This window comes from Muscardinus avellanarius, assembly GCF_963383645.1.
Source record: "Muscardinus avellanarius genome assembly, chromosome: 5".
Classification (NCBI taxonomy): Eukaryota; Metazoa; Chordata; class Mammalia; order Rodentia; family Gliridae; genus Muscardinus; species Muscardinus avellanarius.
This window is the reverse complement of record NC_137790.1, coordinates 102,752,393-102,896,571: the sequence shown is the minus strand read 5'-3', so window position 1 is coordinate 102,896,571 and position 144,179 is coordinate 102,752,393. Positions and strand designations below refer to the sequence as shown.

General features: G+C 38.1%; 1 protein-coding gene across 1 annotated transcript; it reads left to right on the top strand.

Moving 5' to 3' along the window:
- Positions 1-58,864: 58,864 nt before the first annotated feature.
- ECT2 (epithelial cell transforming 2) lies at positions 58,865-119,942 on the top strand (the record flags this gene model as incomplete). Its single annotated transcript, XM_080696883.1, is given in 25 exon segments — positions 58,865-58,994; positions 59,852-59,931; positions 60,044-60,136; positions 62,464-62,646; positions 64,046-64,135; positions 65,277-65,384; positions 66,387-66,460; positions 67,673-67,803; positions 67,947-68,062; positions 68,157-68,219; positions 69,953-70,175; positions 75,595-75,728; positions 81,417-81,536; positions 86,301-86,369; positions 87,427-87,537; positions 88,185-88,281; positions 91,541-91,622; positions 95,924-96,002; positions 96,152-96,271; positions 100,979-101,117; positions 103,137-103,291; positions 116,354-116,461; positions 118,048-118,194; positions 119,720-119,896; positions 119,898-119,942. Coding segments are annotated over 25 exon segments (2,874 nt in total).
- Between the last annotated feature and the right edge of the window lie 24,237 nt (positions 119,943-144,179).

Below are 144,179 nucleotides of genomic sequence, written 5' to 3'. Positions count from 1 at the left end.
TTCTTAAAATACTCTTGAGATTTTGAAGTATCTTCTTGCTGTATTGACCCTTTTATCATTATTCAATGACCTTTATTGTCTCTTGTGACAGGTTTTGATTTTAAATCTATTTTGGTTACCATTTCATGAAATACCTCTTTCTACAAAAAAAAAAAAAAAGAAATAAAGAAAGAAAGAAGGAAAAAAGAAAATGACTAGCAAACAAAACAAACCAAAACAAAAAGTTTTTAAGAGCAGAAGCCCTATCTCATTTTCAGTAATTTGAATGTTCTTAAGAATCTATCTATAACCTCATACATGTACAACATGCAAGCAAATAATCTAAAAAGTAGCACAAACAATTTTTATATAACTTGTGACAGTCTCTTTTGTAACTTTAAGGACATTTTCTAGATAAAATAAAATTTTTAATAAGAGATTACGACAAAGTACATTTTTTTGTGGGTCTGGGGATGGAATCCAGGGGCATTTGACCTCCGAGCTACACCCCCTGCCCTATTCTTTATTCTTTATTTTGAAACTGGGTCTCACTGAGTTGCAGAGGGCCTCACTAAGTAGCTGAGGCTTCCTTGAACCGCGATCCTCCAGTCTCAGCCTCCCAAATGCTGGGATTGCAAGTGTGCGCCACCATGCCCGGCTCAACAAAGTACATTTTAAGCCAACAGTTTTGTCTCAAGTAGGTGGTGCTGTCCTAAAGTGCCCCCACCTCAGTGACCAGGTGGTCAACGGGCAATAGCTAGAAAATGAGACCAAAAGAAAAATAATTTAGAGAGCATATATATATATATATATATTTTTTGTATATATATATATATATATATATATATATATATATATATACAAAAATCTAAATTTTGTTATGTATATATATAAAACAAAAATCTAAATTTTGTATATATATATATATACAAAAGAACAAAAAGCTAAGGAGTCAACAGTTTAGCTGCTAAAATGCGCCAGGTCCAAAAATATGTTAATTAGCTACGGTGATTTCAAGCACTCACTTTAAGGGAGAACAGAGTTGGCCAGGAAGGGTGGGAGCACTGGAGAGAGACAGGCAGGGAGATAGAGAAATCTCTTAAGGCGCCAACTGTCTCCAGCAGTAGGCAGGCAGGCACTTGGCTGGTGTCCAGTCCTGTAGGCTGGTGGCTCTTAATCCAATAGAGAAAAAGACCATCAACATAATATAGAGACTTAACATACGTACAAGGTTTGGAACAAGAAGGGCCCATGTAAAACCCAAGACATAATGAGAGCAATTGGTATTGTTCTCTCATCCAGGTAGACCAGAGGGCCTTAGGTCTAGGACCTGTAAGGAGTTGCCCGACAACTACTTGCTTGTGCAAGCTGAGTCAGCACCCAGCCTCCAAAGCCCAGACAAGCCTCATCCCGACTGGGGGAGTAGGCTGATTCAAAGCACTGGGGTGATCAGCCCCTATGTGTGCTTGTATGGCAGAATCTTCCCATGTATTTCCCCATTTTACCTTGGGGTGGGGGTATATGAGAATTCAAACCTATGCACACAAACAGAAAACAAGACAGCAATGCTCTGACAACAGCCATACACAAAAGTAGGAACAAAGGCTGTCAGACCTAATGAACCAAAATCTGACATTACAGGACAAACAAACAAACAAACAAATAAACATGACAAACAGCTAACAATGACCAGGTCCTGGGAGCCAGAATAGAAACCAGGAGGCTAGAGATGTCTCCTGAGCCTTTGGAGACCAAGGTCAGCAATTGCTTCCAATCAACCTTGGTCTCCCAGACAAGTCGACTTACTGAATAAATCCCTCCGGAAGGTACCACATCATCTGCCAACACTGGACGGTGGAGCAGAGGCAGGGCGCTGATGGCTCACCACAGGGGCTGGAAGAAACCTCCCAGTGGCCACCCCTGGAAGGGGAGTTTGTCCAGCTCTCCTGCTCCAAATCATCAACCATGGTCTGAGTGGGGTCCAATCTCTCTGGGGCCTCCAAATGTTATACCACGAGTACAAAGCAAAGAAATCAAGCCCCATGGCAGCTGCTGTCCTCTGAGCTAGGCAGAAAATGACAACAAATTGCATCAGCTCACAGACCCACTTTTAGGGTATAAGCTATGTATGGGAGCGAGACTTCTTGGGGTATTTTTTAAACTAACCTATCACAGAAAACAATTTTTTTTCTTTTTTTTTTTGGAAGCAGAGGAAAGAGTGGGCAGGCCTTTCAGTTTCTCAGGCTTTCATTTACAGGAATAACTCAGTCTTTACACAGTTTTAACACACACACACACACACACACACACACCCCTCCAGAATATTTTGTTAAATGGGGCACAGTATCACAGCCTCTTCTCTCCACTCACAGACACTTGGAACTCCTTTTATCCTCTGTTCCTGTGCTTCTTCTGAAACAACAATGTTTCAACTGTCTTTCTTCTTTTGAGTTCTGACTGCTTTTCTTCTCTTGCCAAGAAGTATTCTTCCTGCTGGTTAAGTTCCAAATCTTGGAGCAACCAAAATACGCTGCCTTCCTCTGTTCTACCATCTTTGATTTCTCCCATTTAAACAATATATTTTTTATTTTATTTTTTGTAGTGCTGGGGATTGAACCCAGGAGCATTCTACCTCCAAGCTACACCCCCAGCCTTATTTTATATTTTGAAACAGGGTCTCACTAAGTTCCTGAGAACCTCACTAAATTGCTGAGGCTGGCTTTAAACCTGTGATTTTCCTATCTCAACATTCCAAGTACTGGGATTACAGGCATGTATCACCATGTCTTACCTCCTCCCATTTTTAAAAATTTTTGTTTTAAAGCAGGGTCTTGTAAATTTCCCAGGCTGACCTCAAATTTGTGATCCTCCTGCCTCAGCCTTCCAAGTAGCTGGATTACTATTTTGTTCTCTTAAGACAGGGTCTCACTATATCACACGGGGTGGTCTTGAATTTTGGGGTTCAAGTGATTCTCCTGCCTCAGCTTCCCAGACAATTGGGGCTACCGGCAATAGTTACGGTAGCTGGCTTATATTTTTGTTAAATCACTCAGGATGTCGCAACCATATTAACTTGCTATTAAAGTCAAGCATGGTGGCAGATGCCTGCAATCCCAGTACTTGGGAGGGTGAGACAGAGTATCTCAGGTCTGAGGCTAGCCTTAGCAATTTAAATTGTTATAAAATTTCAAAATGCTAATTGTCTATTTCTATACTTTTCTTGTTGTGAACTAATAGTAGTTTGTACACTGGTTTTGATCTACAGATCACACTTTTACTAGCACTGTGCGTGTGTGTCTATGTGTGTGTGTGTGTGTGTGTGTGTGTGTGTGGTACTGGGGGTGGAACCCAGGGTCTTTTCTACCTCCAGGCTATACTCCCAGACCTATTTTATATTTTATTTGGAAACAGGGTCTCACTAAGTTGCTGAGAGCCTCACTAAGTAGCTGAAGCTGGCTTCGAACCTGTGTGATCCTCCTGTCTCAGCCTCCCAAGCGCTGGGATTACAAGCATGCGCCACCACGCCTGGCACTAGCACTGTTTTTTAAATACCTAAAATTATTGAATAACATAAAGAAAAACTAATTGGATAGCAATCATGTTGGGGCTCTAAGCACTATCAAAGGCAGTCTGCTGTGCACTCAGTGGCTCTACTAATCTTACATCCTTGAGAAACGAGGCAATCTCTGCTGTAAATATATCTTGCTTTATAAAACTAATTTTCCATGGCATGTTACCCATTATAGAAACTTGCACAGGCTGCAGCCCAGAAGAGTGTAGCTAAATGGACATTTCCCTCAGTCAGGTGACCTGCCAGGCCAGGGTGGACCAATAGACTGTTCTGTGAATAGAAAAAATGTTCTGTGGTATTCATGCTTTTGTGTGTAGTACTGGGGATTGAGCCTGGAAGCATTTTACTTCCAAGCTATACCACCAGCCTTATTTTATTTTTCTTTTGAAACAAGGTCTCACTAGGTTGCTTAGAGTCTCACTACTTGCTGAGGCTGTCCTTGAATCTACAGTCCTCCTATCTAAGCCTCCTAAGTACTGGAATTACAAGCATGTGCCATCATGTCTGGTTTGTGTTAATGCTTTTTTTTAACTTTTTCAAGTATAAAAATAGTACTATGCGTTGTAATGATTTTCTGGTTTTAGTTTATTAGGTATGCATATAATATTTAAGATAGTAGGGTAAGCTTGTGACTTTAATAATTATGAAGTGTGTGTGTGGGGGTACCAGGGATTAAACCCAGGGGTGTTCTGTCCTGGAGGTATACCCACAGCCCTATTTTATTTATATATTTATTTTTGAAACAAGGTATCCCTAAGTTGCCCAGGCTGACATTGAACCTGAGATCCTCCTGTCTCAGTCTCCCAAGTATCAGCATTACAGGTGTGTGTGTCTTCTCCAAGCTAATTTAGAAATTTTGATTATATGCTTCAACACTCTCATTAAGTAAATAATGTTCAACTTGTTTTAATTTAGTATTTAATAATAACTTATATTTATTTAGTGTAATAAATGAGTATTAAACAAATTATATATCAAGTTGAGAGTTCTTTTCCAAAAAAAGCTCCAGGTCATTGAAGACCCTGTCAGCCTGGAAGTAGGTCACTTTATGCTCTAGAAGTACCGCGGGAAGGGGAGTACTTCTAGATGGAGATGTGACAAATTCTATAATGGGTTCTGGTCTGACTGCCAGTGCATTTTTTCTAATTTGGTGAAAGGCAATCCTGAGGTGGTTGACAACCCCAGACTCCACCCACATTGCACATAAGAAGAAGGGAGAAACTCTCAGGAGCAGCTCAGAGATCCTTGGTGACAGAACACCAAGTTATGATTTGGGGAAATAAGCTTGAGCTTGACATGGAGGAAGTAGAGGTGACTACTTGCCACCAATCTATGCAGGAGCTGACAACTAACCTCTTAGGGGCTCCCCACACACTCAAGACCTGAGTCCTTTTCTCTCAGTTTTCTGGATGGTATATGATTTCCCCAGTCTTTTTGTGATCCTAGAAAGAGGATAGAGCTTGCCTGCCCTGTTCCTCCTTTATATAGTCTGCTAAACATGATGTGCTAAATTTCACAATCATCCTGATAAGTAGTAGGCATAGGGAAATATTAGAGAACAGAAAAATGTTTTTTGGTTGTTTTATTTTAATACAGAATTGTGGAGCAGATTCTCATCCATTCTCTGTGAGTGCATCTGACTAAGCCTGAACTCCTTGGGACCATGGGGAAGTGACAGACCTGTGGAATCCCGTGTTCCTGGCAGCACATGTCCATAAGGTATAGAAAGGACCACCAGAGCTGGCCATGGTGGAGCATGCCTGTAATCCCAGTTCTTGGGAGGCTGAGACAGGAGTGAGGTAGGAGCCTAAGATGGTACCAAAATGCTCTCATCTAGAACTCATTTCCTTTAACCAGGCTCCCCATGAAATGCATGTTCCACATGGGAGCAGTGAGAAAATAGGGCTGGAGGTGTAGCACAGAGATAGAATGCCCCTGGGTTCAATCCCTAGTACCACAAAATAAATAAACAAACAAATAGATACATAAATATAAAAATTACTACTAACCTTTGGAGACATGACAAAATATTTTTTACTTTTAATTTTGCATTGAAGTTCTCTGGAGCAATGATGTAGCAATGTTGTATCATTCCTTGGTCAGTCAACTTTACAAAAAAAATTAAAGACAACCAAAAATAATAATTTTAATTAGTAAGGATGAAAAAATGTAGTTTGAAAATATTGAAGGCTGTGTGTGGTGGCAAACACTCGTAATCCCAGCATATGGGAGGCCGAGACAGGAGGATTGTGGTTCACAGACAGGCTCAGTACTTAGTGAGGCCCTTTGCAACTCAGCGAAACCCTGTTTCAAAATACAGTATAAAAAATAAGTTTGGGGGTAGAATGCCCATAGGTTCCATCCCCAATACCACAAAGAAATATTGATAAACATCTATTATTGTATATAAAACAGCTCCATTTAATCTTTAGAAAAAGAGGCATGCAAAATGGTAAGGAAAATTATGTTTAATGAAGGGGAAAATAGCTTAATATTTTAATAGCCTCTATAAAATAAGTTCAACTGCTTGTGAAAGAGAAGATAAAAACAAATGAGAGATAAAGCATTAGTTTTTTTCCCTCTACATCTGTGACTATATCAAGTCTCACAACTTTCATGTTAGTATGCATTTAGGAAAGCATTTTCGTTTTTATACATATTAACACAAAATTACTTCTCTCTTATGGATAATTAGAATGCTATACCGTCTTGTGCACTACATTGTTCAGAAAGGAAATCAGAATTGGAGCTGTCTACATAAAGCTATATCAGTTTGTTTCATGGTTTATCCCCAATGTCTAGTATCCTGTCTGGCAAATACATACCTAAAAAAATTTGTCCAATAAGTAATAACAGTAAGAGCTACCGTTTATTGAGTGCATTCTGTTTGTCAGCCACTGATCTAAACCTCAATACTCCTTTGCTACAGTTCTTACAAAAACCCACATAATACTTCATAAGATAGCCATTTCTTCATTCCCTGTAGGGCAAAGGTTAACAACTTTTGGAATCTGACAATTACCTGAGTTTAGGCCTCTACTAGACTTTTTTGTATATAATATAGAGAATTTAGTTGCTTTTCTGGCTATCTCTGGCACTTAGCATGTCACATACTGTTTACCTAGTGCCCCGTAGTTGGTGTTGTTTTAGGAGTTCAGTTATGGTGGATTTACAACTTCTCTCTACAATTTTGAACTTAGATCCTGTAAGTTATAAGTTCCTGGTCTGAAGGTCAGCTCTCTGCTTCATTTCTTCCCTGAGGTTTAATACTGGTATCATATACAGGGTCATATCTCACAAATTTGGGGAAACAGAAGAGAACTGGGAAGCACATAGGCCAATTAGAGGTAATAAAAATACAAACATTTTTGGGAACTAATTTAAAAAACAAAGCAACAGTCTCAGAATTCTGACTTCATATTTCAGAATGTATCTCTAAAAGATACATTAAAAAAATTTTTTTTTAGTACTGGGGATTGAACCCAGGAGCTTTCTACCTCTGAGCTACATATCAACTGCATTTTATTTTTTGTTTTGAGTTTTGCTAGATTACTGAAAGATCTGCTAAGTTTCTGAGGCTGTCCTTAAACCTGTGATCCTCTGTCTCAGCCTTCTAAGTACTGAGATTACAGGTGTCTACCATCACACCTGGCTAAAAGACAAATGATTAATTCTTCATTTAAGCTTATTTTAAAATAAGTTTATTTAAAATATTTTATGTTTTGTATTACTGGATATTGACCTTAGCTTCACTGAATTAGCTACATGCCCAGCCCTTTGTATTTTATATTTTGAGACTAGGTCTCAATAATTTGCCGAGGCTGTGCTTGAGCTTTCAATCCTCCTACCTCAGCCTCATAAGCAGGTGGGATTATAGGCATACAGTGCCCAGCTTTATGAAAATTTTTGTACAACTAAACTGAAATAATTTTACAGTGAAGAACTACTTAGAGATCACCTAGATTATACCATTAGCATTTTACTATTTGCTTTTATATAACACCTACTTTTTATATATTCATAGTAAATTACAGCTATGTGCACTGTACCTCTCTCTCTCACCCTTTTTTTGGGGGGGTACTGGAGGCTGAACCCAGGAATTCAGCCTCTAAGCTACATTCCAGTCACATTTTATTATTATTTTTTTGAAACAGAGTCTCACTAACTTGCTGAAGGTCTTGCTAAATTGCTGAGGCTAGCCTCAAATATTCTATCCTCTTGTTGCAATCTTCCAAATACTGGGATTATAGGTGTGTGCGACCATGCCTGTGTTTTTTTTTTAAAAAATCATTACTGAGAATACTTGTTTACATTGTCTATTGAGGTGGACTTTTAATACAATAAAATGCACAATAAAATTTTAAGTATATCATTAGCAATATAAGCGTATATCTGTGTAACACAATAGCAAAAATTTTGCAATTGTGATTATAGCCCTTTCCATTTATTCCCTATCTCTGTCTCTCAAGAGACAGTCACTATTCTTAACTTTTTTCACTGCAGATTAGATTGACCATTGTAGAACCTTATGTAAATACCCTTATTCTTTTGTGGAAGGTTTTTTTTTTCTAACTCAGCATAATGTTTGTGTGATGTGTGTGTGTGTGTGTGTGTGTGTGTGTGTGTGTGTGTGTTGCTGGGGATTGAACTCAGGGGCATTCTACCTCTGAGCTCCACCCCCAGTCTGATTTTTTATTTTTTATTTTGAAACAAGGTCTCACTAAGTTGCAAAGGGCCTAAGTAGCTGAGGCTGACCTTGAACCTGAGATCCTCCTATCTCAGCCTCCCAAGTACTGGGATTATAAGCATGCACCACTACACCTAGCATCAGCATAATGTGTTTTTTTAAATTATTTTTTTCTTTTTGGTACAGGAATTAAACTCAAGGGTCATTCTACCTCTGTGATATACCTCCCAACCATTATTATTATTATTTTATTTTAAAACAGTCTTGTTAAATTGCTGAGGCTGGCCTTGAACCCGGAATCCTTCTGTCTCAGCTTCACAAGTACTGGTGGATTATAGGCGTGCACTACCATGCCTGGAAGGATAGTTGCTTTGGGGTTATTCATGTTGTGCAAATTATTCTTTCCTTTTTCTGTCCCAATAATATTTCTATGTATAAATAAATATACCATGGAATTTTTTTTAGATAAATAGAAAAAATAGTTCCTTATTGAAAGAGGATAAAACAGAAAGTATCAAAAGTAAAATATCTCACAACTGATTCTACAATTTACAGTTTTGGGGGAAAAAGTTTGCTTATATAAGATCCAAATAATAAATAGTCATATGGTTCAAATTTTTTCTCTAGACCCAGAAGGGATAGTAAAATAGAGCAAAACAGTCTTCATGCTTTCACAACCCATAAATTTTAATGCCACAATTTTTGTACTTCGGTAATTCAACTATAAATAAAATCCAAAAACAAAAATAGAAACAAATATCTAAAAATTAAGGTTAGTGACATCGAGAAAAACATGTTTTGAGGCAGATAATGGTCAATAAACTTTATGAACTGTGATGTCTATTACTGATTTTAAGCCGCTTTCTGTTTGGTAGTGTCTGTGCTATCCCCAAATCAGTAGTAAAGCTTGCTGTACTGAGACCTCTGTGAAGAACTGCAATGCAGATGCTTCCCCCCATACGACGAAGGGGTAAGCAGAGGACAGAATTCGATAGGAGGAGGCCACCATTTAAAAATACATGTGTTCTCTGATTGATAGATATCTGAGCATATGTAAGACTAGTATGAATATCCTTGTTGTGGACATATGTACTGATCTCTCACTCTCTGGAGATTGAAACCAGAGAATTCTACCTCTGAGCTACACCCGCACCCTATTTTAATATTTTATCTTGAAACAGCCTTGCTAAGTTGCAGATGGCCTCCATAAGATGCTGAGGCTCCCTGTGAACCTGTGATCCTGTCTCAGCCTCCAAAGACTGAGATGACAAGCATGCACCTCCACCCTGGCTCTGATTTCTCTCGATAAATATCAAGGTCATAGGGTAGATGGATGCCATATCTATTTTCAAAAAAGTTGTAGCATTTTTTATTAGCTAACAATGTATGAAAGTTTTGGTTTTTCATATTTTCATCATTTAAAAATTTTTAAATTTTTTATTAAAATTTTAAAATTTTTACTTTGAAACAAAACTTTATAGCCATTCTAAGGGATGCCCAGTAGTATCTCATTTCAGTGTTAGTTTGCATATACTTTATGAATAATTGATATTGAATACTTTTTGAGATCCTTATTGGCCATTAGTGTATACTGGAGTGTTTGTAAGATGTATGTTCAAATCTTTTGTCCATTTTTTTAATAGAGGACCCATTTCACATTTTGGAGCAGTTTTAGCTTTGCAGAAACACTGAGAAGAAAGAACAGAGCTCCCTCATATACCTCACCTTCTGCCCCATATTCCAGGAGGTAATTTGGTGCATGACCCAGATAACAAGTTTGAGGCCAACCTGGGCCATTTAGCGAGAACCTGCCCATAATAAAAAAGGATTGGGCTGCAGCTAAGTGGAAAAGTGTCCTTGGGTTCAGTCAGCAGTACGCCCCCGACATCTCCAGCAGAGTGGTACATTTGCTACAGTGTAGCCTACATTGACATACCATTATTATTTAAAGTCCATAGTTTAGGGTATACACCCTAAACATTTCGAGTCACCCCCTATGCCATTTTGGCATGGGGCTGTATTTCTATTTTCTGTATTTCTATCTTTCTAATAAACTTCTTTAAATCTTCAAAAAAAAAAAGTCCATAGTTTATATTAGGTTCTTTTGTTTGTTTGTTTGTTTGACAATTCTAGGTATTTTGCCCAGGGCCTCACACATGTTAAGCAAATACTCTACCACTGAGCCACATCCCCAGCTCTTCAGGTTGGCTTTGTGTGTGTGTGTGTGTGTGTGTGTGTGTGTGTGTGTGTGTGTGTGTGGTGGTGGTGGTACTGGGGATGGAACCCAGGGGCCTTCTACCTCAGGGCTACACTCCCAGACCTATTTTATATTTTATTTGGAAACAGGGTCTCTTAAACCAGCCTAGGCTGGCTTCGAACCTGTGCGATTCTCCTGTCTCAGCCTCCCAAGCATAGGGATTACAAGTGTGCGCCACGATGCCCGGCTTCAGTTAGCTTTTGATATTGTGCATTCTAAGGGCCTGAAAAAACTTACAAGAACATGTATCCAACATTACAGTATCATACAGAGTAATTTCATTACTCTAAAAGTCTTGTGTGCAGCTGGGTACTGTGGTGCACACCTGTAATCCCAGTATTTGGAAGGCTGAGACAGGAGAATGAATTGCAGGTTAAGGCCAAGCCTCAGAAACTTTGTGAGAACCTTGGCAACTTGGCAAGAACCTTTTTCAAAATTTTAAAAATAAAGTAGGACTTGGAGTGTTCCTCAGATGTGGAAAGCTCCTGGGTTTGATCCCCAGCAACACACACACACACACACACACACACACACACACACACACCCCTCATGTGCTCTACCTATTAATTTCACCCTAACTTCTGCGACCTGATTTTTTTTACTATCTCCATGTGGTATTTTGTTGGTTTTTTTTACTGCAAAATAAATTTTATTTCTTTACTGACAGTATTGGTTATAACATCCAGTGGGTTGTACCACTGAGTTATACAGGATGTGGAAATATTTGTTACAACTGCAAGGTTTTAATTACTGTGCATCTGGACATGGGGAGACTGAAGTCTTCTGCCCTTTTCTTTTATTCAAGGATTTTCTCCATACTGAGTTCTTTCATAAGTGTGAATTGGTCCAAGACTTCTATGAGCATTCCCCCAGCTTTGATAGTCATACTCTCAACTATGCATTCTTCTATGATAGTGAAGCTTCCCCAAAGTGTGTATATGGGGTTACTCTCCTGTGTGAGTTCTTTGATGTCTAATCAAATGACTGGATACTCTGAAGGCTTTCCCACATTGCTTACACACATAGGCCTTCTCACCAGAGTGAATTAGCTCATGTGTATGAATGTAACTGGAAGAACTAAAGGATTTCCCACATTGCTTACATAAAAAGAGCTTCTCCCCAGTGTGAATTTGCTCATTTATGTGAAAGTAACTGGAAGAACTAAAGCCTTTTCCACATTGCTTACACACATAGGGCTTCCCCCCAGTGTGACTTTGCTCATGTTTGTGAAGCTTACTGGAAGAACTAAAGCCTTTCCCACACTACTTAAACACATAGGGTTTCTCTCAAGTGTGACACCTTTCATGTTTTCTTAGAGAAGAAGAATCAGAGTAGGCTTTCTCACATTGCACACATACATAGGGTTTAGATCCAGTGTGAGAAATTTCATGTCTGTAAAGATGACTGTAATGCCTAAAGGCTTTCCCACATTGCTTACACACATAGGGCTTCTCTCCGGTGTGAATTCTCTCATGTATCTGAATGTAACTGGAAGACCTAAAGGCTTTCCCACAATGCTTACATATGTCGGGTTTCTCCCCAGAGTGAATTTGCTCATGCCTCTTACGTTTACTAGAAGAATGAAAAGCTTTCCCACATTGCTTACACACATAGGGCTTCTCTCGTGTGAATTTTCTCATGTTTCTGAAGGCTACTACAAAAACTAAAGCCTTTCCCACACTGCTTACATACGTAGGGCTTCTCCCCAGTGTGAATCCTTTCATGGATTTCGAGGTAACTGGAAAGACTGAAGGCTTTCCCACAGTGCTCACACACAGAGGGCTTCTCCCCAGTGTGAACTCTTTCATGGATTTGGAGGTCACTATAACAACTGAAGGCTTTCCCACACTGCTTACACTCATGCTGTTTATCTCCATTGTGATTTTCTTTAGGCTTCAAAAAGCACTTGGGAGAACTGAAGGTTTCCCCCTGTTCCTTATGTTTATCAGATTTCTTTCCATATTTTAAATTCACACATAGTTTCTGTCCAGACTGAGCTCTGTGGGGCTGATTTAAGGATAAATGACCAGGGAGAACTTCTCCACACTTCTGCCTTCCACCTGCTTTAACTCCAGGATGAGTTTTCTTCCTAGGGATAGGATCTGGAGACCAGCTAAAGAGTATCCCACATTCACTACCAAGTTAGGGTTCAAGGAATCCTTCTACCACTTGACTTCTCAGATTCCTCCTGGAACTCTTGTAGCCATCTTTAATGTTCTGCTCTTCTTGGTCATGACGCAGGCCAGGTGCCTCAAGGTTTCCTGCATCACATTGCGGTAGAGGTTCTTATGGGATGGATCCAGCAAAGCCCACTCCTCCTGGGTGAAGATCACAGCCACATCTTCAAAAGTCACCAACACCATCTGCAGCTTCCCACCGGAGTCCTGCCCGGGCTTCAGGCGTCAGCAGCTGCCCCAGTGAAGGAGAATGAAGCCCGCAGGGATTTTCACAGCAGCCCAGACTCAGGCTGAAGAATGGTGGAGGAGAAAGGAAACTCTGCGAGAGGCATGTAGTATTTTGATACATTATACTATATACACACACACACACACACACACATACATTATGATATATTATACATTATATTCATATGTGAATATACAGTATACATTATACATTAACAATATACATTATATTCATACATACATTGAGATGATAACAAGCCCTTTTTTGCTATTGGGGATCAAACCCAGGGGCATTCTACCTCTAAACCCTTTTTTTTTTGAAACAGAGTCTCCCTAAGTTGCTGAGGCTGGCCTTGAAACTTCAATCTTGCTGTCTCAGCTCCCAGGACCTAAAATTGCAGGCCCCCATGGCTAGCTGATCACGTCTTTTTTTTCTTATTCTGTGAATACAATCTAGTATAATATTATTATTATTATTATTATTATTATTATTATTATTATTATTATTATTATGTGGTACTGGGGATTGAATCCAGGGATGTACTAACTCTGAGCCACACCTCCTGCCCTATTTTTTTTTTGTGTGTGTGTGGTACTGGGGGTAGAACCCAGAGGCTACCCCCGGGGTATACTCCCAGACCTATTTTATTTTATTTGGAAACAGGGTCTCACTAAGTTGCTGAGAGCCTCACTAAGTAGCTGAGGCTGGCTTCAAACCTGCACAATCCTCCTGTCTCAGCTTCCCAAGTGCGGGAATTACAACCATGCGCCACCATGCCCGGCAAGCTCTATTTTTTTTTTTTTTTATAAATTGGGTCTTACTAAATTGTTGAAGTTGGCCTCAAACAGAGACTGAGATAATTCTGTCTCAGCCTAACATTGGGATTACAGGTGTGCACTACCACACTCAACATTCCACTGAATTTTGAATGCAATAGTTCCTATTTTATAATGAATGAACATTTTAAACATTTTTCTAAATCAAATCTGCAAATGTTCTGTTGACTTTTATGTTACACACACTTATGTTTAAAAGGGATATTGTGTCCTCTGTAGTTTCCCCCGACCTCAAAATATGTATTGCTGAGTTCATAAAACAAATGGTCCTTTCTCTTCTATTTTCTCAGTGAGTTTGTATAAAAATGATGTTAAACTTCCTCAAATATTTGATATTTTGAAGTTTGTACAATCATCCTCAAATATCAGATATTTGATAGCAGGGCACAATGGTGCATGCCTTTAATCTCAGCTAGTCAGGAGATTGAGGCAGGATGATGGCAAGTGTGAGGCCAGCCTGGGCAACTTAGTGAGACTCTGTCTCAAAATAAAATAAAAGGGCTATGGACATAGCTCAGTGATAGAACTGTTGCTTATCATGAGTGAGGCCATGGCTTCTATCTTCAATAGGAAGAAAAAATTGATATAATTACCAATCCAACCAAACTCACATTTGACCTGCTTATGTCAAATGGACATACAACTGAGTTCAAATATCTGCTATACTTTCATGACTGGAGTTCCATTTGTATTTTAACTGCATTAACTATTCCATTTTTTCCATTCATTTTAACTGCAACAATAATATTGCTAAGTACAATCAAAGTTTTCAAATTCTTGTCAGAGCAAATAATTCTCTACAAAGATGAAGTTACTGTCGAAATTAAACTGGTAGGCATTATCACTTTGGGCTACCTCAGATGTTGTAAGTCAGTGATGGTGTTGAAATGATGATTTGTTGGTGTAAAACTGAAGTGTGTGAGTGTGTGCATGTGTGCGTGTGTGCGTGCGTGCGTGTGTGTGTGTGTGTGTGTGTGTGTGTGTTATTGAGGCTTGAACCCAGCAGTGTTTACCATTGAGCTACACCACCATGCCTATTATGTTTTTTAAAAAATTGAAACAGAGTCTAAGTTGCCAAGGCTGGCCTTAAATCTGTGATCCTCCTTTCTCAGCTCCTAAATACTGTGGTTACAGGCATGCACCTGCAAAAAAAAAATGACTTTTTTTTTATGTGATCCTGGGGATTGACAGGTTGACAGGGGCATTCTACCTCCAAGTTACACCCCCAGCACAGGGCCTCACTAAGTTGCTGAGAGCTTTGCTAAATTGCTGAGGCTGACTTCAAACCTGAGATCCTCTTGTCTCAGCCTTCCAAGTACTGGGATTACAGATGTGTGCCACTATGCCTCGCTAACATAGATTTTTTAATACATGTAATTGTCTAGGTATATAAACTCTAGCAGGTTTTGACTGAATGAGTTTGGTAACATTTAGCTTGAACTCTGTTCTACTTGTTGCTGGGCTGACTAGTAATAATTTAAGTCATAAATAATAACATACAGTATTTCATTATTGATGTCAATTTATGAATTTTGAAAATATGTCAATTATATCTGGTAAGAAACAATTGAAAGATTTGTCATAAATAATGGATTAGATAAAATATAAATAATAAAATATTTCTTTCATATATTTGGAGAAAGTGTCACTGATATTATAATAAAAATAAGTTCCAGCTGGGCATGGTGCCACGAACTTGTAATCCCAGTACTTGAGAGGCTGAGAAAGGAGGATTGCAGGTTCATGGCCAGCCTCAGCTACTTAGTGAGGCCCTCTGCAACTTAGTGAAACCCTGCTTCAAAATAATATTTTACTCAAGACAAAGAATAAAATATAGAGCTAGGGGTATATCTTGAAGGTAAAATGCCCCTGGGTTCCATTCTCAGTACCAATCACACATAAAAAATTCCTTCACTCACTAAATCATTCCTTTACTATTTCAACAAATATTTAAGTGCCTTCTGTGTTTTAGGCATTGCAGATAAAATTGGTGAACAACAAAAACAAACAAACAAACAAACAAACAAAAAAAAACATGTCCCTGCTCTCAAGTAGAATAGATAGAAGAGACAATCCAATAATTTTACCAAGTAGTATAAAAGTAGCAATACTTATGATGCTAGAGGCTGTGGAATTAGCTCTAGGGGTTAGGGATTCTGAGAGTATGGTGATTAGAAAGGACCTTTCAAGGAATTTCAAGTGAGCAAGCACTAAGGTGGATGGAAACTGCCCATTCTAGGCGACTGGAACGGGAGTTAGTGGACTAGGTAGAGAGGAGGGGGAGTGCACAATTCTCTGAGAAGGAACACAAGGATAGTTAGACCTCGAAAGAAAGAAAGTGAAAGTGGTGCATGATGGAGCTGGAGAGGCAGTCAGAAGCCAGACACTGCAGGCCCAATGGGGACTGACATGTTCTGAGGAGGACCTGAAATAATTAATTTGTATTTGTATCATGCCATTCTAAGTGCAGGCTGAAGAATGGAGTAGATGGAAGCATTCTGGACCTTGGAGATCAATTACAATGCTATTTCTGTGACAAATTTTGAGAATGTACTATGGGCCAGCATTTGTTGCTAGTGCCATAAGAAAACAAAGCCAGCATGGTGGTACATACTTTTAATACCTGTACTTGGGAGGGTGAGACAGGAGGATCTCAGGTTCAAAGCCAGCCCTGGCAACTTAACAAGGCTTTCAGCAACCTAGTGAGACCCTGTTTCCAAATAAGAAATAAAATCAGGCTGACGGTGTAGCTGGGAGATATAATGTCCCTGGGTTCAATACCCAGTACCTCCTCAAAAAAAAAAAAAAAAAAAAAAAAAAAAAAAAAAAAAAAAAAAAGACCAAGAAGGACCCCATAGAAGTTAAGAAGATGTTTTCTTAATTCTTTCTTTTATTTTGGTACTTGGAATTGAACCCAGGCGCATTCTACCTCCAAATTACACCCTAAGCTCTTTTAATCTTTTGTTTTAAAACAGGGTCTTACTAGAGAGTCTGCACAGAGGTTAAGTTGCTGAGGCTGTCCTCAAACCTGTGATTCTCCTGTCCTGACCTTCCAAGTACTGGGATTACAGGTGTGTGCTACTATGCCTGGATATTTTTATTCTTTTAAAGGGAAAACAGAAGCTAAGCATGGTGGCACACACTTGTAATCCCAGCATTTGGAAGGCTGAGACAGGAGGATCGTGGTTTGTGGACAGTCTCAGCTACTTAGTGAGGCCCTTAGCTACTTAGTGAGGACCTTTGCAACTCAGTGAGACCCTGTTTCAAATTAAGAATACAAAATAGGGCTGGAGGTATAGCTTGGAGGTAGAATGCTCCTGGGTTCTATCCTTATTACCGCAAAAAATTATATAATTTAAGATAATGTCTTCCTCATATTTGGAAGCCTCTTGCTCTATCAAGGAAAGCTAATTATATTTTTCCAGGTGAAACTTTCAGTGCTAACTTTGTGTAGTTTTGCAAATCTGTGCCAAGGGATTTATAGCTTAATGACTCATGTGCAGAAAGCAAAGATTCATATACTAATTACTGATTATTGAGGTGTGTAAAATAGCTTCTTCTGGCTCACAGTGATATAATTTCTAAAGCTTGTTTTACAGGAACGGATGGCAGGTTAGAAGCTGCTGTGTTATAACCAACTTAGAAATATGACTTTTAAATTGAAAAATGTTAAGTTCCAAAAAAGAGATTCCTTGGCAATTTATTAAAACTTCTGAAATAAAAATAGTAAATTCTTAGAGGTCCTGGATCTTTGTGATTGTACCTAATGTAAGCCTTATATACAGCTATGGACTTTACAAATGCTTTGGGGTCTAAATAAGAGAAAAACAACGACATGAAATCTATGTGACAATGTTAATATCTAGCTGCTGTAAAATACTTAATCTTATTATGAAAGATTAATTTACTATAAAAATGTTACTTTTTGATGACTTAATGTTTCATATTTGAAATTAAATCCAGAAATTATAATATATTTTGTCATAACACTAGATAATAAAAGCAGAGCTTGCTACAACAAATGTTGCCTAGATCATCTTGGCAAAGAACTGGTCATTGTAACTAAACTCTCATTTGTGTGTGTGTGCGTGTGGGTCTATGCATGTGTGTGCATGTGTGTGTGTATGTATGTATATATGTGTATGTTCTAGACAACACAGTTTTTTTCCCTCTTGAAGTGAATTCAATAACTCTATTTCCAGCGAAGGGACCTGGAAGAAGAGGCTAACATAATAAATGATTATCATTCCTTAGCATAATGATTTTGAAATATATCAGTTCTCGTTAAGAGATTAGGATAAATTATGAAGGTCTGAAAAGTCTTGTTCACTTTGATCTGAGGAGGGATTTCATAGACTGTGCACATTTGTGAATGTGAATGAAGAATACTTTGAAAGGTATTTGAATGCTTTGAATGTGAATATTTTGAAAAGTATTTCGTATTCAAGACCAGCATTCCTAAACTCTTTGTTGCCTGCTGCCCTGAAGGAGTATAGATGGAAATGAAGCAAAACAGCAAACATATGGAATGGGGGAAGAACAAAGAAAGGGAAAAAACTGGTGGAGAAACAAGCATGACGGAGGAATCAAGAGGTTCACAACACCATGCAATTTGGAGGTGGAGATGCAGGAACTCACCCTCCCAAAGAAGAATCTCAGGTGTTACATCTCCTATATCAAATAAAATATGTTTATTTGGGGAAAATATGTCACATGCTTTAATATTCAAAGTACTTCCATTTGTTTTAGTATTTTGTGTCTGAAACATGTTCATTTAGATTCTTAAGAGGTTTTGTGGACTTTTATAATGGTTCATTTTTTCAAGGAACTTGTCCATAAAACCTCATAAAATGCTGAAGCTTTCCTGTATGTCAACCACAAATTCACTGGAAAAAAAATCCAGAAAACACTTCCACTCAGGATATCCCTCCCCAAAATAAAATACTTGGGAATAAACCTAACCAAGGAGGTAAAAGACCTCTAAAAAGAAAACTAAAAAACACTGAAAAAAGAAATCGATAAAGACCTTAGAAGATGAAAAGATCTTCCATGTTCTTGGATAGGCAGAATAAATATCATCAGAATGGACATTTTAAAAAAGTGATCTATAGATTCAGTGCAATAGCGATTAAATTACCAAGGTCATTTCTTAAAGACATAGAAAAAAAATTAGTCCTTAAATTATTTGAAACAACAAAAAAACCAGAATAGACAAAGTAGTTCTTAGCTACAAGAACCATGCAGAAGGCATTACAATACCTGCCTTCAAACTATTCTACAAAGCCATAGTAATAAACACAGCCTGGTATTGGCATGAAAACTGACCAATGGAGCAGAAGAGAAGTCTCAAAAACAACTCTGCACACTTACAGCCAATTGATTTTTGACAAAGGGTACAAAAAACATATACTGGAAAAAAGATAGCCTGTCAACAAATGGTGTTGGCAAAACTGTTTAACCATATGCAGAAAAATGGAAATAAACCCCACTTTCTCATCCTGCACAAGAGTCAATTCAAGATGTATCAAAGACTTGGAAATCAAACTTTGCAGCTCCTTGAAGAGGGCAAAGGTCCAACACTGCAACACATAGACACAGGTAAAAACTTTCTCAACAAGACCCCAAAGGCACAAGAAACTAAAAGGCAGATCAATACGTGGGATTGTATTAAACTGAAGAGCTTCTGTACAGCAGAGGAAACTATCCAGAACCTCAACAGAGAGCCAATAGAATGGGAAAGAAATTTTGCCAAATACTCCTCTGATAGAGGACTAATAATCTAGAATATACAAATAACTCAAGAAACTCAGCATTAAAAAACAAATAACCCAGTCAAAAATGGGCAAGTGAACTAAATGGACACTTCATGAAAGAAGATATTCAAATGGCCAATAAATGTATAAAACATGTTTATTATCATTAACATAATCAGAAAAATGCAAATCAAAACTACCCTAAGATTTCATCTAACTACAATTAGAATGGCAATAATTAAAAACAAACAACAAGCCAGGTGTGGTGGCACACGCTTGTAATCCCCACACTTGGGAGGCTGAGACAGGAAGATCACACAGGTTCGAAGCCAGCCTCACCTACTTAGGCTCTCAGCAACTTAGTGAGACCTTGTTTCCAAATAAAGTATAAAATAAATCTGGGAGTATAGCCCAGAGGTAGAAATGCCCCTGGGTTCCACCCCCAGTACCACACAAAAAAACGAAACAAAACAAAACAAAATAAAACAAACAAACAACAACAACAACAAATGCTGGTGAGGGTGTGGAGAAGTGGAAACTCTAGTTCATTTTTGGTGGGATTTCAAATTAGTGCTATCACTTTAGAAGCTAGTATAAAAGATACTCAGAAGAATGGGAACAAACCCACCATATGATCCAGCAATACCACTTCTGGTATCTACCCAAAAGAATAGAAACCAAACTACTAAATTAGTGCATGAGTACCTATGTTTATAGCCACACAATGCACAATTGCCAAAATGTGGAACCAGCCAAAATGTCTATCAACAGACGAATGTATTACAAACCTATGAGATATATAGACAATGGAATTTTACTCAGCCATAAAGATGAATATGTTCTGTCATTTGCAGAAAAATAGATGGAGCTGGAGAACATTATGCTAAGTGAGATTTGTCAGTCACAAAAAGTAAAAACTCAGATGTTAAAAAATGGCGACTGAGGGACGCAGCACTTCTCAGTAGCTGAAGCAAATAAAGTTCAAATACTTAGAAAGCAGTGTCTTAATCAACAAAATAAATACATACCAGGAACCAAAACAGATCCAGGTACCTCAACAGAACCCTGAACTTGAAGAAGAAGAAGAACAAAGATCGGACACCGGACCTGCTGCAGATACTATCGGAACGCCCGGCGGTGGGCTGCTTGCGTGACTGCCTGCGCGGCTGCCTGCCTGATAGTACCGCGGCAAGATAATTCGGGACTGAAAATGCACCTAGGACCTCATCTTAAGCAGCGAGCAGCACCCATGTCAGAATTCTGTGTGCTCACCAGCGACTGGATCACAACAACACAGAGTCTCCCACGGAAACCTGAACCAAGGAAACCAGTGCTTTTGTTTTGGTATGAATATTGCTGTTTTATTTTTTTTTCTTAACCCACACTTCTTTTACTTTAACTTGTATATATATATGATAGTTTACCTTATTTTCTGATTTCACACAGTGGCTAGTTCCTTTTATTTTATTCTTATTCTTTTTTCCTCTTTCTTCCTCTTTCCCTCCTTTTTTCGTTCTCCTCCTTTGATTGGTTTTTCCTTTCTTTTTCTTGGATTACACAATAGTCTTGGTATCTTGTGTGGATTTTTTTTTTTATGTTTGTCTGCTCCTTCCATTACCCCTATTTACAAACCTTCCCACACTAACCTACATACTTTTTTCCCCCAAAACTTTTCCCCATAATATACCTCCTGGTTTAATACTCAAAGTATTTCTTATATCCATAATTACTCTACTAACGACAAGAGTCCTACTAGTTAACTCTCTCTCATTCCTAGCAAGATATTACCTTATCATACTTAAAGTCTTTCTCAACCTAAACATACCCTCTACCTAATCCAACTCCTTTACCAATCACCCCAGCTCTTCCCACATCACCCACCCTCAACACTGGAAAGGCTCTGCTGACTTGCCAATACCCCCAATCTCCTAATATTAAGATTAGACTAAGCATAATACTCACGAACGATGGGTAGAAATCAGAAAAACAGGACAGAGAACGCTATAAATATGAGAACCAGGAATTATGAAGAGACAGCAGAAATCACGAATACTGACCTACTAGAAATGCAAGAAGGGGAGTTCAGAATCTTGATGTTCAATATGATGAAAGGATTTAAAACGAGTATAGAGGAGGTTAAAGGTGAATTAGAAACACTAAAAAAGAATCAGAAAGAGGTCTGGAATGAAATGAAAGAGGCAATAAGTAAAATGAAGACAGCATTAGAAAGAAATTCTGGAAGATTAGATGAAATGGAAAACAGAATATCAATATTAGAAGACAGTACATCCCAAACCGAAAACACAGTCAGCGATATACAGAAATCTTTACAGCAACAAAACCTAAACATCCAGCAATTATGGGATAATATGAAGCGTCCTAATTTACAGATAATAGGCGTTGAGGAAGGGATAGAGGTACAGAACAAGGGCATCTGTAATATCTATAAGGAAATAATCTCAGAGAATTTTCCAAATATGGAAAGAGACTTGGACCTTCAAGTCCAGGAGGCATACAGAACTCCACTGAGACAGGACCAAAGAAAAACCACTCCATGCCACATAATAACCAAAATGACCAACATAGAGGCCAAGGAAGGAATCTTAAAAGCAGTGAGAACAAAAGGACGGGTGACATATAGAGGCAAAACAATAAGAATCACCCCAGACTATACAACCCAGGTCAGGAATGCTAGGAGAGACTGGTACGATGTGATTCAGACCCTAGAAGAAAATAACTTCCAGCCCAAACTAATCTATCCAGCAAAACTACTATTCAAGATCAATGGTGAAACCAAAGTCTTTCAGGATAAACAGAATCTCAAAAAATTCATGAATTCAAAGCCAACACTAGAGAAAATTCTTAAAGAAATAAACCATAAGGAAGAAAAAAGAAGCAGACTTCAGAATCAGAGAAGAGAGGAAGTTAATAAGTGGGCCATTTAAGTAAAGAAGAAAGATCACACCACCCAAGAGTAGACAGAACACAAAATGGCAGGAAAAAAAATCATATTTCAATAATATCTCTTAATGTCAGAGGACTTAACTCACCAATCAAAAGACATAGACTGGCAATGTGGATTAGGAAACATAATCCAAATATATGCTGTCTGCAAGAAACTCACCTCACAGCCAAAGACATTCACAGGCTGAAAGTGAAGGGATGGAAAAAGATATACCATGCCACCACTGACCAAAAAAGAGCAGGGGTAGCAACCCTGATATGCAACAAAGCAGACTTTAAACTAAAACACATCAAAAGAGACAAATCAGGGCACTTCCTTTTATTAAAAGGAACAATACACCAAGAAGATATAATGATAGTAAATATTTATGCCCCAAATGTGGGTGCAACCACATTTATAAAACAAAACCTTCTGGGGATAAGACCCCAAGCAGACCCAAATACAATTATTCTGGGAGACTTTAATACGCCTCTCACACCACTGGATCGATCTTCAAGGCAAAAGATGAGTAAAGATGCTCTAGAACTAAGGGAAACCATAAACCAAATGGACCTAATAGACATTTTCAGATTATTTCAACCAGGAACTACAGAATACACTTTCTTCTCAGCAGCCCATGGAACCTTCTCCAAAATAGATCACATCCTGGGACACAAAGAAAATACCAGCAAATTCAAAAAATGTAATATAATTCCTTGCATCTTTTCAGACCACAACGGAATAAAAGTAGAAATCAACAACAGGAAACTCGAAAGAAAGTATTCAAATTCATGGAGAATGAATGATACACTATTGAACGACGAATGGGTAAGAGCAGAAATTAGGGAAGAAATAAAGAAATTTATGGAAACAAATGAAAACAGAGACACAACCTACCAAAATCTATGGGACACCATGAAGGCAGTACTAAGAGGCAAGTTTATTGCATTGAGTGCCCAAATAAAAAGGATGGAGAACCACCAAGTAAAGAACCTAATGACACAACTTAAGGATCTAGAAATTCTGCAACAGTCTATTCCCAAACCCAGCAGAAGGCAAGAAATCATCAAAATTAGAGCAGAAATAAATGAAATAGAGAACAAAAAAACAATTCAAAGAATCAATAAAACAAAAAGTTGGTTCTTTGAAAAGATTAATAGAACTGATAAACCCCTGGCCAACCTAACCAAAAGAAAAAGAGAATCAACTCAAATTATCAAAATTAGAAATGAAAAAGGAGATATCACCACAGATAGTGAAGAAATTCAAAAGATTATCAGAAACTACTTTAAAAATTTATACTCCAATAGACTTGAAAACCTGGAAGAAATTGATAGATTTCTAAGCACAGTTAACCTTCCTACACTCAGCCAAGAGGACATAGCAAGCCTAAACCAACCAATAACAACTAAAGAAATAGAAACGGCAATAAAAATTCTTCCACCAAAAAAAGGCCAGGCCCAGATGGGTTCCCAGCTGAATTCTACAAAACCTTCAGTGAACAACTAATACCAATACTTCACAACATGTTCCAGGAAATTGAAAGAGATGGAACTCTCCCAAATTCCTTCTATGAGGCCAGTATCACATTAATCCCCAAACCAAATAAAGACACCTCAAGAAAGGAAAACTACAGAAAAGGAAAACTACAAGAAAGAAAGAAAGGAAAACTTAATGAACATAGATGCAAAAATTCTAAACAAAATATTAGCTATACACATTCAAAACTATATCAAGAGAATAATACATCATGACCAAGTCGGTTTCATCCCAGAAAAACAAGGCTGGTTCAACATACGCAAATCAATACATGTTATTCACCACATAAATAGAACCAAGAACAAAAACCACATCATCATAGCAATAGATGCTGAAAAAGCATTCGACAAAATCCAACACCCATTTATGTTAAAAACACTGCAAAAAATTGGGATAGAAGGAAAGTACTTCAACATCATTAAGGCAATATACTGCAAACCCAAAGCCAACATTATATTGAATGGGGAAAAACTGCAAGAATTTCCACTACGGTCAGGAACAAGACAAGGATTCCCACTATCACCACTCCTTTTCAATATAGTCCTTGAGACTCTTGCTGCAGCAATCAGACAAGAGAAGAAAATCAAAGGAATTCACATAGGAAGAGAGGAATTAAAATTATCCTTATTTGTTTATGTACCTCCTGCATTTTAAAGAGGCTCCGTCCTCCAGTATTACATACCCTCTGATTGGTCACATTAGTTGCTTCACTATAGGGCCCTTTCTATAGCTCAACCTCTTCCTGTTGCCCTTTTCCTCCTAGTTATTGCTGATTAAGAGAAGCGTCTGATTTATATTTTCTGCGATATTTCTCTGTGTAAATCACCAAAGAAGTGTGGGATGGAGGGAGGGGGAGGGAATGGGACGGGGGCTGGAGGAGGGCTAATTGGATGATGTGTGCTTGTATATCCTCTCAAGTCTTGTACTCCAATGTGATTGATATATGACTACAATGCACCAATTTAAAAAATAAGCTAATTAAAAAAAAATAAAAAATAAAATAAAATAAAATAAAATTATCCTTATTTGCAGATGACATGATACTTTATCTGGAAGACCCAAAAAACTCAGCCAAAAGACTTCTGGAGCTGATTGACAAATTCAGCAAAGTCGCAGGTTACAAAATCAACCTAAAGAAATCAGTGGCTTTTCTTTATGCCAACAACGAATCCACAATGAAAGAAACAAAGAAAACAATTCCATTCACTATAACCTCAAAACCAATAAAATACCTAGGAATAAACCTAACCCAAGATGTAAAAGACCTCTACAACAAAAACTATAAAACATTAAAGAAAGAAATTGAAGAAGACCTTGGAAGATGGAAAGATCTCCCGTGCTCATGGATAGGCAGAATAAATATCATCAAAATGGCCATTCTGCCAAAACTGATCTATAGGTTTAATGCAATTCCCATTAAAATACCAGTGACATTCTTCAGAGACCTAGAAAAATCAATCATGAACTTCATATGGAGAAAGAAAAGACCTAGAATAGCCAAAGCAATTCTCAATAATAAGAAACATGCAGGAGGCATTACAATCCCAGACTTCAAACTATACTATAGAGTAATAGTAGTAAAAACAGCATGGTACTGGCACAAAATCAGATATACTGACCAGTGGATTAGAATAGAAGATACAGAAACAAACCCACACATCTTTAGTCAAATAATCTTTGACAAAGGGCCCAAACACATACGCTGGAGAAAAGACAGCATTTTCAACAAGTGGTGCTGGGAGAACTGGCTAACCATTTGTAAAAAGATGAATCTAAACCCCTATATCTCGCCAAACACAGGAATCAACTCAAGATGGATCAAAGACTTAGAAATTAGACCTGAGACTGTGAAGTTAGTAGAGGAGAGCATAGGTTCAACACTACAACATATTGGCACAGGCAGTAACTTTCTCAACAAAACCTCCAAAGCTCAGGAAATTAAAGCAAGAATAAACAAGTGGGATAACATCAAACTAAAAAGTTTCTTCTCATCAAAAAAAACTATCAATAACCTAAAGAGGAAGCCTACAGAATGGGAAAGGATCTTTACCAGCCGACATTCTGATAGGGGGCTAATATCCAGAATATACAAAGAGCTCAAAAGACTCTACACTAGCAAAACAAACAACCCAATCAAGAAATGGGCAAATGAACTAAATAGACACTTCACAAAAGAAGGGCCAATAGATACCTGAAAAGATGTTCTTCATCACTGGCCATCAGGGAGATGCAAATCAAAACTACACTGAGATTCCATCTAACCCCAGTCAGAGTGGCAAGCATAAAGAAATCAAACAACAACAAATGCTGGTGAGGATGTGGGGAAAGAGGAACACTTTTACACTGTTGGTGGGAATGCACACTAGTTCAACCACTATGGAGATCTGTGTGGAGATTCCTAAGAAAGGTGGGAATAGATCCACCATATGATCCAGCTATACCACTCCTAGGTATCTTTCCAAAGGGGTTGAATTCAGAGAAATATAGCAACATATGCATACCTATGTTCATAGCAGCACTATTTGTAATAGCCAAAATATGGAACCAACCCAGATCACTATCAACAGATGAATGGATAGCAAAACTGTGGGAAATACACACAATGGAATTCTATTCAGCCATAAAGAAGAACAAAATTATATCATTTGCAAGAAGATGGAAAGCCCTGGAGAACATTATGTTAAGTGAGATCAGCCAAGCACAGAAGGAGAAGATACATATGTTTCCTCTAATATGCCCAAACTAGGAAACACAAAGGATACCAGTGGGACTCCAGATATTAGAGGGGAAATACTAGCTAAGTTTGAATGAAAAGATAGGAGAGGAGGAAGGCTGATCTTGATTAATGAGGGTCTACACCTGAACATGTGTAAAATTATGAATAAGACATGGTTAAGCTGGACAACCATTGGTGGGAGGGGGGAAGGGAAAACGGGGGTGGGGGGGAAAGGGCACCAAATATAGTTTAAATGTATACTATTTATGTTCAATTAAAAAATTGTTAAAAGAAAAAAAACTCAGATGTTCCCCCTAATATTCAGAAGCTAAGAAGAAAAAGGGTGATAGAAGAACTATGGATGAAAAAGGAGAAACCAAAACTGAGCAAATAAGAAGGTCTAACTGAAGGGGATGGGAAGGGAAAGAGGGAAATTCCCTAATGTATATTTACAAACATATCAAATTCAATCACTAAGCCAACATGAGAAGGAGGGAAGGAAGATAGAGGGGGAAGAAATGGGGTGGGAACTGGGGGAAGGCTGAATGATTTGTGCATGTATGCCCCTAACATCTTGTACCCAATTAAGATGTATGACTGCAATGCACTAATAAAAATTTTTTAAATGATTTGTTGAACAGTTATTATGTGCCCAAATATGTTTTACATGTGTTTTTATGTTATTTTTTATTGGTGCATTGTAGTCATATATCTTCCAAATATATTTTCATTACGTATAAGACCTCCCTTGTTTTGTTTGATTCTGGGGATTGAACCTAGAAGCAATCTATGTCCAAGATATACCCTTTTATTATAATTAATTAATTTAATTAATTAATTTGGGGTAGTAAAGATTAAATGTAGGGGTATTCTACCACTGGACTAAACCCAGATATATTTTATTTTTAATTTTGTGAGTCACTAGTCACTGAGGGCTTCCCTAAATTTCTAAGGCTGGCCTCAAACCTGTCCTCTTCCCATCTCAGCCTCCCATGTACTGGGATTACAGGCATGCACCACCACACCTGGCTATAGTAACTTTTAATTCCTCAAATCAGTGCTATGAAGTAAGCCTTATAATACCCCTTACAGAAAGACAAACTGAGGCACACAGCAATTAAATAGCTGACTTGAGGTGACTTAGCCAGGAAATGGAAAAGCCAGGTCTGGATCCCAAGGAATCTATTTCCACTTTCCAAAATTATAGAGGCTCTCAAGCAGACAAATGGAAGCTTTGTCTAGGGCAGAGCCTGGGGACACTAAAGCATGGGTCCTCTGCAAAGCAATAGTAGCCCAAGGAGGACGAGGACCCTTGGGGATAACTGCCTATGAGCCAGTATGTCTCAGTCTGGTAGGTGCATTACGAAAGGGTTTGGATACATTTTGGCAAGGGAAAGAGACAGGGAGAGGGATAAGTAGTGGGGAGAAGTTCAGGATGAGACTAAAAGTGAGAAACTTCTCAATTCATTGTGCACAAGCAGAGATAAGCAGTGTTGGTAGTCAGGCAATTTTCATAAGTCATTTTCAGGAAATGACTTGGAAGGACTCGGGGTTCTGCAATTATGCTATAGGGTTTAAGACAGAAATGTTGACTTGTACATCTAGTGAGCTCTTGTTTATCTTGTGCTAAGGTATGAATGTGTGTGTTCCTCCAAAATTCTGATTGAAACTTCAACCTCAAGAAAACAGTACTGAGAATCAAGACACAGTTGCCAGGACTGATGTTCTCACTTGATAAATGAGATGTGTCCCTTTAGAAAAGGCCACTTGTGTAGCATGAACAAGGCCCTAGTTTTTATCTCAGAACCAAATACACACGCTGAGGCAGGAGGATCACAAGTTTGAGGCTAGCCTGAGCAACCTAGTGATTCCCTATCTCACAGTAAAATGGGAAGGTTTGGGGATATATCTGAGCAGTAGAGTGACTACCTAGCATAGGCAAGGTCCTGTGTTCAATCTCTAATCCCTCCCATACACCCACTAAAATAAAAATAAGGAAAATGTAAAGGTACCCTTCCTCTAGGTTAGCAGGAAGTAGCCTTTCCACACAGTCTTCTGGGATCTTGACCTGGACCATCCAGCCTAAGGTCTGTGGTAACAGGAGCATGCTTAGACCAAGGCACTTGGGAACACCCCACCCTCTTCTCTTATGGAAATGGCACTCATGATAGCCATACATATGTGGATAATGGGTTTTGTCCTTCATTGCTTTGAATATATCAAGCCATTCTTGATTCAAGCCATTCTTCATTCCAGGGATTCTGATGAGAAATCTGATGGGGATGAGGATTATATGGGGACATGATGAGAAATGTTTCTTTCCTCTCTGTCCCACAAATGTCTGTCACATGACCTAGTGTCTTAGGAAACAAAGCATGTTGTTATAGGATCACAATTTGAGTGATGTACTACCACCCTTTTGACACCACTCATTCCAAGTTGACAGAAAAAGAAATTGAAGCTTCAGAGTAGATATGTTGATGTGTTTAAAATTAAAATCCATTGCAGATATTTAGGTTCAAAATATCTTTAGATTTAAAAGGCCACTGAAGCATCCTACAAGTTTTGGTGTGTGTGTGTGTGTGTGTGTGTGTGTGTGTGTGTGTGTGTGTTTGAGTTACTGACCCAGTCATGGGTAGATGATTCCTGTCCTGCTGAGTGCCTCTATAGGCAGGCTATGTTGCTGAGTGCTGATGCAGGGCAGACAGGCTGTTGGCATAGCAATAAAGATAAGATGCTAAGAACTAGAAAGTCACAGACTCTGAGACTAAAAAGGGGAAGAAGCCGCCCCACCCGGAAGGCCCCGGAGGTCCTGGTCGCTTGGCCCCGACCCCAGGAGGGTCAGCGGGCACGGGAGGGGCACCCTTGGGTGATTCCCCCCACCTGGAAGGCACCAGAGGTCGGGCCGCTTGGCCCCGACACCCGGGACAGTGGGCGGGCACGCGCGGGTCACCCTTAAGGCGACGCCCCCACTCAGAAGCCCTGGAGGTCCAGCTGCATGGCCCAACTCTGGGAGGGTGGGCATGCCAGTACCATGCTGTTTTTATTACAATGGCTTTGTAGTACAGTTTAAAGTCAGGTATTTTGATTCCTCCTGCATGGTTTTTGTTGCTAAGAACTACCTTGACTATTCTGGGCTTTTTGTTATTCCAGATAAATTTAAAGACTGATTTTTCTATGTCTGTGGGGAATGATCTTGGTAGTTTAATGGGAATTGTGTTAAATCTATAGATCACTTTTGGAAGTTTGGCCATTTTAATGATATTTATTCTGCCAATCCATGAACATGGAAGATTATTCCATCTTCTAAGATCTTCTTTGATTTCTTTTTTCAGTGTTTTATAATTTTCTTGGTAGAGATCTTTTATCTCTTTGGTCAAGTTTATTCCTAAGTATTTTATTTTCTTGTGGGAGATCCTGAGTGGAAGTGTTTTCTGAATTTCTTTTTCAGTGGATTTATGGTTGGTGTACAGGAAAGCTTCTGATTTTTAAAGATTGATTTGGTATCCGGATACTTTGCTGAATTTGTTGATCAGTTCTATAAACCTTTTGGTTGAGTTTGTGGGTTTTCTAAATATAATATCATGTCATCTGCAAATAGTGAAAGTTTGAGTTCTTCTTTTCCTATTTGTACTCCTTTGATTTCCTTTTCTTGCCTTATTGCTCTGGCTAGAGTCTAAGTACTATATTGAAGAGAAGTGGTGATAATGGACATCCTTGCCTCGTTCCAGTTTTTAGGGGGAATTCTTGAAGTTTTTCCCCATTTAATATGATGTTGGCGGTGGGCTTATTGTAGATTGCCTTAATAATGTTGAGATATGTTTCTTCTATTCCAATTCTCTGCAGTGTTTTTTTTTTATCATAAATGGATGTTGAATTTTATCAAATGCTTTTTCAGCATCTATTGAAATGATCATGTGATTTTTGTCTTTGATTCTGTTTATATGGTGAATTACATGGATTGATTTTCATATGTTGAACCAGCCTTGCATCCCTGGGATGAACCCTACCTGGTCATGGTGAATGATTTTCTTGATGTGGTTTTGACTGCGTGTTGCTAGTATTTTGTTTAATAGTTTTGCATCCAAGTTTATCAGAGATATACGCCTTCAGTTTTCCTTCCTTGAACTGTCTTTATTTGGTTTGGGTATTAGTGTGATGTTGGCCTCATAGAATGTATTTGGGAGAGTCCTGGTTTTTTCTATTTCATGAAATAGTTTGAGGAGTATTGGGGTTAGCTCTTCTATAAAGGTTTTATAGAATTCACTTGGGAAACCATCTGGTTCTGGGTTTTCCTTTGATGGTAAGCTCTTTACTGCTATTTCAATCTCTTTGATTGTTATTGGTTGGTTTAAGTGTTCTATATCTTCATGACTCAGTTTAGGAAGATTGTTTTTATCTAGGAAGTTGTCGATTTCCTCCAGATTTTTCATTTTATTGGAGTATAGTTTTTCAAAGCAGTTTCTGATAATCCTCTGGATTTCTACACTATCAGTAGTAATTTCTCATTTTTTCATCTGTTATCTTCATAATTTGGGTTATTTCTCTCTTTTTTTAGTTAGGTTGGCTAGTGGTTTATCAATCTTGTTAATTTTTTCAAGAAGCCAGCTTTTGGTTTTGTTGATTTTCTGTATTGTTTTTTTCTCTATTTCATTAACTTCTGCTCAATTTTAATAATTTCCTGTCTTCTACTGGCTTTGGGGTTCAATTGTTCCTGCTTTTCAAGGACCTTGAAGTGTGTTGTTAGGCTATTTATTTTAAGATTTTCTGTTTTTCTTATATGAGCACTCAGTCCTATAAATTTTCCTCTTAATACTCCCTTCAAAGTGTCCCAGAGGTTTTGATATGTTGTATCTTTATTTTCATTTGTTTCTAGAAATGTCTTGATTTCACCTCTTACATCTTCTATGACCCATTCTTCATTCAGAAGGATGATGTTCAGTCTCCACATGTTTATGTTGTTTCTCTGGGTCTTCTTATAGTTGATTTCTAGTTTCATTCCATTATGGTCTGAAATGACACAGGGAAGTATGTAACATTTTTTAAATTTGCTAGTGCTCATTTTGTGTCCCAGGATGTGATCTATTTTGGAGAAGGTTCCATGAGCAGCTGAGAAAAATGTAAACTCTGCTGTAGTTGGGTGAAATATTCTATATGTGTCCAACAGGTCCATTTGGTTAATGGTGTTCTTTAGTTCTGAGGCATCTTTACTGATCCTTTGTCTGGAAGATTGGTCTAGTGTTGTGAGAGGTGTGTTGAAGTCTCCCAGTATTATTGTATTGGGATTTATGTGTGACTTCATGTCACAAAGAGTTTGATTTATGAAAGTAGCTGCCCCTATGTTTGGGGCATAGATGTTGATTATTGTTATTTCCTCTTGCTGGATTATTCCTTTTACCAGTAAAATATGAACCTCTTTGCTTTCTTCTAATAAGTTTGGGTTTGAAGTCTAACATGTCTGATATCATAGTTGCTACTCCTGCTTGTCTTTGAGTTCCATTAGCATGGAACTCCAGCCCTTTACCTTGAGTTTGTTCCTATCTTTACTTGTAAGGTGTGTTTCTTGTAAGCAGCAGATGGATGGATTCTGGCTTTTAATCCATTTTGCCACTTTATGTCTTTTTATTGGGGAGTTGAGGCCGTTTACATTCAGTGATTATAGAGAGATAATTTTTAATTCCTAACATGTTAAGATTTTATTTCTCTTTGAGATACTGTTTATTCTTCTTTGCTTTGTCTAACCCCTTGACAGGCTCTTATCCCGGCCTCGGATGTCCCAGTACTGGCCTTGCCTCACGGCAGGCTCCAATGCCGGCCTCACTGGCCCCAGCACCGGCCTAACCCCTCGGCAGGCTCTTATCCTGACCTCGGAGGCCCCAGTACCGGCCTTGCCTCAAGGCAGGCTCCAATCCCGGCCTCGGAGGCCTCAGCACCAGCCTTGCCTCACGGCAGGCTCCAATGCCGGCCTTGCTGGCCCCAGCATCGGCCTCACCCCTTGGCAGGCACCAATCCCGGGCTCGGAGGCCCCAGTACCGGCCTTGCCTCATGGCAGGCTCCGGTGCCGGCCTCGCTGGCCCCAGCACCGGCCTAACCCCTCGGCCGGCTCCGATACTGGCCTCGAAGGTCCCAGCACCGGCCATGCCTCACAACAGGCTGCGATGCTGGCCTCACCGGCTCCAGCACCGGTCTAACCCCTCAGCAGGTTCTTATCCTGGCCTAGGAGGCCCCAGTATCGGCCTTACTTCACGGCAGGCTCCGATGCCGGCCTCGCTGGCCCCAGCGCCGGCCTAACCCCTCGGCAGGCTCCGATCCTGGCCTCGGAGGCCCCAGCACTGGTCATGCCTCACAGCAGGCTCCAATGCCGGCCTCGCTGGCCCCAGCACCGGCCTAACCCCTCGGCAGGCTCTTATCCTGGCCTCGAGGCCCCAGTACCGGCCTTGCCTCAAGGCAGGCTCCGATGCCGGCCTCACTGGCCCCAGCACTGGCCTAACCCCTCGGCAGGCTCCGATCCCGGCCTTGGAGGCCCCAGCACTGGTCATGCCTCAAGGCAGGCTCCGATGCCGGCCTCGCTGGCCCCAGCACCGGCCTAACCCCTCGACAGGCTCTTATCCTGGCCTCGGAGGCCCCAGTACCGGCCTTGCCTCAGGGCAGGCTCCGATGCCAGCCTCGGAGGCCCCAGCACCGGCCTTGCCTCACAGCAGGCTCCGATACCGGCCTCGCTGGCCCCAGCACCGGCCTAACCCCTCGGCAGGCTCTCATCCTGGCCTCGGAGGCCCCAGTACCGGCCTTGCCTCGAGGCAGTCTCCGATGCCGGCCTCGCTGGCCCCAACACTGGCCTAACCCCTCGGCAGGCTCCGATCCCAGCCTTGGAGGCCCCAGCACTGGTCATGCCTCATGGCAGGCTCCGATGCTGGCCTCGCTGGCCCCAGCACCGGCCTAACCCCTCGGCAGGCTCTTATCCTGGCCTCGGAGGCCCCAGTACCGGCCTTGCCTCGAGGCAGTCTCCGATGCCGGCCTCGCTGGCCCCAACACTGGCCTAACCCCTCGGCAGGCTCCGATCCCAGCCTTGGAGGCCCCAGCACTGGTCATGCCTCATGGCAGGCTCCGATGCTGGCCTCGCTGGCCCCAGCACCGGCCTAACCCCTCGGCAGGCTCTTATCCTGGCCTCGGAGGCCCCAGCACCGGCCTTGCCTCATGGCAGGCTCTGATGCCGGCCTCGCTGGCCCCAGCACCGGCCTAACCCCTCGGCAGGCTCTCATCCCGGCCTCGGAGGACCCAGTACCGGCCTTGCCTCATGGCAGGCTCTGATGCCAGCCTCGCTGGCCCCAGCACCGGCCTAACCCCTCAGCAGGCTCCGGTCCCGTCCTTGGGGGCCCCAGCACTGGCCTTGCCTCACAGCAGGCTCCGATGCCGGCCTCGCTGACCCCAGCACCGGCCTAACCCCTCAGCAAGTTCCGGACCCGACCTCGGAGGCCCTAGCACAAGCCTTGCCTCATGGCAGGCTCCAATGCCGGCCTCGCTGGCCCCAGCATCGGTCTAACCCCTCTGCAAGTTCCAATCCCGGCCATGGAGGCCTCAGTAGTGGCCTTGCCTCACAGCAAGCTCCGATGTCGGCCACTGGCCCCGGCGCCCGCCTAACCCCTCAGCAGGTTCTGATCACTGTCTCTGTGGTTATTATTTCAAAGGTTGCAGGTGTAATGTAGCAGATCTCTGCCTCCCCTGAATATTGGCCACTGGCATTGCCACTGCCTCCACCATTTCAAATCCTTCCCAGGCTCTTTTTCCACTCTGAATGTTGTCCAGTGTTCCTAAGCATGCGTGATGGTAGCATTCGACATTTGGTGTAATTTCTCCAAAAAAATAAAGTTGGTAAGATCCGGTTTCTGCTTCTCCTGAATACAAGTCTCCACCACCATCGCGGAGAACTCTTTCAACACCGCATTTCTCCTTGGTTTCCGCTAAACTCTCTCCTTATATGTGATGTCTGAGATTCTTAACAATATAGAGAAATAGCAGTCCTCTTTCACGGCGAATTTTTCCATAAGTTCCAGTGCATTTAGATAAGTTTTGTCTGCATCTCCAGTGTCCTGGCATCCATAACGGCTTTCTTACCTCCTCTCCGATATTTTTCTTTATCTTTTTCTGTTCTGGGCTCGGTTTCTCCAGGGGTCTGGCGTGCTACGCGCAGTTCGGCCGGCGCCCAGAGTCCCGCGACCCTGGCCCCAGCTGGCGTGCCCTGCGCGTGACCCCTGCCCAGAACCCAGCTTCTTACTGGGCCTGGTTTCTCCAGGGGTCTGGCGTGCTACTCGCAGTTCGGCCTGGGGCCCAGAGTCCCGCGACCCGAGTCCCATCTGGCGCGCCCCGTGCACGACCCCTGCCCAGAACCCAGCGTCTTACTGGGCCCAGTTTCTCCAGGGATCTCTCTGCTATTATTTCTTTGAAGAGATTATTGATCCCTTTGGTTTCATCTTCTCCCCCCCCCATTCCAGTTATTCTTAGGTTAGCTCTCTTAAAATGTGCCCATATATCTTCAATATCAAATTCCTGCTGTCAATTTTTTTTTCTAAATTAGAAACTATGCATTCATTTTTGGAGTGGTCATCTTCTAGGAGCGAGATTCTATTCTCCATGTGGTCTAATTGGTTGTTTATACTTTGAATTAAGGCCTTTACTTCAATTATTGTATCCTTTATCTCTTTTAGACTCTCTCTGAATTCTTTTCAAAACACCTCTATTATTTCTACAGTTATTTTTCTGATTTGATCTCTAGAGATCTCTGAATTTCTGTGCTATCAGGTTCTGGTGTTGTGGGGTTGTGGGCATTCATTGATCCATTGTTATTCCTCTTTCCCATGATTTTGGAAGTTTGTGCCTTCTCTGGGTTCTTCCCTGGGTCACTACGACTTCACTTAAGGTACTCTCAATCTCAAGTCTGTGGTATCTCAGTCACCACTACTCCTTTACTGGATTGTATCGCAAAGTCTCAGACCCAGGGAGTCAATCAAGGCTGCTTTAGACTATGGGGGTGCCAGGCTGGGCATTCTCCCATGGGGGACTGCGACTATGGTGTGGTATCTCTGCCACTGCCACTCCCCCACTGGCTTGTACTGCAAAAATCTCCGACCCAGGAAGACTATCTGTGCAAGTCCCTGGGAGTGCAGTACTGGGATTTCTCCTCTAGGGGCCACAATTTGAGTCACATTTGTTGAGTGCACTGATGGAGCTATTGTGGACTTGGTGAACTCGCTGCTGCCGCTGCTGGAAATATGATGCTGCTGTCATGCCCTCAGCCGTGAGGCTGGCGTGTTTCTTCTCTGGTTTTGAGCTCTACTCTGAGTCCCTGCAGAGTGTGCTGACCCCGGCCTCTGGGAGCTTTAGACGGTCTTTGTGCCGAAAAAACTGCTGAGTTACACCTGGCTGTTCCGCAGCTGCTCATCTCCGCCCGCTGTCCACCCCTCCTCTCTGGAGCCTGGTGGGTTGTTGAATGCGCTACTCTGGAGCTGTCTGGTGAATTCACCGCTGTCACCGGCAGTATGGTGCTGCTGCCACATCCTCAACCATGAGGCCAGCGTATCTCCTCTCTGGTTTTGAGCTCAGTTCTGAGTCACCCTCCTCTCTGGAGCCTGGTGCTATGAGGGAAGATGGAGCCGGCACAGCTCCGCGCTGCAGCTCTGCTCGCAGCACTGCAGGCTGGTTTATTTTCTGGTGTCTGGTTGTTCTCCCAGCCCTCTTTTTCTCAGTCCCTTGTATTTACCATTTTTATTTCTCTGCTGATGGTGTTTTCTGGCTATGAGAGGTGCTGATTTTGTGGTAGTAGAGACCAATTGTTAGCTGGACTCGTAAACGCCGCTTTTCTCCGTTGCCATCTTCCCAGAAGTTTGGGTATCCTAGTTCTTGAGGCCCCAAAACTACATTATAAAGACCTCATACAGTACACCTCACCCCACACCCCTGCCGCCATGATCTTAGGAGCCTATTAGAGTCAAAGGAACGTTTGTGGCTCTCAGAAAGCTGCATCCTTAAATACCAGGTCATCTTGCCTGGCATGGTGGCACACGCTTGTAATCCCCGCGCTTGGGAGGCTGAGAAACAGGAGGATCACACAGGTTCAAAGCCAGCCTCAGCTACTTAGTGAGGCTCTCAGCAACTTAGTGAGACTCTGTTTCCAATAAAGTATATAATAGGTCTGGGAGTGTAGCCCAGAGGTAGAAAGCTGCTGGGTTCCACTCCTAGTACCACCAGAAAAAAAAAAAATCAGGTCATCTTTATGATGGGTCTGAGATACCTTTAAAGAAATGTATAGCTCTCAATTCATTTACCTTCCTGCCTGGAAACATAGAAGGCCCTGTCCATTCATATAAGAAGATGTTAATACTTAAACCTCTGGACTTCCCAAAAAGACTTGACAGACCAGCCTCTTCTTAATCCAGATGATAAACTATACATTGTCAGCAGCTCATTTATAAAAGAGGAAGTATGATATGACACTTATGCAATTACTATGCCCTTTGAAATGAGAGAGGCAGGACCACTGCAATCCTCCACTAGTGCCCAATTAGCCGAGCTAGTAGCATTGACTTTGGCCCTTAATTTGGCTGTTGGAAAGAGGTTAATAGCTATATAGATTCCAAATATGCCTATCTGTTTATTCATGCCCATGTAGTTATATGGAAGGAAAGGAGGCTTCTCACTTCCTCTGGATCCCCAATTAGACACAAGCCCCTGATTATGGATTTATTAACAGTCATCCTATGACCAAAAGAAGTGACCATAATGTGCTGCAAGGAGCACAAAAAAAGAGACATACATTGTCACTCAGGGCAATAACTTGGCTTGATAGGGCAACCTGTGAAGCTTCCTCTGCACAGCTAAAAACTTTCTGTTCAATCTTGTGGGAAAGTTCTTTGTTATCTGATGTGAGGCCTATGTATTCTCCAGAAGAGAGTGCCAAAGCTAAACAATGGGTGAACTATGGCCCATTGAGGATGATGGATTACTTCTGATAAAAGGATATGTTTACCCCAAAACTTGCAATGGAAAATACTCAAAACCCTCCCTCAGATGTACCACCTAGGGGGAGATAATACCTCAAAACTAGCCTGAAGGCTATTCATTGAAGAGCAGTTACAAGAAACCATGAGTCACATCATGCAGGGATGTGAAATCTGCCTGAAGACTAATCCTAAAAATAACCTATTAAGCCCACCAGGCAAACAGTATGGAAATACAAACCCAGAGGAAGATTGGAAAATTGATTTTACTCTCATGTCAGGAGGAAAAAGACACAGAGTGATGTTGGTGTTGGTAGATATCTTCATGGAGTGTGTAGCGGCCTTTACTTGCAAATCAGTAAAAGTACAGGAGATAATAAATTTTACTTCAAGAAATTATTCTCCACATAGGAGGTCTCAACTAATTACAAAGTGTCAATGGGCAACCTTCAAATTTGAGGTTACCCAAGATTTGTTACTCAGGCCCTGGGTGTTGAATTCAATATGTACTGTGCTTGACATCCCCAGTGTTCTCTGGGAAAGTGGAAAGGGCCAACAGGATATTAATGGACATATCCTCAAATTGGCTCAACAAGTACAGCCCTCAGGTGGCAATTACTCCCTATGGTACTAATTCAGATCCACAACATGCCTGGAAAATTAAATTTTTTACCCGACAAACAGTTATATGGAGGGCCCTTCCTGTTTTAGGACAAATCTGAATCCCAGATATTAGCAGATTCTGAATCCCAGATATTAGCAGACTATCTCTCCCAGCGGTTTGCTTATCAACAAGCTTTGGTCAAACTCCAAAAATTACCAGTGGAAAATGGAGAGGCTTTGTTCTGTCTAGTATACCTAGTGCTAATTAAATCTGTAGACAAAAAGGAAAATCCCTGGATAGGCCCATATTCCATTCTTTCTACCCCTACTGTTGTTAAGGTGCCTGACATCGATTCCTGGATATACCATACCACAGTCAAGTGGTAGATGGCTGAAGATTATCACCAATTCCTGCTGCACTTGAAACTACCCCCAGAATATTCCTGTGAGCCAGAAGAGGTACTCATGCTCCGGTTTAAGAAGACACATGGCAACAGGTATTGGTGCTTGTGATGGTGCTGCCCTTTGATCTACCTTTTTTTTAATAGTAGGGGAAATAGTAGTTTACTATTATACATTAATAATTCTGTGGTTATTGTCTGAGGGTTTTAACTATGTTTCATACTAAAAATTTATTTTACAATAGTTATAATATTGAGTATGGGAGCAGTCTTCTCTGATAGGTCTGACTCATTTTGGATTAACAATCTTCTTTATAATTTTACCTGAGCAATAGCAGAGGGTGAATCATTATATAATTTTTGGATATGCCATTCTCAACCCATTTCTAAGAACACCTCATAATTACTAAAAATTTTTTAGCAACTCCCAGAGCCTGCCTACTTGAAAAACCCTTCCTTGGACTTAAGCTATTCTTAGCTGGTCTTCTTGGCTCCTGCCAAAACTCTCAAGGTAACTTGCTTTGATTTAACACAATGGAGACATTGCATTTGGAAAATAATACTGTCCTAAAGGCTCCTATTTCTGTTCCTATCAAACATTGGACCTGCACCTGTGCACCTACCCTCATAGGTTCCTCTCTCCCCACATCCATACTCCTTGTCCTTGAAGTAAAGTACCCAACAGAGTACTTCCTGCCTCCCAGAAGAACCCATCCAGTTACATGCTCAGCTAATAGAACTCATTGGTGTCCAAAGAAACATGGTTTATACAATTCCTTCCAAAGAAACATAGTTTATACAATACCTTCCATTGCAGTATATAGTCAAGGCCTCTTGGGGATGGGAAATGAACACAAGAATTTCTCCATGATTTAGACCATCTCACTAACTATTCCTCTACCATTGTGATTGAATTCCACCTTGATGAAAGATTACTGTTTCCTGACTGTGGTAGCCAACCCTCATGGCTTATTCACTTTTACCAAAAGTTCAATAGCCTCACCTACCAACAAGCCTGTGGGTTCCTGATAGCTCTTCGTGGGTGGTCACCCTCAAAATGTGCTCTCTGGCTCTGACTCTCTTAGAGGTTCTTTTCAGCTCCCTTAAACTGCCTTAGCATATTCTTGCGTTGACAATAAATACTTCCAAGGCCAATATGTCTTGGGTCAGGTAACCAGTAATTTCTAAGAGGTATAAGTGTTCAACAAAACAAGGGTGCTACTGTGTGTCAAAACAGGATTACTGCTCCTGCTGGCAAAGGCTGCATTAGGCATTGGATGGTTAGCCCATTGGGGAGGATTTGCATATTACAAGACCACCGTTAGAAAGCTAACCCATACTCTTGGAAACTTTCATGGTACCACTGTTAATGCTCTATAGAGACTCAAAACAGCACAAGAGTCCCTGGTGATGGCCACTGATTACTTACTAGCAGATAAGGGTGGTATATGTGCAATCCTGAATAAAACTTATTGTAACTACATTAATACCTCAGGAGAAGTTGAGACCAATACCAATAAGATATATAACCAGTGTCCCAGCTCCACAACTTTAATAAGGCCAACAGCTCCCCAGCATGGGAAGCTATCAAGTCAGTACTGCCCTCTCTGACATGTTTTTTTACTTCTTTGGAGATCTCTGGTGGTCATTCTGCATATACTCATGTTTGGGCCATGCCTATTAAATCTTTTGATCAAGTTTATTTACAACAGGCTTGAAACCGTCCAACTCTGGATGGTGCTTCAGATGGAACCACAAAAGAAGATCTACTGAAGCCTCCTGGATGGTTGTGGCAGTTCCAAACATCCACTTGTTTAAACCCCTCTCCCAGGCCGGGCGTGGTGGCGCATGCTTGTAATCCCCGCGCTTGGGAGGTGGAGATAGGAGGATCGCGCACTTTCAAAGCCAGCCACGCTGGTGTAAGAGACCCTCTTTCAAAAATATAAAAATAAGCCGGTCGTGGTGGCTCACGCTTATAATCCCCGCACTTGGGAGGCTGAGACAGGAGGATCGCACAGGTTTGAAGCCAGCCTCAGCTACTTAGTGAGGCTCTCAGCAACTTAATGAGACCCTGTTTCCAAATAAATATAAAAAAGATCTGGGAGTATAGCCCAGAGGTAGAAAGCCTCTGGGTTCCACCCCTAGTACCACCAGTGCTGGGGCCACTGGCCAGCATCGGAGCCTTCCGTGAGGCAAGGCCGCTACTGAGGCCTCCGAGGCCTGGATCGGAGCCTGCCGAGGGGTTAGGCCAATGCTGGGGCCATTGGCTAACATCGGAGCCTGCCGTGAGGCAAGGCTGGTGCTGAGGCCTCTGAGGCCAGGATCGGAGCCAGCTGAGGGGTTAGGCCAGTGTCGGGGCCAGCAAGGCCAGGACCGGGGCCTCCCATGAGGCAAGGCTGCTGCTTGAGCCAGCGAAGTCTGATCAGTCCACTGGGTAGCCAGGCCACAACTGGGGCCGTCAAGAGTGGGATCGGTATTTGCAACGCGGCATGCACAGAGAAATATCACAGAAAATTAAAACCAGATGCTTCCCCTAATCAGCAATAACTAGGAGGAAATGGGCAACAGGAAGTGGTCGAGCTATAGAAAGGGCCCTATAGTGAAGCAATTAAGGTGACCAATCAGAGGGTATGGAATAGGGGAGAATGGAGTCTCTTTAAAACGCAGGAAGTACATAAACATATGTATAAAAGTTAATCACCAAACAAGCATGGGATTGAGGGAGGGGGAGGGAATGGGATGGGGGCTGGATGAGGGCTAATTGGATGATGTGTGCTTGTATATCCTCTCAAGTCTTATATTCCAATGTGATGTATGATTACAATGCACCAATAAAAATAAATTAAAAATAAATAAATTAATTAATTAATTAATTAATTAATTAAAATAGATCTGGGAGTGTAGCTGGAGGTAGAAGGGTTTCCAGGAACCCTAGTACCACCAAAAATAAAAAATAAAATAAAATAAAATAAAAATAAACCCCTCTCCCAGGACACCCCAAGGATGGGGCCCCACTTTGTCCCCATACAGCAGGATTTAGCTAGATCTATCTTGACATCCCCATTCCCTTGACTAGGAGTATATGCAAATTAAATAAAAGAGGAGGGAAATGACCTAGTCGTGGGCAGATGATTCCTGTTTGGCTGAATGCCTCTACAGGCTGCCTGTGCTGCTGAGTGTTGGTTTAGGGAAGACAGGCTGTTGCTGTAGCAACAAAGATAAGATGCTGAGATCTAGAAGGTCATAGATGTTGAGCGTAGTGGATGGTGTTGATGTTGACTGATGGAACATATGAATGACAATGGTATCATAATGATTTTTACAGAAAATTATTATTATTAGAGAAAGAGGGCAGCTGAAGGAGCTGGAAAGGAGAGAGATATCTCTACTACCTGTCCTTCCATCAGTGTCTTGCTCTTATTGAGAGATTTAGCCAAACATTGTAAAATTGATTAATCAGAGGAGATAGCAAAGCAGTCATTGGGTGAGTCAGGAAAAAAACATCAAGGTAATTACAGATAAGTCAGGGAAGGAAACAAGGAATTTGTCAGGGTCTTTCCTTATTGGTCTCATTTTGTCCTTGGAGATTTGTCTGCATGCAGAAATCTCCAGTTGGGTGGGCAGTTTGTACCCCTTCCAAGTCAGAATGTGGTGACCTCAAAGCTAATGACTAACAAGGCTTTCAATGGCCAAGACTTAAAGGGGGGAGGTTGAAAAACCCCATGTGCCCTTCACATAGCTATACTCTGATTTATAATATAATGTTCTAGGATCTCAGACCAGACTGACTTATCTTTGTAAAGATGAGAAAACATGAATTAAATATAAGACCTGGAGTCTAGGGCGCAGGAGTGTTTCATTTAGAACACTCTTCTATGTTCCTCTAGAATGTGGTGCTTTTGCAAATAAACTTCTTAGCTTTGCAACTGAGATTTTCCTGCTTTTTATTTCTATACTGGGCAAAGATAAAGGATCCATGATAAATCCCACATCATAATAGTACTGAGAATTGAACCCAGGGGTATTCTACCTCCGAGCTACACCCCCAGCCCCATTTTTTATTCTTTATTTTGAAACAGATTCCCCATAAGTTGGGGGAAGCCTAAGTAGCTGAGGCTGGCTGCAAACCTCCCAAGTACTGGGATTACAAGTGTGTGCTACGCCCGGCCCTATTTTAGTTTTTTATTATGAAAAGGGGTTTTGCTAGGTTAATGAGAGTCTTACTACTTGCTAAAACTGTCCTTGAACCTATAATCCTCCTGTCCCAATCTCCCAAGTAGTGGGATTACAGGTGTGCACCACCACACTCAGCTAGGTTTTGTTTTGTTTTGTTTTGTTTTTTGCGGGTCTGGGGAATGGAACCTAGGGGCATTCAACCTCTGAGCTATACCCCCCTACCCTATTTTTTATTCTTTTATTTTGAAACAGGGTCTCACTAAGTTGCGGAAGGCCTCACTAAGTAGCTGAGACTGTCTGTGAACCATGATCCTCTGGTCTCAGCCTCCCAATTGCTGGGATTACAAGTGGGCACCACCATGCCCGGTACTAGGTTTCTAGAGTCCTTTCTCCTTCCCCTCCACCTCCTTATTATTATATGGTGGGAATTGAATCCAGGGACAATTTACCACCGATCTACATCCCTGGCCTTTTTGTTTTGAAACAAAGTCTTGGTAAATTACTAAGGGGTTCACTAAGTTGCTGAGGCTACCTTTGAATTTGCAATCCTCCTATCTCATCCTCCCCAGTACTAAGATTACGGTGTGTATCACCATGCCTAGTTTGTTATTATTAAAGTGGAAAAAGTTTGAGGAAAAAACTGGAGATACAAATTGTGGGTTATGTTCAGCCATGATCCAGCCATTTCTTGCTCTGATTTCATAAGGAGCCTCTCTGATGTAATTTCCAACTCAGGCTAATTAAGGCCCTGGCCACTGTTGAGTTTTTGTCTGTAAGTATACAGAGCTCTTGGTTGTGACCTGTTGGACTCATAGATACTTAACAAATTTGATGGTTTGGGATTTTACATTTGGTTCTTTGGTTTGGATTTTTTCCCCCCTTTATCTTTGTTTTTTGTTTGTTTGCTTTTTTTCTTGTTTGTTTATTGTTTAGTTTCTTTTTTAAAATTTTTAGGTAGAATTATTAGCTCTTGCAATGTCTAGTAAGAACAGTCAGAACAGTGAGATTAGGCCAGGGTCACAGGGCCTCAGGGCCAGCTCTTACTATAAGGACACCTTTAGGGACCAGAATGAGGTCCCAGGAGACATAGGCAGGGCACCTTTGCCCAGGTGAAATTGGCCCTCCATCTCCTCACTATCACAGAGGCAGCCATGAAGGTCCTTCCCAAGTTCGCATGGACCTTCCCCTTGATTATGTCTGAGCTAGATATAGTGAAGATGAAGACCCTGCAGCACCCCAATTGTGCTATTTCAGGTGATGGAGACCATCAAACATTTCTATGTGGTGATGGAGCACGTGAGGAGACGGCGCCTACAGACATCCCAAGGGATGGCAGCATGCAGGAGGAGGAGGCCTGCAGTGTTCCAGCAAATTGTGAGCACTGTGAGCTACTGCCATAACCAGTCCTCACGCACAGGGACCTGAAGCCAGAGGACATCCTGCTGGATGCAGCAGGCACCATCACAGTATGTGACTTTGGGATGGAGGGCAGGTTCAAGGCTGAGCAGAAGCTGTAGCTGCGCAAGGGTTGTGGCACCTTCGCCTACTGTGCCCCAGAGCTGTACCAGCATGAGGCGTATGACAGTCCTGCGGTGGACATCTGGAGCCTTGGTGTCATTCTTTATTTCGTGCTTTCAGGGGGCCTCCCATTTGATGAGAAAACCTATGCACAGCTGGAGAAGCAGATCTCAACCTGAGGTATGCCATGCATCCCACACACAGCCAAAGCCCTCAGCCGTTGTCCCTGGGCCCCGCTCAGAGGCTCAGGGTAGAGCAGATATTGGAACATCAATGGCTGAGCCAGGGTTGCGAGGATTCCCCCAGGCAGTCCAGTCAGCCCCTGCCCACCCTCCTGAGCCTGACAACACTGAGGGTAGTGTTTGAAATGAGTTTTAAACTCCACAAAACCTGTGTGTGCCTAGGACAAAGAAAGTTTGATGATGAGGACATGGTGACTTACCTCATTCTGCAGTATCTGCTCACCTGGGGATCAGGCTGCACGATTCCACTTCAGTCTGCTCATCCCAGGTCAGGCCTCACCAGTGCCCTGCAAGTCTCCCTGTAAAGAAAAGAGTCAGGGAGTCTGCCCCGGCCCCGCCCCTTCCTGCCCTCTCAGCCCGGGGTGCTTGAGGAAGACAGGGTGGCAGAGGAGCCTGCCATACCCTGTGCAGCCTGGAAACCAGGCCCCCACTCCCTGTGCCGCCCCCAGCAAGTCCCTTCCCCCACGTCCTGCCCCTGCATGAGAAGCCATGCAGCAAAACCAGGGCCAGGGAGCAGCAGCCCAGCCAGGACACCTCCTCAGGAGCTAGCTGGCCCTTCAGCGGGCCACACAGCAGGACCGCAGCCTGTGCACCTGCCAACAGCCGGGGCTGGAGAAGGGTCAGCAGGACCACAGCCAACTGGCTCCTAAGGACATGCACTGGAGTGACAGCCCCAGAGACAGGCCCTGCATTCCATAATAATGTGTCCCCAGAGAAAGGAGGCCAGAGATGCCCTGAGTTCTTCAGAAGGAAAGCCCGCGATCACACCAGACAGCTGAGAGTCAAAACCAAGTGGGTGGGCAGGTGAACATTTTGTTTTACATATGCTTTTACTATGTCATTTCTGAATGATACGTCACAACTGCACACATTTATGCTGTGCAATGCAATGTTAGATTAATCTATATACCCTGTGATTATTACTAGTGCTAATCTTTCAGCTCCTTGGGTTCTGAAGTCCTGGTGTGAACATTGGCCAGACCTGGACTGAAACCGCAGCCAGAGGGAGAAGCTCAAATGTCTGTGGCTTTTCCATAGGGATTTCAGTCCCCAGGGCACCTGGAACTAGGTAGAGGCCAGGGGACCCTCCTCTCTCACTGAGGACAAACCTCAGAGACTGGTTTTTCTATGATCCTACCCCTTGACCTAAAATGGTGCTGAATAAAGTCCTGTTTCTTGGGAATCTTACAATAAAATTGATGTTCCTGAAGGAAAAAATTGTTAACTTGTATTATTTGTTTTTTGTTTTTTTTTTATTTTTGTCTTTAAATCAGATTTCACTTTTATTTAATCAATGGCAATACAAATTCTTTAAAGAGTTATAAAATGTCACAAGCTGACAAACACCTGGAAACTATTATCAACTCATTTAAACCCTAAATCCATCAAGAAAAACCACGTAACACACTTAAGAGACAACACTGTGTGTCTCACAAATAAATAGGTACATGTGTGCCTCACAAATAAATCAACAGCTCCTGATTAAATTCCCAGTACTCCAGAGATTGAAAGATAAAATCTCCAGTTACTCTCAGTGTTGCCTATACACAGACTTCAGTTGGTGTTCACGATGAGAACGTCAAAAGGGACAGAACTGCGATTCCTTGCAGGGCGAAGTGGGGCAGGCTGCTGGGTAGGAGGCTTAAAACATGCAGGGGACTACAAGGGAGCCAGGAGACCACATAATAGTAACACTCAAAGTATGTAATCTTACCACCTTGGAAAACGGGCGTTTATGGCCATTTTCTTCTTCAGAGAACAGTAAATGTAGTACATCAGACTTTTAGCAATATTCCAGGACCTAAGGCAACCACAGGCCTGCAACTACTAAACTCTGCAAAGCCCGAATATTAAAAAGGTCTTTATGTGGTAATTATTTTACTATCTTATATTCAAAAGCTGATGCAACCTCGCAATAGAGAGCAAATACAAAATCTTAGTAATCTCTAGCTTTTACATGCTCTGTTCATAATTCGAGCTACATAACCGTGCCCTTTTTAAAGGTGCAAATCTTGTGCCCATTATGCAAATGAAGCTCACCTGTCTCAACAGGTAAGCCCTGGCTGCTCTCAGGAGAACTGAGGGTGGTCAGAATGCAGCCAACCCTGGGTTTTGTGGCCACAGTAATTCAGTCTGAACTGGAAAGAACTGGTTTCTATCATTTAAGACTGATTAGTGGGCCAGTAAACAAAGCTTCAGCCAGCAGAAGAAAAGGAGCCTTTAGATCTCAGGAAAGGTTGGCAAAGACCCATTCTTTGCTTATCTCTGCTGTTGAGGAAATTTCTGCATGGTGAGTCAAGTGCCATGGCTCATTTTATGGAGAGCAGCTATTTTCAGACATCTAACTAGATTCCCACAGTCCAGCTCTGGTCCCAGCAGTGCTCGGAGTTCCTACTTGGGAAGTTCCCGGAGAAGCAGATGAAATTCGTTAAAGCATCGCGCATGAAAGGCAACATGAGGATTTGACCATCTGTGTACACGGACCTCCCTCGACTGTGGCAAAGGCCACACAGGAAGTGTTTCGGCCACCGAGGGTCCATGCACTGTCCGTTTCTTCTGCTCTCTGCCCTGACCACCTCAGCCTGCCTTCACCAGTGCTGTTCTCCCTGAGGCTCTTATGCTGCTTACCAGTTCATTTTTGTGACTTTTCCCAACTGACCCTGAAATCAGGCTTGTTGGGATACAGAGTAAAATAAAACAAGCAGTCCTCTGAATGTCCAGGAAATGGCCACAGGGAGCTGTGTGAACCGCCGGGGCCAGCGTGTTCTACGCTGGGTCCTCTTCGTCCATCACCACGTCACTGCTGGCACTCTTCTTCTGCTCGGCCTCCGGCCCCACGGGCAGGATGCTCGTGACAGTGTGGAGAAGAGCTTCATTCTGCTCCTCCGTGAGCCGCTCTTCACTCTCCTCCACCATCTGACTTCCTGTGACAGGTTGTAGTCAAGATGCAGGCACACCAAGAACATAAAACTGTCTTCAGTCAGCTGGATCTCCACAGCGGTCATGGGCCTGTGGTTCAGCAGCTGCAGCTTTTCAGCTTTGGTCAACTTGTGGCTTTTCATTGCTGTAAGAAACTCTCTGACAATTTCAGGACTCTGTAAGTTGTATTATTTGAAGACCCATACCTTGAATATTACCCTGTTCATAAATAGTTATATCAAGAATGAAAAAGCACTCATACATTGGTATATAATTTAATTTACACATAAAATTGTAGCTTTTAGAACCTTTTTGGTAAGTAGAAATGAAGTATTAATTTGAGACATCCAAGAAGAACCAAGTAAAAAGCTTTTTTTTTTTTTTTTTGCAGTGTCGGAGTTCAAACCCCGAGCTTTATATATGCTAAGTATTCTACCACTGAGCTACACTCCTTTCTGATATCATAAAACTCTTGGAATGTATCTCTGACTGCCATTCCACTCCTCACTGAAGAGTGGGTTTTGGTGTCATAAACATAATTGTAAGCAGGCACTCTGTAATTTTTTGGATTTAAATCTGAACAATTTATAAAACAACAATAACAAATAAAGGTGTATTTATGCTTGCGAATTCGCCAATTAAAAAACTATTCAGCAACGCCAAGCGTGTTGGCGTACGCTTGTAATCCCCATGCTTGGGAGGCAGAGACAGGAGGATCGCGCAGGTTCGAAGCCAGCCGCGCTGGTTTAGGAGACCCTGTTTCCAAATAAAAATATAAAATAGGTCTGGGAGTGTAGCCTGGAGGTAGAAGGGCTTCCAGGAACCCCAGTACCACAAAAAAAAAAAACAAAAAAAAAAAAAAAAAACTACTCAGGAACTTAGCCTCTGTCACAGGAAATAAGATATAAAAGTATAGTGAAATATCTGCTTATCTTAGTATAGTGAAATATCTGCTTATTTTCTCTCTTTTCACTCTTTCTTGCAAATATTTATTGAGTGTACACATGTCAAGTGCTAGAGTATAAATAGGAAAGGAATATGGTCCTGTTTTCTGTCTTTGAGTATGTCATATTTTAATGGAGAAGATAGTCATTTAACCAATATTTAAAAAATAAAGCGACAAGTTTCACACTGAGGTATGAACAGTAGTGTGTTCATACACAACATAAGGAGCAGTTTATTGAAGTGATGTGCAACTGTAGTCTTGAATGATTAATAGGAATTTCCATGCAGAAAAAGGGAGGCTGGGCAAGTGAACAGGTAGGGATTTATGTAAGAGACTGGCATGTTTGGGAACTGATGGGAATTCTAGAATGGTGGAGCAGAGTGCATATGCGGTAGCAAAGAGGGTGACAGGAAATAAGGTTAGTGCGTTAATTGAAAGGATTGCTTATGTTATATTAAGGAATTTGGATTTTATTCAATGAACAGTGAAAAAACTAAAACTATCTTTTGGGTTTGTTTTAACTAAAAAGAGACATAGTCACATTTATTTTTCTAAGAGAATATAATTTTGTGAATATCTTCTATAGTAGAGAGATTAGTACACAGGGCCAACTAGAAGGCTATTATGGTAGTTGGGATGAAAGACAGTGAAGGCCTAAACTGAGGCATTGGCCTGGCAAGGAAAGATTCATATTCCAGAAATATTTTTAGGTAAAATTTGGAGAATGATGGAGTGGGAGGGAGTGCAAGGAGACAGAAGGAAGGGAACAGAATGAGTCAAAGATGACTTTGCAGCTGGGTGTGGTGGCACACACTTGTAATCACAGTACTTGGGAGACTGAGACAGGAGGATTTCAGGTTCAAGTACAGCCTCAGCAAGTAGTGAGATGATCAACCTAGTGAGACCCCGTTTTAACATAAGAATAAAATAGGACTAGGGGTGTAGCTTGGTGGTAGAATGCCTTTAAGTTTAATCTCCAGAAACACACACACACACACACACACACACACACACACACACACTGACCTTGAAAGATCCAACTGAGGACCTGAGATAATAGGGATTCTACCAATTAAAAGAGAAAGGAGATAAGGGGATGAAGAGTTGGAAGAATTAACTTTAGAACATGTAGAGTTTGATATGATTGTGGGTCACAGGAGTAGAGATATTCCTTAAACCCCTGACTTTAGCTGGGCAAAATGGTCCATGCCTGTAATTCCAGTATTTGGGAGGCTGACACAAGAGGAGTGTTGGGTTTAAGCTAGCCTCAGCAATTTAACGAGACCCTGGTCCAGGTAAAAATAAAATACGGTTGGTGGTGTATTTTGGAGGTAAAAATCCCCCTAAACCACAAAACAAAAGCAAACCAAACAAAAAAGCCTGGCTTTACACAGTGTGTTTCAATAGCATCTGACAAGAGCTATTTGGAATTATTAGCATATATTCTAAATTCCTGGGAATGAATGAGTTCACCCAGGAAAAGAATGTTGTCTGAGAATAATATTGCAGAGAACAATAATATGTAAGCAAAAGAAACTGAGATGAAACGGTCAGGGAGACAGGAAGAAAAGTAAACCATTGAAAGTGCTAGTCCTTGAGTAGTTAAAGTAAATGATCATGGGTTAGGAAGAAAGTAAGGAATACTATTATTTGGAGAAATTGGTTGTGGGTGACATGAATTAAGAGGTGAGAAAATGACTTTTTGATTTGAAAGGAATATGTTTGAAGCTAAGTTTTTTATTTTTATTTTTCTACCTCTGAGCTATAATCTCAGTCCTATTTTATTTTGAAACAGGGTCTTGCTAACTTGCTGAGGGCCTTGCTACGTTTCTGAGGCTGTCTTCAAAATTGTAATCCTCTTGTTTCAGCCTCTCAAATTGGGATTACAGGAATGCACCACTACACTGAGCTGAAGCTAGGGTTTTAGAGCTAAAAGAATGTAAAAAATTTAGAATATTGCCATAAAAAGGATCTGGAATTCAGTGAATTAAAGAAACTGTGAATCTAGATAGCTGGTTTGTCAATAAGAACATTGAAGTAACCTAGGATGAAAAGAGTCACTGGAGAAGGTGGGAAGACAAGGACAAAATAAAGCCTTTTGAATTTAGGGAATTGATCTATTTTCTTAAATGATAGCATTTTTACAACCATTTGGAAGAATGAAATAATTTTATATTACTATATTTTTACATATTTTTACTCCTCCTCATCCTCTATATTTTCTATGTTTTAAAATCTCTTCAGCCGGGCATGGTGGCACACACTTGTAATCTCAGTATTTGGGAGGGTGAGACTGGAGGATCGTGGTTCCCGGACAGCCTTGGCTACTTAGTGAGGCCCTCTGCAACTCAGTGAGACCGGTTTTAAAATAAAGAATAAAAAATTGGGTAGGGGGTGTAGCTCGGAGGTCAGATGCCTCTGGGTTGCATACCCCGCAAAAAAAAAAAAAAAAAAAAAATCTCTTCAATCCATCTTTTCTTAGTTCAAACTATGATTTCATGTCTGTTCCAATTCAACACCTTTCTCACCAGTCTTTTTTCTCTTTCATTGTTCTATTTCAAGTGAAAACCTGTTATTAGGGTAATATCATTAAATAATAACAGAGTATATAACTTCCTTGCTTCAATGTTTTGAATTAATTTTCAGGGCTTTCAGTATAAAGTTTAACCCCTTTATCACAACCCTGGAACTTCCTCCTAAGTTCCTTTTTTTTTTAAATTTTATTTTATTTTTGGTGGTACTGGGGTTCCTGGAAGCCCTTCTACCTCTGGGCTACACTCCCAGACCTATTTTTACATTTTTATTTGGAAACAGGGTCTCCTAAGCCAGCACGTGCGTGGCTGGCTTCAAACCTGCACGATCCTCCTGTCTCTGCCTTCCAAGCACCGGGATTACAAGCATGCGCTACCACGCCCGGCCCTTTTTTTTTTTTTTTTTTTTTTTTTGGTGGTACTGGGGGTGGAACCCAGGGGCTTTCTACCTCCAGGCTATACTCCCAGACCTATTTTCTATTTTAGAAACAGGGTCTCACTAAGTTGCTGAGAGCCTCACTAAAGAGCCGAGGCTGGCTTTGAACCTGTGTGATCCACCTGTTTCAGCCTCCCAGCCGCAGGGATTACAAGCGTGCGCCACCACGCCCGGTCTCTTCTAAGTTCCTTCTAACCTAGCTTTCTTGAGTCTTCCATTCTTTCCTTTATCTATATTACATTCAGCCACAGTGAATCATTTACTGTTTCCTATACATACTCTGAGAATTTTCGAGTGCTTAACAGCAAGTAAACAAGTGACTACCAGTGCTTTATTTATTTTTTACTTTTCAGTACTAATGGAACCCAGGGCCTCACATATGCTAGGCAAGTGCTCTACCAATGAACTATATTCCCAGCCAACATCACCATCATCACTGTTATTGGTACTGGGATCAATCACAGAGGCATTCTATCCAAGCCAAACTCTCAGCCCTTTAAATTTTTTATTTAAAAAATTTTAACAAGAACTCACTAAGTTGCTGAGCCTTGTCTTGGAGCTATGAGCCTCCTGTCTCAGTTTCCTAAGTACTGGGATGATAGCTGCTTCCTCTTCCTCCTCCTCCTCCTCCTCCTCCTCCTCCTCCTCCTCCTCCTCCTCCTCCTTCTTCTTCTTCTTCTTCTTCTTCTTCTTCTTCTTCTTCTTCTTCTTCTTCTTCAAGGTTTTAGGATAGAATTTCATTAAGTCACCCAAACTGGCCTGGAACTTGCAATCCTCCTGGTTCAGCCTCCAAAGTAAGTGCGATCACAGATGTGTATTACCACACCAGGCTCAGCGATTTATTTTTTAAAAATTCAAGGTTAAGATGCCACTCTGCCCAATTGTCTATGCCATTTAAATATATTAATTAAAAAAAACTGCCATTATGCTGATCCTGAAGCACTAAAACACCTGAGAGAGTTTCTGGACCAGTAGGAATAAATTACTTTTGCTGGGTGTGGTGGTGCATGCTTGTTATTCCAGTGCTTGGGAGGCTGAGACAGGAGGATCGCACAGGTTCGAAGCCAGTCTCAGCTACTTAGTGAGGCTCTAAGCAACTTAGTGAGACCCTGTTTCCAAATAAAGTATAAAATAGGTCTGGGAGTATAGCCTGGAGGTAGAAAAGCCCCTGGGTTCCACCCCCAGTACCACACAAAAAAAGAATAAATTATTTTCATTATTTTTTCATATATTCAAATTCTATAAAAACCTATGTGTAAGATAATATTTTATCCTACATGTAGCTCCTCTTTTATAAGGTAAGTGTCACAATGACAAAGTCCATGTCTGTCTTGGCACAGCTGTATTCTCAGATCTAGCACAGTGTTTAACGGGGTGCTCAACAGTCACTGAGTGGATAATTTATTAATACATTACCCAGAACATCCAACTTTCCAATGAATATGGTTATCCTTGGATTTAGCTCATTCACTCTAGAAATATTTACTTGGTACATGCATGTGAAGACCACTGTGTTTACTAAAGAGCAATGTTCCATATTTGCGTTTGTAGTGCTAGTCGTTAAAACTACAAAGATGTAAAGATTAGAGATTCTGTTTTACTTCATGCTAGATGCAGTTTGGTGACAAATAGTCATCTTAAATTCACAGTTATCTGATATTCTTCCCTACACATTGCTTCCATGGAGCCTACAGACAGATCTATACAGGCTTTTTGTTTTTATATTCATCCATTATTTCTGGGCTCTGCTGCAGAGCCCAGAAATTATAACATTTACTAGGTGAACTTGGGCAAATTACTCAAACCTTTCCTGAAATTCTATATTTGTATTCTATTATTTATTTACTTTTTTGTAAATATAAAGCATTTTTTATTTACAAAAAGTATTATTTATTGCATCTAGAAACATTTTACCACTGAGCTACATCCTCAGGCCAATTTTTACTTGGAAACAGACCTGTGGCACCATACAGCTTTCATTTGTTACATTGTCACCAAATAAAAATCAGAAACTTAAAGGATTTGGTGGTTCTCTCTTGGCGCTACAAATGGAACCCAGGGGCCTTCTACCTCTGAGCTACACCCCAGACCTATTTTCTATTTGGAAACAGGGTTTCACTAAGTTGCTGAGAGCCTGGATGAGTACTGGGGGTTGAACCCAGGGCTTTCCACCTCTGAGCTATACCTCAGCCCTATTTTGTATTCTTTATTTTGAAACAAGGTCTCACTAAATGGTGCAGGGTTTCACTAAGTAGCTGAGGCTGGTGGCGAACCTGTGATCGTCCTGTTTCAGTCTCCCAAGTACTGGGATTACAAGTATGCACCACCACGCCTGGCTTGGTGTTTTTTTTTTTTAATATTTGGGGTTGATGGTGGGAGAATTCATTCAAAAGTTTTTTCAGGAAATAGGATGTTTACTTGAGTAAACAAGCGGTAGCCACAGAAGCACCTGCTACTCCCAGATGAGCTAAGAAGCCACCAAAGTTATAGAAATAAACACTGGACCCAAAAAGAATTGAACACAGGCAAGACATTTTTAGGGACTCCTGCTTGACCCAGAAGGGAGACAGCACTTGGGGGACAGAAACCCCAGGCAGAGTCAAAGGACAAAGGAGAATAGCTCTTATGACACCCAGGGGTAGATAGGGCCTTGGTCTCGGTAGGAGCTTTGGTCAGCCCTGTGCTCCCCTTATCATGCTTCTTAATGTATTGAAGTCTCCTTACCATTTTAAATCTCCACCTAGAGGTGTGTTTTACTGTGCTAATAAGGTAAAGGTAATTGTGGGCTTTTAAAAATGCTTATTCTATACACACTGGTGCCCCTTACCACCTGGAATTGTCCTCACCTGCAATAGTCTTCAGTACTAGGGGTTGAACTCAAGGATGCTTTATCACTGAGTTACATCCCCAGCCCTTTATATTTTTTCCTTTGAGGCAGGATCTCCATAAATTGCCCAAGCTGGCCTTGAATTTGCTATTCTTCTGCTTCAGACTCCCACATAGCTGGGACTGCAGTCGCATGCCACCGCATGGGTATCTAATATTGTTATTTTCAGAGTTGGCATATCTGCTGACCACATAATTTCAAAGGCTGAGATGGTTCTTCTAGTGTCCCATCTCTTAGTGTTAAAAACTGATACACCTTCTAACCTCTAATTTTATAGTATGGCTGTTAACTGTAAGACTGAGAGCTAGCTTGCCTGTCTTATTTCTCCTTCTGATACTCATAGGAGAGGACTGTGTTAATATGGGGCTACTGATGACTAATCATGGGCTGTTTTAAGGATTAAATAAGGCAAAGTGCTTAGTATCTATCAATATATATTCATTTTCTTTCTTCTCTCCCTTGCCTTGTAATCATTTACTTACCTGCTAATACTTCTAAATTGTTGGGTCCTGAGAGGCAGGTGTCTGCCTCATTAATTCATCTTTGTATCCTCCCCAAGCACAATGACTATCTGGCAATATTTGCCAGTATTTGCTGAGTACATGAAGGCCTGAGAGAGTGAAGAAGATTGCATTGCCTGTTTATTTGCTAGTCAAACTGCCACATATCCCTTGAAAGTAAGTGTAGCTTTTGTTAGGTGAGCCTAAACTCCCTACAATGATACCCTTCACAGTGAATTAGATTTTTGTTAGAAATCTAATGATTTTGATGGCCAGTGTAACTGGAAGCAGTGCACAAAGGCAGTAGGTCTGCTTTCCACAGTAGCTTAATATATTTCCAGTGAGGAGAATTTTTGGAATGCTGGACACACCCACGTTTTATACAGGCACATTCCAAAAGGACATTTCAAATACTGTTTTTCTTTTACAACATTATAATGAAGGGCAGAGTATAAACATTGAAGTAGAGAATTTGGGACTTACGGACTACATCACTTATTTTGTGGACTGCATTATAATTCTTCAAGTACTCTAAGGTTGCTTGACACAGTAAGTAAAAAGTGTCAATCCCCCAAATCTATCATATTCTTATGTTTCATTTCAAAGTACAATTTTTCCTCCTCTTATTGGGATTTAGGGTTCTTGCAATAGTTTATCTCCCTCTCTCCCTTTTTTTGAGAAGGGTCTCCATAAACTGCCCAGGCAGGACTCGACTCAAGGATCCTGCAGCCTCAGCCTTCCATGTATCAGGAGTTTGCCACCATGCTCTGACTGTTTTTCTTAAGACACTGCATTATATAGCATTATATTTAAAAAACGCAGAAAAATAAAACTTGTTTTCAGAATAGCAATGTCAAATGGGAAAAGCTTGCTAACTCTTTGCTGGACTTCAGAAGAAAACAAATGTTTTCAGGTTGGAGAAGGGGGACAGCAAGGAAGCATTTTTTTTTTTTTTTTTTTTTTTTTTTGTAGCACTGGGGATTGAACCCAGAGGCATTCTACCTCTGAGCTACAACTCCAGCTCAATTTTTTATCCGTGATTTCAAAACAAGCCCTCACTAAGTAGCTGAGGCTGGCCTTGAACAGGATCCTCCTGTCTCAGCCTCCCAAATGCTGGGTTGACAAGCGTGTGCCCTGCGAGGAAGCAACTTAATTAACTCCAGGAGATTCTAGAATCTCGTCGTATATTTTTCCCTTGTTCAAATGCAAATTTATATTACTTTAAAAAAAATATCAAAGAATTCGGTGGCTTTAAAAAAAAAAGTTGGGTGTGGTGGTGGTGAGAATCCGTTCAAACGTTCCTCAGGAAAAGAGATGTTTACTGAGTAAACAAGCGGTAGCCACAGAAACACTTGCTGCTCGCAGCGGAGCTAGGAATCCACGACCGCCGCCTCCTGGTCACATCCGGGCATTTCTCTCCACACGCCAGGCTTCCCGAAGGCCCAGCCGTTGGGCTTATTTGAAACACACGTACAACCAATCAATGGGCAGCCGAGGGAGGCGGGCATTGAACAACGACCAATCACTGTGCTTCCGGGGACTCCAGCCTATGAGGAGGAGGTTGACATCACGCGCCAATCCGCATGGCTCACCGAGAGAGCGGTCGGGTTTTTGAATCGGAGGTGGCCGCCGCGGCGCGGGATGCGGGTTTCGGTGAGAGGAGCCTGAAGAGGTGGATCTCCAGGACTTATTTTTGAATGGTGAGGACTCGGAGGGGCGGTGGGGAAGGCGAGAGTGGCCAGCGTCGCCGCAGCCGCGGGGGCTGTCCGAGTGCGGGAAGAGGGCCCTGCGCCCCGCAGCCCGCACCCCACCCAGCGGGGTCCGCGGCGGCCCGCAGCCCGCGCCCCACCCAGCCCCGCCCCCGGCGCCCCGCAGCCCGCGCCCCTGCCGGGCACCCTGCACCCCAGAGCCCGCGCCCCGGCACCCCGCCCCCGGCGCCCGCACGCCGCCCCCGGGAGCGGGAGGGGGTGAAGCCTGGAGCTGGGAAAGGGTTTGGTCGGCAGCTGCAGCCTTTGGGGGTTTATCTCAGCATTAGTGGTTTTTCTCTAGGATTCTTGGCTTCTTCCTCGCAGGAAGTTTAGTTTTTAGCTTTTAAATATAAAAGCGAGGCCATCCTCTCCGCCCTTTCCTGGCCACAGATGTAGATGGTTTAGTGGTTAAAGCAGAGCCTCTTTAAATCAGCTTCGGTTTTGAATCGTCTTACCACTCTTAGCCCTAAACTGGAGATAGGAATAGGCCCTACCTCTAAGAATCCCTGCAGACATTAAATAAAAACAAGTGCAAAATTTAGGACAATATTTGCTACGTATTAAGCTTTAAGTAGCTATTTAAAAATAATTATTAATAATACCACCATCACATTTTGGTCCTTCACTCTGTAAGATGACTGCCTAAAAAATCTGAATGTAGGAAAACTAAAGAGAGTATTTATTTAAAAGGATTCCTGGATTATAGTATATTTAGTCAGAAGCTTCTTGAAGCTATTCATAGATGAAAAAGAAGTATGGGGTTGTGAACATTGTGTTTAATTATTGTGTTGTGATCAAACCCAGGGCCTATGATATACTAGGCAATCCTCTTAACGTTGAGATAACTCCCACTCCCTAATGTGTTCATTCTAAAAAGCTTTTGGATTACATAAATGTGAAAAAAGCGACTAAGGTATTTCAGTTTGTAGTCTGATTATTGGCTGTAAGTTACTGATTTACCATGCAATCTTTTCTCTGTACGTGTGTGTGTGTGTGGGGGGGGGGGTACAGCAGATTCAAAACAAAAAATAAAAGGCTTGAAAGTAGATTGCCCCTGGTTCAATCCACAGTACCCGCCAAAAAATTTTAGAAATGTTTGTAAAGTAATAAGAAAATAACTGATAAGGAAGCAGTCCAGTTATACATAAGAGGTTCTGGGAAATCCATAAAGGGCAGCCAGGTAGAGTGGCACATGCCTATAATCCAAATACTTTGGAGGCTGAGACCGAAGGATTACAGGTTCAGTGCCAGCCAGTGTGCAGTAATTTAGCGAGACCTTGTTTTAAAAAAGGGCTATGGGTAGCTCAATGGCAGAACCCTCTCTGGGTTCAATTCCCAGTGTCACAAAACAGATCTATAAAAGGTGAGTCAAGTCATGGATTGAAGGTTGGAAGACATGCTAGGTGGAGAGGTAGCACTATTAAATGTAAATAGTTATCAAGTACATGTAATTTGGGTTTGAACAAAGCTGAGAAATTCATTAATGTTGGAGCATAGATTGTATACAGATGGGTATTTACAAGCAATGTGTCTGAATAGTTAGAATGGAACTAAATTGTAAACTTGATGGTAAATTTGGACTTGGTCATATAAGAAGTAGTGCTTATGGAAGTTGTTATGATAGTGATATGGTCCCATTTGTGTTTAGAACCGTATCCCAAAAAGCCACATGGAGAGTGATTTTCTGAGAAATTGATGATACAATTATTTGAAATTGTATTTGGCTAAACAGCAATTGTGGCATTGGGCATAGAGAAGAGAGGCCAGGTTCTGGAGATACTTGAGATTGGATTGATAGGAATTTTGGCAAAGGAGACTGAAATAGAGATAAGAATGGATTCCATATTTTCTGCTGGGATTATTGATGGAGGTGGCTGTTATGGTGGTGTTATTAATGAATATATAGAGATATATATGTATAATATATAGGAATATCTAATATAATGAGTATAGGAAATATAAGTTGGTTGGGGCAGAGGCATTGAGTGATGTAGGATAATATGTGTACTATTTGTATGTTTATTATGTCAAGTAATGTTCTCTGTGTTTTTGATACGTTTTTAAATTCTTACTATATTCCTAGGAGTCAAATATTAGTATCTTTACTTTATCAAAGGAAATGTGAGATTTAGAGAAGTAGAGTGACTTGCTGTAAATTAAGAGAATGGATAATACTTTTTATAAATTGTAGATATAAAAGTAGAGCCTCTAATGCTTAATTTGTATAGTGATCATGTTTGTTTCATGTATTTTTATTCAGCCATCAAAGAATAGAACAATGGCGGACAGTAGTGTATTAACATTCACTACTGGGAGGACTAGCTTGGCCAACTCTTCCATTTTCGATTCTAAAGTTACTGAAACTTCCAAGGAAAATGTATTCATTGGATCTACTTCATATATTGAAGGTAAATTTATTAACTGCTTTAAAAACACTGAATTGCTATTTTAATTTTACATTTATTGACTAGCAATTTTTTATGACTGATAATGTTTTATTACTATAATAACTTATGCTAGAGTACAGGTATTGAATAAATATGGTAGAATCCCTTCACTACATTTTTCTGCTTACTGCTTAGGTTAATAATTTCTGAGAGGAGGGGACATTTATTTCTTTTTTTATGGTGCTGGGTATTGAACCCAGGGGCATTCTACCTCTGAGCTATATCCCAGGCCTTTTTTGTTTATATGTTTTTGGTACTGGGAATTGAATCCAGTGGCATTCTACCTTTTAGTTACACCCCCAGCTCATTTTGTATTTTGAAATGGTCTTGCTGATTTATCCTGCTGGTCTTGAACTGTGGTCCTCCTGTTTCAGCCTCCCAAGTATTGGGATTACAGGCATGGGCCACCATGCTCCACTAATTTTCTTTTTCTAAAGTGATATATGGACAAGTATTTTTTCTACTAAATTGGAAATTAAGCCGGGTGTGGTGGCACATGCTGAGAGCGGAGGCTCATGGTTCATGGACAGCCTCAGCTACTTAGTGAGGCCCTCTGCAACTTAGTAAGACCCTGTTTCAAAGTAAAGAATAAAAAATAGGGCAGGGGGTGTAGTTCCGAGGTCAAATGCCCCTGGGTTTCATCCCCAAACCCACATATAAATAAGTAAATAAATAATTGGAAATTAAGTCATTTTAGTTTTAGAGAAGGTTATAGTCTCCTTAAAGATAAAAGACATACCAGATATAATCAAGAGAAGGATTAGGAATTATTGATTGTGATGTTGGTACTTGATAATCAACATTTTAAATTTTAACAGAAGAAATGCCTCAGATTGAAACAAGAGTGATAATGGTTCAAGAAGCTGGCAAACAAGAAGAACTTATAAAAGCCTTAAAGGTATGGAACTTTGATTTACAATTAACTTCTAAAAGTGGGAAGTTTTCCTCCATTGCTATATAAGTAGTTTTATAGCTTTTCTTAAATTAAACTTTAAGTCTCTCTTCCACAGACTATTAAAATAATGGAAGTCCCTGTTATAAAGATAAAAGAAAGTAGTCCTGGGAAATCGGATGAAAAATTAATAAAAAGTGTTATTAATATGGTAGGTCAAGCATCTCATTGCATGTGGCATGTTGCACTTCCCTTGGTTAAATTATTTCACTTCATGGTGATGGGAAATAGGAACAAGGTGTATTTTGTTCACTCTGAAGCTAGACAAATAGAAAGTATTTTCTGCTTATTTTAAAATCTGGGTGTTTTTGAAACATAAAACTGTAACTTCCTATTTTGAATAATGCCAAATTTATAAGAACTTTATTATTAATGTTAAATGGTATAACATGTACAAAGACCTGGCTCTTTCTTTCTCTCTTTTCTTTTCTTTTCTTTCTTTTTTTTTTCAGTGCTGAGGATTAAACCCGGTGCATTCTACTTCTGAGCTATACCGCCAACCCTATTTTATTTTTTATTTTGAAACAGGGTCTTGCTAAGTTTTCGAGGGCCTCACTAAGTAGATTAGGCTGGCCAAGAACCTGTGATACTCCTGTCTCAGCCTCTTTTGTATTGGAATTAAATGTGTGCTCCACCACTCCTGGCTTTTTAAAATTTTTGGCATCCTTTTTCTCATTAATTTTATATGTAGCCTAAATTCTTATTGTATTGCCAAAATTATAAATCACAATAATTGGTAATTATAGCATATGAAACATTTGTTTCCTTAATTCAGTGATATTAGTTTGCTAGGGCCACTAGAATAAAATAACCACATACTGAGTAATTTAACAAGAATTTGTTTTACAGTTCTGGAACTAGAGTTTCAAGATCAGGATGTTAGTTAATTTAGTATTTTTTGATACCTCTCATTGGTTTGCGGACAGCCTCTTGCTGTATGCCTGCACACGGCCGTTATTTTCTATGTATGTGCATCTTTCTGGTATGGTCAGATTGGGTTAAGGCCCACCCATTTGACCTAATATAACTTAATTACTTTTTTAAAGCCCTTGGGGATCTAAATAAAGACACATTGTTTCTGGGCGTGGTGGCAGCAGGCTTGTGATCTCCCCCCCCCCCCGCCCCAGCTTGGGAGGAAGCCAGCCTCAGCTACTTAGTGAGGCTCTCAGCAACTTAGTGAGACCCTGTTTCCAAATAAAATATAAAATGGGTCTGGGAGTATAGCTCGGAAGTAGAAAGCCTCTGGGTTTCACCCCCAGTACCACCAAAAAAATAAATAAATAAAGACACATTCTTCATTCTGGGTTAGGGTTCAAGCTTAATATCAGGGGTATGTGATTCAACCCATCACTCCAGCCTTGTAAATTAAGCTCAAATAATTTATTTACCCTTTCAGAATTTTCTCTCTCTCTCTCTTTTTTTTTTTTTGTTGTTGTTCTGAGGATTGAACCCAGAGGCATTCTACCTCTGAGCTACACCCCCAGCCCGATTTTTTTTCTTATTTGGAAACAGGGTCTCACTAGGTTGCTGAAAGCCTCAGTAAATTGCCAAGGCTAGCTTCAAACCTGCAATCCTCCTATTTCAGCCTCTCAAGTACTGAGATTACAGGCACACCACACCAGGATGTGTGTGTATGTGGATTTAACCTAGGGGCGTTCTACCTCTGAGCCATACCCCCATTCCTTTTTATTTTGAAACCATCTTATTAGGTTGCTGAGAGTCTTGATACATTGCTGAAGCTCCTCTCAAACCTGAGATCCTCATGCTTGGCTTAGAATTTTCTTTTAAATGGTTCTGTTCTTTTAACACAGGAACTGTTTAGTATCTTCATTTCTTTTTTTGTAGGTATATAGTATTAACTACAAGTCATTATAAGTAATATCTTTTTATATTCTATGCTTGCCATGCTGAAGCTGCCTACATATCTTACATCTTTCTCTTTCTGTATATGTGGTGATTATATTAATCTATAGTCTTTATAAATGTTAAATGCTTTTATAAATTTTTTTTCTGAAGATAGTTTACTTGGGCAGGAAGAACTGTATGTATGGTATCATTTTTTTGGTCAGAACAAAAAAATAGTGGTTATCTTTCTAATGTGTCTTAACAATCAAAATGGATGCATTTAAAAAATTAGCATTCTAATTTTATGGAACCCAATATGCGTGTTAGATTATTTGTGATGACTACTAAGTAATAAATCAGAAGCTTGTCCTTTTACAATAATTGATTTTTAAAACTTATGGTCTTAATATGAATGGAGATATGTATACATACAAACGTAAATAAGTAAAGTAGTTTTTCAATATTTCATGTAATGTTGATTATTGAATGATTTAAAACTCAAGATTTTTGTACAAATTTAAAAACAAAGATGTTAATGTCAATAGGGAATTGATTGTTTTTCAGGTTTCATTTAGAGTCAGGAGTTAATTTTTATTATATAAATTTGTATTTCTAACCTTATAAAAAATTAAGGAAATTAAAGTACCCTGCACAACAATGGACTCAGTGCAAGAATTTGAAAGTTTGGATTCCTCGGAATTTGAGAATGTGTTCGTAGTCATGGATTTCCAGGATTCTGTCTTTAATGACTTATACAAAGCTGATTGTAGAATTATTGGACCACCAGTTGTATTAAACTGTGCACAAAAAGGAGAGGTAAGAAACTACATGCATTTGTAATGATTTTTCAGGGTTAAAGTTTATTAATAAATTTTATGAAAATTTATAGAGAAATATTAATTGTTGAGTATGTAGTTTCTATATTGGCTATTCTCATTCTTTAATTCTATTATAAACTTTAGTAGTGACTGTCAAAGGCCTTTGAAAATTAATGACAATATTGTATATGAATAAACATATACAAGCACATAATTCACTACTTGAAATAGCTTGGAAGAGATAATTTGGGTTCTAGAAATATATACACATACATAAATTTAATTTTTCTCCACACAGAACTTATATTACATTTCTATTTTTATCAGAAAGTACACAATATAAAATTAGAAAACAATTTTACTCTTTATTTTTATTTATTTATTTTTGTGGTACTGGGGATGGAACCCAGGGGCATTGTACCTCCAAGCGACACCCACAGCCCTATTTTTCTCGTCTTTTTATTTATTTTTTTTGGGGGGGTGGTACTGGGGATGGAACCCTTCTACCTCCGGGCTACACTCCCAAACCTATTTTATATTTTATTTGGAAATAGGGTCTCTTAAGCTAGCAAGGTTGGCTTTGAACCTGCGTGATCCTCTTGTCTTACAAGTGTGTGCCATGACGCCCAGCTAGTCGTTTTATTTTTGAAATAGGGTCTCACTGGTTTGTGAAGAACCTCGCCAAGTAGCCGAGGTTGTTGGCGAGCCACCATCCTCCAATCTTAGCCTCTTGAATGCTGGAATTACAAGTGTGTACCACTATGCCCAGCTCTGCTCTTTGTCTTTATGTAACATTTCAATTTAATAAGAGTTTTAGTACATTTAGTACCTATTTAGTTTTGTTGCTTTTACCTTTCTCTTTTTTGTGGGGAGGGACATTGGGGTTGTACCAAGTTTCATTACCACTGAGTGACATCCCCAGCCCTTCTTATTTTTATTTTGAGATGGGGTTTCACTAATTGCTGAGGTTGGCTTTGTATTTATGATCCTTGAATCACAGCCTTTTAGAGGTAATGGGATTAGGGTCATGTGCCACTGTACCTTTTGCCTTCTTTTGGTCCTAAGGACTGAATCCAGGGGCATTCTACCTCAAGCTACACCTCATTCCCTCTTTTTTTAAATTTTAATTTTGGAACAGGTTCTCACTAAGTTGCTGAGGCTAGCCTGGAACCTGCTACTAATCCTTTCTCAGACCCCCAAAGACTGGAATTACATCCGTATGCTGCCATGCCCAGCTGGAAATATTTTTTTGTTGTGAAACTTGCAAATCTGAATTTCTGCTACATTTTGTGCATATTAAAAATGCCAGATTGAGGGGAAATTTCTAGCTTGAGAAAGATGCCTTCTATTTTGTATGAAAAAGAAAGCTTATAGATTTAAAACTTGTTATTTTTCAGCCGTTACCATTTTCTTGTCGTCCACTGTATTGTACAAGTATGATAAATCTAGTATTATGCTTTACTGGATTCAGGAAGAAAGAAGAACTAGTAAGTATTATAAAGTAATAAAGTCTATTCAAAGAAATTTTGTTCCCAGCAGAATAAAGTTGGCTTTTTTTGTGTGTGTTATGACTTTATTTTTAAAATATTAGAGGAGAAAATAAAATGACTACATCAGGTTTTTAATTTCATAAAAAAACAAAAATTTAAAAGCCTTGTAAATAAATGAATGTTTTGTGTAGGAAGGCTGGTATGGAAGTAATAGAAAAAATTATCTAATCTTTTTAATTCTGGTTAAGTATCATATCAGCTACAGTAGTTATTTGAATTTTTTACTAACCAACTGCAATTTTCATTATATAGGTCTAGACTTTTTGTTTTTTCTTTTTGTGATACTGGGGTTTGAACCGGGGCAATTTTATCTCTGATACCCCATCCTTTTTTTAAGTTTTCATTTTGAAACAGGATCTCACTAGGTTGCTGAGAGTCTCTTTTAAGTTGCTGAGACTATTCTTGAACTTGCAATGCTCCTATGTCAGCTTCCCAAGTACTGGGATTACAGGTGTGGGCCACCATGTCTGGCCCAGGTTCAGTCTTCAAACTATTCTTACTGCCCTAGAGAAGTCACGGAAATGTTTTGCTTTGGTTCACAATATATTGCATGTTGGACCTGATGATTATAATTTTGTGAGAAGAGTGTTGATGTGATGTAACCTGGTATTTAAAAATGTTTTAGGAAGTATGAAAACCAGTTGTTTTACTTAGTTTGAGATGTCTGTATTAAGCTTATCTCTATAATCAGCAGTAGGCAAACTAATCATTATTTGACATTTTTTTTTTTTTTTTTTTTAGTGGTACTGGGGGGTGGAACCCAGAGGCTTTCTACCTCCGGGCTATACTCCCAGACCTTTTTTATATTTTATTTGGAAACAGGGTCTCACTAAGTTGCTGAAAGCCTCACTAAGTAGCTGAGGCTAGCTTCGAACCCGTGAGATCCTCCTGTCTCAGCCTCCCAAGCGCGGGGATTACAAGTGTGCGCCACCACGCCTGGCTATATAATTTAATATTGTATAAAAATCTTGTATGTACCTCATAAATAGAAAATAGGATGTGCTAAATGAATTTTAAGATAGTTTAAAATTTTGTTCAGATTAATCAATGTCATTGTTGCTTAATTTTTTTTTTTGAGGTCAGATTGGTGACACTGGTCCATCATATGGGTGGAGTTATTCGAAAAGACTTTAATTCAAAAGTTACACATTTGGTGGCAAATTGTACACAAGGCGAAAAATTTAGGGTATGTAATTCATAGTATTTTGTGTGTTTTAATATAGTAATATTTGGGGATGGATTTATAGTAGTACCCTTCTGTATTTTTCCCACAACTTATTGAGGATTAGAAATTAATTTTTGCTCTGAGTAAAAGTTTTAGGTTATGGCAAGGTGTTCCCTTAGGTTTGAAGGAGGCAGTGGAACCTGGAGTTAGGTGTTCTTTAAAGAGGAATAGGATTTCAAGAGTTGGTAGAAGAATGGGCAGATGAATATTAGCAAAGGTTACTATGAGTGATGGTGATAAGGGGGTCAAGAATGGGAAGCAGATATTTTACTCTTGTCCAAATGGGTTTGTAAGAACAGAGCTCTGTTTTTGTAAAAATGGTTCTATGATTTAACTTGTGGAAATTTTAGGAGAACAAGGGAAGGTGCTTTTATTGGGATTGAAATCTTAATTTAAATTTGTAGTTGAATATCATTGCAAGACTTTGTCATTTGTTCCTACGTTCCTTCAATGTATTTATGTAGCAAGTGGTAATTTTAGGGTAATCTTAATATTAAAAATGCCAGATTGAGGGGAAATTTCTAGCTTGAGAAAGATGCCTTCTATTTTGTACGAAAAAGAAAGCTTATAGATTTTAAACTTTCTAACTTACATTGAAGGTATAATGACTTAGATGCTCCCTTCTTTAGTGCTGTGTTTGTCAGTACTTTTATGGCAGTAAACATAAAAAATAGAAATTTACTGAAGATGAACTTGGTAAAGACATATTTATTTAAAATTAAGTAAGGAGTTTGGACGTTTAAAACACTTGTTTTAAAGTTATTTTAATTAAGTTTTATGATTGCTAGTTTTCCTGTTAATTTTTCTTTGTATTGTTACAAAGTAGATGAATGATAATCTAAAACTGTCCTAAAAAGTGTATATGTGTGTATGTTTATGTACATATAAATATATAATTATTTGAACTTCTTTGAATGTTATTTGAGATGAAAATTCATTGGAATTAGTATTTAATATTTTTAGGTTGCCGTGAGTTTGGGTACACCAATTATGAAGCCAGATTGGATTTATAAGGCTTGGGAAAGGCGAAATGAACAGTAAGTATACACAAATTCAGTAGTTTGTGTTGTGAATTCAACTTATGTTTTAATGATAAACACATATGACAACCTGAATTCATAGATAATATATAAAAAATTAAGTCCATCTTTTTTCCCATCTAGGAAATAAAGTATTAAAAATTAAAAATAGAAAAACGTTTGTAGTATTTGTGGATTTTACTTTGTGAAATTTTTCATTTTTTTGGATACTTGGGATTGAAATTGGGCATTCTACCTCCGAGCTACACTCCCAGCCCTGTCTTTTTTTTTTTTTTTTTTTAATTCCTTATTTTGAAACAGTCTCACTAAGTTGCGGAGGGTCTCACTAAGTAGCTAAGGCTGGCTGCGAACCTGTGATCCTCCTGTGTCAGCCTCCCAAGTACTGGGATTAAAAGTGTGCGTCATCATGCCCAGCTTAAATATTTTGATTATCATAAACATTGTGAAATTATTAGGTAATAGCTTATTGTAGTTGTGTATTTGGATTGTATTATACTTTTTTCTTATGTTTTTGTAGTTATATTTTAATTGATTTAGTAAATTTAATTTATTACTTTGTTTTACTAAGCTTTCTAACCTCATAATTTCTTGCTGCGGTAATTCATCATTAAAATTTCATGAAATTTGAGAACCCCTGGAATACAATAAAAGTTTAAAATGATATCAGTGCTTGAATCTTCTTGTAAAGATTACTTATCACATTTTGTTAGAAGTTGCTTCCAGGATGACTTTAGGACTCATAATTTTTAACTTGGTGATAATGGTGATTAATGTCAGGGTCTCTTGCATGCTAAGCATATGCTGCACCACAGAGCTACATCCCAGCATCTTTTTTTTTTTTTTTTTTTTTTTTTTCAGATTGAACCCAGGGGCATTTTACCTCCGAACTACACTCCTACCCCTATTTCTGAATTTTTATTCTTTATTTTGAAACAGAATGTATGTTATGGAAGGCCTCACTGAGTAGCTGTGGCTGACCAAGAGCCTGTGGTCCTCATATCTCAGCCTCTTAAGTACTGGGATTACAAATGTGCACCACCACACCTAGCCCAATTTTGTTTTTTTTTAACTGTAGTTTTTGTGACTGTTTCAGGACAAGATAATTTTTTTAATTTTCAAGATTTGATAAATTCTTGAATTATTTGCAGATTTGTAAATACCTAACAGTTGAAGTAAAGCTGGTTTTTGAACAGTATATTTTGTTTTTAGGAATTTCTGTGCAGGGATTGATGACTTTAGGAATGAATTTAAAGTTCCTCCATTTCAAGATTGCATTTTAAGTTTTCTGGGATTTTCAGATGAAGAGAAAACCAATATGGAAGAAATGACTACAATGCAAGGTAAAAATTAGTATGATATAAAGATCGTGTATATGTTATTCTCTAGGCCTGCTTAGTCACTTCCTAGTGAATTACTTCTTTTAAGGTTTTGGTTTGGAGACAAGTAGTTTGGCTTATTTATGCTTGTATGCATTCCTCTTTAGGTGGTAACTATTTACCAGTTGGTGATGAAAGATGTACTCACCTTATAGTTGAAGAGAATATAGTAAAAGAACTTCCCTTTGAGCCTTCAAAGAAACTTTATGTTGTCAAGCAGGAGGCAAGTAATTTTAGAATGTGACATTTTAAAAAAATAATTTACTATTGGCTTCTTTCTTAAGGCAAATTCTTAATTAAAATATTTTTATCTCTAGTGGTTCTGGGGAAGCATTCAAATGGATGCTCGTGCTGGAGAAACTATGTATTTGTATGAAAAGGTATGTTTTTTTGCCTCTTAGGTATTTGTTTTGTTATCTGGCTTGTATAAAAATACTTTTCTATCCAGAAAGTTTAGAGAACATGGTATAATTAGTATACATATTATCATTTATGACATGTTAGGGGGGTTCAGAATTAAATAATTTTGTCAAGCAGTATTCTTATTCTATGTACATTTAAGCAAAATCATTCAATATAATGATACTACTTTATTCTGGTGTATGACATTCTGTGTTACATTAATTTCTGTGTTCAGAAACTTAGAACCTTAGTGGAAAAGGTATATTTGCAAACAATTACAATGCAGAGAGGTGTGTGCTACAATTGATTAATGTATTCCAGGTGGTCTCTCTCTCTGAGACTCAGGCAGGATTGAAAGATGGTGAACCACTGTACTAGGTTAACATGTAAGGGCATTAAAGTTAAAACATGGATGGGAGCGAGAGGGTGTGGAAGCTTGAGAGTACATTAAAATAGCAGGTAGTTTAGTATGGCTTTAAAAAAAGAGTATTTCAAGCCAGGAGTGGTGGTGCATGCTTGTAATCCCAGTAGTTGGGAGGCTGAGACAGGAGGATTGCAGATTCATGGCCAGCCTCAGCAACTTGTGAAGACCTCTGTAATTTAGTGAGACCCTGTGTCATAATAAAGAATAAAAAATAGGGCTGGGGGTGTAGCTTGGAGGTAGAATGTCTTGGGTTCCAGCTGGGCATAGTGGCACATGCTTGTAATCCCCGCTCTTGGGAGGTGGAGAAAGGAGGATCGCACAGGTTCGAAGCCAGCCACGCTGGTTTAAGAGACCCTATTTCCAAATAAAAGTATAAAATAGGTCTGGGAGTGTAGCCTGGAGGTAGAAGGGTTTCCAGGAACCCCAGTACCACCACACACAAAAAAAAGAATGTCCTGGGTTCCATCTCCAATCACACACACACACACACACACACACACACACACACACACACACACACAGTATTCCAAAAGTCAACAATAGACACAGCTTAATAGATAAACAGAATCAAGTAGTTTTTAATATGTTAAAGAGCTTGGATTGTATTTATTAAGGATTAAGATTCATTGATGAATTCTAAAGAAAGATGTTACTTAAAAAGGTGACTTGTATAGTACAGTGTAGGCCAGGAAAATCCAGCCTGCATTCTGGACCTCAATGAAGAATAATAGTCACCAAAATGATAGCAGGCTTTAAGAGATTTACTTTAAGATTTAATAATTTTGAATGGAATATTGAAGATAAATATGAATTTATTGCTTCACTATTAAATAAGTACCATATTGTACTCTTTAGATTCATTCTTAATGTAAAATTTCTCTCATTAAATCTAGAAAGTATTCTTTAGGTTTAGGGAGAAAGCTTTTAAAATCAAGTGTTACTCAGGAAATATTGTCGCTTTGCTCAATGGTTAAGATAGAGTGAAGAGAATATGAGTGGCCTCTACCCTTGTAGAGTGTATGGGCTAATGGAGGAGCAGATAGTAAACAAGATGGTGATGAATATGTAATGGTGATGGTACAGTGAAGAGAAAAGTGAGCTGTAGGATTAGACAATTAGAGCAGTCTCTTATGTTTATGAAGATTCTGAATTGCCTAGTAGAATATAGGATTGTAAAAATACTGTGACAAATCCAGATTTTGTCAGATTCATCATATATTTTTCTCTTGTTCCTCTCTCAGTAAAGAACCATGGAAATAAAATTGAACTTGTGTTTTTTATTTGCAGGCTAACACTCCTGAGCTTAAGAAATCAGTGTCACTGCTTTCTCTAAATACCCCAAATAGCAATCGTAAAAGACGTCGTTTAAAAGAGACACTTGCTCAGCTTTCAAGAGAGATGGACTTGTCACCTTTTCCTCCCCGGAAGCGTCCATCAGCTGAGCATTCCCTTTCTATAGGATCACTCTTAGATATTTCCAATACACCGGAGTCTAGCATTAACTATGGAGGTAATTTACATTTTAAAAATTGATCTTTAGAATTTAGTTTAGTGGAATAATTGTTAGAACATAGATAAATTCCTACAACAGTGCTTATGAAGGGCTTTGCTTAAATTACCTTTGTTCTACTTGAGAAAAGACACAGGAAAATCTAAACATGATAATGTTCCAATGGGAGTTGCTCACTACACACGAAATGCTTTATATATTCCTGTTCTTGAGTAGATTGTATTGCCTGTTTTACATATGTCTTTGATACAGAGAAGTTAGGTAATTTGCTGAGATCACAACTAGAGAGTGACATAGTGATTTAAAAAACAAATTCTTGCCAGGTGTGGTGCATGCTTATAATTCCAGCATTTGGGTGGCTGAGACAGGAAGGAGGGTTGTGGTTTGTGGATAACCTCAGCTACTATTTAGTGAGGCCCTTTAGAACTTAATGAGACCCTGTTTCAAAACAAGGAATAAAAATTAGGGTTTGGGGTGCAACTTGGAGGTAGAATGCCCTTAGGTTCCATCCCCAGTACTGCCAAAAAATGAATAAAATAAATAAATAAATAAATAAATAAATAAACAAATTCTTAAATTGAGCTTAGTGGTACAAGTTTGTAATCCCAGTACTGGGGAGGCTGAGACAGGAGAATCACAGGTTTGAAGCCAGCCTCAGCAACTTAAACCCAGTTTCCAAATTAGAAAATAAAAAAAATAAAAAACTAGGGTTGTAATCTGGAGGTAGAAGGACCCTGGGTTCCATCCCTAGTACCACACACACTAAAATTAATTATAAAATAAAAAGCAAATTCTTAATATTAAACAAAGTGACAGATAACATGAATTATGGAGAAAACAGAATGAAGTCAGAGGAGTGTGACTTTTCTTTGTGCTGAATTGATATAAGAAGTCTTCTATAATTCTCTTTTTTTAATTTGTTCTTATTTTTTGGTACTGGGGATAAAACCCAGAGGCAGTCTCTGAGTTATGCCCCCAGCCCTTTTAATTTTTATTTTGAAATAGGATCTTACTAAGTAGCTAAGGGTATTACTAAGCTGCTGAGGCTGGCTTCAGCAACCTAAGATTCTCCTGTCTCCTGTCTCAGTCTTGCAACTTCTCACTCTCCATCACTGGTGTTTCCTTTTTTTTTTTCTTTTTGTTTTTAGTTTGCAAACAAATGTTATGTTTTCCAGATTCAAGAAACAAAATATTAAAATATTTGGCCTCATAACACTTTCTTTCCACTTACTGTTGTTTTTCTGTTCTATTTTACATTTATATGTTGCAAATAATTACCTTGACGCATTAATTCATTTTCTAATTTTCATTATCCTTTCAATATTCCAGTTGAGCTGCAGTCCTTATACTCATAATTGCTCTTATTGGAGAGACAGTTACCTAATCCACAGCATTCAGCATGTGAACATCTATTTCTTTGCAAACACATTTTTTTCTTGGCTTTTGTGATTTTACTCATTTCTTATTCTCCTTTGCCTAGCTTTTCTTTCCCAACTCTAAATCTGAATGTTTTATGTTCCTCCTAAGTCCTTGTTTCTGAATTCTCCATAAATAGTATCATGTAGTTCTGTGGCTTGAAATATCATTTGTGCGCTAATGATTTCCAAGTTTTTCTTCTCTGTCCAGCAGTTTACTTGATACTTTTCTTGTCTGTGTCTGGTAGACACCATAAACTTAACATAGCCAAATTAGAACTTTTGATTCCCTCTACTACACTAAATTCCTCTATTTCTCTATAAGAAGATCTCTTAAGGTGATTGATATGATCTCCTAAATGATTTCTCCATTTACATTTTTGTTTTTCTACATGCAGCACTTACAGAAGTCACAAAGCATATGTAAATTAGGTCATGCCATTCCTCTACTTAAAGTCATTCAGTGGCTGTATATCACATAGTAATAAAAATCCATGTGGTAACTTGCTGTTCAATAGTACTCTCTCAGCTTCAGTCAAGCTGTTTGTTATTATGCGAAGTATTTCTTGTATACCCATTCCTCAGAACCTTTTTTTTTTTTTTTTATTTCCGGTACTGGGGATGGAACCCAGGGGGCATTCGACCTCTAAGTGACACTCCCAGCCCCTGTGTTTTAGTCGTGTTTTTTTTGTTTTGTTTTGTTTTATTTTTTTGAAACAGGGTCTCCCAGAGTTGCTAAGTAGCTAAAGCTGTCTGTGAACTGCAATCCTCCAGTCTTAGCCTCCTGAATGCTGGGATTACAAGCGTGCACCACCACGCCCAGCTTCTCAGGAACTTTTTTAATGCCTTCTCTGCCTCAGGGAAAAATTACTGGGTTCTTTACAGGTACATCTAGGTCTTCATTTCAACCTCCTTATTTTCAGTAGTAATTATGATGTTAGAAATATTTTTTGTTTATATCTTTGATTTGCTTTACCAGAGTCTTACTTATTTTATTTTCTCCTTTATTCTCAGACCATAGAACAGAATTGGTAGTCACTATATTTATGGAAGAAATTGGAAGTATACTTTATGTTAGCTCAGAAAACGAGTCAATTTCAAAATAGAAAGAGGAGCAAGTACAATTGTAATAGTGATCAATTTGCTTCAACTATAGAGGACTAATAATTAAATTAGAAAGGCCAATTGGAGACCAATATTAGAGAACTTAGAAATTGGATAGATGTGACTGAATTTGTTGATTGGCACCAAGAAATTTTAGAAATCTTTGAGCAGTAGAGTAATTGGACAGTCATTTATTGGAAGGCAGTTTGGAGATAGCCAGATAATTAAGTAGTCTATGATGGCTTGATTGATATGGTACTAGATCAGGGTAGGATGTAGTTAGAAAGGAAAGTATGAAGTACTGAAAGAGTAATAGGAATGGAGTAAGAGGAGATGAAGACAAAGTATTAATTTTAATGAAAAAAACATTGCCTTGGCATAAATAGGATGTTTATATTTTGGAGGAAGTAATTTTTTAAACAAGTCTTAAGTTGAAGTGGAAATGCCTAGTAGGCATTTGGAAAAGCCAAGCCAGGCACATGGGAAGGGGTCATGATTTGATAATGTAGCTCTAAGAATTTGCTGGTTCCATAATCATACTGTACAAGGGTAGGGGTGGTAAATAATGTTGACAAATTCTAATAATTTGACAGTAAGAAAATGTACTTTAATCTTTGATGAAGTTTTGTGGGTTTTTTTTCTTTGTTTTTCTTTGATGAAATACATATAATACAAATGTATTCTCCCACTCTGTGTTGGACTGGATGTTTTATATTAAGATAATTTGAATTAACAGAGACTTTTTAATGCTATTTTTATTTATTTTTTAGTACTAACTAGGGACATTTGGTAATAAGGGACATTCTATCTCCAAGCTACACCTGCAACATTTTTTATTTATTACTTTTTTTTTTTTTTTTTTTTTTTTGGCAGTACTAGGGATGGAACCCAGGGGCATTGTACTTCTGAGTGACACCCCCAGCCCTATTCTTTTATTCTTTATTTTTTTGGTGGTACTGGGGATGGAACCCTTCTACCTCCGGGATACACTCCCAGACCTAATATTTAATATAAATAAATAAATAAATAAATAAATAAATTTGGAAGCAGGGTCTCTTAAGCCAGCAAGGCTGGCTTCAAACCTGCGTGATTCTCCAGTTTCCGCCTCCTAAGTACGGGAATTACAATTGTGCACCACCATGCCCGGCTTATTATTTATTTTGAAGCAGGGTCTCACTGAGTTGCAAAGGGCCTCACTAAGTAGCTGAGGCTGGCTTCCAACCTGTGCATTACTCCTGTCTCAGCCTCCCAAATGCTGGGATTATAAACGTGCACCACCACGCCCGGACATTTATTTTTTTTGAAGCAGGATTTCACCAAGTTGCTAAGGGTCTCAGTAAATTGATGAGGCTGCCTTCAAACCGAACCCGTGATCCTCTGTTTTCATCCTCCCAAATACTGAGGTTATAGGCTTATTAATGTTAACATCTGGCTAGTTACATTGATTTATTACTTTTTGAGAGGGCTTTCTTCATATATGTATAAGACATTTTCCTTTTTTTTGTTGTTGTGGGTCTGGGAATGGAACCCATGGGCATTCAACCTCCAAGCCACAACCCCTGCCCTATTTTTATTCTTTATTTTGAAACAGGGTCTCACTAAGTTGTTAGGGCCTCACTAAGTAGCTGAGGCTGTCTGTGAACCGCGATCCTCCACTTTCAGCCTCCTGAATGCTGGGATTACAAGTGTGTGCCACCATGCCCAGTTCCATTTTCTACTATTGTAACTATAATCATGACAAACTTTTCTCCTCTCCCTCCATCCCCCCCACCTTTTTTTTATAGTGGTACTGGGGATTAAACCCAAGGCCTCACATGTAGTAGGAAAGCTCTTTACTGATGAGCTGCATCACTCCCTCCTCACCCTTTCTCCAGTCCCTTTTATTTTATTTTGAGATGGTCTGGCTAAAGTCACCTAAACTGACCTTGAGCTTTCAATTTTGCTGTCTCAGTCTCCCTAATTGCTTGGATTATAGACCCACAGCATTCCTCCTTTTTAAAAAAGTGGTTTTGTACATTACTTTTCATTTTATTTCATTACTTTGGCTTTACAAAGTTGCGTGTGCCTTCTACACAGATTCAAATGGAAATTTTCTTTTATGTTTGCTTTAGTATTCATTCAAAATCTTATGCACACACACGTGCATTTTTTATTTTTTATTTTTTTTGTGGTACTGGGTTTCCTGGAAGCCCTTCTACCTCTGGGCTACACTTCCAGACCTATTTTTACATTTTTATTTAGAAGCAGGGTATCCTAAACCAGCGCGCGTGGCTGGCTTCGAACCTGCGCGATCCTCCTGTCTCTGCCTCCCAAGCATGGGGATTACAAGCATGCGCCACCACACCCGGCACATGTGCATTTTTATATCTGTATTATTTGAGAATAAGTTTTAGACCTGATGTGCCTTAAGCTCTAAATACTTATTTTTCCCCAAATAAAAGAGTATTTCTTAAATAGTCCATTATAATTATTATAATGAGGAAATTAATATTAATACTATGGACTATAGATGATTTTTTAAATTGTTTCACTGATATGCTAATGTTTCTTTTAGCAAAAGAAAAATGTTTGTTTTGGTCTAGGATCTAATTCAGTATCATAGTTCTCTCTATTCTTCTCTAATCTGGCCCAGTTCCTTGTTTTTCTTTTATAGTCAATGACTTTGACATTTTTGAAGAGTGTATTCCATTTATTAGTGGAGTGTGTATCAGTTTAGAATCAGTGATATTTTAACTATGATTTTTTTTTCTAACCTTTTCCTGTGAGGAAATTTTACTTTAGTGAAAATATATGCAATCGTGGTATAAGAGTACACCCCCTCTCCTCCACTTTCTGTTAAGTTTGTATAATGTTTGGTACTTATATCTTCCTGTCACTAAATATTCATTTTTACCTTTCAGAAACACCAAAGTCTTGTAAGTCTTCTAAAAATTCCACTCCCATTCCTTCAAAGCAGTCAGCCAGGTGGCAAGTTGCAAAAGAGCTCTATCAAACTGAAAGTAATTATGTAAATATATTGGCAACAATTATTCAAGTAAGTATGAGTTTGGTTGTAAAATGATTTCCAGTTTCCATAACTATATAACTCAAAGATATTTTCATGTTTTGCTTTTTTTATTAATTTTTTTTTAATTTTTTTTTATTTTAAGTAGGTCTGGGAATGGAACCCAGGGGCATTTGACCTCCAAGCTACACCCCCTGCCCTTTTTTATTCTTTATTTTGAAACAGGGTCTCACTAAGTTGCAGAAGGCCTAACTAAGTATCTGAGGCTGTCCAGGAACCCTGATCCTCCAGTCTCAGCCTCCCAAATGCTGGGATTACAAGTATGCACCACCACGTCCGGCTCCATTTATTAACTTTTTAACTTTTTTTTTTCTTTTTTGTGGTACTGGGAATGGAACCCTTCTACCTCTGGGCTATACTTCCAGACCTATTTTACAGTTTTTATTTGGAAACAGGGTCTCTTAAGCCAGCAAGGCTGGCTTCGAACCTGTGCCGATCTTCCTGTCTCCTCCTCCCAAGCACGGGGATTACAAGCGTGCTCCACCACACCTGGCTAGGGTGTTTTTAATAAATAAAATTAGCAATTTTTTTCATGGTTTGCTTTTAAAAATAGATTGTTGCATACAACTTGAGGATAGATATTAAAATGAAAATGTGTGATAAAACTGCCTTTAGGGGAATGCCATAGCTGTAGTAATGCCTTTTATTCGTCCAGAAACAGCACCATTATTAGTGATGACTTTAAAGAGAAGAAGTTCCTGAGTAGGTGATATTAGGTAGACTAGTATTTGATTCAGAGCTTGATAGGTTCCTTGTTGGCAGCTTAAAATAATCAGATTCTTCAGGGTGAATTATATTTATCTGCAGTGCAGAACATTGCAATGGAAGTGTATTCCATAGTATTGAAAGAAGGCAAGGCAAGAGGAAGAAGTGTTTAGATACAACAATGAGGATTACATTAGATATTTATTTATTTATTACCTTTCTTTTTTTTTTTGGTGGTACTGGGGATGGAACCCTTTTTACCTCCAGGCTACACTCCCAGGCCTATTTTATATTTTATTTGGAAACAGGGTCTCTTAAGCCAGCAAGGCTGGCTTCGAACCTGTGTGGTCCCCCTGTCTTTGCCTCCCGAGCACAGGGATTACAAGTGTGCGCCACCACACCCAGCCAGGGGTAGATATTTTAAATCAACAGCGTTAGCTCCAATGATTATAAGAGTGGCATTCATTTAAAGTTGAATGAACAGTTGCTGTGCTAATGTGCTTGTAGAAGTACTTTTGTGTAAGGTTGTGATGGCCTCTGTGCGAGGCTTTGGCAGTCTTTGTGTTAGTTACTATTCGTGCACTTGTGCCTAAGAACCCTTCCTTCATAACTTCCCAGCCTTGTTTACTTTTCTTTGGTTAGGATTGACACATGCAACTCCATTTTGGTTCTGACAACTTTCACATTGTCAAGGTACTGCATATGTATTTGGCAGTGTAGAAACTTTTTCTGAAAATAGGTGTTCCATTCTAATTACATTATTTAATACTGTATACATGTAAAAATTATAAACAGTAGCAATGAAGTTGAACAATATTGATATCAGTAATTTTTTTTAGAAATTATTTCATGGGACACCTGAAGTACACACTGGTTATTCATACATGTGTGTTAACTCATTGCTTACCAATGTTAAAATGTACTATGAAGTTATTTCTGACAATTATCAATTGTAATGTATCCTTATAGAGTGAGATTAAAAAGGATACTGAGGAATAACCTGAAATATAAGGTTCTGAAAGACACAATAATAGAACATTATTTTGGCATATGTAAAAAAGAAGGATTAAATCCATTTTAGATAGTGAAGGAGATAATTTGACATAATATCAAGAAAAATGAAGTTAAATTCATCAAGCTTATCTTTGAATAGAAAATTGATAGAAAATTTATGATTTGGGTCTAGTTTTTAACTGACCTTTATTCAGATTCTTAAAATGACTCATTAAGGTATCATCTAACAGCCCTTAGTTGCTTATACCACTGGTAAAATTTATGACTAAGAAATGGAAAGACTTTTTTCTTGGTGGTTATAGAGAGATTATTCTTCATTGTTAATTTTTTGTTTAGCAGTAATTATGGTTTATGAGGCTGTCTCCTGTATTAAACTTTACCTGTTTTAAATCAGCTTTCCCCTTTTTCCTCAAGGGAAATCATTCCAGAGTTTTTTGTTTGAGTGTTTATAATGAGCTGAAATGCAGTTGAGTAGCAGAAAATTATTTTAGTATATATTCTTCATATACTTTAACATTTGTTACCTAGAAATTTAAATCCTTTTAGGCTATTGTAAAGGTCCTTGACATTAAAAATATAATTTGTATATCAAATTCACTAAAACTTATTTTTTGTGGTGGTACTGGGGGTGGAATCCAGGGGCTTTTCTACTTCTAGGCTATACTCCCATACTAATTTTATACTTTATTTCGAAACAGGGTCTCAGTAAGTTGTTGAGAACCTCACTCAGTAGCTGAGGCTGCCTTTGATCCTGTCTCAGCCTCCCAAGTGCAGGGATTACAAGCGTGCGCCACCACTCCTGGCTTAAAACTCCCTTTTTAAAAAGCCTATGAAATTAGTAGACAGGAGACAAGTTTCATACTACTTTGTTTAGTATAAACTTATCAAAAAGGTTTTTTTTTAAAAATTATAACCTAAAATTTTGATAGTATTCTCTTAAAACTTTGTTTTTAGAACTATTTAATTTTATGGAATTGGATTTGGAATTAAATTTAACCTTAACCTACAAATTGAATAAATATCCCAAAGCTTCTTTATGTACTTGAGTGCCTTTTAATATAAACTATTGTGCAAGAGTGTTAAAGAGGACTGGAAGAGATAAAACCAGCACACCTAATTATAATAACTATGGGAGATTATGAGCACCATAAGGGAGGTTTAGTTAAGGTATTATATTTGTGAGGTTAGAGTTTTAATACTCTTCCAGCTTAAGAAAAGTATTATATTTTAGAAAAGCATAAAGAAGGGGACAATTGATGTGAATTTTAAGGTATAATTATGATTGGTACATACAAAGAATGTGGTGGGAAGTCTGAGATTTGGACAGACAGTACAAATGAATGGTAGAAGTACATCATTCAGGGTAGAGTAATAAGGGTGAGGTAGGTGTATGGATACTGTGAAAGTTGATGTCAGATTGCCTATGTTAGACGGAGAAGGCCTTTGAATAGTTTGTTTATCAGTAAGCTGTAGAAGAATTTTTGGCGGGAAGGGGGAATAATAATAATACCATCTGACTTGTATTTTAGAAAGATACACGTGTAGAGATTTGTATAGCCACAATCAGGGTATAGAACATTTCCATTCCCCCAAATCTTCCTGGTGCTTTTCCTTTACAAGACATACCCTTGACCCATATTTAGTATATTAGTAATTTGATCTTTTTTATTGCTGGGCAGTATTCCATTATATGTATATTTTGTCGTAATGGTTAACATGACAGGAAGCTGTCAAATGTTTTCCCAGAGGAACTGTGTAATTTTGCTTTTTTTTAGTGGTACTGGGGATAGAGCCCTGGGCCTTTTCTACCTCCAGCCTATATTCCCAGACCTCTTTTATACTTTATTTGGAAACAGGGTTTCACTAAGTTGCTGAAAGCCTCACTAAGTAGTGGAGGCTGGCTTTGAACCTGTGTGATCACAGACTTCCCACCACATTCTTTGTATGTACCAATCCACCTCTGGGAATACAAGCCTGCACAATGCCTGGCATAATTTTGTATTTCTACCAGCAATGTATGAGAGTTCCAGTTGTTCACATCCTCACCTGTGCTTTAAAGTACCTAATTTTTTAGTATTCAGAATTGAATCCAGGGACATTATACCTCTCAACTATCCCCCACCCAGATCTTTTTTACATCTTTTTTTTACATCTTTTTTACATCTTGTTTTGAAACAGTGTGTCTCAAGCTGTATTCTTAATAACTTACAGATATTGAGGCTGGCCTTGAACCTTTGATCCTCCTTTCTCTGCTTCCTATGTACTGGGATTACCTGTGTGTGCCACAAGAACTGGCATGAGTAATGATTTTGAATATTTGTTCTTGTACATATTTGTATTTGACATGTCTTTTTTTTTTTTTTTTTTGGTGGTACTGGGGATGGAACCCAGGGGCAGGGACCTTCTACCTCCGGGCTACACTCCCGGACCTATTACATATTTATTTGGAAACAGGGTCTCTTAAGCCAGCTGAGGCTGGCTTCATACCTGTGCGATCCTTCTGTCTCCGCCTCCTGAGCATGGGGATTACAAGCGTGCACCACCACTCCCGGCAACGTGTCTTTTGTTTTTTAGGAATTACTAATTACTTTTATTTTATTTTATTTTATTTTGCCCATTTAGATTTTTTTTTTTTTTTTTTTTTGGTGGTGGTACTAAGAATGGAACCCAGGGGACTCTACCTCCAACCTATAACCCTAGCCTATTTTATTTTGAAACAGTTTTGCTGAGTTACTGAGGGTTTTAGTTACTTAGGCTGTTCTTGAACCTACTATTCTCCTGTTTCAGTTTCCCATATATTGGGATTATATATGTGTGCCACCATGTCCGGCTTCTCTTTTGAGTTTTGTTATATATTAATATATTTTGGTTATTAGTCTTTTGTCAGATATGTAATTTCCAAATAGTTTTTTCATTTAGTGTCTTTTGCTGAGAAATAGTTTTAAATTTTTACTGATGATGATTTATCTGTTTTTTTCATTTGTAGCTTAATGGCTTTGAGGTCATTTCTAAGAATTCTAAGCCTAAATCATGAAGATTTTCTTGGATATTGTTTTCTAAAAGTTTTATAGTTTTAGGTTTTATATGTAGGCCTATGATCCTATGTATGTATTATATTTACATTTAAGTATTTTAATTTTTATTATAAATGATACTGCTTTTAAATTTTCATCTTGTATGTAGAAAAAAGATTTGTGTGTGTGTGACCTTGCTAAACACATTTATTAGTTTTTGGTGATTTTTCCTTTTAGATTGATACAAACAACAACACGGACACAAAAAGATCTTCTACCATTAAATCCAATCTCTTTCTCCCAAACCAGGTTTCTACAATACAATTTCTAGAACATTTAGTTCTTATTACTAAGTGTTTATCTGGAAGTAACTGATTACTTACTGCTTTCTTCCTTATAGCATGAATAAAGAAGTAGGATTTTTTTTTTTTTGGTGGTAGTAGTAGTAGTAGTAGTAGTAGGGATTGAACCCAGAGGATTCTTCCTCTGAGCTATGCTCCCAGCCCTGATTTTTTATTCTTTACTTTGAAACAGGGTCTCACTAAGTTGAGAGCCTCACTAAGTAGCTGAGGCTGGCCATGAACCTGCGATCCTCCCCTCCGCCTCCTAAGTACTGGGATTATAAGCATGCATCACCATGCCTGGCCAAGAAGTAGAAATTCTTGTATCAATTTAATTTTGACTTATAAAACTGATAAAATTTTATTAGCTTCTCATGTAAGAATAGTTCAAAAGGTTATATATACAAGTATATACATATACAAGTGTATAAATGAGTAGATAGAAATTTCATAAAAATATTTCTGACTAAAGGAGAGTAATTTTTATGCTACATCAATGTCTTGTCCTTCCTTATCCTGTTTATATTTTAGTTTTCTTCATTTGCCTACAGTCTACTTAAACTAGTCTTTTTGTTCCCATTTAGTTATTTCAGGTACCATTGGAAGAGGAAGGACAACGTGGTGGGCCTATTCTTGCACCAGAAGAGATTAAGACTATTTTTGGTAGCATCCCAGATATCTTTGATGTACACACTAAGATAAAGGTAAAATTTTGTATTTATTAAGTTGGTAGTATTTTTATTTGGATTAGGTTATTATTTTTCAGGCATTTTTATTGGCTACATAAGTTTAATACTTAGAACTTCTTTTTTCTTTGAATCACTTTCCTCTGTTCTAGTGCCTTATTAATGTTCTAATGTTCTAATTAATTTTCAAATGCCTATCAAAAGATAGGCATTGACTTCATTATGTTTGAAAATATGTGAAGCTGTAAGGGACTGAGCAGTCATTTAATTGGTTTCTTTATCTATAGAAAAATAAACTACAAAACTATAGATGGCAATCTTATTTTCTTAATTATTTTTCTGTGATGAAGAGTCCATAATTTCCAAGTGATGGTCTCTTATAGTAAAGTAGTATTTGGGTCCGTTTTACTGAACTTAACCCCCCGCCTCAACCCTGAGTTGAGATCTCCCTGTGTTGGCCAGAGTGATATTAAACTTTAAACTCCTAGGCTCAAGTGATCCTTCTTCCTCTGCCTCTGCCTCTGCCTCTTGAATAGCTGGACTGTAACATCTTTCCTGGCAAGTTTATCTTAAACTGCTGACCTAAAAATAAGTTGAGCTTTTTTTTCTCTCTTACTTTTCCTTTATGATACTTGAGCAATATTTCTCCTTAAAACACCCCATATTCGTGATATTTCACACTCCAATAAAAGGATCAATCTGAATTTTAGAGTGTTTTCAAACATATATTAAATTGTTCTTGATCTTAGTCTACATTAAAAGCAAAAATAGAAAATATCTGTAAGTTATTAAGAATACAGCTTACCAAATGCTAGTATTTTGTATTTTATCATCAGAAAATTTCTAGATCTAAAAGGAACTCTGAAGAAGAAATCTTTATTATAAAAGCTGTAGAACTTATGGCCAGTTTTATCTTTATTACCAGTTACAATCTGAACATTTGAAAATGAGAGTATATTTGGAACATCTTTGCTTTCTTAGAATCCCTGAGAGGCAGAAAAAAAAAGTAGAAAGTCAAGTAGATTTTTGCCTTGGTGCTTTGCCACTAACTTTTGGAATAATTTGAATTTATTTCAGTCATTTTGCTAGTATGAATGTGCAAGTTCCCTTTGAATACAAATTTTACACTGTGTGTGTGTGTGTGTGTGTGTGTGTGTGTGTTGTTCTGGGGATTGAATCTCAGGGGCATTCTGCCTCCAAGATAGATCCTTAACCCACCTCTTTTTAAAGAAAAGTGAAAAGTGATCCAGTTTGAAACTGAATCTCACTAAGTAGCTGAGTCTGGCCTCCAACCTGTCTCAGCCTCCCAAGTACTAGAATTACAGGTGTGTACTACTGTGCCTAGCCAAAATGGCATATTTTTGTGTGTAGGATTATAGTTGGCCTCATACTCACCATCTTATACTTAAGTCTTCCAAGTAGCTATGATTATAGTAGCATGCCTCTGAGTTCAATTCCTAGCACTGTCCCTTTCACCCTCATTGTTTGGCTTCAGAGTTTGTGTGTATATTACTGGGAATTGAATCCAGGGGCATTCTACTTCTGAGCTCTACACATCCAGCTCTTTATTTTTTTTCATTTTGGAACAGTCTTGCTAGGTTGTTTCACTACATTGCTGAGGCTATCTTCAAACCTGTGATCCTCAGCCTCCCATGCACAAGGATTATAGGCATGTGTAATGATTCCTGGCTCAGGATTTCTTTTTGTTTTAAAATGTTAAGGAGTGTGTGTGTGTGTGTGTGTGTGTGTGTGTGTGTGTGTGTGTTGAGGTGCTAAAGATCCAACCCAGGGTCTTGTGAATGTTAGGCAAGCACTATGCCACTGAGCTACATGTCTAGCCCTGTGTGGATTTTATCTGTTGGTACTAATTGTATTCAAAATAATAAAAAATAGATGCTTCCATTCCTAATAGCTTTATTGATAAATATTTTACATATCTTCAAATTTACATACTTAAAATAATTCAGATGTTTCAGGAACCTTACCAAATGGTACAACTTTACTATAAAATTATTTTAGAACATGTTCACTCTCTACACTCAGTAAGATCCCACATTCTCACACAAGTGCAAGCCTCAGGCAGCCACTAATCTATCTTCTATGAATTTGCTTTCCCTGAAACATTTTCTATAAATGTATTTACTATGTATTTATATAGCTTTCGGTATCTTAGGTGTGGCTTCTCCTTAGCCATATGTAGCATTTTGGTTATTTGTTCCTTTTTATGACAAAATAATGTTTCTGTATATTCATTACATCATATTTCTTATCTATTTACCAGTTGATGAACACTTAGGTTGTTTCAATTTGGGGCTATTACTAATAAAATTGCTATGAAGATTTTTTGCAAATCTGAGTAGAAACCTAGAAGTAGAATAACTAGAATGAATGGAAGTTTTATTTTTAAAACATTTTAAGAAATTCCCAGGATTTTCCATTATTTTTTCATTTCCCCCAGTAACACATTCTTGTTACTGCTTTTATTTTATTTTTCTAAATTGTAGTTATCTTAATAGTAAAATAGAATCTCCTATGGTTTTAATTGGAACTTCTCTCAATTTGTTTGAGTTCACATGCTTGTTAGTATTTTGTGTATTATCTTTGGGGAAATGTCTGCTCATTCTTTGATTGGGTTGTTATTTTTGTTGTAAGCATTCTCTATAAACTTGGGACATAAGGTTCTTTTAACTCATTACAGAATAACACAAATAGCAAAATATTTATGAAAAAGAATTCCCCAAACAAGAATGATTAGTGAGAAAAGTGGTATTTTCTCTCTATAATGTATGCACATGAATATAATTATATGTAAATGTACCTTTTTTTAACTGTCTGGCTAAAAGACTGAGTCTCATATTTTCTTTCGCATTCAGTCTTTTGGAATATCACATGTAGCTTCTAGAAACCTATACTTGTAGGAGAGTGAAAAAGTCAAATAATGCTTGGTAATATAATGAAAATGGCTTTCATTTTATAAATCCCCCTGAAAGTAAGTGTGTGCTAGGTTTTCTTTAGATGACACGTTGAGAATGTTTGATATAGTAGCTTATTAATTGATTTCTACTTTAAAATTATTTAGAATTTCAATTTAGGTAATGTCATTTCTTGGCATCTCATTTTACTCTGACTTGTGTTTTACTATCTTATAAAGATTTTTTTAATGTCTTCTAAATGTTTACAAATATGTAATATTTATTTGTACGGAGGATAGAACTCAGGCATTCTACCTCTGAGTTGCATTCCTAGCTCTATTTATTTGTTTCTTTTTCTATTTTTGTGTTTAGTACCAGGGATTGAGTCCAAGGGTGTTCTACCTCTGAATCACATTCTGGCCTTATTTTATTTTTGCATGTGTGGTGCTGTGGATTGAACCCAGGGTCATTCTGTCTCTCAGTCCAATTTTTTATTTTTTATTTTTGAAACAGGGTTTCATTATGTTGTGGAGGGCCTCAATAAGTAGCTGAGACTGGCCGAGAACCCAGATTCTCCTGTCTCAGCCTCTCAAGTACTGAGATTACAAGTGTGTGTGCCACCACACCTGGCTTAATTTTTGTTTATTTGTTTTTAGTACTGGGGATGGAATGCTGGGGCATTTTACTTCCAAACTGCATGCCCAGCCCAGTTTTTTATTGTTTATTTTTAAACAGGGTCTCAATGAGTTAAAAAGGGCCGTACAAAGTAGTAGCTGAGACTGCCTGCGATACTCCTGTCTCAGCCTCCCAAGTGCTGGGATTAAAAGTGTGTACCATAATGGCCAGCTTTAATTTGTATTTTGAAACACAGTCTTACTAAGTTGATGAAGGTGTGTTCTTGAACATGTGATCTTCTTGTCTCAGCTTCCCATGTACTGTGATGAGAGGTGTGTGCTATCAAACCTGGTACTTTTAATTTTGAAACAGGGACTCACTAAGTTGCAGAGGGTCTAAGATGCTGAGGCTAGCCTTGAACCTGTGATCCTCCTGTTTTAGCCTCCACCTTCATGTGCCACCATGGCCAGGTATAAATATTTAATATTTTTGAATAGCTATGAATATTCTGTACACTAGGGACTAGCAAACCTATGGTTCATGAACTAAATCCACTTCATTGCTTTTATGGTAAAGAGTCATATTAGAATATAACCACATTCTTTTGTGTATTGTCTATCGCAGGTTCTATGCTAGAGTTGAGTAGTTCTGACAGATACCTTATGGCTTACAAACCTTAAAATGTTTACCAGGGGCCATTTAAATAAAATTTTCTTACTCTAGTATAGGCTACAATTTTATTTTTGCTAAACAAATGTTCTATCACTGAGCTACATCTCTAGCTCCTTCTAAATTTTGAGACGTGGTTTCGATAAGTTGCCCAGACTGGCCTCTAATTTGCAATTCTCCTAGTTTAGCCTCCTGTGTTGCTGGGCGAGTCCGGGGCTACCATGCCCAGCTGGTTATAGTATTTAATGACTTATGTTAAATAATATGCTTCAGTGGCAAGACTAAATGCAGTTCCCTGTAGTTAATCACATCATCCAGCTGTATAGTTAAGAAGATAATAAGATATCAAACCATATTAGAGAATTTAGTCTTAGTCTTACTGGCTTGATGTTATACTTTATTTCTCAAAGTATATTTTCTTGTAAACAAAAATTAGTAACTTGTTGGAGAAATAGAAAGGCATTATTTTGTTCTCCAAATTACAACATTTTTAGTGTGCCTCTTTCCAGAGACTATTTCAGAAAAATTAAAAGATGTATAAGGAGTTGTCAAGTTTAATTTTCATTTTTCATTTTTGCTATTTTAGGATGATCTTGAAGACCTTATTGTTAATTGGGATGAGAGCAAAAGCATTGGTGATATCTTTCTTAAATATGTAAGTATTAAGGAATAAGCAGAGAAGGATATTTGCTTGTTTCAATGTGAGAGGTTTTAAAACTTTGACATGATTGTGTTTATAAAATATATTGGAATTTGTTCTTGACTCCCAATATATATTTTCTATACACATTCTAAGAAGATCATTAGAGAACCTTGTTGCACTGTAATGTAATCATTTTACTGTAAATCAAATTATTTGGTCTTCATAAATGATCACAGATTCATTTTTTTTTTAATGTACGAGTTTTTTTCTTTTTTTCTTTTTTGCTTAGTTCCGACTTTCTGTTGTCATTTTGTGTCTTTCTAATGAATTGCCTCTCCTTTACTAGAGTAAGAACTCTATAGTTTACGGTTATGAAATATATTCATTTTGATAACATGCTGTGAATAGGATTTACTGTATGATTTTCTTAATATCTTTGAATAAGATTTGTTTCAGTGCCTTGAGTACTGGCATATATACTTTTGTGCGGCTTCTTCCTAACTTCTTTACAGTAGTCCCTATAGATAATTTTTGAGACGTTGATTGAGAATCCAAGTATGTAAATCATTGTCACTTTTTCTTAACTGTTTATCTCCTTAGTCAGCCAAGGTACTTTTCCTTTTCTTGTTTTCATTTTTGGATAATGTAGTTGCTTTTTTAATGGTTGTTTGTATTTATCAATAAATAATGCCATGCTTTTAGGTTCTGCGTAGATTAGTTCTAACTTAATTCATTTTCTGATTTATGGAAGTTTTAAATTTTCTTTGTCATGTTTGTGGCAATACAATAAGCTTTAATTTACTTTTATTTCTTTCTGGGTTTTTATTTGCTTATAATATTTTAGGCTATATGGACCAATTGATGTACTTTGGCAGTTAGCTCACTTTTTAATGAGAAGTTTATAAAATAAATTTCTCTATATACAATGTGAAGAAACTTACTTTAAACTTTTTTCTTTTGTGTCCAATATGTCAGATTGTGACTTATGATTATTTGGCTTTAAGCTTTATTATCTAAAGGTGACTTGTATCACAAATTAATTAAAATTTTTTCCCTTTCTTACCCCTAGTCAAAAGATTTGGTAAAAACCTACCCTCCTTTTGTAAACTTCTTTGAAATGAGCAAGGATACAATTATTAAATGTGAAAAACAGAAACCCAGATTTCATGCTTTCCTCAAGGTATTGTACATTTTTTAAAATAAAAATCTGAGAATTATTTCTAAAGGAATTCTTTAAGATAAAAAAATTAAATTATAACTTTAGTAAAATTATACTCACATAAGAACACCTTAATGTTACTTGTTAATTGCAGTTGCCCCTGTAGTTGACCATGTTTTGAGCTTTAGAAGATTTGATATATTTGATAGTAGTGACCCAAAGGCAGTTGAACAAATAAGAATATTGTATATAGTTATTTAAAAAGAAAAAATGTTTTAGTTCTCAAAACACCTAAATATTGTCCATTGAGATTTTATTTTGCCTTCAATGATTGTTTCTCCTCACTCTAGTGGCATTTTATTTATCTAGTGGCATTAGCATAATTTAAGATTTAAATTTTTTTGTTGTGAATGATGTACACTTATGAGAAACTTAAAATGGCATACATGGGGTATATAGGAACTCATCGTCTGTGTAACATGTTAATCTTTGCTGGTCCAGAGGGAAGTTTGGGTCCTGGAAGATTTTACCCAGTGGTCTGCCAGAAATTAACTTCCAATCTTCTCTATTTCATCAGACACTCATGATAAGATGTAATCTCATAAGTGTAGGGTGTCTGGTTTTTGCAGAAAACTCTAAAAAAAGTTAAATAAATTAATTTCTTGCAGATAAACCAAGCTAAACCAGAATGTGGACGGCAGAGCCTCGTTGAACTTCTCATTCGACCAGTACAGAGATTACCCAGTGTTGCATTACTTTTAAATGGTACTTGCTTGATCCAGTTTTAGATTACTTCAGCTATTTTCATGGAGTTATTTTTTCTATAAAAGTTGAATTCTTATTTTCAGAGTTTCTTAGATTTCAACATTAAATTTTATATATCTATCATAGAACACAATGTTTATGAATAATATTAAAAATAATCATTAATGCTACAAAAATTTAGTGTGGCCTAAGATTCTTTATTTGTTCTGATATCAATTGTATTGACTAATATTAGACTTTGACTTTCTATTTAAATTACCATGAAATATAAAATGTTTTTGATTCAAAAACAATTTATATCCAGGTATTACAAAGAAAAAGATGATTTGTGTGTCCCAAGTTTGTTCTTAAGCTTTTCTAGTTTTCCTTAGGTTGTTCATTATATTCTTGAAACCTATATTTATGTATGTATATACTTAGGTATTTTTTGTTGTGGTACTGGAGATAACCCATTGGTGCTTTTACTACCTGGCTACATTCCTAGGCTTTTTTTTTTTTTTTTTTTTTTTTGCGGGTCTGGGAATGGAACCCAGGGGCATTTGACCTCTGAGCTACACTCCCTGCCCTATTTTTTTTATTCTTTATTTTTGAAACCGGGTCTCACTGAGTTGCACAGGGCCTCACTAAGTAGCTGAGGCTGTTGGCAAACCGCGATCCTCCAAGTCTCAGCCTCCCGAATACTGGGATTACAAGCGTGCGCCACCACGCCCGGCTCATTCCTAGGCTTTTATTAACATTTTTATTTATTTCTTTTATTTATTTATTTTTGCGGGTCTGGGAATGGAACCCAGGGGCATTCGACCTCTGAGCTATACCCCCTACCCTATTTTTTTATTCTTTATTTTGAAACTTGGTCTTACTGAGTTGCAGAGGGCCTCACTAAGTAGCTGAGGCTCTCTGCGAACTGCGATCCTCTGGTCTTCAGCCTCCCAAATGCTGGGATTACTGTGCCACCATGTCCGACAACAATTTTTTTATTTTGGGACAGATTTCACTTAAGTTGCCAGGATGACTTAAACTTGTGTTCCTCTTGCCTCAGCCTCCCAAGACTCTGAGATTATAGGTAGTCACCACTGCACCTACTTTATATCCACTTATTTTATTATTTATAGATGTCTGAAATGGGAGTTTTATAGCAGTTTTATGAATGACTTTTTCCATGCAGTTAAAAAACATGTATTTTTATATTCAACTGACTAAAGTAGTATTTTTAGGACAATATCTCTATTGATTAAAAAATTAAAGTATAAAGGCTATATTTTGCAGCTGGGCGTGGTTACTCATGCTTATAATCCCAGTACTAGGGAGGCTGAGACAGGAGGATCACAGTTTGCAACCAGCCTCAGCTACTTTATGAGGCCCTCTGCAACTTAGTGAGAATCTGATTCAAAATAAAGATTAAAATATAGGGCTGGGGGTGTAACTCAGGATATAATGTCCCTGGTTCCATCTCTGGTACTGCACCAAACAAACAAACCAAAAAAATGTATTTTGTGTGTTTGTGTGGTACTGGGGATCCAACCCAGTGGCATTCCTACTCTGAACTACACACTATCCCCTTTATTTTTATTTTGAAACAGGATCTTGCCAGGCTAATGAGAGTCTCATTATTTACAGAGGATCTTCTTGAACCTTCATTCCTCCAGTCTCAGCCTCTCAAGTACTGCAATTACAAGCGTGCAACACCACACCTGGCTAAAAACTAAATTATAAGCTGGGCGCACACTTGTAATCCAGTACTTGGACAGCTGAGACAGGAGAAGTGCAGGTTTGCGGCCAGCCTTAGTTACTTAGTGAAGCCCTTCACAATATAGTGAGTCTCTATTTCAAAACAAAGACTAAAAAGTTGGGGTCGGAGTATAGCTCAGAGGTAGAATGGCCCTGGTACAATCCCCAGTAACCGCTCCCCCTCCAAAAAAACTACATAATAAACAGAAAAATTTTGTAATAAAGAGTTTTGATGTTGAAACTTAGAGTAATAATGTATAAGAGATAAGGATGCTAATTTTGTGACAGTATAATTTATTGTTTTCTGTAACATGTTTTGGTTAGTATTAATTATACTACTAACTAAATAGATAATTTTTGTTTTCATTGCCAAAATGGCTAACTTATTAAATGTTATTTTCAGACTCTAATGTTAATATGTAGTCAAACCTTCAACTTTTAAAAACTGATTTGTTAATTTGCTTGTCTTCATTATTGGTTCTGTTCATTGAGTACTTGTAGAAATGTTGCTATGACTAAAATGAATATGATATCTTAACTTTTAGATTAGGTAGACATGATATCTTAACTTAAAGATTAGGTAGACATGGTACTACATTGAACATAGATTTGGTAAGAATGTGCCAATCATGGCAGAGGAAAAACAGTAAGCATCTTGGATAAGAAGAGTCACTATTATATTAAGTATGAACCTCTAAAACAGTGAAACTTGTTCTTGAGAACACCAAATACTCTCTGTTATGGAGTCATGCACCAGTATGAAATATAAAACATATAATGATTTCTGAGCTAATTTAGGATCATTGTTTTCATTTAGCATGGCCCCATGGAGAGAATTTTAGCAGTCTAGCATTCCCCAAGTATTACTAGAAGGTAAATTAGATATCAGTTGTATAAAAATCAGTGTTACATATTCCGGAAATAGGGTTAATAGAAACATATGAGAACTGGGCATGGTGGCACAGCTTGCTTGTAATTCTAGTACTTGGGAGGCTGAGACAAGAGGTTTGCAGGTTTGAGACCAGCTTCAGCAACTTAGCAAGACTTTCAGCAATCTAGTGAGCCTGTGTTTCCAACTAAAAAATAAAACAGGACTGGGGCTGTATCTCAGAGGTAGAATGCCCCTGTGGTCAATCCCCAGTACCATTAAAAAAAAGAAATATGGAAACCTTGACAAATGTGTAATAGAGAACTTTATAAATAAACACTAGATGTTATCTTTGGGAATAATTGGTCAACAGCAAGATTGACAGCATTTTTAATTTTTGTGGTACTAGGGATTGAAACGAGGGCCATTCTACTTCTGAATTACACTGCCAGTCCTATTTTATTCTTATTTTGAAATTGGGTCTTGCTAAGTTGATGAGAGGCTCACTACTTCCTGAGGCTGTCCTGAAACGTAATTCTCCTGTGTCAGCTTCCCAAGTATTGGTATTACAAGTGTGTGCCACCATGCCCAACTTGAAAGAATTTTTAAATCTTAGATGGAAAATCACCAATTTTTTAAATTATGGAAAATATTTTATTCCAGATCTCAAGAAGCATACAGCTGATGAAAATCCTGACAAAGGCACTTTAGAAAAAGCTATTGGATCACTAAAAGAAGTAATGACGTAAGTGCATTATTTCACGTTTTTAGTCTCTACATTTAGAATGTAATTGATATATATCATAAATAGAAAATTATCATTATGGTACATTTTTGCAAAATAATATCTTTAGGTTTTCTTTTATTTTTTTGATAGTATAGCTGAACATTAAAATGATGAGAAAAAGCCAGGAATGTAGCTCAGTGGTACAGTCTTGCTTAGTGTGCCTGAGGCCCTGGGTTTCATCACTAGTACCACCTAAAAGAAAAAGAAGAAAAAAACAATGAGTATTGAGATATATTGTAAAAATACATTACTTAATCAAAATATTTGTTTCTGAAGTTATAAAACTATTATATGGAGAGAGTAATTATGGCTTAGAAACTTAAAAATTTGCAAGTTTACACAAATGGACATTTTCTTTACATCTTTCTAGTCATAGCATGAATTTGTTTTCATATTAATGTGAACTGCCTAGATGTAACTTACTATTGTGTCCATGGTAAAATGAAAGGTTTATAATACGATTTTTACTTTATTTTAACTTTTTGTTTCTTTACCTTCTTAGAGTTTTATGGAACTAAATTGACAGTATCTTTGGAGATGTATTAAAAGTACCAACTTGAATTTGGGGAGTTTGGTAAATAAGCCTATAGGTCTCATTGGGAAACAGGTCTGATCAGAAATTCTTTTCTAGGTTGGGTGTGGTAGGAGACCCTGTTTCCAAATAATATCAGGCTGGGGGGTTAGTTTAGAGGTAAAACGCCTCTGGATTCAATGCCCAGTGCCCCCCAAAAAATAGAAGAAAGAGAAGAAAAGAAAAGGAAAAAAAGAAAGAAAGAAAGAAAGAAAAGAAGGAAAGAAAGAGGTCTCTTTGTTAGGAATAGAGTACAAAACTGTTGATAACTGTTTTGCCTCATGGAAAGTAGACACATAAACTCTTTGGACTTTATATATCAGTCTCTTCAGTAGATTTAATTAAAAGGACTTGTGACATTCTGTGAAATGTTTTATAAGAAACAATTTCTTAAAATACTTGCAAAGGAGCTCTTAGAAACTTTATTAGCTTTAGAGAAGATTTGAGAGGATAATGGTCAAATTAGCTGATACTAGCTTCTGTAACTGCTTTTGTTATTGCTGCTGCTTTCTTTTTTATATGTTTTGCCAGCCAGCCATCATGCTTTTGATTTGTTATTCTGAGACAAGGATAACAATTTTGAGTTTACAGTGATATGAGTCCTTGTTCAATTCTGTTTGAAGTACCTTACTACACATCATTTACCTTGATCCTTTCAACAAGTTTTATGAAGTAGGCAGTCACTGTTGACATGTTTTTACAAAAAAGTTATGTTATTACTTCCTCAATTTGCCTGTTTAATGTATAGGATACTATAACAATTAGCTTATGCTAGTTATTATTTTTGTATAATATAGTTTCTAGATAGATTATACAGAGAATAGTGTTAATAACCTATTATTAAGCTGGGTGTAGTTGTGCAAGCTTAATTCTAGTACTTAGGAGGCTGAGAGAGGAGGATTGCAAATTTGTAGCCTCAGTTACTTACTGAGGCATATACATTTCCCAGGTTTTTATTTAAATGGAACCAGAGGGTATATTTTCTTTTGATTTTTACACAGTATAATTTTGAGATTAGTTTTTATTAAATGCTTAAATCAGCAGTTCATTCCTTTTTATTATTTTCCACTGTATTAATCATCACTATTCATTCTCATATTGATACAGATTTGTTTCTAGTTTCTGCATAGCTGCCATGCCAGGCATGGTGGCTCAACAGTTGTAATCCCAGTACTTGGGAAGATGAGACAGGAGGATTGCAGGTTAGCAGCCAGCCTCAGCAATTTACTGAGACCTTATTTCAAAATACAAGAATAAAACAGGGCTGGGGTGTAGCTTGGGGGTAGAATGCCCCTGGGTTCCATCTCCAGTACCCCCCTCCCAAATGCTATGAACATGAACACATCTTTGTATGGACATATACTTCCATGTCTCTTGGATAATTGCTAGGATTAGGAATAGCTAGGTTAGATAGATTTATTTATAACTTTTTAAGAATTTGTCAACTTATGTTACTATTCTACATTCCCACCAAGATTATATGGTGAATTTCAGAATGTGTCCTTGTCAACATTCACTTTGGTTGGTTGGTGTATGTATGTATGTATGTATGTATGTATGTATGTATGTATGTATGTATGTGGATCTGGGGATTGAACCCAGGGGCATTCAACCTCCTTGCTACACTCCCTGCCCAATTTTTTCTTTATTTTGAAATAGGGTCTCACTAAGTTGCGGAGGGCCTCACTAAGTAGCTGAGGCTGTCTGTGACCCACGGTGCTCTGGTTTCAGCCTCCCCGCTTCAGTCATTTTAATTTCTGACACTCTTTTTGCTTTTGTGGTGCTGGGGATTGATCCCAGGAGCTATAGCCCCAGCACCATTTTTTATTTTGAAACAGGGTCTCCGTTAAGTTGCAGAGGGCCTAAGTAGCTGGGGTTGGTGCAAACCTAGATCCTTCTGTCTCAGCCTCCCAGGTACTGGGACTACAAGCATGTGCCACCATGCCGGGCTCTTAATTTGTGATATTCTAATAGATGAATAGTGATCCATCGTATTCTCTTCTTTGTAATGTGCATGTCAAATCTTTTGTTTACTTTTTTTGTGGTACTGGTGATGAACCCAGAGGCATTCTACCTCCTAGCCACACCCACGGGTCTTTTTTATTCTTTATTTTGAAACAAGGTCTCACTAAATTACAGAAGGCCTCACTAAGTAGCTGAGGCTGACTGGGAAATGTGATCCTCCTTTCTCAGCCTCCCAAGTACTGGGATTATAAGCGTGCACCCCCATGCCTGGCTGAGTCTTATAGCTTTGTTCTTTATTTTCAGGATTGTTCTTGATATGGTGGGTGGATTGAATTTATATGTGGCCTTTAGGATCATCCTTATTGATTTTCTGTTTTTCTTTTTTGGCTGTACTGAGGGTTGGACCCAGGGCTTTACACATGGTAGGCAAGAGCTTTACCTCTGAGCTACATCTCCATCCCCCATCTTGTTGATTTCTAAACAACAACCACAGTTATTTTTAAAAAGTAAGTCAGAAGCAGTAGTGCATGCCTGTAATCCCAGGACTTGGGAGGCTAAGACAGGATGATCACAGGTTTGAGACTAACCTCAGCAACTTAGGGAGACCATGTCTCAAAATAAAAAATAAAATGGGCTGGGGATGTAGCTCAGTAGTAAAGTACCATCATTCAATAAAAGAATAAGAACAATAAAAGACAGGAAACCAGGAAACCCCAAATGTTCCTATCTGTGAAGAATTATTTTCCATGTATTTACTTTATTTTTAAATTTATTTAAAATACAATGGCTTTATTAATTTCATTCTTAAGTTGGTCAGTGCTAGTATATAAAACACTTTTTTGTACTCTGCAACCTTGCTGGTCTTTTTTAAAAAAATCTTTCTTTTTCTTTTCCTTTTCTCTCCCCTCCCTTCTCCTTTTTCTTTCTTTTTTTTCTTCCTTTCTTGATTTCACTTATGGATTTAACTGAATATTACTTGCGCTCTCTATGCAGGGAAGCTGTAAGCTAGATCAGTTGTTTTCCTGTCTCATTGAATTAATGTCATTTGTCCTGAGAACCCTTGTGTGCACGTGCACGTGTGCGCGCACACACACACAAACACACACATTTTTTTTAGTTGTGTCAGAAAGACTAGTAAATCCATGCCTTCTTATTCCACCTGTCTGAAAGAAGTTGACTTACTTTTTGTTTCAATAAAATGATTAACATGATTTGCCTACCTATATTTATATTTAAAACTTCAAAGTTTTGTTAGTCTGATAATTTATATAAGTTTAATATATTTTAGAAAATCTATAGTAAGATACATTTTAGCAGAACACATTTTTCTATAAAATGTTATGGAATAATGTAGTAGGGTATTTTTTTTTTTCTTTTTTGTGGTACTGGGGATGGAATCCAGGGTCTTTCTACCTCCGGGTTATACTCCCACACCTATTTTATATTTTATTTGGAAACAGGGTCTCACTAAGTTGCTGAGAGCCTCACTCAGTAGCTGAGGCTGTCTTCTAACCTGCGCAATCCTCCTGTCTCAGCCTCCCAAGTGCTGGGATTACAAACGTGCGCTACCATGCCCAGCGTAGTAGGGTATTTTAAAGAAATATTTTAATTGATTTGCCTAACATAATTGAGACAGATTCATAAGAAATAAAATATCTTGTGACATAAGGTATATTTGTATCCTTTTTTTATATTGTTTTAAAAGAAGTTTTACAATTTTTAGGCATATCAATGAAGATAAGAGAAAAACAGAAGCACAAAAACAAATTTTTGATGTTGTTTATGAAGTAGATGGATGTCCAGTAAGTGTATTTTGTCAATATTTTTCTTTTTTGATAAAAGTTTTCTATAGTTTTAATATAAACAAAATGTTGGCACAACTATCTTTTGAATTTTATAACTTTTTGAAATTACTTGATATGATCTCTTTTATTTACTTTCTGTTATACAGGCTAATCTTTTATCATCTCATCGAAGCTTAGTACAAAGAGTTGAAACAGTTTCTCTGGGTGAGCATCCCTGTGACAGAGGAGAACAAGTAACTCTCTTCCTCTTCAATGACTGCCTGGAGGTAAAGTTATACTTAACATACTATAATAACACTGCTGTCTTTTGTGACTTCCCTGAATCTTTAAAACCAAGCTTTGATTAAAAGTAAAATGTAGAAGTTTGAAGTGAACTCTACTTATATAATCACTTTTTAACAAAAAAAAAAAAAATGAAACCAGTCATTGATTTAATATAATAAAATGCTTTTAGAAAAAGGTATAGAGATAATACATTTTCATGAGTCAAATAAAAATGAAAATTCATTTTTATTCCATGCAAAGAGATGATGGGATAAAAAGTTTTGGGACTTCTTATTTATATATATATATACTTAATATTTATACAATAATTAGGATTTTTTGAAATTTATGTGGGTTTTCGTAGTAGAGAATGACGTTAATATTTTGTTGAAGAGAAGAATAATGTAATAATTTAATATTATATATGCTATGGTTTTGGTTATGCTGCTGTGGTGGGTTCTTTTGCTCGGCTCATAAAGATATGAGCCAGGAAATAAAGAACCAGGAGAAACCGTTGCAAAGCTCATGTAGGACTTATTAGAAGCTGAGGGAAGCCAGGTGTGGTGGCTCACACTTGTAATCCCGGCATTTGGGAGTGTAAGACAGGAGAACAGCCTCAGCTACTTAGGCCTTTGCAAGTCAGTGAGCCCTGTTTCAAAATAATAAAAAAAAAATCAGGCTGGGGTGTAGCTCTTAGGTAGAATGCTCCTAGGTTCCATCCCCAGTACCGCAAAAATTAAAAAAGAAAGAAAGAAACAGAAGGGAGAATGCAATGCAAGAAAAGCACAAGCAGCAAAGTAGAGTGTTCCAAACAAAAACATGGTCTTAAATAAGGTCTGTTCTAGCTGGTCTTTCTTATCTGGGTTGCTAAATTTCCAGGCCAGTAGCCCACCTCATTAGCATCTATCTGAGAGGATAGTGTTTCTTTTAGTTTTTTCCAGTTTTAAATTTTTTTTGTTTTTGTTACCAGATTCATCAGTAGTCCAGTCTTATTTAGTCTGTTCTTTGTTCTGACATCACCAGTGATCATGTGAGAGGATGCATATAATTTCTCTATCTCTTCAAGGATTGTGTAGCAAGTGATCTTCTTACATGTTGCCATGCTAACTGCCCTAGCAGCTAGATAGCTTCTGAAGCAAGCAGCTTCTGCCTGTTTTAACCCTTTAAATGTCTGCTCTGCTTCAGGACAGGGCATAATATGAATTTATATACCCATAACCAGATCAATTCCTTATGATTCCTTGATTCTTTAAAGTAGCAGATTTACAGTGAATGAATGGTCAGTATATCAGATAAGGTATGATTATACTTCTAAATTTTTCATCTATTTAGATTATAAAATTATAATTTTTCTTCCTATAATAGCCCTATAGACAAATTGTTGAATTATGTTTATGTGCTCTTTCAATTCATTCTCATTCTCTCTCCCTCTCTCTCTCTCTCTCTCTCTCTCTCTCTGTGTGTGTGTGTGTGTGTGTGTGTGTGTGTGTGTGTGTGTGTTACTTGGGATTTAACCTACAGGCATTCTATCTCCGAGCTATACCCCTAGCCCTATTTTTTAATCTTTATTTTGAAACATGGTCGGAGAACCTGGTTTTGAATCTGCAATCTTCCTGTTTTAGCATCCCAAGTCCTGGAAGTAAAAGCATGTGCCACCATGCCCAGCCTTTTTTATTCTTTTCATACAAAGTTTAACACAATTAAATAGTCTAATGAAGGATTTAAAAAGTGTATTTTTTTTCTCAGAAAAGAAAAATTGTTCATTTTGATAAGACAGACATTAACAAGAAAACTTGCTTAAATTTTTGTTACTGTATAACTTTCAATTGCTTTTGATAAAGGAATTGGTAATTTTCTTTAAAGTCTATACCGCTTTGTTTTATTCTTTTCTACTTTGCTGCTCTTGAACTTCTGTCCTCTTATATACTTTTTTTGTGTGTGTGTGCGGGTCTGAGAATAGAACCCAGGGGCATTTGACCTCTGAGCTACACCCCCTGCCCTATTTTTATTCTTTATTTTGAAATGGGGTCTCACTAAGTTACGGAGGGCCTCACTAAGTAGCTGAGGCTATCTGCGAACCGCGATCCTCTTGTCAGCCTCCCAAATGATGGGATTACAAACATGTGCCACCTTACTTGGTTTATATAATTTATTATTAAAGTATAAAATACAAGGGAATCTTAAAAAACAAAACACACACAAGGCAGTCACAAGCATATAAAATTCCACTGATAAATCACTGGTGTTAAATGTAGTTTTAGTTTTGAGGTGAATAAAAAATTATATATTCATCTGATCAGTAATATATAAAAAGCACAAAAGAAGCAGCAGTAAAACCATACATATTGACCATATCTTGAAGTGAGAATTTTGAACTGTTTTTCTCACTGTGAGAATTTTAGCATGCCCTACTTTTGAGAAGAGGGAATAGGCAGTGGAGTCAGTTTTAATCATATTTGATATAAATGTACATTATAATGCTGTTTTACTATTTATTTGTTTGCTTTTATTAAGATTTTTTTTTGTACTAGAGATTGAACCCAGTAGCATTCTACCTCTCAGCCCATTGTTTTTATTTTGAAATGGCATCTTATTAAATTGCTTAGGCTGTCTGTGGACCTTTGATCCTCTTTTCTCAGATTCTAAAAGTATTGTACTACAGTTGTGTGTTACTACACCCAGCTTATTAAGGCATTTTCAGACATTTTTTTCCCCACCATTTAAGTCTCTGGGTCAACTGGCCCTATTGTACTGAATTAGTTTATGCGATAATCCTTACCAATTCATTCAGGATTGTATCCCTTGTATTTTAGTGTAGCATTGACATGGTTTACATATTCTAATCCTACAGTACCTCCAGAGTCTTCTCTTAACTGCTTCATTGACTTCACTTCTACTTTTAATTTCTGCCATTGATCTTCCCCTATAGCTTCCAAGTTTCTGGCTTCTCATTTCCTTTGCCTTCTTGAATCTGGTGGCTTTTTTTTTTTAAACTCCCTTTTAGCCTCTTTGTCTCAGAAATTCAACAGAAACTGCTCTATTCATAAATGACATTAAATTTGGACTTCAAAATTCATAATTCTAAGTAAATTATTTCTTGTTTGAGAAAGTAAAACTATTAGCAAATTTAAATATAAAAGATTGTACTTCCTTAACATGCTAAATAAATAGCAAGTATTATATTTAATTATCCATGTTAGAAATATAGTCAATATATAGCTGGGGTGGTGGCTCATGTTTCTAATCCCAGCATTTAGGAGGCTGAGACAGGAGGATTGGAGTTCGCGGACAGCCTCAGCTAAGTAGGTCCCTTGCAACTCAGTGAGACCCTGCTTCAAAATAAAGAATAAAAAAAATAAGGCTGGGGATGTTGCTCAGATGTAGATTGCCCCTGGGTTCCATCCCTAGTACCTCAAGAAAGAAAGAAGAAGAAGAAGAAGGAGAGAGAGAGAGAGAGAGAGAGAGAGAGAGAGAGAGAGAGAGAGACACACAATGTAGGTAAAGTCTATATTTTCAATTTGACAGGTAATGTTTTACTGAAATAATTTTGGATTTAAGGTTGTATTTTCTTTTTGTATATTTTATTTGTGTTTTGTATATTTTATCTGAGTTTTTTTACCTTGACTTACTAACATTTGTTATCAGTATTAATACTTTTTATTGCTTTTCTCTCTTAAACCTTAAATCATTTGAGTATTTTGCTTAGCCAAATTTAAAAGTATACTATAGTGGAAACAATTATTTTAAGAGTCTCTTATCTTCACTATACTTATAGAAATAAACTTTTAATATTTGACATGTATACTTGATACATAGCATAGACATGGTTTGTATCTGCCTCAATGTGAATATGACATACTGGCTAGTTTTTGGTTTTCTCACTAGTCCCAGTCCCAACACCAAGTAGTACATTTTCAGCTGTAGTTTGTCATTCATGGTAATGATCAATCTCAATTCAAGTGACTTAATCATAAATCACTTTATGTTAATGTCATCCTATAATTTTTATTGGTATGGAGGAATTTTTAAGGCCCTTTAATACAGTAGGCTTTCACAGAAGTGAAAACAAAAAAATGTAAAGACCTTATAAAATTCATAAAACCTCAGTATACCACGAGTCATAGGTCCTTTCTGAGTTTGCTCTTCTTTTCTCCAGTGTTATCTTACATATCTCTTCCTTTTGCATTAGTACTCAGTTTAGGTAAAGTTACAGCCTAATATAGTGCTTTGAATTTGTAACTTGTATCATTTGTTTAATGTATTGTTGGGTTACGTATTTAATCCCCTTCTCAAAAGTATGTAAATCATGAGAGCAGAAACCATTATTGCTATTTCCTATTAGTCAAGCAGTACATAGGATCTGGATACTGTAAATTCTGCTATTAAACTGAAATTGATATTTTGGATGAAAGACAAGAGATCCCAAAACAACTATTTCCCTTCTTCTGATGTGAAAATCTTATTCAGGATTTCTTCATCCTTTGACACTATTTCTTATATTGCTTTTAGTTCTTTCACATCTCTGAGATTTTACTTGGCCTGTTTTTCTGACATTTGAACACGAGCATCTCTGCTACTGGCACAAACAACTGTGGAATGACTAATAGTCAAATGAACTATGTATGGATTTATGGGACTAGTGGTGTTTTTAAGTATTTGGTCTTATTTTTATTCATATTACTAATGATGACTTTTATTTTCTATATCAGATAGCAAGAAAACGGCACAAGGTTATTGGCACTTTTAGGAGTCCTCATGATCATACCCGACCCCCAGCTTCTCTTAAGCATATTCAACTGATGCCTCTTTCTCAGATTAAGAAGGTGCTGGATATAAAAGAGACAGAAGGTATGCTTATTGGATAAATTATTGACTGAATACAAATAGTTTATATTCATTAAAGGTGTAATTCACTTCTGTATCTTTTAACTAATAAATTACCTTTTTGTATAGTTGGTCAGTCAGATTGAAGGTCTTGTACTTCTTTCCCAACTCCCTTTCTAGGAACAGGCTTGATTTTTAAGTTTTTCAAATGAAAGTGCCACCTCAACCTGTAGGATATCTTTATTCCTTAAGGGTCAAATAGTGCCCTCTGCTATTTTGTTCCCACATTGAAATTTATTTTTATTTCTTCAGAATCTGGAAGAAATCACCAGTCTGTTACCTGTCCTTCATATCTTAATACCCTTCTCATTAGCCAGGTGTGTTGGTACAAGTTTGTAATCTCAGTACTTGGGAGACTGAGACAGGAGGATTGTAGATTCATGGTCAGCTTTAGCAACTTAGTGAGATCCCTCAGCAACTTAGTGAGACCCTGTTTCAAAATAAAAATAAGTAAATAAAAAGAGGTGGGTGTGTTGCTCAGTGGTCAAATGTCCCTGTGTTTAACCCCCAGTACCAAAAACTTAAAAAAATTGCTCATAGCCAATGCTTGGGTTTTTAGGGACATGTATATGGACCAGAAATAGATCTGTGTTTAAAATAAGTATACCCAAGGTAACTGGCAGGCTTGATGTGGGGTCAGGCATATATTTGTTAGTTTTCTGTTACTATTACAAAATACTTGAAATGATCAACCTATAAAGGGCAAAGGAGTTTATTTTTTATTTTTTTTTTTTGGTTTTGAAATTTCAGTCTATGACAGATTGGCTCCATTGACATGGGCCTATAGTGAAGCAACACTTCATGGCCAGAATATTCAAAGGGGAAGGGACCGAGATCCCACAGTTCCTACTAAGGGCTTGTCCCCGATGAACTAAAACATCCTACCGGACTCCATGTCTTCAGGTTTCCACACCTTCCGTGGAAGGTGATAAGCTGGAGATCAAACCTTTAACAGATGGGCTTTTGGAGGGTGTTCCAGTTCCAAACTATAGTCAGTGTACTAACGAAAGTATTAAAGAGGGTTCTCTGAAGACTTGAAATTACCAAAAATTTATACCTAACTGAAACAGTGTTATGTGTTTAATTGACCCCTAGTGATATGTGTTCATGGTGCTGTACTTTGGATATAAGACATATATGTTTTATAATGTAAATACTTCAAAACTGATTCCTCTAATGATGGAAGAATTGAGTTCTTGAGAAATGATTCTTAAAGCTTGAACAGCAACCTAATATTGCTATTTTTACTTAATTGTCAAACTGAGTTTATTAAGGATTCCATGAGACATTTATTTAAATCATTGTTGTTTGGGGGGATTTTAGTTATAAAAGAGTTCATTGTTTAAATTTAGCATCAGAGACAAAACATTTTGTAACAGTTTTTAAATATTTGAACATTTCTTTGTGATTCAAGAAGGTTGTTACTGAATTGTTCTTAAAATGTCATTTTAAGCCGGGCATGGTGGCGCACACTTGTAATCCCCACACTTGGAGGCAGAGACAGGAGAATCACACTGGTTTGAAGCCAACCTTGCTGGCTTAAGAGACCCTGTTTCCAAATTTAAAAAATATAAAAAAATAGGTCTGGGAGTGTAGCCCGGAGTAGAAGGGTTTCCAGGAACCCTAGTACCACCAAAAAAAAAAAAATGTCATTTTAATTTGAAGCTTAAGTTCCTGAATTCTAAGAAATGATATAGTCGAATTTTTCTTTACTTAATTTTAATTATAGAAAATATTAAATGCCATGAAAAATAATGATTACTTAATTTTTTAAGTTATTTTTGGTTCTTTACATGGTATACTATTACTTTTATAATTTTTTTTTTCAGTGCTTCAACTTAAGAAAGTGATGTTTTTTCTCTTATTAAAAAAGGAAGAGGCAGGGAGGGTGGAAAAGAAATAATTTTATAGATTTTTGGTGCTTTGAGGAAACTAAACTCAAAAGACTAACACTTAGTGTTTATGTCTATTCTGGGTCCCTAGATTGCCATAATGCTTTTGCCTTGCTTGTGAGGCCACCAACAGAGCAGGCAAATGTGCTGCTCAGTTTCCAGATGACATCAGAGGAACTTCCAAAAGAAAACTGGTTAAAGATGCTTTGTCGACATGTAGCCAACACCATTTGTAAAGCAGATGCAGTAAGTTCTTAAACCTTTGTTATAGCCGGGCGTGGTGGCGCACGCTTGTAATCCCAGCATTCAAGAGGCTGAGACCGGAGGATTGCGGTTCAGCGATAGCCTCAGCTACTTAGTGAGGCCCTCTGCAACTCAGTGAGACCTGGTTTCAAAATAAAGAATAAAAAATAGGCAGGAGGTGTAGCTTGGAGGTCAAATGCCCCGGGGTTCCATCCCCAAACTCACAAAACAAAAAACAAAAAAAAAAAAAACCTTTGTTATAATGAAAGTTTAAAAAAACTATGATAAGCCAGGCATGGTGGTGCACACTTGTAATCCCCGTGCTTGGGAGGCTGAGACAGGTGGATCATGCAGGTTCAAAGCCAGCCTCAGCTACTTAGTGAAGCTCTCAGCAACTTAATGAGACCCTGTTTCCAAATAAAACACAAAATAGGTCTGGGAGTATAGCCCGGAGGTAGAAAGCCCCTGGGTTCCACCCCTAGTACCACACACACACAAAAAAAACTATGATAATATATTTAGACTAAACCTATACATTTCTAATGAATTGTTAGGAATGTAGGAGATTTTTAGTTTTAATTTTACGTGTATGTAACAAACTAGTTTAATAAGCTTGATGTGGTGGGACATGACTGTAATCTCAGTACTTGAGAGGCTGACAAGAGGATTACAAGTGTGAAGCCAGCCTCAGCAACTTAGACCCAGTTTCAAGTTAAAAAAATAAAATAGGCCTGGGGGTGTAGCTCATAGGTAGACTGCCCTGGGTTCAATTCTGCGTATCAAAACACAAAAAAGAGTATTGAATCTTCTCTCTTTTTTTCTCAAAGCTTATAGAGTTTTCTTAAAATAGCTGTTTTAAATTTTCTATCAGAATTCTCTTATACTAGTTACTGTCTGGTTGTTCTTTGATGCCTTATTTTGACCATTAAATGAAGTCATGGTTTCTTAAAAGTTCTTGATCCCTTGGTATATGACATAATTTGGGCATTGAAAAATTCCAGTCTTTGGAATATGACTTTGTTTGGAAATTTTAGGCAGACTGTGCTTATAATTTTCTTATCTCTGACTTTGCTAATCAACTTAAGTTCCTGTTAACTGCAGGCCGCTGTTGGTGTGTTGTCACTGATCCAAGTTCAAGTTTTTCTGCAGTTGGTGTATTGTGTAGTATGAAACAAATACCTAAAAGAGTAGTTCGTCCCTTCATGTCTCTCTACTTGGGCCTGTGGTAGGCCCAGATGCCTCCTCCATAGTTAATGGGCTCTGGTTGGATCTATAGGATTTCATCTGTCCTGGCAGAATTCTAAGCCATGTCACACCCTGGACCCACTAATCCACCATGGCTAGGACAGCCATAGAATAGAGTAGGATCAAAGCTCATAATACTGTGAGCCACATATTGCTGAGATTGACTTGAGGCCCAAGACTGCTATAAGTAGTTACTGGTGATGGTGGCCTGAATAGAAGCCTGACAGAATAGGTCTACAGTCTGTCACAGAGACAGGCTTGGGGATTGGTGCTGTTAGGATATGTCTAGTGTTAAGTTTCACCAGCCTGACACTGATTCCAAAGCAGTCTGATGGTAACTGCCCTGCTTTCCCCTCAGTGGATCAGATCTTGCTTCATGCTCTGCTACCCAAGGTTGCTATAGTATTGCTGAAAACTAAATTGCATTGCTCCTGAGTCTCACAGCCATAAATACCTTTACAGTCTTATGAGTGCACCCAGGCCCATGCTAAGGCTAGCGATGAAGCAGGCTGAAGCAAGAATCTCTACCACTAGGGCTCACGTCTCTGCTTGGTGTCAGGACAAGGCCAGAGGCTCTGTCTTTGAGCACTGGCCTGGATAGAGCTGTGCCCTAAGGGATTGGTGGGGAATGCAGTCCTTTTGGTCACTAAGGCTGACTTGAAACTCCAAAGCTGTCACTGATGCAGATAAAAAGTTGAATCTGGCTGAGTGTGGTAGCACACTTCTGTAATCCTGTCTAGTTGAGAGGCTGAGGCAGGAAGTTTGCAATTTTGAGGTCAGCTTTGGCAATTAATTACCAAGACCCTGTCTCAGAAGGGATTAGGAGGAAAGGCTGGGAGTGTAGCTCCGTGGTAGAACACCTTCCTAGCATGTGTGAGACACTGGTTTGGCCCCCAGTATTGGGATGCTGGAGTGGGGGAATGTGAGTCTGTCCCACCAGCACATAGGTTTCTACTTGATAGCAGATCTAAAGGCTCTGTCTGATTTCTGGCCTGGATATATGTTGCATTTGGTTTCTCTCTGGTGTTGGGACTCACTGCAGTAGGTCTAGTACTGGGCTCCAAAACAAAGTCCTCTGCTAATTTTTATCCCCTGCTCCCTATAAAGTGGAATCTTGCTACTAGCTTTCTGAGGATGGTAGAAGCTATCTCTGCCTCCTGGTTAAAGCAGTTCTATCAGTTTGGTTCTGCCTGGCGCCAGGCTTCACTATTTGGGCCTGGTACTGGATTTCAAGTCTGAGGCTTAGACTTAATTTCCTCTCCTTCCTCCAAGTATGAGACATTTTTCTGTTGGTTGAAATTTGGAAAGGGGTTATGTAGTCAATCTTTCCTTCCTGCCCTCTTAAATGCATCTTTCCCTTTTGTTAAAAGCAGGCACTGTAGTTTCTCCTGGGTTCCTTAGCTGTTGTGAAGGTAGTTTGATACTTGAGTAGTAGTTCAAAACTCTGTGTATGTGGAGAAACAGTAGGGTATTATTTAGCCATAATCTTGTTTTGCCCATCTCCTCTGATTTTCATTGGTGTTCTTGGGACATGGTTATTATAAATTGAATATTTCTCTTTGAAATGTTTGGGGTAATAAGTTCTTCAGAATTTGGAGTTTTTCAGACATTGGAATAATTTGCCTAGCCTTTGCTGCTTGAACATCCGTAATCGAAAATGCTCCATCCCAAATCCAAAACTTTTTAAGTACCATCTTGTTTTCATGAAGTATTTTGGATTTGAATATATGGATTAGGGATATATAAATTGTGAGAAGAACAGAGTATTTTGTTCTCTTTTTATTTATTTTTTTATTCAGTTCACTCGTTTATCTTATTGAAAACAATAAAAGAGTTGTAGTGTATTGTTCTTCCTATCAGGACAAGTTTTCAATTTGTCTTTTTTTTGGTACTAAGAATTGAACCCAGGGCATTTTGCCTCTGATTATTGTTGTTGTTGTTGTTATTACTCGAAACAAGGTTTCCCTCAGTTGTTAAGGCTGTCTGCAAACCAGCAGTCCTTCTATCTCAGCCTCTCAGTAGGGAATAATGCATGTGCCACCATGCCTGGCTCTTTTTTATCATTATTATTATTATTATTGGCGTATGGTAGTCATACATTTTAATGGATTACAAGATGGTAGAGGCATACACACACACATCACTCATTTAGCCCTTCCCACCCATTCTTCCACTTCTCTCCTTTTCACATTTGGCATACTGATTGACTTTGATATGTTTGTGAATATACATCATGAACATTAGGAAATTTTCTTTCCTTCTTCTCCCCTTCCATCACCCCCCAGTTAGGCCTCCTTCTTTGCTCATCTATGGTTTCTCCTTCATTTACAGTTACTCCTATGATTCTTTTTCTCCCTAGCTTCTGCCTATTAGGAAGAACATCCAATTTTTTACATTTTGTGACTAACTAATCTCACTTAATATAATGTTCTCCAGTTCCATTTATTTCCCTGCAATGACAGAATTTCCTTCTTTATGGCTGTGTAAAATTTCATTGTATACATATCTCATAGTTTTGTATCACTCTTCTATTGATGGACGTCTTGGCTGGTTCCATAGATTGTCAATTTTGAATTGTGCAGATACACATGCATTAGTTTGGTTTCCATTCTTTTGGGTAGATACCTAGAAGTGCTATTGCTGGATCATATGGTAGGTTCATTCCCATTCTTCTGAGGGTCCTTCATACTGTTTTTCAAAGTGGCTGGACTAATTTGCAGTCTTACCAAAAATGTATTAGAATTTCCACTTCTCCACACCCTCTCCAGCATTTGTTGTTATGCTTTTAATGATTGCCATTTTAATTGGAGTTAGATGAAATCTCAGGATAGATTTGATTTGTATTTCTCTGATTGCTAATGATGTTGAACATTTTTCCATACATTTGTTAGCCATTTGAATTTCCCTTTTCTTTTTTTGACCACACAACTTAGAGGAATATTTATTTGCTTACAGTGTGTTTGGAGAGTACAGATTCAGTTCACATGAAGCCAATGTCTGGAGCTCAGGGGATGGGAGTGGAAAGCAGAGAGAGGGATAGAGCAAACCTGCTCTCACATCATAAAGACCAGAAGCAAGAGAACCAGAAAGAGGATTCGAAGACAAAAACACAAATCCTAAGTTCATCCACACCCTCAGGAACCCACCTTTTCCACCTATACCCACTGTCCTAGGTTTACCACTCAGATAAATCTATTTCTGATGAAATTACATCCCTCATGACTTAATTGTGTCATTTGTGAACATTGATACATGATCTCTTCAGGAGACATTTCTCTGATTATAACACATGCATTGTTATACAGTGTAACTTATTAAGTAATTTTTAAAACATTCTCATATAATTTAATATGGAATTCAGGATATCTATTTTTATAGCTTGTTGAGATACTATATCACTCAGGAATTATCTATTTTTAATGATTATTCTGATGAAATAATTTAGTTTAAAGGCTTTGAGGTGTGTCATTACGTTATTTGTTTTTCTGTGTGTGTGTGTGTGTGTGTGTGTGTTGGGGGTTTTTTTGGTACTGGAGATGGAACCCAGGGGCATTCTACTTCCGAGCTATACCCCAGGTTCTATTTTTTAGTCATATAAAATATATATATATATATCATAAAGACCAGATATGTTTTTATATATATATATATATATATATATATATATATTTTTTTTTTTTTTTTTTTGTGGTGGTGGTGGTACTGGGGTTCCTGGAAGCCCTTCTACCTCTGGGCTACACTCCCAGGCACCCATTTTATACTTTTTTTTATTTGAAACAGGGTCTCTTAAACCAGCATGGCTGGCTTTGAACCTGTGGGATCCTCCTGTCTCTGCCTCCGAAGCGTGGGGATTACAAGTGTGTGCCACCACACCTGGCTTTAGTCTTTATATTTTTTGAAACAGGGTCTAACCGAGTTATAAAGGGCTTCGCTAAGTAGCTGAAGCTGTTCACGAACTACGATCCTCTGGTCTCCGTCTCCCAAATGCTGAGATTACAAGTGTGCACCACGACGCCTGGTTATTTATTTGGTAATAATTTGTTCTTATGTGGGTACTCAGTGCTATGAATTTTTCTCTTAATACTGTCTTCAAGGTGTTTCAGAGGTTTTGATATGTATTTCTATTTTAATTTCTTTCTAGGAATTTCTTAATTTCTCCCCTTAATTCACCCATTCATCATTCAGCAGTGTGATGTTCAGTCTCCATGTGTTCATGTGGTTACTCTGGGTGATATAGTTGGTTTCTTATTTCATTCCATTATGATCTGAAAAGATAGGGGGAGTATGTCACACTTTGTGGCCCAGGGTGTGGTCTATTTTGGAAAGGTTCCAGCTGAGAAAAATGTGACCTCTGCTGTAGTTGGGTGGAATATTCTATATGTATCTAATAAATCCATTTGGTTTATGGTGTTTTTTAGGTCTGAGGCATCCTTCCTGACCTTTTGTTTAGGAGATCAGCCTAGCAGTGTGAGAAGAGTGTTGAAGTCTCCCAGTATGTTTTATTGAGATCTGTGTGTGATTTAATGTCATAAAGAGTTGAATTTATGAAAATGGCTGTACCTATGTTAGGAGCGTAAATGTTGACGATTGTCAATTTTTCTGGCTGTATTGTTCCTTTTATGAGTAAAATGACCTGCTTTGTCTCTTCTGATAAGCTGGGGCTTGAAATCTAATTTGTCTGATATTATAGTTGCCACTCCTGCTTGTCTTCAAGTTCTTTTGGCATGGATTACCTTGCTTCAGCCCTTCACCTTTAGTTTGTGGATATCTTTACTAGTAAGGTATGTTTCTTACAGGCAGCATATAGGTGGATTTTTGTTTTTAATCCATTTTGCTATTTCTTTTGTGGTAGTGGGGATTGAACCCAAGGGTACTCTACCTCCGAGCTATACCCCCAGCCCTATTATTATTATTATTATTTTTATTTATTTATTTATTTATTTATTTGCAGTTATTGGGGATGGAACCCAGGGGCATTCTACCTCTGAGCTACACCACCCAGCCCTATTTTTATCCTTTATACTGAAACAGGGTCTCACTGAGTTGCAAATGGCTTCACTTAAGTAGCTGAGGCTGTCCATGAACCGCAATCCTCCTGTCTCAGCCACCTAAATGCTGGGATTACAAAGTGTGTGCCACCACGCCTGCCTTCCTATTTTTTTATTCGTGTGTGTGTGGCGGGGGTATTGGGGGTGGAACTCAGAGGCTTTACTCCAGGCCATACTCCCAGAACTATTTTTTTTTATATTTTATTTGGAAACAGGGTCTAAGTAGCTGAGGCTGGCTTTGAACCTGTGCGATCCTCCTGTCTCAGCCTCCCAAGCACGGGGATTACAAGTGTGCGCCACCACGCCTGGCTCTCTTTCTTTCTTTCTTTCTTTTAATTTTTTTTTTTTATAGAACTGGGATTCCTGGAAACCCTTCTTCCTCCGGGTTACATTCCCAGATCTATTATATATATTTGGAAACAGGGTCTCTTAAGCCAGCCTTGCTGGCTTCGAACCTGCGCGATCCTCCTCTCTCTGCCTCCCAAGCGCGGGGATTACAAGTGTGCGCCACCATGCCCGGCGCTTATTTTTTTATTTTTAAACAGGATCTCGCTGAGGCTGGCCACGAACTCTGATCCTCCTGTCTTAGCCTCTCAAATGCGGGGATTACAAGCATGCCCCACCATGCCAGGCACCTTATGTCCTCTTATTGGGGAGTTGAGGCCATTTGTGATCAGTGTGATTATATTGAGAGGTGATTTTTAATTCCTAACATTTTGAGTTTTAACTTCTTTTTGAGGTGGTGTTTGTTGTTTTTTCCTTAGTTGTTTGCTTAATGGAAATCCTTGTTTCTCTGGTTTGGGCATTTATTGCTTATTCCTTCTTTGTAATTAATATCTTTGAGTACTTTCTCTAGTGCTGGTTTGGAAGACATAAATCCTTTCAGCTTCTGTTTGTCATGGAAGATTTTTATTTCCTGGTAGAATCTGAGTGGTAGTTTTGCAGGTTAGGAAATTTTTGGCTGCAAGTTGAATTCTTTTAGAGTTTAACATATGTTGCTCCAGGTTCGTCTGGCTTTCATGAGTTGGTTTGGGAAGTTTGGAGTGATTCTAATTGGTTTGCCCCTGAATGTCACTTGTTCTTTTGGTTTTATTGCCTTTAAGATTCTCTCATTGGCCACTAAGTCAGTTTGACTCTTATGTGGTGTGGTGAACCTTAATTCTGATCTTGTCTAAAGGAGGTTCTATCTGTTTGCTATACCTCTATATGGACCTCTTTTTCTGTGTTTGGAAAATTTTTTGATGTTACTTCTTTGAAGATTGTTGATCCTTTTGTTTTCAGCTTCTATTCCCTCCTCTATGCCTATTATTCTTAAGTTACCTCTTTTTAAGGTGGGCCCATATCTCTTAGATGTCGAATTCTCTGCACTAGGTGCTATGAATTTTCCTCTTAATAATGCCTTCAAGGTGTCCCAGAAGTTTTGAAATGTGTCTCTGTTTTAATTTGATTCTAGGACTTTTTTTTTTTTTTTTTTTTTGGTGGTACTGGGGTTTTTGGAAGCCCTTCTACCTCCAGGCTACACTCCCAGACCTATTTTATACTTTTTTATTTTTGGAAAAGGGGTCTCTTAAGCCAGCAAGGCTGGTTTCGAACCTGCGCCATCCTCCTGTCTCTGCCTCCCAAGTGCGGGGATTACAAGCGTGTGCCACCATGCCTGGCTATAAGAGTTTCTTAATTTACCCCTTACATTTTCTATGACCCATTCCTCATTCAGCAGTGTAGTGTTCAGTCTCCAATGTTTATGTTGTTACTCTGGGTTGTCTTATAGTTACTTAGCCTCCATCCTCTTGTCCCATCCTTGTAAGTACTATGTTTGCAGGCATGTGGTAACAAGTCTGGCTCACTCAGCCCTTTTAAAAAATTTTTATTTTGGAATCTTGTCTCTAATCAGACCTTTTGATAAATATGTTGTCATAAATAATTACTTGTTCTATATACAGAAAGATTCATAGAGGGACATACAATGCTAGTGCATACAACAATGTGCAAAAGAAGCTTTTACAAATCATACAAAACCTTATAAGAATTTTTTATAGTATCTATATAAGTTGGACTTCCTTACTGTATAGAATTTCTTTAATTATAGAATTTCTGCATCATCAGAATGAGAGACTAGATGCCTTATGTAGGCTTTTCCAAATTTGTAACACTAATACTGAAATTAATGTAATGTTAATAAAAATTTTTCTTAAAATATAATCTATTGAATTACTGGTCACGAGATGTCTAATAATAACTAGAACTGAAATATAAACAACTGAAAAAATTTCAGAAAAAATAATTATCCACAAGATGGCAGCAAACATTTGACTATGTTCTAATTTATACTCATATTACAAAATTATCTCAGTCTGTTGAAATTTGCTCTTAGAATTATATTTGTAAAGCTGGGCATGGTGGTATCCGCCTATAATCCCAGTACTTGGAAGACTGACACATGACACAGAAGGATTGTAGGTTTGAGGTCAGCCTCAGCAATATAGAGAGGCTCTGTTTAAAATTCAAAAAGGAACTGGGGATGTAGCTCAGAGTTAGAATCCCTAGTTAAAAAAAAAAAAAAAATGTTATATTTGTAAACTCAGATGAGCCTTTAGTTGATACCTTTCTTTATTTAGAATTTTAAACAGAATAAATATTTTTAAAAGCCTTGAGTCAGTGACTTATTTGAGAATATTTCACCATGTTGAAGAGAAAATATTTCTGAATATATGTACAAAGGATGTAAATATATCTATATGAAAGATATAAAGATTTTGGTCTTTCAATTAGTTACTGTCTTCCTGTCATTTATTTCTAGATGCCGTAAGTGATTGGAGTTTGCTTAATTAGAAGATTAAGTACTTTTTTTATACTTTTTTTGTCATGCCTATTTATAAATTTTAGGAGTTAGAACTTTCAGGCTGAAAGAAACATTTACTTGTATGTATGTATGTATATATGTACTAGAGTTTGAACCCAGAGACATTCTACCTCTGTTACACTCCTGGTCTTATTTTTATTATGAAACAGTGTCTTGTGAAGTTGCTGAGAATTGTTACCAAGTTTTCGACACTGACCTTTAACCTTTGATCCTGCTGCCTCAGCCTTTCAAGAATTGGAATTATATGTGTGTGCCACCATACATATAAGCCACTTGGCTTGCTATTTTTTTTCTCTCTTCTTTTAACACATGATATTAAGTCCAAGAGCAATGGTTGACTAAGTATAAAGGTAACATTAGAATCCAGGTAGCCTTAATTTTGTCCAAACTCCCTTTATAGTGTTTCTGTTCATGGATATGATGTCTCATATTCTGTTATTTTATAATTTAAAGTTTAATCTGAAAATCTTCTCTCAGAATACTTATGTGTTTTTACTCTTTGCTAACATGTATCCTCTAGTTGTATATATCTAGTTGTATAATATATCTCTAGTTGTATATATCTAGTTGTATAATCTGAGTTGTATATATTTTGCCTGAGGTCAGGTGGTATCATAGTTGTCATAAATATTTAACCTCTAATCTCAAAAGTATAATTTTATTCATAAATGGATTTAAGCAATGTTATATTCTCTCCCCCAATTTGGTGGGCTTAGAAGTAACTTAATAATGCTTGGGTCTGAAATGTTTTTTGAGTCACAAGTGTTTCATATTTTGTAATATTTGCATATACCTAATGAAATATTTTTGGGGCAGGATCCAATTTAAACACAAAATTTATTTGTATATCTCTTATATGCCTTTTATGCACAGCCTGAAGATAATTTCATATAATATTCTTAGTGTACTTTGTTTTTACTGTGATCTCACATGAGATCAGGTATAAATTTTCCAACTATGGCATCAGGTCAGTGGTCAACAAGTTTTTGAAGTTAGTGTACTTTGGATTTTTGATTAGGAAAACTCAATCTATAGTGAATTACTAATATATATGTCTGATAATAATACTTTCTTGATTTGGCCAACTCAGAAGCTCTAAGCAATAAACATGATTTACAGCATTTGAGGAAACCACTAAAGCACAGTCTTAGTAAGGGAGAGGACATGTGACATTAGGTAGTTTTTCATTAGTATCTGAGAATTTGAGGACTAGTAGAGGAAGAGAGTTTAGTAAAGCAGGGAGAAATAAAGGATCTTCTAACTCACATGTGTATGGGCTCATTAGTTAAAAATGTCAGAAATGCTAGAAAAATTTGTGTTTTAACACCATAAATAAACTTAGAAAATCTATAGCTGAGGCTGTTTTCTCCTGATAGTGATATTTAGCATTATGTTTGTAGTATGATGTCTACTCTATATTTTATAATGAAAAATACTATTTGCACATAGGTAAACAAAAGTATAGTGCAATAAAATTTGTCTTAACCTTTTCCCACTAGTTTTCTTTTCAGAAAGTGGCATGATCTTTAATAATCTCTACCTTTTCAAAAACATAAGCATAGACACAAAGCTTTTTTTTTTCAAAGTATGTATTAAGTTTATGTCTAGGCAGTGTTGTCTGAAATACAACATGAATGGTGGTTATATCTGTTTCTAGTTATATTCTGTTTCTAAATTGTAAATAAGTGAGTTTCTAGTAGGCTGTTTGTTTGTTTGTTTGTTTGTTTGTTTGTTTGTTTTTGGTGGTACTGGGGTTCCTGGAAACCCTTCTACCTCCGGGCTATACCCCCAGACCTATTTTTATACTTATTTGGAAACGGGGTCTCTTAAGCCAGCAGGCTGCGTGATCCTCCTGTCTCTGCCTCCCAAGCACGGGGATTACAAGTGTGCGACATCATGCCTGGCGCCTTGGTAGGCTGTTTTTGTATATGTATGCTAATTTTTTACCAGTCAGTTGTAATAAAGTAATTTCTTTATTTCTATTTTTTTAGATAATTCTATTAGGGTTTTTAGCTTTGAGTTTTAAAAATCTCCTAAATTGACAAGTTACTTTGTAGTAAAATCATAATGACTAAAATATATTTAAATGTCAAAACATTCATTTTTCTGAGTTTACCTCTGTATCTTAGGGGCATAAAAATTCCTACCTGAGGTTGGGGATGTAGCTCAATTGTGAGCCATTGCACTATATCCTATCTCTAGCACTGTAATAACAACAAAAAAGAATCTGAAGCCTTTGTGGTGGTGCATGCCTGTAATTTCAGCTAACTGGGAGGTTGAGATGGGAGCATTGGGAGTTTGAGGCCAGCTTGTGGGACAAAGCAGGACACCTTCTCAAAAATAAATAAATAAATAAATAAATAAATAAATTAATAAATTAATAAATAAATAAATAAGCCTACCAAATAGTAGATTAGCAATGTATATTGAGCAGATCAGAATTTTTTTTTTTTTTTTAAAGGAAGCTACCCAGGGCTGGTGAGGCAGGAGAGAGCTTTTTTGGTCTCCAGCGAGAATATAATAGTATTATGCCTGTTTTGAAAAGCAATTTATACATCAGGAAGTTAATAAACAAATGCAAGTAGAAAAAGAGGGTCTGGCACAGATGGTTGGTTTGGTGGTGGGTTTTTTTGTTTGTTTATTGTTTGTTTGGTTTGCTTTGGTACTGGGTGTGGAACCCAGAGGCTTTCTACCTCTGGGCTATACTCTCAGCCCTATTTTATATTTTACTTGGAAACAGTGTCTCACTAAGTTGCTGGGAGCCTCACTAAGTAGCTGAGGCTGGCTTCAAACCTGTGCGATTCTCCTGTCTCGGCCTCCCAAGCGCGGGGATTACAAGCATGCGCCACCATGCCTGGCTTTTGGTTTGGTTATTTTAATAAAGAAATTAGGGAGGCTTTAGCAATGCTAAGGCTAGCTACATGTCTGTTAGTGGTGGGAAGCCAAAGTAGGCATTTATAATTATAGAATGTGTTATTTTACACCTTTAATTTGTGAAGAGAATATTTCATTTCAAAATTATTTCTATAATCAGGTGTGGTGGCACATGCCTGTAATCCCAGTGCTTGGAGGCTGAGACAGGAGGATTGTAGGTTTGAGGCCAGCCCCAGCAGCTTAGTGAGACCCTCAGTAACTTAGTGAGATCCTGTTTCAAAATAAAAATAAAATGGGATGGGGTGGGGTGTAGTTTTGGAAGTAGAATGTACCCGAGTTTAATCTATAGTATCCCGCAAATTTTTTTTCTCTGTATTACCTTGTTTTAGTTTTATGAGTAGTATGGGTTAGATATGTCAGATATTTTTTACATTTGCAGCTGTGAAATTTTTCAGAAAAAAAATATAAAGTGCATTTTGTACAACTTCTTTTCTTCTGAAAGCCAAAACATAATTCGAACAAATAATATTTTGAATTACAAAATCTTGCTTTGGGTAAATTTTGGTCAGCGGCTCTTGGCTTATCTGAGTCCTTTGAGTCCTTTGGTGAAGTGATATAAACTGTGAACCCTTTCCTCAGGAAAACTCACTGTGCACATGTTCACACAATGTGCAGCCAGGTTCAAGAAGGCTACCTGCACCCTGATTTCTAACCATTGTCAACCTAGGAGTCTGAAACTAGTGCAAATTAAGGAAAAAAGAGAAAAGTAAAAGAGAGTTTAAATCTTAATTTGAGATTTTCTTAAATTGTTTTTGTAGTGGACTTAGATTTTATATTGATGTCTGTATCCCATTTCTCTGGTATCTCTGGTCCTACTAAATTTGTATTTTGAAATATACGAATTATTTTAGTAAAGCAAAGGCTAGCTCTGTGGCTGGTAGTGGTGGGATCTTGGGTGGCTTCATTTTTAAACTCCCATATGTATATCTGTGCTTGAGGTTTAATTTTGAAACAATTTTCAATAATTATTTTCAACAGGAGAATCTTATATATACTGCAGATCCAGAATCTTTTGAAGTAAACACAAAAGATATGGATAGTACATTGAGTCGAGCATCTAGAGCAATAAAGAAGACTTCAAAAAAGGTGAGGTTTTTTTTTTTTTTTTTTTTTTTTTGGTGGTACTGGGGTTCCTGGAAGCCCTCCTTCCTCCGGGCTACACTCCCAGACCTATTTTATATTTTTGAAACAGGGTCTCTTACACCAGCACGGCTGGCTTCGAACCTGCGCGATCCTCCTGTCTCTGCCTCCCAAGCGCGGGGATTACAAGCGTGCGCCACCACGCCCGGCAAAAGGTGAGTTTTAATGAAATTGTTTGACTTTTTTTTTTTTTTTGGTGGTCCTGGGGTTCCTGGAAAACCCTCCTACCTCTGGGCTACACTCCCAGACCTATTTTTATACTTTTTTATTTGGAAACAGGGTCTCAAGCCAGCGCGCGGGCGGCTGCCTTCAAACCTGTGTGCTCCTCCTGTCTCCGCCTCCCAAGCGCAGGCATTGCAAGCATGCGCCACCACGCCCGGCACCTGACATTTTTAAAATGTATTTTTTTTAGCTGGGCATGTTTTGGGCATGCTTGTAATCCAAGTACTTGGGAGGCTGAGACAGGAGGACCCATGGCTTTGGCCAGCTTCCTCTACTTAGGCCCTCTGCAACTTGGTGAGATCCTATTTAAAAAATAAAGAATAAAAAATTGGTAGAATGCCCCTGGGTTCAATCTCTAGCACCCCCACTTCAGAAAAAAAAAAAAAAATCTACTTTTTCAGATCATGTTAAAATAATGTTGCCATAAGCACCAGTGTAAAGACAGCTTATAAAATATTGGTTTATTCCAGAAAATAACCTACAGAGATAATAGTTTTAGTTCAGTAACTTCTTTGTCACAATAAATATAATAACCTGCTCTCTTTCTCTCATTCTTGTCACAGTGATGCTTTGATGAATTATATTTCAGTAGAATGTAGTGTTGGTGTTTTAAATCTAGATATATATTTACTCAACTATTGCTTCAGATCTTTTTCAGCAAATGGCACATCACTGAGTCAGAAGACATAGTATCTGTTCCTGACCCTAGAAATTGTCTTAGTCTTCTCATAAGGAAGATGATTTTTCTTATTTACCTCATCAGAGTTGTTAAGGACCACATAAATAAGTTATTAATAAGGCTCTTTTAAAGTAGAAGTTGAACTTTAGGGCTCGAAGGGAAGTTTATGTCCATATAGTTTAATCTTAGATTTATACATTTAGCTTTATTTTCTTGGCCTTTGAATGGTAGGCTTTGGATCATCATTTACCATGTATGATATATAATAAACATATTAACTGGTGATTCAAAAGGTCTCCTTCACTCTACATATAAAGAAATTATGGTTCAGGTGCTTTTAGATTAAAGATTTTACAAGATTGTGGCAAGATCAAACAAGAACCTAGGTTTCTTGTCTCCCGGGCTAGCTTTTTTTCTTTCACCTTCTTTCTTCCTTTGGACTTCATTGCTTCTTAAAATGCAATATAGCATAATCTGCACAATACTGCATTTTCTCACTGCTTTATGCCATGAAAAATTCTACTAGATACTATTTGTAGAAAATAGTTCATTTGGCTTTATGATACATGTTTTTATTAAGCTGTATTAAATTTATCTAGGCTTAATTAATTGTAAGTCTTTTTAACTCCAGGTTACACGAGCATTTTCATTTTCCAAAACTCCAAAAAGAGCTCTACGAATGGCTCTTATGCCATCCCATAGTTCAGTGGAGGGAAGAAGTCCTTCCAGCAATGATAAACATGTACTGAGCCGTCTGTCTAGCACATCATCATTAGCCGTAAGTGGTTTTGACTTAATCTGCTAAATGACTTGCTCTTATTTGTGGCGTTGATATAGAATTTGTTAACTTTTAAAAATGGAAATATTAAATGTCTCTCTTTTTTTCTATATCTTTGAACATTTAACCTGATCTTTAATTAATGTGTAGTTTATTCTATATGAAATTTCCTGGGATTGAAATAATATTCTAAGACCTTTAAGAAACATGTTTCAGTCTGGCCTGTATTTTACTAATGTAAATACTATGGTCAATTTGTATAAGTGGGTTCCAGTAACATAGCAGAGACTGAGTTTTATTCCTTCTGCTATTTTTTTGATGAGTAGAATATAATCTCTGAAACTGAATTTTAGAAGATGATGGTTCTGAATTCATGTGCATATTTTTAAGTAGCTCTTGAACACTCTAAATGTACAACAAAATGTCAGAAGTATTAGATAAGGACATTTTGGCCATGTATCACTATCACTGAGTATAGTATCTGTACTTTGTAAACTTATTATTAAACTAAGCTGCTAAAGTTAAGAAAAGCAGAAGACAATCACTTCTTAGTTGTGTGTCCTTTAGCAAATGTTTTATTCTGTCTTGTCAGTATATTTACAGATGAGATTTAAGAGGTCAACTGTACGTACCCCATAGTGTTATTGTAAGAACACACACAAACACTCCTGTATGATGTGATTGTATGCTAAAAACATTTGGGCTAGTCTTTAAGAACTCTAGAAACTAAGTATTCAAAACTTTGCTATTTATTAGCTGCGTGATTTTAGGCAAGTTTTTAATTTCTATTTTATTGTCTGAGTCTAAAGTGTTAATGAGTTAGTATGGTATTCACAGCAGCACCTAGCACATTGTTGATATGCTAATATAACAAGTGTTTACCTTTTATATTACATAAAATTTATACATACAAGACAATTGTTATTTTTTGAAAGCTAGATATTAAGCTAGGTGCAGTGGCTCAGGCCTGTAATCCCAGTACCTGGAAAGTGAGACAAGACAATCAAAAGTTGGAGGCCATCAGCGCTAGGTAACTTGGTGAGACCCTGTTTCAAAATAAATAGAGCTGCGTTGGGGGTATAGCTCAGAGGTAGAATGCCCCTGGGTTTATCCACACACAAAAGAACTAATTATTTAAGTCTTTAGTTAACATATTGAAGAGTTGTGGGTAAATTTATGAATGTATTATACAGATTTTTGATCAAGGTTAAGCTTAAGCAGTGAGAGACAAGTTATATTTAGTTGATGAATAATTGTAGGTGAACTAATCTGATTAACTACAAATGATAAAATGCAGATAAACATTTTTTAGATCTTAAGCTTACTCAAAGTATTATTTATTTTCTGCATCTATAGTAACCATTTTAAACATTGCCTTTCAAATGGAGGTAAATGGCTTTATGGAAAGATTTTTAGGAAATTAGTTTATTGTTAATTATAGTTATATTACTTTTATAGATAAGTATCTAAAATATCTTTAAGACATTTATGTCTTCTACTCAATTGCTTGTTTCTGTTCTAACAGATTACCCATTCTGTTTCCACAAGCAATATAATTGGATTTACTAAGCATGTTTATGTTCAGCACTCAAACTCTACTGGTGGGCGCTCTCACTACTCCCGGTTTCGATCTGTCTATCATTCTGCCTCCCGAGCTAGTTTTTCAAAGATACTAGAAGGAAGTACTGGTTTTTCAAATTTCAAAAAAAGTTCTATTCAAGTCATCTTTGACATTTGTGAAGAATTAGGAGATATGCCAAGCAGTAATGGAAACAAGCCTCCTGCAGTTTAATGTGAGCTTATTAGCTATTTGAAATTTGTACTTGTAAAACAAACAAAAAGTATTCTTTCTCCACTGATTCACTTAATTTGGTCAGTTGGGCTATTTGAATTCTTAATTCACAACTTTATTTACAGCTTTGAATTCATAAGAGTTTAGGTCTAATAGTGTTTGGGTTCTTTTTAACATATTGCCAAATAAAAATATTTTACATGGCAATTAATAGGTCCAGAAAATTTAAGAACCATTAGAAATTGTATTTAGAAAAAATTATTATTTAAAGAAATTATTAAGAAATGTAGACTTATATTCCAAATCTTGTTCTTAATCTGAAATGTATAGCATTCATATGAAATGTAAAATTTTATAATATGGCAATTCATAAAAGTTCCACCTGAGGAAAAATGTAAGCCTATTATTTGTAAATCATTGCTTTGTGTCACTTGAATAGTGATCATTTACCAATGTGATTTTTTTAAACAATTCATTTTACTACCTTGTTGCTAAGGCTCTAGGTTTAGTTATAGTTAGCTATTTATATATGTTAACATAAAATAGGAACTATAGAATATTTTGACAAATACTGACTCAGAGTTGTTTATATTCTTATGCTTGTTTCTTTGTTAAACATTATTTTTTTTCTTTTTTGCTGGTCTGGGGATGCTTTGACCTCTGAAACAATGTTTAGATAGCTAGCTATTTAGTAACCACTGTTATCCAGAAGCAATGCTGTTTTGCTTAATTTTTATATGGAGCAAATTATATGTATAATTTAGGTATATAAATGTATAATTTATTGTTAATTTTATATAGTTAATTAACATTTGTGTATTTATGCCATAGGATTTATTAATAATCATTTAATACATTCTTTGGAAGTGTATGCCTTTCATTTTAGAAAATTTTTTTTCGTGAAGTGATTTCACCCATCTGTATGAATTTAGAACAAGCCAGTAGTGTTTATCTTTTTTTCTCAAGCTTATTTACCAATTTATAACTTTTTTTTTATAACCTGCAACACTAAGCCATTGATAGTTCACAGAAGAAAGGGATCACTAGTAGCAGTAAACCAACATTTTTTCAGTTGAGTTAATATCTAGTTAACTATTTTACTCATTTTGTTTTTGTTTCAGAATGCCAAAATAGTTTAGTCATGTTTTATCCCCTAGTTTCCTAAGCTCCTAATTTTAAATTATTTTATTTAAAGAGATTAGAATTGTCAGATATCTTTTAATTAATTGCTATAGTAATTTGTAAAATTTAAAAATGATAGGTATCATACTGAACTATATGCTATGGTTTTTTAAGAAAAATTGAAACTATAAAATCTTTGTTTTATCTCTACAGGGTATCCCATCTCCATCACTTGTCAGCCTTCCTTCATTCTTTGAAAGGAGAAGTCATACTTTAAGTAGATCTACAACTCATTTAATATGAAGATTTTAAAATCTTAAATTATAAAAATATATAAACTATTATTCAAATAAAAAACTGACTCATATGGTACTTGTAGTTAGCACTTAGTGAAAGCTGGAAAGAAGACAGGTAACACTAAACTATGCCTTTTGATATTCTTCTTGAAAAACTAAGGCTTAGCTCCTGTATTTTTCAAGTTAACTCATGTAAATTATATTGATTTTAATGTAATTTATCATATTGCTCATATCTCTCATATGACTACCAATAATTTAAGTTATTCAAGTTATTGGTAGTTTTGTAACCCTGATACAATAAATAAATTTTATTGGTAGGTGCCAGATACTACTGTGAATATATTGATATATTATTTGAATTTGCAGAGATTAAATGATAATACAATACTTACAAAAATTTGCATATATTCCGGATTAAATGCAGCTTTGCTTCACATGCACTGACATATATAACTGCTCTCTTTGCAGTTAATATTTTATAATATTTTCAAGATCTAGTGTGTGGATTTTGAAAGATCTGTCTTTATTAATGATTATAACATATATAGAAGGTTTCAAGAATTTTTGCAAATTGATAAAAGGACAAAAGGATTTAAAAACTTTGTATATTTTGCAGAAACAAGATATTAGTATATGTAAACTTAGCTATTTCAGAGGCAATATATTTTTGGTAATTTTAGGCATTAGCAAATCTTGTCTTAGTTTGATACTGTATTGAATTTTATTTCAAAGGATAAGACCATGGAAAAATTGTGAGTTAAAGATTTATACTCTTATGAAATCTAAAGTTGCCATCAGTTTTACTAGAGTGCTATAAAGTACTTAGATACGTGTGGTCAATTTTTTATTGTGGTCTTACAATTAAATGTAAAGTTGGAAATGTCCTTTTGTAAAATATTTTCTGGTATTATCTTTCACAGTAGTATTTTTTTATAGACTAAAAAATAATCAAGTTCCTTATGAATAAGTACATTTTTATTTCCTACTTGTTTAGGGAGTACTGAAAAACGTTGATGGCTACTTAACAATTTTCAATTACCTACTTTTATAGTTTAACTGGCTAGATTTTTTTCCTATGCCATGTATGTGCCACTTTCGAGATTAGTAAATACCCTTTCTGCTGTATTTTAAAAGTAGCTATATTAGTAAGAACTTTGTAAATAAATAACTTGAAACCCAACTATTTTTATGTCGTTTCTTAATTCTTTTAAGCACATATTCATAGATATGAATGCTTCATCACCTCTGCTCTCTTTTGTGCTTGCTTATTTATTTTAATCCTTCCATTAATGCTTTAGAGCATTTTGTTTACTGGACCATCTCAGGGATAGTTTTTAATCTGGAATGAAAATAGTAAATCTTATATATTATATAAAATGTTTTGTTTATGTAGAGGTGTGACCCCCCCCCCAAAAGGGGGTTTCTCAGAGATAAGAATGACAAGATAAGGTACAAAGTTGGAAAAGTATGTACATATAAGGTCAACAAAGTAGCAGGTAATTTTTAAAAATGTATTTATTTATTTATTTATTTATTTATTTATTTATTTATTTATTTATTTTGGTGGTACTGGGGTTCCTGGAAGCCCTTCTACCTCCGGGCTACACTCCCAGACCTATTTTATACTTTTTTGGGGGTTTTTTGAAACAGGGTCTCCTAAGCCAGCGCGGCTTAGGAGACCCTGTGCAATACTCCTGTCTCTGCCTCCTAAGCGCAGGGATTACAAGCGTGGGGATTATAAGCGTGCGCCACCATGCCCAGCTTTTTTTTTTTTAACTTTAAACAAATGCTTCTGAAAAGCCAGGCCTGGTGGCACACACTTGTAATCCTAGCATTTAGGAGCCTGAGACAGGATAATCATGGTTCGTGGACAGCCTCAGCTACTTAGTGAGGCCCTTTGCAGCTCTATGAGACCTTGTTTCAAAATAAAGAATAAAAAATAGGGCTGGGGGTATAGCTCAAAGGTAGAATGTCCCTGGATTCCATCCCCAATACTGGGGGAGGGGGTTGCTTCTGAGCTTGACATGTTGGTGCATATCTGTAATCCCAGTATTTGGGAGGTTGAGGCAGGAGGACTACAGATTCAAAGCCAGCCTCTGCAACTTAGCAAGATCCTTATTCTAAGTAAAAAATAAAATAGAGCTGGAGTAGTTCAGGGGTATTCAATTCCCAGTACACCAAAAAGAAAAAAAAATAAAGAAATGCTTCTGATTATCATTAAATATGCTCTGGGTTTTTATTTTATTATTATCAGAAGATAGTTTGCATGTAGACCTTCTACACATGTTAATTGTGCTTGGCTATTAAATATATTCAACTGTTTCTTTTCTATTAAGAAAACCATATATATGCTTAATTTATTATAAGAACCTTTTGAATTGACTTAAGGCTTTTACTACATCAGATAATATTCTTCTGAGAACACAAGAGTAGTTCATTGTCAGAAAATGTATCAAATCCCAGTACATGGTGGCTGAGACAGGAGGATCACATGTTCATAGCCAGCCTAAGCAACTTACTGAGGCCCTCGGCAACTTAGACTGTGTCTCAAAATAAAAAAAATAGGGCTCAGAGGGAGAAAGCCTCTGGGTTTGTTTCCCAGTATCCCCCTCACACACAAAAAAAGAAAAAATATATCGATTTGACATATGACAGTTTAATAGCATGTGCTTTATCTAAATTCTAAAAGGTCAGGTAAGAAAACTCACCCCCTGTTGTTTTCAACCCAGAATGCAATTTATTGGGGATGACTTACTAACAGAAGCAGGATCCTGAGTGTCAGCAAGACTAGTTGGATCCCAATAGTTGGGAGGTGAGAAAGGGTTTTCCTTGCTCTTAATAAAATTCTAAGGACTTGACAGCAGTTAGACTAAGAAACTATTTAGAATGTGTAGGCTAGCCAGGTGTGGTGGCACATGCTTGTAATCTCAATACTTGGAAGGTTGAGACAGGAGAATCGAGGTTCAAAGCCAGGCTCAGCAACTTAGAAATGCCCTGTTTCCAAATTAAAGAATAGGGTTTGGAGTGTGGCTCAGAGGTAGAACACCCTGGGTTCCATCCCCAGTATCACCCCCCCCCAAAAAAAAAGTGTATCCTAACAGAAATATTAAGCATTTATTTATGAAATATAACTAAAATAATTTTAAGATTTGGAGACCCAGGTAAGGCAAGAGATATCCTTAATAAAAGGATGGGGCGGCCCTGTGATTGTGGAGGGCGTACCTTCCCAGTACTCCCAGTGGATGGACAGGCTATCCAGAGTAATCCATTTTACAAGCCACCTTTAGACTCCCTTGCAAATGTAGTGTTAAAAAACTGAAAAGAATTAGACTTGTTAATGGCCAAAAAGGGAGGTATATACTTGTTTTTACAGGAAAAATACTGTTTTTATGCCAATAAATCGGGCTTAGTCCAGGACAAGATAAAGCAACCCCAAGAAGACCTTGAAAAATGCCGACAAGATCTATAAGACAACCCATTATGGACAAGCTTCAATGGGCTTTTGCCTTATTTTTTCCCTCTTTTGGGCCCCCTTGTGTCGCAAACCAGCTCAGTCTAATTGGGGCGCGAGTCCACTCGCGGTCGAGAATCTCAGCAAAGATGGGGAAGGATTAGAGTGAAATACTGCAGCCTCTTATCTGCAGCAATTCTTTCCCTTCTAGGAACTAAGAGTTCCTAGTGACGGCGCTCTCTAGAAAGAATCTGATATGGACAAAGGCTTCTTGAGCCAATGACAATTTATTACAGGAACCCAGAAAAATTTATAACCTTCACCAGTGAGATTAATAATAGGAGAAAAAAGAAAAGGGGCGTAATCACAGCAAAACAATAGTGAATTACATGCAAACAAAGTAAATGACTAGTCCAGCATTTAGGAGATTAACTCCGGATCTTTCTTCCGATATTGCAGCAGAGCAGGTCCAAAGGGTAACTTCCAGAGGAAATACAGGCACGCCCAAGGCCCAGGGCTTGGAGAATACGCCTTCTCATGGAATCTTCTTTTGCTTTCTTTTTTGAAGTTTCCATCTATAACCATATGACAAGCATGGGGAGATATGGCGGTCCAGGGAGATGCGATGGGAGTCTCTAAGATCTCATCTGCCTTGCCTTCTGAAGTCTGAAAGCTTACAAAAACTCACAACACAGCTTGGCAAATAAAACACCACAAACAACACCATGAAGTTCTTGGATTTAGTTGTCAGATGTATTTCCTTAACTGCTGAACACTCTTTTTTAGACAACAAGCCTATTAAAAGCCTATTCATCTTTAATAATCCATTTCCTTGTCACAAAACCTCTGCAACCTGCTTCTAACTTTCTAGTTCCTTTCTTTCCCAGTTGGGACGTTCTTATGATAAGCTCTTCTTCATGCAAAAATGCTTTTCTTACTCTTACGGTATTTCCTTTCCTTCATACATATATATTTAGAACATCTGTCCTTTATTTTGTCATATTCATTTCTTTCTTTTTTTTTTTTTTTTTTTTTTTGGTGGTACTGGGGTTCCTGGAAGCCCTTCTTCCTCTGGGCTACACTCCCAGACCTATTTTATTTTTTTGAAACAGGGTCTCTTACGCCAGCACGGCTGGCTTCGAACCTGCGCGATCCTCCTGTCTCCGCCTCCCAAGCGCGGGGATTACAAGCGTGCACCACCACGCCCGGCTGTCATATTCATTTCTAACCATGCGGCCAGTCTCTCTGTCTCGGGGAATGCTCATACTGGGCGTAAAAGTCAACAATCTTCCTTCGGCTCTATTGTATTTGGGCAACTAAGTTGTTCATCAACTAAATTGCTTTGAAGTCACACACAAAGTTTTATCTTCTCTGTCTCTAGGCAGGATCTCAAGGGTAAACAGTTACCTTAAACTGAGCTACCGGTTACCGGAGTTAATGGCTTAAGTTAGTGATAGGAATGAGGGTCGGAGACCATTTGTGATTGCTGCAGCTGGAATGCTTATCACAGCATCTGAGTTCTGGCCAGTTTTTTCATTACTATTGAGCAAAGCCAAGGGCATTTAGACAAATTATTAGAGAATTTATTTCCACGGACTCAATTTCTTTCATAGTCCTGATCTCACATCACTGGAGCAATTCGTGTAGAGAGTTAAAAGGAATCATTACCAAGAAAATAATAGTCATGAAGGGTATCTAAAAGTGGGGGGTACTTTGGCCAGAGATGACACCCCCTTCTCAGGGCTTGTTGCCGATTGGCTATGTGGAGTGGGGTCTCAACACATAGATGCCGAGGCAGTAGGCAGTCTTGGCACCCTTGTGTCTCTACTGATTGTTTGTACCCTGGGCCCCTGTATCCTCAATAGATTAGTTCAGTTTATACAATAACGGCTAGAGGCAGTTAAAATACATCAAGTAGAGATCAATATCAAAAGCTTACTGAGAGAGCCCAATCAGTATGACTGGCGTTCTGATTATGGACATCCCTCCTCTGCTCCCCATGTACCCAATGACAGGTAAGATCCTCAGAGGAGGACAACCTAAGACGGCGGCTGAGGTGGCTTATGAGCGGCTATCAAGCATGAGTACCCAATGACGGGTAAGATCCTCAAAAGAGGACAACCTAAGACATGGACCATGCATTTTGCCCTCATATATAAAAAGGAAGGGGGAGACCTCCTATCTACTTCATTTATAAGGACACCATGACCAACTACAGGACTGTGAGCCAGACTTTTATGTTGTTGTTCATTGATTGGAAACAATTTGTTCTTGATTTTTTAAAATTTGTAACTATTTAGTTGACAAAGATTAAATATATTCAGGGTATACAATGTGACTTATACCCATTTATGTTGTGTAGTGATTTCCACAGTCAAATTCATCAGCATATTCCTTGCCACCCATGCTGCATTTTAGATTCCCAGAGCTTGTTCATCTTATAACTGAAAGTTTGTACCATTTGACCTTCTCACTGACTCTACATCCAACCCCTGAAAATCATTGTTCTATGAATTCAGTTCTTAGATTATACATATAAGGGAAATAAGTATTCATCTTTGGGGTCTAGCTTATTTCACATAGCATTATATCCCCCTAGTTCATCCATGTTGTTACAAATGGTATGATTTTCTTTTTGCTTAATGCTGAATAATATTCCATTGTATATGTGCTACAGTTTTGTTATATTCATCTGTTGATGGGCACTTAAATTGTTTCCATATCTCAGCTACTGTGACTGCAGTAGTAAACATGGGAATACAGATAACTGAAAGATACTAATTTAATTCCTGTGATTATATGCCCAGGGGTGAGATTTCTGCATTGTATAGTAGTTAGTCCTACTTTTAATTTCTTGAAGAAGTCCCATGCTGTTTTTCATAAGGACTATATGGGTTTTCATTCCCACCAACAGTGTACAAGGGTTCCCTTTTCACTATACCCTTGCCAGCACCCCTCCCCGCCTTTCTCTCTTATAATAGCCATTGTGGTAAGCATGAGGGGGATATCTTATTAGGGTTTTGAGATGCATTGCTTGAGTCACACTTTTATGATTGCTGCTTTGACTTTGCTGTTCATTATAATAAAATGCCTACCTTTCAGCTTTGGCAGTTAAGTTTTGGCACTTGGCCCCTAAGATCCAATTATTCCTATAGCATTTAAAATTTTCAACTCAGTGACTATGATTCCCACTCTAATGTCTGGCTTACAGAGAACAGAGATCACAGCACTCTTTAAAGATCTTAATAAACTTTTTTTCAAAGTATTGATGAAATGTGTATCTCTTGAGCCTTCCCAGTGTGGCAAGATCACAAATGGAAATGCTCTCAAAGATTCTAATATCCCTAAGTCTCAGTCCCTTTCTCTATCTTAATCCATGAAGTTAAGGCATTTTCTGTTCACTCTTGGTGGTCTATAATGTTTCAGCCAAACAGCCAAACTAGTAGAATGCTTTTCTTAATTCTTTGAACTATAACATTAAACTCAGAATCTCTCCTTGGTGAGCTCAGGTCAATAAATTGGGGCTGATTCAACTTTATGCTTCTTCACCATTATCCCAAATCCTTATCCATTTCCACATTTTATGGTTTGGAAGATGATGTTATGGTTTGGGGGTGAGGGGGTTACGGTTACTGTTTGGGAGTGACTGTCCCCCAGGGATCTTTGTTAGACCCCTGGGAATAATTTCCCAATAAAATCACAAAACCCACAAAAACAGAAAAAGAGAAAAAGGCATGGGTTCTTGTCCTGAGAGTATGCAATAGCCCAGACTCATGCTGAAGATTTAAAGAAGTGTATTAAAAAGATAGAAATACAGCCTCATGTAAGGTAACATGAGGGTTGGTTTGAATGAATTCACCAAAATACAAAGTACAGAACAGACATTTTATACACATGACCTCCATCTTGTTTATGTAATTCTGACCCTGTAAGGTACCTCCGCTTACTTTCCCTCCAAGGTGTACTTTCCCACCTAGGTGTTTCTTTTCATGAAGGTCATGATGGAAGGTTGACTCCCTCCTCCCATCCTAGCTACATTATACAATTATTATGTAAACCTGTCTTTAGAATGAGGATGAGGAAGTCCTAGTTCCCCTCTCCTATGGACTTGCTAATTACCTTTAGCTAGGTTTATTTACATTGGAATAGTTGCCTGCTTTTTTGGCAGAAACCAAGTCCTTTCACCAATTTTTAAAATATAATAATCAGAGCTTTCTCAAATCTTCCTAGGCCATTCCCAATACTGGCACACCACATGTGCTCCCCAGACTTCTGCTTGTAATAATTAAAAAACTCAAGTTAATACTTTGGAATGTAGCACACCTCCTGCTGGGTTATACATTGTACCTCACCTTTAGGGTCCTTTGGGACTTGAGCCTAGTGAGAGATCTTTAAGCAGGAAGGGGATGGGTACTGATAAGGACCAACCTTATCTTGTAGGGGAACCACCTTGGGGGAGAGCCATTACCATTTATTTTGGCAATGCAGGATTAATTCCTTGGAGGGAGGTAGAGAGGTGGGGCGATGGAGAAGCCACTTTTGCTGGAGCAAGGAGGCCAGCTCCATTGAATTATCAAAGTAGACATCAGAATTTAGGGACTCAGTTGTACTAGTTATTAGGACATGGCCTAAAAATATTCAAAAAAGAAGTTTTGGTACTAATATATATCAAAAATTGGTTTATCAAAAAGTGGAGTTCAAATCTGTAAAAAAAGCAGTAAGGGCCTGGTTACTGCCAGGCACTCAGGTAGCTCTTATAATGCAAAATACTCTCACTAAAAGTAATTAGCAAGTGGATAGTTCTTCACATTCTAAAAACAGGTTTACATAATAAATGGCATCTAGCAAAAGCTTAAGAATTCCCCAAAAGTGTGGGAGGAGGGTACTGACCTCTGTTAAAGGGGAGCAATAACGTGGTACCACCACCACTGTGGCCCCTGACCTTGTGAATCATTCTCTTCCTAACAAGGAAATCTAGAACAAAAGGTCTGCCCTGGAGAAAGGGAGGGTCTAGTTGGGTCAGAGATTATTGGTACAAAATGCTCTGGATCCTGAAGCCTCCAGTGATTTCTTTTTGAGCCGCCTCCCTATACTATCCCAGGATAGTATAAGGGCTGTACACTAACTTCTATATTTCTATCTTTGTAATAATAAACTCATTTAAGTTATCAGCAAGAGTTAGGACTAGTGTTTTATCTATTCTAGTTCAGAACAAGAACCTGCAGCTACGGGAACAGTTTCTGGGAGCCTAAAAAGTCCCCAGGAACAACCCCCAAACCATAACATCAGTGTCCCCAGCTTCAGGGTCTTTCTACCTGTCCCCTCCCACCACCAATTTACAGGATTCATTCTTTCATAGTCCTTGCCCTCACACTAGCAGCAGAAACTCAGTGTGGCTGCGAGTTAACTCACACACAGTCACAGGCAAGGTCTTGTGTTCTATTGTCAGCATTTTATTCCTACTGTTTTAGGAGATCAGGCACACCAGGAGCCCTCAGACAATTTTTGGAGTACTTGACCTATGAATTTTTTTTTTTTTTTTTTTTTTTTTTTTTTTTTTTTTGCGGGTCTGGGGATGGAACCCAGGGGCATTTGACTTCCGAGCTACATCCCCTGCCCTATTTTTTATTCTTTATTTTGAAACCGGTTGCAGAGGGCCTCACTAAGTAGATGAGGCTGTCCACGAACCGTGATCCTCCAGGTCTCAGCCTCAAATGCTGGGATTACAAGCATGCGCCACCATGCCCGGCTTCACCTATGAATTTGAATCCCAGAGCTCATCCTTTTCTTTTGTCACTTTGTCCAGTAACATTAGGAATAGCCAACCAATATCATATTTCCTAGTTTTCCAAATGTTCAAAAGCATTACCTTTTTTTTTTTTTTTTTTTTTTTTTTGCGGTACTGAGGATGGAAGCCAGGGGCATTCTACCTCTGAGCGATACCACCAGCCCTATTTTTTATTCTTTATTTTGAAACAGGGTCTCACTGAGTTGTAAAGAGCCTCACTAAGTAGCTGCGGCTGTCCTCCAATGGCGATCCTTCAGTCTCAGCCTCCCAAATGCTGGGAATACAAGTGTGTGCCACCACACCCGGCTTCAAAAGCATTTCTTTTGAATATTTAGTCAATTAGTCACTTTGCTCCTTTCTTCTTATAAGTGGATTATTGGGAGTATACAATAAATATATTTTGCCTACCCTGTAAAAAATTTTAGGTATTGTTTTTACTATTAGAGACTGAGTCAGTAGTGTCTTTTAAATTCACTAAGATCAGAGGGCCAGTTTCAAAAATCCTAGAGCCAATTTAGGAAACTCATCCTTAGCTGGGTGTGATGGCACAGGCCTGTAATCCCAGAGCTCAGGAGGAGGCAGAGACAGGAGGATCACACAGGCTCAAAGCCAGCCTCAGCTACTTAGTGAGGCTCTCAGCAACTTAGTGAGACCCTGTTTCCATATAAAGTATAAAATAGGTCTGGGAGTATAGCTCAGAGGTAGAAAAGCCCCTGGGTTCCACCCCAGTACTACAAAATAATAATAATAATAATAATAATAATAATAATAATAAACCTCATTTTTAAAATTTTCTCTTTAGAACCACTTTTGGTACTAAAATCTTAGTCCAGACTGCTTTAGAAAAACAGAACCAAACTGGGTGTGGTGGTGCATGCTTGTAATCCCAGGGTTCAGGAGGATTGCAGTTCAAGGACAGTCTCAGCTACTTAGGGAGGTCCTTTGCAATTCAGTGAGACCCTGTTTCAAAATAAGGAATAAAAAATAGAATTGGGGTATAGCTCAGAGGTAAACTATCTCTAAGTTCCATCCCCAGTACCGCAAAAAACTAAAAGAGCCAATATTCTATATAGTTTATATTATGGTTTTGAGAGAAGATGTTACAGTTTGGGAAACTGTCCCCAGGGACCTTTGTTAGACCCCTGGGAATAATTCCCCCCCAAAACACAAAAAACTGCAGGTTCTTATCCTGAGCTAAGTATGCAATAGCCCAGACTCTTGCTGAAGATCTAAAGAAGTTTATTAAAAAGATAGAAATACAGAAGATAGTTACAGCCTCATGTTACCCAAGAGTTACATGAGGGGGTGCTTTGAACAAAATCACTGAAGTACAACACAGAACAGACTTTTTATACACATGCCCTCCATCTTGTTTCACATAATTCTGATGTAGTAAAAACTCCCTGTAAAGCTCCTCCCCTTAGTTGCCAAGGTGTCTCCTTTCATGAAGGCCACGCCCTCCTCCCATCCTAGCTAGATTATCCAATTATTATATAAACCTCTCTTTAGAACAAGGACGAGGAAGTCCTAGTTCCCCTCTCCTATAGACTTGCTAATTACCTTTAGCTAGGTTAATTTAAGTTTCAATAGCTGTTTGCTTCCTGACCAAAACCAAGCCTTTCCCCAGGTTTGCCACTTTTATACAATTATTTTTGAAATATATTTATTAATAATCAGAGCTTTCTCAAAACATCCTAGGCCATTCCCAATACTGGTACAGTATATATATAGTTTTATGTAATATAGATAGGTGGATAAATTTAATATAGGAATTGATTCACATAATTATGGAGGCCAGCTGTCTTCAAGAATAAGAAAAGCCAGTGTTATAATTTAGTCCAAGTCTGAAGGTCTGGGAACCAGGGGACCTATGGTATACAGACTAGTCTCAGTCCAAGGGCAAGAAGGATATCCTGGCTCAAACACTGCAAATTCATTTTTTCCTGGTTGTTCTTTGTTTGTTCTTTTAGGACCTTTAGTGGATTGGATGATGCCTTCCCAAATTGGCAAGGGCAAATATTCTTAATCTACTGATTCAAGTACCAGTCTCTTCCAGAAATATCTTTACAGATATACTCTAAGGTAATGTTTTGCCAGCTACTTAGGCATCCCTTAACCCAGTGAAGTTGGCACGCAAAATTAATCGCCACATTGATATTCCAAGGCTCTTAGCAAATGGTTGTCCAGACACACTCTTGGTTTTCTTTCCATAGCACACTTTCCTGACAACAAATTCCCTAAATTTAGCACCTATTGCAATCTGAGTAAGTTGAGAATTTTCCAAGTCATTAAATTCTAATTCCTTTTGCTTAACAGCTTCTTCTCAAATCTGCATCTTTCACTCACATTTTTACTTTAAAGCAGCAGGAATTAAAAACAGGCTGAACTTTTGCTTGGAAATTTCATCAAATAGCCAAATTAATCATATACATTTTCCCCCTCCCCACATACATACATATAACTTTAGGATAAAATTCCACCAAGTTTCCTGCCACTATATATAAGTTTCCCCTTCATAATTTCCAATAACATTCCTCATTTTCTTCTCAGACTTTCCAGCACACACTGAACATGCATTATTTCTATCAAGTCTTTCGTTTTTCTTTTCTTCCTGGTACTGGGGATTGAACCCAGTGGAAGTCTGCCTTGCTGAGGTGGTTCTTCAACTTTCGATCCTCCAATTGTTTTTGATAATTTAGATATTCTTGTAAGATAAAACAAGTCTTTTCTACCATAATCCTCACTTCCTTTTGAATTCCTATGGGTAGCGTCTTTAACAACCATATATCTAACAATAATTTATTTAAGACAGTCTAACATTTTTCTTTCAGGTGTGTATGTGTGTGTGTGTGTGTATGAGAGAGATACTGGCAATTAATCCCAGGGGTGATCTGATACTGAGCTACATCCCCAACCCTTTTTCCTGTTGTTTTAAGACAAGTTCTTGCTAAGTTGCTGAGGCTATTCTTGAACTTGTGATCGTCTTGCCTTAGTTTCTCAAGTAGGGTAGATTATAGACATGTACCACTGTGTCTGGCTTTTTTTTGCTATTCATTTCTTTTTAAGTTATCTATACATTTTGTGTATATATATTTACAAATACACATACTTATTTTTAGATTATATTCATTTATGATATATGACATGATATTTTGAAATATGTATACTCTGTTAAGGCTAAAGCAAGCTAATTGAAATATGCATTACCTTACATACCTGCAATCTAGGCTTTTATATTATGTTCTTTATAATTCTTTCAGTTTCTTTCCACTGACCAATTTAATAGCCACTTCCACATTTTAAGTATTTGTTATAGCAACACTGATACCAAAATCTACATTAGTTTCCTATTGATGCTGTAACAAAATTACTACAAATGTAGTGGCTTAAACACAAATTTATTCTCCTACTTTGGAGGTGAGCAGTCTAATATCAGTCAGACTCAGTGTCAGTAGGGTCAGTTCCTTCCAGAGGTTTTTGCAGAGAATCTATTCCTTACCTCTTCCAACTTTTAAAGGCTGCCAATATTCTGTGGCTTGTGACTGTGTCTCTCCTTTCTCTATTCCTGTCATTACATCCCATTTTCCTATCTAGACCAAACTACTGCCTCCTTCTTATAATAAGGACCCATGTGTTTACATCAGGCCCACCTGGATAATCTAAGTTAATCTCCCTAATTTAAGTTAGTTACATCTACAAAGTCCCTTTTGACAGCTGACAGATTCAGATTCCTGGGATTTCGGTGTCAGCACTGTCAGAGGCATTGCTCAGAGTATCACAGCTTTCCTGGCATTTGATCAGGTTGACATATGGCAGGGGTGTATGTTACCATCAGTAGCCTGGTCCAGGTTTGTTCATGTGCAGCAGTTATAAAGCAACAAATAATTTTTAAATCTCTGCTTCTGTTATTTTTGCTATTTTTTCTGTGGCCAAAGCAAATTATGTAGCCAAGACTAAAGTTAGTGTGGGAGGATACTACTCCATAGAGGTGTGGCTGCAGAAACATGTGAGCAAATGAGGACAGATTGTAGTGAATACCAGGATTCTCAGAGACATAGTTCTAGAAAAATATAACTAAATGACATTGAAAGAAAGCTTTTATGTTCTTATAAACACTAAAGAAATGAAACCCACATTTTAGATAATTTCTAAAATGAAGATAATAGGGCCAAATTGCTTCCCTGGTGAATTGTAACTAATATTTAATGATAAATATCAGTTTTGTACAAACTATTATTTTTTTTTTTTGCAGTACTGGGGATGGAACCCAGTGGCATTCTACCTCCGAGCTATACCACCAGCCTTAATTTTTATTTTTTATTTTGAAACAGGATCGCACTGAGTTGCAAAGGGCCTCACTAAGTAGTATCTGAGGCTGTCTGCAAACCTCGATTCTCCTATCTCAGCCTTCTAAATTCTGGGATTACAAGTATGTGCCACCATGCCCAGCAGTCTTGTACAAATTCTTAGAGAATGAAAAAAGGAAACACTTCCCAACTCATTTTATGAATCCTGGGTAACATCTTAAGAAGGGCTAACCAGCCAAGATGTCCATCAACAGATGAATGGATTACAAAACTGGGGATATGTACACAATGGAATTTTACTCAGCCATTAAAAAAAAAAAACTCAATTACATTATTTTCAGGGAAATGGATGGAACTGGAGGACATTATGCTAAGTGAGATTAGTCAGTTACAAAAAATAAGAAATCAGATGCTTTCCCTAATATGTGAGAGCTAGGGAGAAATGGGTCATAGGAGGAACTCTAGATGAAAAAGGAAATCCTACAGAGGAGCAAACAAGACAACCTAAAGGAGGAGAAAGGAGGGAGGAAGAAGGAAATTCTCTAAACCACACAATGTACTTAAACATATCGAAGTCAACCACTAAGCCAAGCATGGGAAGGAGGGATGGGGAGGGAATGGTGTGGGAACTGGGTAGGGGTTAAATCAGTGATGTGTACATGTATGTACATACAAGATTTTTACCCCAATATGATGTATAAATATAATGCACCAATAAAAAATTTAAAAAACAAAAGGAAAAAAGAGAAGGGCTAATCTTATTTATGAGAATACATGAAACATTTCAAAATAAAACAGTAACAAATGAAGTGTGTTCGTGGGGGAGTACTGGAGACAGGACCCAGGGATGTTCTACTTCTGAACTATGCCTCAGCCCTATTTTTATTTTATTTTTTTGGTGGTACTGGGGTTCCTGGAAACCCTTCTAGCTCTGGGCTACACTCCCAGACACCTATCTTATTTTTTTAATTTTCATTTGGAAACAGGGTCTTTTAAGCCAGTGAGGCTGGCTTCGAACCTGCTTGATCCTCCTGTCTCTGCCTCCCAAGCACGGGGATTACAAGTGTGCGCCACCACGCCCGGCTCTATTTTATCTTTTATTTTGAAATAATCTCACCAAGTTGCTGAGGGTCTCACTAAGTTGCTGAGGCTGGCCTTGAACCTGGAATCCTTCTGTCTCAGCCTCCTAAGTACTGGAATTACAGGAATGTGTCACCAAAAAATCTTGCAATATATGACAATAATTGCATGTAATGACCATGTTGGGTTTATGATATTAATGCAAAATTGTTTTAATTTTTTTTTTGTGGGTCTGGGGATGAAACCCAGGGGCATTCGACCTCCAAACTATACCCCTGCCCTATTTTTTTATTCTTCATTTGAAAACGGGTCTCACTGAGTTGCAGAGGGCCTAAGTAGCTGAGGCTGTCCTTGAACCGTGATCCTGATCCTCCTGTCTCAGCCTCCCGAATGCTGAGATTACAAGCATGTGCCACCACACTTGGCTCCAAAGTTGTTTTAATTTGAGAGAATTTATCAGCATATCTTCTTACTTTAGTAGGTTAACAGAGAAACATATCTCAATAGTTGCAGAAAAAGACTTGATATATACAGTGTTCATTATGATCTCTTTGCAAATTAGGATTAGGAGACACAATCTGACAAAGGCTATCTATGTACATACTATGACAAATCTCATACTTAATGGCAAGACACTGGCAACAAGTCTTGATACAAAATCAATATACAAATAGATACCATAGATAAACAAGTAGAAAATACTTAAATATGCCTTCATAACAACATAAAAACCATTGACATACTTAAGGATAAATATAATAAAATGTACCAAATCTCTACAGAGAAGACCATGGAGTTATGTTAAAGAAGACCTTAATAGAGATATTATTCCACCATTATAGATTGGATGCCTCACTACTGAAAAATAGTAGTTGCCTCAAAATTGAATAAATGCAAATAAAACAAATTAAAGTACCAAGAGATTGTGTGTGTGAGAGAAAACATGACAAATTGTTTCTAAAACTTATATGGAAATAAAAACAAGGCTGAGAAGAACCAATACAATTGAAGAAGAAGTGCAGGGGGGTAGAAGAACAAGAAATTACTATGATCAGAGGACCTGCTCTATCAGAAACAAGGCTTATTATTAAGCTGTAACAAAACACTGAAGTATTGGATGTGTTAGTGTGCTGAATAAAATAATTAATGGGTTATAGTTCTAGACCTTAAAACAGATAAAAGTAGCACTGTAAAATAATAGGAGAAAAACAGCCTATTTAATAAATGGTGCTACATAAATAGGTATGTCTATTAAAAAAGAAAAGAAATCTAATCTCTTTTATACATTGTATAAAAACCCACAAAATTACAAGGAAGATATAGAACTAAATATGAAAGGTAAAACTATAAAAATTTTTCTAGATAATATAAGAAAGTATATCAATCTAACTGGGGTTGCTTAAACATAATTAAGCTTGAACATGCTTAATTGATGTCCACATTAAAATTAAGGACTTCTAGTCATGAAAGATATTATCAGTAAGAGAATAAAATTCAGAGTAGGAGATGTTGGTAATTGTCAAATTCTTAAAATATCCAGAACATATAAAGAATAAAAGATCAAAAATAAAATCTGCAACATCCCTATGGAAAAACAGACACTTCACAAATGAGAAAGTCCAAATGGCCAATAATCTTATTTAAAAATGTCTGACCTTGTCCACAATGCAGACATCGATTACATTCCACATACACCATGATGACTTAGCACAAATGGGAAGCTGAGAGATAATGGGAAGGAAGAGAATGTTATTCCTTCAGGAGACAAGCGTTCGCTGCTTATTAGGGATGTAAACTGTATACTCTCACAAAATACTTGATCATTGATTAATTTAAAATATTTAAGATATACATACTGATAAGTCGGGTCCCTCCCCTCCTCCACGTGATCTCACTGCGGGAATAGGAGGCGGAACCCCGGAAGCTGGAAGCAGAGATATTGCAAGTCCAGGTGCCTTGAGACTCCAGGTGCCATGAGACTGTGAGACTACAGATGTCATGAAAGAATCGACAGCCTATAAAATATCGGTGCCTCTGGTCCACCCCATGACTCAGCAGGCCAATCAGGACTATGCACAACTCTCCAGACGCATGGCCCATTGGTCCCTTACCCCACAGCCGGCTGACTCCCCAGAGGGTGCTTCATTGGGTCCGAATAAAGCAGCGGTCTCTGATAACCCATTTGGTGTTTTGACCTCCATCCTAAACTCCCAAACTCTAGTTTTAACCTTTCACATACCTTGAAGCCTAACAATTTTAACCCTAGATATTTATTCTGTAGGAATTAAGCATACAAATGCCAGGATACATAAATGTTCATACCTGCCTTATACATCATTGCAATACTTCTGCCTCAGCCTCCTGCATAGCTGCGATTACAGGTGTAAAATTAATTTTATTTCTATTTATCAGCAAAACAAAAAAGCTTAGTTAAAAAAAGATGCAATTGTTACAATAAAAATATCAATAAAAATATAAAATTCTGGGAATAATTGTAATAGAAGATGTATACAAAAGCCTTATTAGTGGTATTAAAGAAGATCTAAGTAAATAGAAAGTATTCTTATGTGAGAAATCCCTCAAATTGATTATATAGCCTCAGTAGAACTTCTAACTATTTATTTATTTATTTATTTATTTATTGCACTACTGGGGATGGAAACCAGAAGCATTCTACCTCTGAGAGACACCCCCAGCCCTACTTTTATATTCTTTATTTTGAAACAGGTTCTCACTGAGTTGCAAAGGGCCTCACTAAGTAGCTGAGGCTGTCCGCGAACCATGATCCTCCTGTCTCAGCCTCCCAAATGCTGGGATTACAAGTGTGCACCACCATGCCTGGCATAACTTCTAATTTATTTAACCAGCTAAGTTTTATTGGATAGAACGAAGAGCCAATGGTAGTTAAGATATCAATGAAAAATGAGATTTGTATTTACAATGATGGGAGACTTATAAACAGTATGGTATTTGCTGTAAAGAAGATAAGTTAATATATTGATAGATGAACTGATCTATTGAACAGAAATCAGTTTGTTGTTATGTAATAAAGTTGTACATGACTAAACTTACCCAGGGAAACTCTTGCACACATGCATCAGCTGACACAGGAGCAAGAAGGCTCACAGTAGTATTGCTTATGAGATTTCAGAGAATAACTACCTCTTGGAAAGGCATGGACAGTAGTGGTTGAGGAGCACAGAGGGACTATATTAAAAGGCCAGGGATGCAAATTTAAGTTTCTCTAACAAGATGTTTTGCACATTGGCAGTGTTTATTTTGTTACTATCTTGAAACATTCACTTTAAATGTTAAGTTCTATGCATGATATATTTTCTTTCTTTCTTTCTTATTTATTTATTTATTTATTTATTTATTTATTTATTTATTTTTGGTGGTACTGGGGTTCCTGGAAGCCCTTCTACCTCCGGGCTACACTCCCAGACCTATTTTATATTTTTGAAACAGGGTCTTTTAAGCCAGCACGGCTGGCTTCGAACCTGTGCGATCCTCCTGTCTCCGCCTCCCAAGCGCGGGGATTACAAGCGTGCACTACCACGCCTGGCCTATTTTTTTTTTTTTTTTAATTTTTATGTTTTGTTTTGAGGATTGAGCCCAGGGCCTTGCAAATGCTAGGTGTGTACTCTACATTCCTAGCCCTTTTCACTTTATTTAATTTAATTTATTTATTTTTGTGTGTGTATGTGTGTGTGTGTGTGTGTGTGTGTGTGTGTGTGTGTGTGTGTGGTACTGGGGATAAAACCCAGCGGCCTTCTACCTCCGGGCTACACTCCCAGACCTATTTTATATTTTTTATTTGGAAACAGGGTCTCTTAAGCCAGCTGAGGATGGCTTTGAACCTGCATGATCCTCCTGTCTCAGCCTCCCAAGCGCGGAGATTACAAGCGTGCGCCACCACACCCGGCTTTTCACTTTATTTTAAGACAGGGTCTTAATAAGTTGCCCAGACTGGCCTTGAATTTGCTATTCTTCTGAGTTGCTGGGATTGCAAGTGTTCATCACCACAACTGGCCCTAAATTGTTTTAAGAGCAAAAATTCTTAAAATAAAATAGAAAGAGGAGGGAAACACCTAAAGATGATGAAGACTTGATGACAACTGACAGTTTTTCAAGCCATATAGTAAAGTACTAACACCATCACATTAAACTCAGAAAAGGTAACTTACCCTCTATCACTACAATTATTTATTTGGTTTTTAACATTTTAGCCTAATCGATAATACAAGAAAATTAGATAATTAATATAAATAAAAATGATTGCTTTGTTAATAGATGTGGCTTTATATTCCAGAGATGTCCCTAAAATCTTGTAGAATTAGTATTAGACTGGTTATAAGATGAGCTTATAAAAATCAAAAGTTAGCCGGGCGTGGTGGCGCACGCTTGTAATCCCCGCGCTTGGGAGGCAGAGACAGGAGGATCGCGCAGGTTCGAAGCCAGCCACGCGCGCTGGCTTAGGAGACCCTGTTTCCAAATAAAAATGTAAAAATAGGTCTGGGAGTGTAGCCCGGAGGTAGAAGGGCTTCCAGGAACCCCAGTACCACCAAAAAAAAAAAAAAAAAAATCAAAAGTTTTCTCCAAGTTATCAATATCCAGTTATCCAGTTAGCATTTGAAGCAAAAAATTAAAAGATTCCCTTTCTTTTTTTATTGAAAATGAAAATATTATTTTTAACTTTAATTTTTTATTGGTGCATTGTAGTCATACATTTTTGTGTGTGTGTGTGCGTGTGTGGGTCTGGGGATAGAACCCAGGGGCATTCGACCTTCCGAACTACACCCTCTGCCCTATTTTTTATTCTTTATTTTGAAACCAGGTCTCACTGAGTTGCAGAGGGCCTCACTAAGTAGCTGAGGCTGTCTGCAAATCGTGATTCTCTGGTCTCAGCCTCCTGAATGCTGGGGTTACAAGTGTGCATGTGCCACCATGCCCGGCTGTAGTCATACATCTTAATGGAGTACAAGATGGTAGAGGCATACAGGCACACATCACTCATTTAGCTCTTCCTCAATTCCCACCCCTTTCCCTTTCCCTTCCCTACTTCTCATGTTTGGCTTAGTGATTGATTTGATATGTTTGTGAATGTACATCATGTACATTAGAAAATTTCCTTCTTCCCTCCTCCTATCCCCTTCAGTTAGGTCACCCTTATTTGCTCATCTATGGTTTCTCCTTCATTTAGAGTTCCTCCTATGCCCCCTTTTCTACCTAGCCTCCACATATTGTGGAGGGCATCAGATTTCTTACTTTTTGTGACCAACTAGTCTCATTTAGCATAATGTTCTTCAGTTCCATCCATTCCCTATAAATGACATAATTGTGTTCTTCTTTATGGCTGAGTAAAATTCCATTGTGTACATATCCCATAGTTTTGTAATCCATTCATCTGTTGATGAACATCTTGGCTGGTTCCATAGTTTGGCAATTGTGAATTGTGCAGCTATGAACACAGATACTCATGAATTAGTTTGATAATTTGGTTTCCATTCTTTTGGGTAGATACCCAAAAGGGTAGGTTCATTCTCATTCTTCTGAGCATCCTCCATACTGTTTTCCAAAGTAGTTTCACTGATTTTCAATCCCATCAACAATGTATTAGAGTTCTCATTTTCCCACATTCTTATCAGCATTTGTTGTTGTTTGTGATTTAAATGATTGCCATTCTAGTTGAAGTTAGGTGAAATCTCAGGGTAGTTTTGATTTGCATCTCTCTGATTGCCAGTGATGTTGAGCATTTTTTCATGCATTTATTGGCCATTTGAATTTCTTCTTTCATGAAGTGTCTATTTAGTTCATTTGCCCATTTTGTTATTGGATGCTTTGTTTTATTAGTGTTGAGTTGCTTGAGTTCTCTGTATATTCTAGATATTAGTCCTCTATCGGAGGTGTAGGTGGCAAAAATCTTTTCCCATTCTGTTGGCTCTCAATTGAGGTTCTTGACAGTTTCCTTAGTGTGGAAATTTTTTAGAAAACTGGGAATAGATCCACCATATGATCCAGCTCTACACTCCTGGGTATTTTTCCAAAGGGATTGAAATCAGCGAACTACATAACATATGCATATGTATATTTATAGCAGTACAATTTGTAATAGCCAAAATATGGAACTGAGCCAGATCTCCATCAACAGATAGATTGCAAAATTATGGGAAATACACACAATGGAATTCTATTCAGCTATAAAGAAGAACAAAATCATGGCATTCGCAAGAAGATGGAAAGATCTGGAGATCATTATGTTAAGTGAGACCAACCAAACACAGAAAGAGAAGGGACATATGTTTTATATGCCTAAACTTGGGGATACCAGAAGGACTCCAGATAATGGAGGGCAAATATCAGCAAAGCTAGAATGGAAAGATACGAGATGAAGAAGGCTAAGGTTGATTAATGGAGGAGCTACATTCAAATATGTGTAAAAGTATAAATATAGCATGGTTAACCTGGACATTCACTGTTGGGAGTAGGGAAGGGGATCTGGGGTGGCAGGGGAGAGGGCACCAAGCACAGTCTAAATGTATACCATTTTCAATATGTTCCACTTATAAATAAAAGTAAAGAGAAAAAAACAAATAAAATATAAACTAGGTCTGGGAGCTTAGCCCTGAGGTAGAAGGCCCCTGGATTCCATCCCCAGTACCACCACCAAAACAAACAAACAAACAAACAAACAAAAAAATATATATATATGTGTGTGTGTGTGTGTGTGTGTGTGTGTTAAAGATAAACATTTATAGACATTGAAAGATGGTTTATCAGCTTTTTAAAATCTATGTAAACAGATTATAAAGTGGTATATAGAACATGATTATAGAACAGTTTTAAAAAAAAGTCTAGAGAGAGCTCTATGAAAATATTAGCAGTTATTATGTATGAATGGGACCAACAGTGATTTCTTTCTACTTTTCTCTTTGAATTTTAAAATAATAAACAGTTATCTACAGATCTTTCTATTCACTGTCTGAGGGCGGGAGAGTGGTGAATCTTGTGTTGCTTCTGCCTCTTATGACTTCTGGCCAGTCTATAACTCTCTCCAGTTTGGCTTCTGTGCCTACCTCTTCATTGAAAGTGCTATGCCAAGGTCACTGATGACATTCTGTTTTTCAAGTCTGATACATGCTTTTCAGTTATTTTTCTCTGGTTCTCTCCTGCAATCTGGTCCCTCCTTTTCTTTAAAATCCTCTCCTTTGGACCCTGCATCAAACACTATTCATTTATCTATTTATTTACTTACTGAGCTATGTCTCAGTCTATTCACTGAATATTCTGTCCACTCCGTGCATGTCAGTGTTCCTAGATATCCATCTTTGGTTCTCATTTCTTTCCCTTTTACGTACTCAGTATATACATGTGTGTGTCTGTATTTAAAACTGCCTGCAGGACATAATGCCCTTAATGTTTTAAAACCAGTTCATACCTTGCATGTTCAAATATCTACATATTCTATAAAATTGTATCCAGAGTATATAAAAAACTGCAAATCAAAATTTTTCTAAAAAAAGAGACAGATGCCCTTCTTCTATTTCTATTTTCTGTACAGCTTTTGGCAGTATCAGCATCCACCCTACCACCTGGTCAAAGTCCAAGAATCATCCTGAACCCAGGCTCATCTCTCCTTCCTTCCTCAGAGCCAGCCTGTTGGCTCCATGTCCTTAAGCTCTTGTGACTGAGCCCATGCCCTCTCTGTCCCTATTGCCAACTTCAGGCACTCAGGGCTTTCTCCCAGATCGTGGTGGTAGCTTCAGTCTTAACCTGATGTCTTAGCATTCTCACAGCTGAATCCAAAGACCTGACTTAGGAAGATTTATATGCTCACAGTTTCCCTAGGAATTTCTGGGTGTAGGCCATGTGAGGCTGGGGATGTGGATCTCAGGGCATAACGCCAGTGGGTAGTGGAGAGAGGGAGAGGGCAAGGCTTCGCTCTCACGCTCTCACGTCATGGAGGCCAGATACAAGAGAAAGAAGGCAAGGGGAGGAGGAGCCATGAATGGCCCCCAAGGCCGCACCCCCAGGGACCCCTCCTCCAGTCGCACCCTACCAGCCCAGATAAGTCCATTACAGTGGATTTATCCACTGTGGGATTACAACTCTCACGAATAAAGTACATCAACTCTAAGCACCAATT